Source organism: Leucopleurus acutus (genome assembly GCF_964270905.1).
Source record: "Leucopleurus acutus genome assembly, chromosome: 20".
NCBI lineage: Eukaryota > Metazoa > Chordata > Mammalia > Artiodactyla > Delphinidae > Leucopleurus > Leucopleurus acutus.
Genome location: NC_139162.1, coordinates 43,804,173 through 43,942,440, shown reverse-complemented (window position 1 = coordinate 43,942,440; position 138,268 = coordinate 43,804,173). Strand labels below are relative to the sequence as shown.

Below are 138,268 nucleotides of genomic sequence, written 5' to 3'. Positions count from 1 at the left end.
TGCTGCCTTCTTTCTTTTTTACCACTGTTGCCAGATTTCTTTTACCCTCTCTGCCTGATTTCTTTTACCTCTGCTGTCTGGTTGCCTTTGTAACCTTGCAGCCTCATTTCCAGTGCTGCAACCTGGGGTGTCAGTAGGTGTTCCTCCAGCCCTCCCTCCACCTCGCTCCCCCACCCAACCTGCCCGCCCCCTGGACCCTGCACCTGTAGACGAGGATGTCGTCGGCTGAGCTGTTGTACTGGATTTGGTACATGCGGATGCCTGGGATAGGCCGCTGATCTGGCCACTGGACTAGAGCAGCTGTGGCCCCATGCTCAGTCACCTGGACGCCACGGTCGGTAGGGGGCCCGGCGTCAGCCGCCTTGGAGGAGGCAGAGACCGAGGCAGCAGAGGGCGGGGTGAGGGCATCAGGATCCCCGTCCCGCGGGGGGTCGCAGCTTGTGCTGTTGGCTAGCTGGGGGGGCGACGGGGGGCCCACGGTCAGCTCCACAGCAGCTGTGGCCTCGCCAGCTGCATTGGCCGCGATGCAGGTAAAGATGCCGCCATCGCCCGGCTCGGTGACCAGCAGCTCCAGCGTCCCGTTAGGGAAGGCACGAGCTCGACTCGAGTTGCCCAGCAGCCGGCCCTGGGGTGACACCCAGCGCACACGGGGCTCGGGGTCGCCCACTGCCCGGCAGCGCAGGGCGGCTGGCCGACCGGCAGGCACGGCCAGGGGCGGCGAACGGTGTGTCACCACGGGGGGCTCGCACACAAACTCCTCCTCACCCACAGCCCAGAAGTAGCGGCCACCCAGGGCCGGCGGGGAGGCGCAGGCCTCGAGGTCGTCCTCCCGCGCCAGCCGCCGGAGCCACACCAGCTCGCAGTTGCAGTGCAGGGGGTTCCCGCCGAAGGCCAGCACCAGGGCGGACGCAGGGGAGCCGCGGGGCCTGGCCAGCAGCGGCAGGCGGGAGAAGAGTGGGTCGGGTGGGATGGTGGTTAGGCGGTTGGAGGTCATGTCCAGCCGCGCCAGCTTGTGCAGGCGGGAAAAGGCGCCGGCGGGCACGGAAGCCAGTAGGTTGTGGTCGAGGCCCAGCGTGTTGACGTTGCCCAGGCGGCCCAACGCCTCCCAGGGCAGCTGTTCGAGGTTGTTGTAGGAGAGGTCGAGGTCCTCGAGTGTCTCAGCGCAGTCGTCCAGGGCCCCAGCCGCCAGCGCTGCCAGCTGGTTGTTGCTCAGGATGAGGTGGCGTAAGTTGACCAGGCCGCGCAGCTGCCCCTCACCCAGCGAAGTCAGCCGGTTGCCGTCCAGGTGCAGAGCGCGCAGGGCGCGAAGGTCAGCGAAGGCGCCGGCGGCCACGTGGCGGATGGTGTTGCGTGACAAGCTCAGGTGCAGCAGGCCCGTCATGTTGGCCAGGTCACGGCGCCGCACGGTCGCGATGAAGTTGTCCGCCAGGCGCAGCTCGGCCGCCCGGCGGTCCAGCGAAGGTGGAACGAACAGAAGGCCTGCCCCCGGGCACAGCACGCTTAGGGGCAGGGACTGTGTCTGGCAGCGGCAGCGGCGGGGACACGGGCTGGGTGTGGCTGGCTGGGGTGGAGACGAGGCGGGGGCCAGCGGCAGCAGGCAGAGGAGCAGAGGGAGGACGGCCATCGCGGGCAGGGGCGGCCTGCAGGGAAGAAGGGGGGAGTTAGGGCGGGCTGAGGCCAGAAGTGGGCGGGGGGCTAAAGGGGGTTGGGGTGGTCTGAGACCAGAAGAGAAGGTCACAGAGCAGAAGACTTGGTCAAAGATGGTCAGAGAGAGGACTGGTCAGACCGATCAAAAGCCAGAGGTGACGGTCAAAGACTCAGAGAGATGTTTCCCGGGGGAACCCAGGGAGCAGAAATGTGCAAAGATGGTCAGAGGGAAGGGAGGTGATTAGAAACAGTTAGCGACAGTCAGAGAACAGGATCAGTAGTCAGGGTGGGTAGAAGGTAAGCCAGAGAGCTTTAGACGTGGTCAGAGAGATACTCAGAGATGGCCAAAGAGACAAGAGTTGGTCAGGGTAGTGGGAATGATTAGAAGTAGCCAGACGTGACCAGAGAAGAGAGGTGGTTAGAGATGGTCAAGAAGATCAGAAGTGGACAGAGAGGGGAAGTGGCCAGGGGTGGTCAGATCCAGGAGAGATGATGGTCAAAGATGGTCCAAAATGGTCAAAAGGCAGAGAGGCAGTCAGAGAGAGGAGGAGAGGACAGACATGTCAGAGACAGCTGGACATGGGACAGCTGGTTAGGATGATGGGTGTGGGGAGAAGTCATCAGAGAGAGGAAAGGCAACCAGAGATGTTAGAAATGATCAGAGAACACCAATGAGCAAGAGAGACAGAGAGAAGAGAGGTGGTCAATAAAGGCCAGGATGGTCACAGACTGGCAGCTGGAGTCAGGAGTGGGTGGAAGGCAAGAGAGATGGTGAAAGATGGTCCGAGAGAGGAAAGGCGGATAAAGGAAGTCAGAGAGGAGAGATGGATGGAAGCAGCTGGAGAGAAGAGTGGTAGAAAAAGAGGTCAAAGATGGTCAGAGACAGTCACAGGTCAAGGCTTAGGGTCAGGGGTAGACACGGTCACGAGAGCTGCTGAAAGATGATTAGAGAGCGGTACCTTGGACAGCGATATCAAAGGCGGTCATTGAGTGAAACAGTAGACAGAGGTGGCTGGAGAGAGAAGCTGTGGACAGGGGGGTTACAGATGATGATCAAAGACAGAAGTGGCAGACAGAGATGGTCACTGAGAGGAGTGGTGGCCAGAGGTAGCCAGAGAGAAGAACAGTGGACAGAAGTGTCAAAGATGATCAGAGAGAGGAGAGGTGAATAGAGACGGTCAGTGAGAGGAGAGGCAGAGAAAGGAGACTGGAGAGCGGAATGGTGGACAGGAGAGGCATCTGGAGATGATCAAATAAGACAGATGGTAGGAAGACGCTGGAGAGCCGGCGGGGGGGGGGGAGGGGGTGGTGGTGAGTGGGTCACAAACCTGGAGATGCCATCAACTGGGGAAGAGGAGGTTAGAGAGGGGCAGGGCTGGCCAAATGTCCAGAGAGTGTTTGAAGCAGAGCAGGAGCTGGAGGCAGACCCTTGTGAGGGGATATCTGTTTCCTGGGGAAACTCCAAAGGTGCCCAGGGGAACCTGGTAATCCTTACCTCCACCCCCAGTCACAAAGTTCCTCCCAAGTCCCTCCCCACCATGGGGTCTCCCAGTAGTCTTACCTGAGCTGGAAGCAACCCCAGGGAGCAGAGTCCTCAAGCTCCAAGGGGGTCAGGGGTCTGGAGGGGGTGCCTGGTCATTCCTTCCCCATCCCCAAGGCCTCTGTAGAGGGACCGTCTGTTGTGTCTCAGCTCAGATTTGTGGCCACGGAGTCTTGATACTTTGATATCCTTGATACTTTGGGTCCTAGATCTCCAAATACTGGGCCCCTAAGGGTCCAGTTTTAGAGACCCAGGCCCCAGTTGGGGTTGCTTGGAGTCATGGTCTCCCAGCTCCAGTCCTGGGATGCTCAACAGTCAAATGGAGAGTTTAAGATCTGAGTCCCAAGCCCAGTCTTGGGATCCGATACTGGGGTGCTGGGTTCAGATACTGGGGCTCTGAGTCAAGATTTGCCCCAAATTTCACTATTCGGGTTTGCAGCAAGGACTTCAGGCCCAAACTCAGGTTTAGGCCCTTTGGAATGCCAGGGTTCAGATCTTGGGATCTGAGGCCTAAAGTCTCAGGGTTGGGGTCCCAAATAGTGGGTTCCACTGTATAGAAATGAGAATCCAGTCCCAGATTTCAAGGTCCCAGGCACAGAACTCAGAGTTCAGCTCCAGATCTGGGGTTTTAGATGCCAAATCTTGAGGTTCAGGCTCCAAATCTTGGGGTCCATATTCCCATTCTTGGGGTTCAGGCTCCAAATCTTGGGGTCCCAGGGACTGATGTTGAGATTTCAGCCCCAGATATTGATGTTCAGGCTCCAGGTCTTGGGGTCCCAGCCCCAAATCAGGCTCCCAGGCTTGGGCTTCCAGATCTCTGGAGCCAATCTCGGGGTGCAGGCCCCAGATTTCGGGGTGCGGGTCCTGGATCTGGGGTGGCGGCGTCCCGACTTGCTTCCCGGGCTGCGGCGGGGGCTGGCCCAGAGGGAGGGGGGCGGCTGCGGTGCGGGCGGGGGGGGGGGGCGGCCAGGCAGCCCCGGGGGCCGGGGTGGGGCGAGGCCTGGACAGACACGGACACGCGGGGTGGGGGCACCGCAGCACAGGCCGGGGCGCAGGGGGGGAGGGGCCGCGCTCAGAGACCCCTCCCCCGCCGGGGCCGGGGCGGGGGCCGGGCAGGTGCGGGGCAGGCGGGCCGGGTCCGGGCGCTCCCGCGGCCTTCTTGCCGGGAACCCTGGGCCGTGCGCGCGCCCGTGCTTAAAGGCGCAGGCCCCGCGCGCGCCCGCACTTAAAGGTGTAGGCAGGTCCCCTCCCTCAAAGGCGCGCCCCTGGCCTCACCTCTCACGGAGTCGTTCTCGCTTTGCTTCGAAGGGAGAATCCTTGGATAAAGAGAGAGTCAGAGAGATAGAGAGAGACACAGAGACTGAGACAGGGAGACACACAGAGATAGAGAAAGACAGATAAAAAGGCAGGCTTAGATTGAGGGACAGAGAGGAGTAGAATGAGAGAGAGGCAGATAGAGAGACAGAGAGATAGGAAGAGACACACATATTCAAGGAGAGATGGAAATACAGAGACAGTGACAGACCCAGAAAGAAAAAGAGAGACAAGAGACAGCACAAGTTAGAGATCGAGATAAAGTCAGAGAGACAGAGAAATGGGAGAGAGACAGAGACAGAGACAGACTGACCTGGGGCAACTCAGCTATGAGGATGGGTACGTGTATATATGTGTGTGTCCAGTTCTCATTCACAGCCTTGAATGTGGTTCTCCATCCCAGAGCCCCCGGCCCCCACAGAAGCCTGTATCCTTCTGTCCCTGTGCCTCAGCTCCACCTCTCTGGGATGTCCTTCCCTCAGGTGGAGTTTCCTTTCTTGAACCCTGCCCAGCAACAAGCCTGATCTTTCAGGCCAGAGGGGAGACTCTGCTCCTTCCCAAGACTCCTTGCCCTGGCTGCAAGGGGAAAACTTGGCTCCTGTGCCCTGTGCCCTCTGGATTTAGAGCTAGACCTCAAGATACACTGGCCAGATATCCCATGGAGGAAGGAGAAATTAGGAATTGGGAGAGAGGCAGGGGGTTGGCTGGGTTGACCCAGAAAAGTATGTCCACTGCCTTCCCCTCTCCCCAACTCAGGTCCACTGCCCCACAGAATATCCTACTAGAATTGTACTAACACATGACTCACCAGGAATGGTGTCTTCCTGTGCTGATGCTTGTGGAGGATAGTGGAGGAGAGGATAGGGGGGTGGGTTCCACATGTTTCCTGGCAGATGGTGTTGCAGGAAGAGGAATGTGGGCCGTGGTCTACAAGCCTCGCCTGGGAACGTTGCTATTGGTTATAGCAGCGTGGGGGACTTAATCTTTTGCAAACCCTCGTCCGAAGGGGGCACAGCCTTGGCTTGTGGTCATGGCCCTACCCTGGGGGGACCTGATCAAAAACCACCCCCGGGAACCCCCAACTGAGCAGAGGAGTAAAGTAACCTTGTTGGGGGCGGGGGCATGAATGCACATCCACCCTGGTATCCCTAGCTCTGCTGAAGGTTTCAGAACAGACTTTTGGCTCCTTCCACTTGTGTGTATTGAAAAATTGCAGCTAAAATTAACTCAGCTCTAGGGTCCACCTTTCCCAATCATTAGCAAAGTTCATCAGTGCTCCTGGCCCAGCACAGCAGATACGATTTCTCAGAAGCTCAGAAAGATGGTGAGAAATTTCAGAGATGCTGCAGAAGTGGTGGAGGTGGGGGAGATAGAGGAAAATACTTGGAGACAATCCCAAACAGACTGGGATTAGAATTCAGAGGATCTGGCTGATGTGGTGTATGGCCCCAGGAAATAGGCAAGGGAGGGAGGGGGAAGAGTGAGGCAGAGGAGGAACAAAGTTAATAGAAGGTGCAGACGAGGAATGGGTTACCTCTTCGGGCAACTGGGGCTCAGTTCTGCTGAGGAACATTAAGGAACCCTGTAGAACACATCAGAATTGTCGTTCCTTCCCTTCCTTCCCTGCTGCAAAGTTCAGAGAGGCTGGGGCATTTGTCCACAGAACCTTGCCCCCTTTGGTGATGACTCTCCCTTGGTGAGAGGGGGTGGTACTGAGAGCCATCTGAGATCTGAGGTGGAAAAGCAGAGGGACGACTTGCATGAACTAGACCCAAGGTCCTCACATTTTAGCTGCATCAGGATCACCTGGAGGACTTGTTAACCATAGATCTCCAGGCCCCAGTCCCAGAGTTTCTGATTTGCATGTCTACCTTCCCAGGTGATGGTAAATGCTGCTGGTCCAGGGACCACACTTTGAGAACCACTGGGCTAAACCAGGAACATCTGCAATGTGTGTGGTACTGTCCACCACACCCATGCCAAAACCTTGTGAATTGAGGGCATGCAGCACCCCAAATGTGTGCCAATGAAACTAACATGTTTAGAGACATAAAGAGAGATTTGGCAACAAAGAAAGGCAGAGGCCAAGATGCTAGTTCAACATTTACTTTGGATTTCTGGGCATGGTTGTGTGCTAGATGACACTGCAGTAAAAGTGTGACCAAGACAGCGTCAGGTCCTGCTTCACTGAGCTCACATTCTAAAAGGGAGTAAGACACATCTCTAGACAGCCTGGCGTGGTCAGGGTGGGGATGGGAGAAGCTTGGGCTAGAAAGATTGGGACTGTCATGACAGAAGTCCAGGCCATAGTGGTCAAAGTGTGCTAGGGGAAGCACAGGGCAAAATAATAAGGGCTCTGATGACAAAGCACAGGCCCAGTGGTCAGGGCTCTCATGGGGGAAACAGAGGGTGTGGGCCCCAGAGGCAGAGTCCAACCCTTCTCCCCCCAACTCCCCCACCCCCGGAGTCAGGAGGGCTTCCCGGAGGAGGGGGTCTTTATACTGAGATCTTAAGGATAAGTACGAATGAAGCAGGTGGGCAAAGGGACCCCCCTATGCCGTTTGTGTGCCCTCATGCCACAGCATGTGCAGTCTGGGGGGGTGGTCCCTGTGGTGCTTGAATAGCACCGTGTATGTGTCTGCATGTGCTGTAATCTCTCATTGGCTCCTGGAAGGGGATCCTGGTGGGATGCTCGTTCGGGGGACTCCGCTTAATTGCTGCATTTACATAATTGCAACATCTGGAGAAGGGGACAGAGCAGTGGAAACAGCCACAGCAGGAAGAATGAAGTTAAATTGCCTGAGAGTTGAGGGAGACTTGGGGGGAAGGGAACTGCTCATATCCACACACAGAATCTGCCCCAAAATACACATCCATACTCACACATGCACATCACATACTCAGAGGCTCACCAGAACACACATGCATACAGCAGGCACATGGACCTTATATCACCTGGACTCATGTTCAAATACAGGGGCATACAAAAGTGAATACTTAGACACACTTCCAAAGCACACACACAGACTCACACTCAGACATGTGAGAGGTCACATGTGCAGAAACACACTCTGCACACAGATTCTCTCTTGTACACATGTGTGAGCCACACTCCCACACATATGCACAGAAACATATTCAGGGAGTCACATCAGACACCTCCATGGGCTGGGCATACACATGCACATGTGTGCACACACACATTCAAACCAGCGGATTCAGTCTGTCTGCCAAAAAGGGGTCGCTTTATAAATAAACTTAGGCCCCTTCCAAGTCAGGGGGTTGTTAGCGCAAGAAGGGATGGAGGTGGTATCTCCTTATCCTCAACTAGTACCTACCAACTCCTTGTACAACCCAAGTCCAGTCAATGGGGTTCATTGAAATTAGCTCGGCTTTGTAATTAGCACATGAATCAGAGCTGAGAACTAGGGACTCACTTTAAAGACCATGTCTGAAGGTGCACCCCCATGTGGAGGGGTCAAAAGAGTGGGGCAAGGAGATGAGTACATCCTCTCCATCCACACCCCGTACACGCATTCTAACCACCCTAAATCAGATTGATGGGTCCCAAACAAGCACTGACTTCTACACAGCAACCAGGAGACCCTCTACATGAGGGTCTGAACTACGTGGAAGACGGAATGCAACTTTCAAGGTCTGCTTTAATGACTTCCAGCTATCAACATGGAAGAACACTTCCGTAAGAACATGGGGAAAGGTTTACATTTGTGCAAAGAATGGAGGGAAATATGCCGAAAACTTTTAACTAGCAAACATAGAGACTTTGGGCCACTGTATAGACCTGATCTGTGAAAGCCTGAATGCCACAGTTGGGGATTAGAGGCTCATTTTACAGAATGACAAGGAGGGCTCAAACTTTACTGATATCTGGGGCCAGAAAGGAAGGATCAGTGTGTTAGTGAATGTAATGCCAGCTGCTGTAACAAATAACCCCCTGATTCTCAGTGACTTAATACAATAGTTTATTTCTCGCCACAAGTGTCCTGCGTGGTTGGCAGCTATCCTCCATCTGCCGATTCACATGCCAGATTTGTTAATCTTGCACCTCCATTATTTCCTAGGGCTCAGAATTATCTGCTTCTACCTGGCAAATGGGAGGAGACAGAGTGGAGAAGTTTCACCAGCTTCTTAAAAAAACTTGGCCCAGAAGTGACATTCTACAGATTTCCCTTCTGCTCATATCTGATTGGAGAGATGCAAGGGGGGCTGAGAACATATTTCTAGGCTGGGCATCTCCCTCTCAGTCACAATTATGCAAGGAGAGTATGGATTATAATGGAGCCAACATCAACCACCACCAGATCCACAACCTCACGGGAAGCAGCAGAAAGAGGCTATGGGATCTCCTTCCATCCACTACATGGAGTCCTGCTCCAGGGAGAAGTTCCCAGCCCCACCCTGACCACCCACCCACCCATCTACCCTGGTTCCCTGCCTTTGGGGTGGGTGACCAGAAATTTGACTCCTTTGAGGGCAAAGAGAATCTGACTTGATTTGATAAACCTTTAGGTCACTGCAGAAGGATAATGGTGAGAGTCCGACACTCTTTCTCTAAGCATTTATTGAGCCCTTACTGTGTGTCAGGCCCGATGCTGGGAACATGCCCGTGAATGAGACACAGTCCAGGCATTGGAATTGTGTCTCCTCACAGGGCAGAAAGAGAACAGATGATTTCTGAACCTGTGCTTGTCGCTGTGATATTTCATTATGAACAAGATGGGAGAGAGGGGAGGGGCAAGGAAACCACCCAGTCTGTCTGTCTCTTGGTGACGGTTGGGGTGGGGTTCAGGGAAGAGATGGGGGCAACATTTGAGGGGGTCACCTGGACCAAAAGGGGATAGAGCTTTCTAGGTGTGAACATAATCCCTGTGTGCAGACCCGTGTGCTAATCAGAAACCTATGATTCCAGTTCCTAACACAAACCACTGCTGATTCAAGTGCTAATCAGAAATCTGATCCCTGTGAAATCTGATCCCTAATCAGAATTCTGATCCCATGTTCTGATTCATGTGCTAATTATAAATCTATGTTGATTGCAAACTCTGTCCTGGAGAAGGGCTAAATCACAAACTTGGGCAGGAACACATGCTGATAACCATCAACTCAAAGAGATCCACGTTGCTAATGGCCATCTAGAGTTGATTCCTGTGCTAATTACAATCTTGGGATCATTTAATAGAATGATCAGAGGGTGTTAAATTCATAGTGAAGAAGACTCTGAAGACTCTCAGACTCTGAAGCCTGACAGCCTGGGTTTAAATTCCATTCCTGTAAAGAGGGGGCTGATAGTAAATCAAATGTCTTTTGGGAGAATTAAATGAGTTAATACAAGTAAAACGCTGGGAGCAGGGCCTGGCATCTAAGTGCTTACTCGCTAAGTACTAGCTGTAATAATAATGATAATATGCAGCCAACACTTATCGTTCTGATTTCATGTAATTCTCATAGCAGGCCCTACCTGCAATCTCTTCACCACCTTCCTTGGCCCAGGTCTGAGGGCCTCATCCTCTGGAAAGGTTTCCCAGAGCTTCCCAGGGACCAGGGAGTCCCCAGTCCCGCCTTCGCCCCTATCCCTTTCAGCACCCTTCCCAGGCCAGGGCGTAACCGCTCAATCGCCACTTGGGGGCAGCAACACACCGTTCAGCAGCTGCGCGCGCGGCGCATTGTGGGGCGCGTAGGCTTGAGGGCAGGTTAAGCGGTGGCTTGGGTCAGCATGCGAACTGCGTTTCCCGGAAGGCCACGCGACACCCTCTGCCTCACCTTGCTCAAATCTTGGAAGCGGAGGTCTCGCCCCCACAGAGGGCGCGCCTCCAGAGCGGCGCGGGGGATTATGGGGTGTAGGGACTGAGGCCCGCGCGGGAAGGAGGGATTGCTGCGCAGGCGTGGGTGGCCGGTAGCGCCCGCTGGACCTTAGCTGGTGGGTGGCCCTGGAGCCACAGACGCGGAGCTGAAGTTGAAGCAGCGGTGGAGGGTATGCAGTCCATTACCCGAGGAAGAGCAGGATCCCCGCCCCCCCGCTCCACCCCCCCGCCCCACACTGTGTGTGTCCTGGAACCAGCTCACCAGCCGTGAGGCTCTCTCCTGCATCTCCACTGTCCCTAGTATTTCCTTGGCGCTACAGTCTTTTTTTTTTTTAATTTATGTATTTATTTATTTTTGGCTGCGTTGGGTCTTTGCGGGCTTTCTCTAGTTGTGGCGAGCGGGGGCTACTCTTCGTTGCGGTGCGTTGGCTTCTCATTGCAGTGGCTTCTCTTGTTGGGGAGCACGGGCTCTAGGCACACGGGCTTCAGTAGTTGTGGCTCGTGGGCTTAGTTGCTCCGCGGCGTGTGGGGTCTTCCCAGACCCAGGGCTCAAACCCGTGTCCCCTGCATTGGCAGGCGGATTCCTAACCACTGCGCCACCAGGGAAGTCCCAGTGCTCCAGTAATGAGAGGAAAAAAAAAAAATCCTTCTTTTCTCTCATTTCGTTTTATAGCCACACCCCCTTTTTAAAAAACCCACCTTACTATAGTAACGTTCAACCGTGCACAAAAATAGAATAGTACGATGATCCTCCAGCTACCCATCCAACAATTATCAACATATGACCAGTCTTGTTTTATTTTTTCTGCTTCCCTCCCTGGCTGAATTTGTTTAAAGCAAATGCCAGACATCATATGATTTCATCCATAAATACTTCTGTATGTATCTCTAAAATATAAGGTTCTTAAAAAAAAACACCTTTATCACCTAAAAAACGAATAATTCCATAATATTATCCAATATCCAACCCATCACCAAATTTCCCTGATCATCTTATAAATGTCTCCTAACTGTTAGCTTGTTCAAATCAGAATCCAAACAGGATAGTGCATTGCATTTTGTTGGTACCTCTTTAAGTCTTTTTCGATGACAGTTCCCCCTCACTCCCATCTATCTCACAGTCTGGTTGCACTTCTTGGTGTCCTTTAATATGTTCTTCGGTCCCCTGTATGCCCTGCAAACTGGTAAATCTAGAAGCTGGGTCGGATTCAGATTCAATTTAGGGATAAGTATGCTTCGTGGGTGATGACAAGTCCTTCCATCAGGAGGCACATAATACTGCCTGGATGTTTCTTTTTTTGTGTGATGTTAATATTCAGTGTTGGGTTTGAGTGTTGTCGGCCTGATCCATCCATTATGAAACCACAGCCAAACCTCAGGAAGGAAGTGTCTCCATGATCTCCCCTCCATCTCTCTCCCTGTATTTCACAAATGTTGGCGCCTATTGCTAAACCTCTTCCTTGTTGCTAAGCTCAAGAGGCAATTCTCCATCCTCAACTCACTGGTCCTGTAATAATGGACCTGTCCTATGCTGTCCAGTAGGGTAGCCACTAGCCACACAAGTGGCTTTTGAGAGGTTAACTAGTTCTAATTGAGATGTGTGCTGTAAGTATAAAATACACACTGCGATTTCAAAGACAGTACAAAAAGAAGAATGTAAAATATCTCAAGAAGTTAAAAAATATTGATAACATGTTGAAACGATAGTTTTGGGATATATTAATAATAAAATACACGAGAGAGCTATTTTACTAAAAGTACTTTCACCTGTTTACTTTTTAAGTGTGGCTACTAGAAATTTTAAAATCACCTATGTGATTCACATTACATTTCTAGTAGAAAGTGTTGTTCTAGACCAGTGGTTTTCAAGTGTGATCTCTGGACCAGCGGCGTTAGCGTTAGCATCAGCATCACATGACAACTTGTTAGAAATGCAAATTCTCTGTCGCCCTGGACCTACGAACCAGAGTCTCTGGGGATGGGACCCAGCAGTCTGCATTTTACCAAGTCCTCCAGACCATTCCTGTCTGAAAACTCCCCTCCCAGTTTCTGTGACACAGTACCCTCCCAAACCCACCTACTTCTCACCCCTTCACTGTTAGCACCGTGGTCTGAGCATCATTCGGTCCTACCTGGACCACTGCAATTGCTTACAAACTGGTTTCCTGGCATCTAATCTTGTACCCTACTTGTAGTTCTCACACACAGCTCTGGGGCTCCTCCAAAAACATAAATCAGATCACATTACTTCCCTGCTTAAAACCTTCCAGTGACTTCTTATTGCATTTAGAATAAAATCCAAACTCCTTCCTGTGGCCCCTGCAGCCTCCCCACCTTCACATCATCCCCCAGCTCGCCCTTCGCTTTTTCTGCCCCAGCCTTGCCACCTTTCTCGCTGTTGCTCACACTCCCAGCTCTTTCTTGCCTTGGGGACTTTGTGATGGCCATTCCCTCTTCTGAGAACACGGTTCTTTGTAGGACTGGCTCTCTCTTTTCCTTCGGGCCTCAGCTTAGATGTCCTCATCTCCATGCTGCCGTGTGTCATTAAAGCCCGGCTCCCTGCACCCATGTTCACACAATGTCACGTACCACACACTGTTCTTCATTTGTCTTATCGTGCATGCACACGGGGGCAGGAACTCATCTCTCTAGCCCACCACTTTGTCCTCAGCTCCTCCCACAGTGCCTGCACACAGTAGGTGCTTAAAAAAGGTCTTTTCACTGACCCAGCATGTGAACTTCTACAGCTGCTCCTCCTCAGTCTCTCTAGCTTCCTCCACCTACTCTGAAATCAGAGGACCGTTGGCATCCATGGTGTTTGAAATCTCAGAACGTTCCCCATGACAATCCTGATTTCTGGCTTCTGCCACATTGGGATATCTGACAACACAGAGCCCACTTTCCAACTTGGGACCAGTAGGCTGGAGCTGCTGTACCTGTGAGGGCTTGCTGAGGATACAGAAAACAAAGAACAGAGGGACGTTAACACATCGGGGTGGTTATGCAGCAGATGGAGGTGCTGAGGGGCCAAACAAGAGCCAGTGAAGCCATCGGAAATTAACAGCAGTGGGAAGCCACCGCTGCTCCAGGCTGGAAGAACAAAGGGAGGAGGTGGTGTCACCAGAGCCTGTGAGCCACAACTACTGAGCCCACGCGCCTAGAGCCTGTGCTCCGCATTGAGAGAAGTCACAGCAATGACAAACCCGCGCACTGCAACGAAGAGTAGCCCCTGCTCGCCACAACTAGAGAAAGCCGGCACGCAGCAACGAAGACCCAATGCAGCCAAAAATCAATAAAATAAAATAAAATAAAAAAGAAATTCACAGAGACCTCAGTGGGGCTGTTCTCGTGTGGTGTCTGTGCTGTGGCTGGAGTCCGATGTTGACTGGGGTGGGGTCATTTGAGAACTCTAGGGGCTGATGTCCAAGGTGGCTCACTCACACTGCTGGCAATGTTGCTGGCTGTCGGTTGAGAGCTCGGTGGGCTGTTGACCAGAGCAACTACACGTGGCTACTCCAGCATGGTGACCTTACATGGTGGCCGGCTTCTTCCAGAGCATGTGTTCCAAAAGATCCAGGCAGAAACTGTATGTTTGTTTGTTTGTTTTTATGACTTGGCCTCAAAAATCCCACAGCATCACTTCTGCAGTCACAAACCCACCCAGATTCAAGATGAAGCTACATAGATCCCACCTTTTGATGTGAGGAACTTGCTACAAAGAATGTTATTTGAGGCACTGATAGGAGTCCTTTTCTGTCTTGACTCTAGACATTCTCCTGAGATGAACTTCTCTGTTATAGTCTGGTGGCTTTGATGACTAACTACACGGCTACGATTCCAAGCCCTATTTGCAGCCCAGACCCTCTCTTGATGTATAGAATGGTTATCAACTGGACATCCCTCCTCCCAGATATTATGTAGACACTTCAAAATATCTAAACTCAGGTAATTCTTTTTTTCTTATTAGTTATCTATTTTATACATATTAGTGTATATATGTCAATCCCGATCTCCCAATTCATCACACCACCCCCCCCCCGCCACTTTCCTTGGTGTCCATACATTTGTTCTCTACATCTGTGTCTCTATTTCTGCCCTGAAAACCGGTTCATCTGTACCATTTTTCTAGGTTCCACATATATGCGTTAATATACGATATTTGTTTTTCTCTTTCTGACTTACTTCACTCTGTATGACAGTCTCTAGATCCATCCACATCTCTACAGATGACCCAGTTTTGTTCCTTTTCATGTCTGAGTAATATTCCATTGTATATATGTACCACATCTTTATCCATTCATCTGTCGATGGACATTTAGGTTGCTTCCATGACCTGGCTACTGCAATGAACATTGGGGTGCATGTGCCTTTTGAATTATGGTTTTCTCTGGGTATATGCCCAGTAGTGGGATTGCTGGGTCATATGGTAATTCTATTTTTAGTTTTTTAAGACACCTCCATAGGGGCTGTCTCAATTTACATTCCCACCAAGAGTGCAAGAGGGCTCCCTTTTCTCCACACCCTCTCCAGCATTTGTTGTTTGTAGATTTTCTGATGATGCCCATTCTAACTGGTGTGAGGTGGTACCTCATTGTAGTTTTGATTTGCATTTCTCTAATAATTAGTGATGTTGAGCAGCTTTTCATGTGCTTCTTGGCCATCTGTATGTCTTCTTTGGAGAAATGTCTGTTTAGGTCTTCTACCCATTTTTGGATTGGGTTGTTTGTTTTTTTAATATTGAGCTGCATGAGCTCTTTATATATTTTGGAGATTAATCCTTTGTCTGTTGATTTCTTTGCAAATATTTTCTCCCATTCTGAGGGTTGTCTTTTTGTCTTGATTATAGTTTCCTTTGCTTTGCAAAAGCTTTTTAGTTTCATTAGGTCCCATTTGTTTATTTTTGTTTTTATTTCCATTACTCTAGGAGGTGGGTCAGAAAGGATCTTGCTGTGATTTATGTCAGAGTGTTCTTCCTATATTTTCCTCTAAGAGTTTTATGTGTCTGGCCTTACATTTAGGTCTCTAACCAATTTTGAGTTTATTTTTGTGTATGGTGTTAGGGAGTGTTCTAATTTCATTCTTTTACGTGTAGCTGTCCAGTTTTCCCAGCACCACTTATTGAAGAGACTGTCTTTTCTCCATTGTATATCCTTGCCTCCCTTGTCATAGATTAGTTGACCATAGGGGCATGAGTTTCTATGCATGGTATCTCTGGGCTTTCTATCCTGTTCCATTGACCTATATTTCTGTTTTGTGCCAGTACCATATCGTCTTGATTACTGTAGATTGGTAGTATAGTCTGAAGTCAGGGAGTCTGATTCCTCCAGCTCCATTTTTTTCCCTCAAGACTGCTTTGGCTATTCGGGGTCTTTTGTGTCTCCATAAAAATTTTAAGATTTTTTGTTCTAGTTCCGTAAAAAATGCCAATGGTAATTTGATAGGGATTGCATTGAATCTGTAGATTGTTTTGGGTAGTATAGTCATTTTCACAATATTGATTCTTCTGATCCAAGAACATGGTATATTTCTCCACCTGTTTGTGTCAACTTTGATTTCTTTCATCAGTGTCATAGTTTTCTGAGTACAGGTCTTTTACCTCCTTAGGTAGGTTTATTCCTAGGTATTTGATTCTTTTTGTTGCAATAGTGAATGGGATTGTTTCCTTAATTTCTCTTTCTGATCTTTCACTGTTAGTGTATAGGAATGTAAGAGATTTCTGTGCATTAATTGTGTATCCTGCAACTTTACCAGATTCATTGATTAGCTCTAGTAGTTTTCTGGTGGTATCTTTAGGATTCTCTATGTATAGTATCATGTCATCTGCAAACAGTGACAGTTTTACTTCTTCTTTTCCAATTTGTATTCCTTTTATTTCTTTTTCTTCTCTGATTGCCGTGGCTAGGACTTCCAAAACTATGTTGAATAACAGTGGTGAGAGTGGACATCCTTGTCTTGTTCCTGATCTTAAAGGAAATGCTTTCATTTTTTCACCATTGAGAATGATGTTTGCTGTGGGTTTGTCATATATGGCCTTTATTATGTTGAGGTAGGTTCCTTCTGTGCCCACTTTCTGGAGAGTTTTTATCATAAATACATGTTGAATTTTGTCAAAAGCTTTTTCTGCATCTATTGAGATGACCATATGGTTTTTATTTTCAGTTTGTTAATATGGTGTATCACATTGATTGATTTGCATATATTGAAGAATCCTTGCATCCCTGGGATAAATCCCACTTGATCATGGTGTATGATCCTTTTAATGTGTTGTTGGATTCTGTTTGCTAGTATTTTGTTGAGGATTTTTGCATCTGATATTGGTCTGTAATTTTCTTTTTTTTGTAGTATCTTTGTCTGGTTTTGGTATCAGGGTGATGGTGGCCTCATAGAATGAGTTTGGGAGTGTTCCTTCCTCTGCAATTTTTGGGAAGAATTTGAGAAGGATGGGTGTTAGCTCTTCTCTAAATGTTTGATAGAATTCATCTGTGAAGCCATCTGGTCCTGGACTTTTGTTTGTTAGAAGATTTTTAATCACAGTTTCAATTTCATTACTTGTGATTGGTCTGTTCATATTTTCTATTTCTTCCTGCTTCAGTCTTGGAAGGTTATACCTTTCTAAGAATTTGTCCATTTCTTCCAGGTTGTCCATTTTATTGGCATAGAGTTGCTTGTAGTAGTCTCTTAGGATGCTTTGTATTTCTGCAGTGTCATTGTAACTTCTCCTTTTTCATTTCTAATTTTATTAATTTGAGTCCTCTCCCTCTTTTTCTTGATGAGTCTGGTTAATGGTTTATCAATTTTGTTTATCTTTTCAAAGAACCAGCTTTTAGTTTTATTGATCTTTGCTATTGTTTTCTTTGTTTCTATTTCATTTATTTCTGCTCTGATCTTTATGATTTCTTTCCTTCAACTAACTTTGGGTTTTGTTTGTTCTTCTTTCTCTAGTTCCTTTAGGTGTAAGGTTAGATTGTTTATTTGAGATTTTTCTTGTTTCTTGAGGTAGGCTTGTATTGCTATAAACTTCCCTCTTAGAACTGCTTTTCCTGCATCCCATAGGTTTTGGATTGTCGTGTTTTCATTGTAATTTGTCTCTAGGAATTTTTTGATTTCCTGTTTGATTTCTTCAGTGATCTCCTGGTTATTTAGTAACATATTGTTTAGCCTCCATGTGTTTGTGTTTTTTACATTTTTTCCCCTGTAATTGATTTCTAATCTCATAGAAATGAATCTCATGGTTGGAAAAGATGCTTGATATGATTTCCATTTTCTTAAATTTACCGAGGCTTGATTTGTGACACAAGATGTGATCTATCCTGGAGAATGTTCCGTGCGCACTTGAGAAGAAAGTGTAACCTGCTGTTTGGATGGAATGTCCTATAAATGTCAATTAAATCTATCTGGTTTATTTTGTCATTTAAAGCTTGTGTTTCCTTATTAATTTTCCGTCTGGATGATCTGTCCATTGGTGTAAGTGAGGTGTTAAAGTCCTCCACTATTATTGTGCTACTGTCGATTTCCTCTTTTATAGCTGTTAGCAGTTGCCTTATGTATTGAGGTGCTCTTATGTTGGGTGCATATATATTTATAATTGTTATATCTTCTTCTTGGATTGATACCTTGATCATTATGTAGTGTCCTTCCTTGTCTCTTGTAACATTCTTTATTTTAAAGTCTATTTTATCTGATATGAGTATTGCTACTCCAGCTTTCTTTTGATTTCCATTTCCATGGAATATCTTTTTCCATTCTCTCACTTTCAATCTGTGTGTGTCCCTAGGTCTGAAGGGGGTCTCTTGTAGACAGAATATATATGGGTCTTGTTTTTGTATCCATTCAGTGAGCCTGTGTCTTTTGGTTGGAGCATTTAATCCATTCACGTTTAAGGTCATTATCAATACATATGTTCCTATTACCAATTTTTTAATTGTTATGGGTTTGTTTTTGTAGATCCTTTTCTTCTCTTGTGTTTCCCACTTAGAGAAGTTCCTTTAGCATTTGTTGTAGAGCTGGTTTGGTGGTGCTGAATTCTCTTAGCTTTTGCTTGTCTGTAAAGCTTTTGATTTCTCCATCAAATCTGAATGAGGTCCTTACCGGGTAAAGTAATCTTGGTTGTAGGTTCTTCCCTTTCATCACTTTAAATATATCGTGCCACTCCCTTCTGGCTTGTAGAGTTTCTGCTGAGAAATCAGCTGTTAACTTGTGGGAGTTCCCTTGTATGTTATTTGTTGTTTTTCCCCTGTTGCTTTCAATAATTTTTCTTTGTCTTTAATTTTTGTCAATTTGATTACTATGTGTCTTGGGGTGTTTCTCCTTGGGTTTATCCTGCCTGGGACTCTCTGTGCTTCCTGGACTTGGGTGGCTATTTCCTTTACCATGTTAGGGAAGTTTTCAACTATAATCTCTTCAAATATTTTCTCGGGTCCTTTCTCTCTCTCTTCTCCTCCTGTGACCCCTATAATGTGAATGTTGTTGCATTTAATGTTGTCCCAGAGGTCTCTTAGGCTGTCTTCATTTTCTTTCGTTCTTTTTTTTTTATTCTGTTCCATGGCAGTGAATTCTACCATTCTGTCTTCCAGGTCACTTATCTGTTCTTCTGCCTCAGTTATTCTGCTATTGATTCCTTCTAATGTATTTTTCATTTCAGTTATTGTATTGTTCATCTCTGTTTGTTTGCTCTTTAATTCTTCTAGGTGTTTGTTCTTTAATTCTTCTAGGTCTTTGTTAAACATTTCTTGCATCTTCTTGATCTTTGCTTCCATTCTTTTTCTGAGGTCCTTGATCATCTTCACTATCATTATTCTGAATTCTTTTTCTGGAAGGTTGCCTATCTCCACTTTATTTAGTTGTTTTTCTGGGGCTTTATCTTGTTCCTTCATCTGGTAAAAAGTCCTCTGTCTTTTCATTTTGTCTATCTTTCTGTGAATGTGGTTTTCCTTCCACAGGCTGCAGAACTGTAGTTCTTCTTGCTTCTGCTGTCTGCCCTCTTAAACTCAGGTAATTCTGATACCCAGTTGCTGATTGGGAATCACTATTCTTCAAGATGAATGCTAACTTTCTTACAGTGGCATTCAGGGCTCCCATCTTTCCACATTATACAGACCCTGATTTGGCCCCAACCTCATCTCTCTGCCTCTGGACTTTAGGGATTCACCAAGACAATCTCTAAGTGGTTTCTCGCCTGCGAACCTTAGTACATGCTCTTCCATTTAACTGATTGTGCTCTCATTTTTAATACACATGTCTGGGGTTACCTCCATCAGAAGCCACTTCCTTTCTCAGACTGGGAGAGGTACCTGCCTCAGGGCCCAGCAATGGCTTGGGCCCCTACACTCACTGCATTTCAGGAGCCTGTGTCTGTGTGGCCTGCCATTGCACCTGCTTTCTGCCTGACCCTTGTGAATGGCTAATAAGCAGCCGTTTAATGGATTGTGGAAGTCAGTTATGCTGAAATTCCCAAAGAGATATACCTCCTTATTCACACTCATATACTCCTCTCCCCTTGAATCTGCCTTGGACATGTGACTTGCTTTAACCAATGGAATATGACAGAAGTCACCCCCAGCCAGTTCCTGGCTAAGCCTTAGGATTGTCAGTTTTTGCTTCTGTGTACTCAGGAGCTCTGAGCTCCTTGTTGGGGAGACCACATGGAAAGGCCATGTGGAGACCTAAGGAAGCCAGGTAACAGCGAGAATCGATGCCCCTCATACATGACCCCAGTTCAGCTGTTCTAGTTATCCCTTAGCCATTCGAACTTTTTCCAAAACACCAGACACGCAAATGAAGAAGCTCTCTTGGATGTTCTTTTTTCTCTTGGATGTTCTAACCAGAGCTGACATCATGTGGAACAGAGACAAGCCATCTCTGCATCTATTCAAAATCTTGAAACACAGGACAGTGAACAAATAATAACATGGTTGCTGTTTTAAGCCATTAGTGGTAGGGAATTTTGTTATGCAGCAATGGCTACCTGATACACACTGAGTAAACTATTTCCTATTCCTCTGTACACTCACTGCCCAGATCAGGGCTGGCATATTGTATGCATTCATTTATTTGCTCACTCATTCACTAATTCATTCACTAATTTATTCTTTCACCAGATATTTATTGAGATCCTGCCATGTGCCAAGCTCTGTTCTAGGTGCTGTGGATACACTGGTGAAAAGACAGGCAAAATCATGGAATTCATATAATATAAAGTGTGATTTCAGTGTAAGAGCAATCATCCTGGGTAATGTACCAGAATGATTGGCCAAAGACAGAGTAAAGAAAGCAAGAATGTATTATAGAACAGAAACATAATGTCATACCAGCTGGGTTTATGTCTCAGCCATTTGGGGGAAAATATCAATTTGGAGCCTCATCTTGCATGATAAATGAAAATAAATTCCAGATGGACTAGAGGAAAATGTGGGAAGAAAATTACACAATAAAAATCTTGAAAAAAAAATCTTGAAGATGAAATAAATATTTAATAACCTATGGGTTGGAAAAGACTTTCTGAACTTTAAGAGAATAAATCACAGGGACTTCCCTGGCGGTCCGGTGGTTAAGACTCCGTGTTTCCACTGCAGCGGTCATGGGTTCGATCCCTGGTGATCTCTGGTTGGGGAGCTAAGATCCCGTATGCCGTGCTGCACAGCCAAAAATAAACAAATAAAAATTTAAAAATCCTGTTAAAAAAAGAACAAATTACAAAGGAAAGGATTGATGGGTTTGACTGTATAAAAAGTTAAATATCCCATATGTTCAAAAAGGGCATGACGGGGCTTCCCTGGTGGCGCAGTGATTGAGAATCCGCCTGCCGATGCAGGGGACACGGGTTCGTGCCCGGGTCCGGCAAGATCCCACATGCCGCGGAGCGGCTGGGCCCGTGAGCCATGGCCGCTGAGCCTGCGCGTCCGGAGCCTGTGCTCCGCAACGGGAGAGGCCACAACAGTGAGAGGCCCGCATACCGCAAAAAAAAAAAAAAAAAAAAAAAAAAAAAAAAAAGGGCATGACTAAAATTGAAGTTAAATAAATAGTAGAGAAAAATATTTGCAACAGGTATGATAGAAAAGTGGTTAATGTAATAAAGATATTAATAAATTAATGTGGAATTAACAGGAAAAGCCAATACCCAAAAGAAAGATGAGTAATTAATATGAAAAGACAATTCAAAGAAGAAATACAAATAGCCAAAAAAGATGAAAGGCAAGTTTATCCCCAGTAATATTCAAATAACTTGCCACTTGAAATACTGAGATGCATCCCTTTGTCTGTCAAATCAGCAAGGATGTTTGAAATGTGGTTCCCTTTGGTGAGGAGAGTTCAGGGAAATGGAAGACCCTGTTCACATTCACTATGATTGGGATGTGAATGGGAGTGACCCTTCCAGAGAAGGATTGGGCAGCCTGAGTCCAAAGCCTGAGAATTAATGGTTAATTCACCATTTACCCTGCTAGGAACTTAGCCACTGGAAAGAATCCGGCAAGTGGAAAAGATTTCACTACAAGGATTTTTATAACACCATTTTTAAAATAATAGCGAAACGAACAAAAACTAATGGGAAATAATTTGACTGTGTCCTACTAGCATTTGACAAAAATCCATGGGATGTTAATTGGTATTTGAGAATAAAGACTCCTTGATAAAATAAATGTGGGAAATGCTGGCTTGAAAGAAGTTAGGTGAGCTGCAGGAATTTTCCTCAACATGCTAGAGTCCATGATAACTGTATGAGGGTACCTCCTAGGCATTTTTTTCCTGAATGTATTTACTTATTTCTGACTTCATTTTCAGTTCTTTAGCAGTTGTTGGCAACTATCATGCCATTTCTTCTCTCTCATTCTGTTGGCCACCTCACGGCCCAAGACCTACTCAGATTCAAGGGGTGGGGTAATAGACTCCACCCTCTGATGGAAGACGCTGTGAAGTCAGACGGCAAAGGATAAGGAGCCAGAGAGGGGTGAAAAATTGGAGCCATTTTTGCAGTTGACCAGAGCCCTTTCTTTTCTTTTCTTTTCTTTTTTTTTTTTTGCGGTACACGGGCCTCTCACTGTTGTGGCCTCTCCCGTTGCAGAGCACAGGCTCCGGACGCGCAGGCTCAGCAGCCATGGCTCAGACGGGCCCAGCCGCTCTGCGGCATGTGGGATCTTCCCGGACCGGGGCACGAACCCGTGTCCCCTGCATTGGCAGGCGGACTCTCAACCACTGCGCCACCAGGGAAGCCCTAGAGCCCTTTCTTCATGTGTATAAGGCAAGGTAAATTACTAGCAATTGTAACCAAAGAACCCCCAAATCTCAGTGGCTTGATGCAACTTATCTTCTTTCACAGAGTTGTGTGATACAGCAAGTGGGGTAGCTCTGCTCCTCCGAGCCACTTAGGGACCCAGGCTCCTCCCACCTGGCACCTCTGGGCTCCTTTAGCTTCCCTGCACCTGCACTTAGTCCTCTCCATTGGTGAATGTTAAAAGAGGTGAGGATCCTAAGTGGGAGGTTTGGGGGATCACACCTGGAAGTCAGACACGCACCTGCCCACTTGCTCATTGGCTCACATACCTGATTATAAGGGAGGATGGGAAATGTGGTCCAGCTGTGTGCAAAGGGGCAAAGGGGGGCAGTTTTAGTGAGCAATTAGTCTCTGCTACACATTTGGGAACATGCTGTATCTGAACATAGAGAAGGGTTATCTTGTTTATTTATTTGTTTTCTTGTGTATCACCTGCCTTCTTCCACTAGGATGTAAGCTGCAGGAAGGCAGTTTTATTCACCATTGCATACCCATCACCCATCCAGGGGCCCAGTAAGCATCAACAAATATGTGATGGAATAAATGGATGAATGCATGAGTGAATGAAAAATTCAGTAACTTCACAGGACACAATATTATGAACCAATTAAGAATGATACTTCGGGCTTCCCTGGTGGCGCAGTGGTTGCGAGTCCACCTGCTGATGCAGGGGACATGGGTTCGTGCCCCGGTCTGGGAAGATCCCATATGCCGTGGAGCGGCTAGGCCTGTGAGCCGTGGCCGCTGAACCTGCCCGTCTGGAGCCTGTGCTCCGCAACGCGAGAGGCCACAACAGTGAGAGGCCCGCATACCGCAAAAAAAAAAAAAAAAAAAAAAAAAGAATGATACTTCTTTTTTTTTAAGAGACTTTAAAATTTTTTAATTAATTAATTTATTTTTGGCTGCGTTGGGCCTTCATTTCTGCCCGCGGGATTTCTCTAGCTGCGGTGAGCAGGGGCTACTCTTCGTTGTGGTGCGCAGGCTTCTCATTGCAGTGGCTTCTCTTGTTGCAGATCATGGGCTCTAGGAGTGCGGGATTCATTAGTTGTGGCACACGGGCTCAGTAGTTGTGGCTCGTGGACCCTAAAGTACAGGTCCAGTTGTGTGGTGCACAGGCTTAGTTGCTCTGTGGCATGTGGGATCTTCCCAGACCAGGGCTCGAACCCGTGTCCCCTGCATTGGCAGGTGGATTCTTAACCACTGCGCCACCAGGGAAGTCCCAAGACTGATACTTCTAAGGAGATTTTGGGAACATGAGAAAATGCTCACATATAATGAGCATTTAGGTAGGGTCTATGTTAGGTAGGACATGAATCCGTAACAGAACTCAATATAACAATAGCTTAAACAAAGGAGAACTTTAATTCTCTCTCACCAGTAGACCAAGCATAAGCAGTCCAGGGCTTCATGGTGTCAGTATGGAGGCTTTATGGCATCAGAGATGCAAGCTGCTTTGACCTACGGCTCTCCCATCCCTAGGGGAGCGTCCCGGCCTGAGTGGTCCAAGGTGGCTCCCACCACATCCATGCTCCAGGCAGTGGGAAGGGGAAAAGGGAAATGGAGACTCAGCCCACCACTCTTTCTAAGCATAGGTGGACAGAGAAATAAAATCTTAGCTTTGGTGTCTGATTTATTCTGAGGGTCATCTCTTTGGTTTATTCCCAGGGCAAATAGCGAGGGTAACAGTGAGGTCACGTCATGAATGAGCAGTCAAAGGGAATATAGCTGCTTGTTTCAGGTTAATACAAGTTGGTTGCAAAAATGGGCAGAATTCAAATTTGCATATATGATATGGTCAGAAATATATAAAAATATACCCAGTAAAATGACAGGATGGAAATATAACAAAATATTGTAATGAGGTTGTCTCTCAGATGTAGGTGAAGTTTCTTTTTCTTTGTGTATTTTGCTGTGTTCTTCAAAATTTTCACAACGAGCAAGCGTTATTAGATCTTTTAAATTTTATTTATTGTGACATATAGAACACCTATCAAAAGAGCCCACAAAACCCCCAAACAAAAAGCAAATGCACGGCATAATGAATCATTGAGTGAACACTCGACCATCTACCGCCACAGAAAAAAAAGAGGTCATCAGTGCAGTCTAGAAAATGTTTTGTCCTTTTTTATTCGTAAAGCTTCCTCTTCTCTGACAGGTTACCACCATTTTGATTTGATAGAATCCCTTCCTTGCTTTTCTTACTAGTTTTTCCCCCTAGCTGTGCTTCCTAAACACTGTAGTCTCATCTGGACTATTTTTAAACTTTATGCAAATGAGGACCATATTGCATGCACTCTTTTGTATATGGCTTTTTTTTCTTTCACTTAACATTCTGTTTGTGAGATAAATCCATGTTGTAGCAAGTATTAGTATCTACTGTGTTTATTCTGTGGATCCAGGATAATTATTATCATTATTGTGTGAATGGGCTACAATATACGTACCCATTCTCCTGTGATGGGCGTATGTGTTGGTTCCCCTGAAGGGCTTTGCAAATAGCGCAGCTGTGAAGAGGTTTACACAGGCTTCCTGGTGTCCATCCACTAGTCTCCCCAGGATACAGGTAGAGGGGCAGAAGTTCTAAGTCACTGGGAAAAACAATGCCATACTGTTTCCAAAGTGGTTAAACCACTTCCACTCACTCCTTCAGCAGCTTTACAATAAGTCTTGATATCAGGTAGTGTGAGAGACCTCTCATCTTGTTCTTGTCTAAGAGTATCTTTGTTATAATCGGCTCTTTGTATTTCAGTGTAAAATTTAGGATCCATCTGCAAGTTCCACAGAAAAAAGCTTTTAGAGTCTAGATTATGAATGGATTGAATATATAGGTAAATTCAGGGGAAACTGCTATCCAAATCCAATAACATGGTATATCAAACCATTTATCTAGATTTTTTTAAAAGTCTTTTACAGAGTTTCCCTGTACAGGCTTTTCATATAGTTTGTTAGATTTATTACTAGCTACTTGGCCATTTATGCTAATGTAAAGTGTTACTTTTTTCCACCTTTGTTTGGTTTATGGCTGGTATATAGCAATAAAATTGGTTTTTGTAGGTTGATTTTATATCCAGTTACCTCACTAAATTCTGTTATGAATTCTAATAAATCAGTCTATAGAGTCTTCTGAATTTTCTTTAGCCAGAATCATATAATCTATTAATAATGGTGGCAATAACCTTTTATTTATTTTCCTGCTTTACTTCAGAGTTAAGGTCTCCAGGACAAAATTGAACAGAAGTGATGACAATAGGCATCTTTCTTTGTCTTATTCCAAACTTAGAAGGAAAACATTTTTTTTTAGATTTTTTTTTTGATGTGGACCATTTTTAAAGTCTTTATTGAATTTGTTACAACATTGCTTCTGTTTTATGTTTTGGTTTTTTGGCCACGAGGCATGTGAGATCTTAGCTCCCTGATCAGGGATCGAACGCGCACCCACTGCGTTGGAAGGCGAAGTCTTAACCACTGGATCACGAGGGATGTCCCAGTTCCTTTCCTTTCAACCCTGTTTTGTGATTACCCTCCCCCATCTCCTATCCTGATCCAGGTCACCAGTGTTACCAGCGTTAGCGGCCCAGGTGTATCCTTACATAGTTTACTCCACCATCACTCAAATATGCAAACATGTATACGTATATTTATAAGGGATTCTTTTTGGTCATTGTTTGGAATCGTACTAGATTCACTTCTCTGCATCTTGCTTTTCTCAGTTAAAATCCCTTCAAATCAGCTTGTAGAGTTCTAATTCATTTGTAATGACTGCGTTTATGATATGGGTAAAACACAGTTGATAAATCTATCAAGTATTGCTTTAATTATATTTAAAAGGCCTTCATTTGATGAATAAAACTTGGCCGTTGTGGTCTAAGATGGGTGCCCACTGCCAGTGTCAGGGCCACACTCCAGCCAAGAGGAAGGGCAGAGACGGGCAGGGCACACTTTTGCCTTCAGAAACACAACCGGGCCACTTCCCTGGCGGTCCAGTGGTTAAGATTTCGTGCTCCCAATGCAAGGGGCACGGGTTCAATTACTGGTTGGGGAACTAAGATCTCGAATGCCACACAACGTGGCCAAAAAACAAACCGAAAACAAAACAAACAAACAAAAAGACAGAAGTTGCCCATTTTGTTTCTTCCCACATTCCATTGGCCAGAAGACTGTTACAAGGCCTCACCTGGCTCCAAAGAGACTGAGAAACATAGTCTTGACCAGGGGACCAGATGCCCAATTCCAAATGCTATTTCAATAGAAGAAGGGGAGAAAACAACGTTTGCTGATCACTAGAAGTCAGGCTCACTCACCTTCTAGCCAAACAGTGCTTGCTAGCACTTTCCCTTACGCCAGAGTGGGAAACATCTGGGTAGTCATCCACTGATAGGAAATAAAGAGATTGTGAAACCTCTTTACCAGTTTCTTTGGTGCTTACAGCTGCCATTTCATTAAAAACAAAAACAATTTTTTTTTATTCAGGTAGAATTTACATAGAGTAAAAATCACCCTTTTTAGTGTATTTTTCTATGGGTTTGAAGAATGCATACAGCCATGTAATTGTCACCACGATGAAAATATAGAATTCTATCACTCCCGGATTTCCCTTTGTGGTCAACCTCTCCCTCTACTTCCAGCCCTTGGCAGGCACTGATCTGATGTCTGTCCCTATAGTTTACCTTTTCCAGAATGTCATATGAATGGAATTGTGTATGTAGACTTTTGAGTCCGGCTTCTTTCACTTAACATGATGCATTTCAGATGTGTCTGTGCTGTTGTGTGTATTAGTAGCTTATTCCCTTTAATTGCCGAATAGTATTCCATTGTATGGAAGTATCACAGTTTGTTTATCCATTCATCTGTTGACGAACACTTGGGTTGTTTCTAGTTTTGGGCAATTATGACGAAAGCCACTATTGATATGGCATACTGGTTTTTATGTGCACTTAAGTTTTCACTTCTCTGGGGTAAAAACCTAGGAATGAGGGCTTCCCTGGTGGTGCAGTGGTTAAGAATCTGCCTGCCAACGCAGGGGACACGGGTTCGAGCCCTGGTCCGGGAAGATCCCACATGCCAGGGAGCAACTAAGCCCATGCGCTGAGCTGAGCCTGCACTCTAGAGCCCGTGAGCCACAACTACTGAGCCTACTTGCTACAGCTACTGAAGCCCGTGCACCTAGAGCCCATGCTCTGTAACAAGAGAAACCACCGCAATGAGAAGCCAGCGCACTGCAACAAAGAGTAGCCCCCATTCACCACAACTAGAGAAAGCCCGCACACAGCAAGAAGACCCAGTGCAGCCACAAACATAACAAAACTAACAAAAAACCACCTAGGAATGAGATTGTTGGGTCATATGGTAAGAATATGTTTAACCTTATAAGAAACAACCGAACTGTTTTCTAAAGGGTCTGTACTATTTTGCAGTCCCATCGGCAATGTATAAGAGTTCTAGCTGTTCACATCTTTGGCAGCTCTAGATATTGTCAGTGTTGTTGTTGTTGTTTGCCATTCTAATAGATGTGTAGTGGTATCTCATTGTGGTTTTCCATTTTATTTTGACCAAAGAATCAAACTATTATCTTATCTAGGAAGGGTAAGGCAGGCCAGATGGATTGGTTCCCCTGGTATTTTGGACAATTCTCATGCTTTCTATCCAGAGGTCCAGGGCTTTCTGAACATCAGCTCTACATTTTGGGAATTTCCTACCTTATGAATTTGGTCTCCCCAGTCTAGAAATCAGAGACCACTTTCCCACCCTTTCTTGCAGCTGTGGTGTGGGCGTGTTTTCCGTACTCTGCCAACCAAATGCACCCATGTTTGAAAATTGTTTTTTTAATTTGGAAAATTTTGAAAAGACAGAAAAGTAGACAGAAAAGTATGAGGAGTCCTCAATAATCTATCTACTCCCAACAACCGGCCAACCATGGCCCATCCTTTACCACTCATTCCCCTCTTCTGTCTCGTTATGTAGCAAATCCCAAACATCATATTTCATCTGCAAGTATTTTGGTACTCATATCATGATTCGATTTGAAAGAGAGTGAGAAGGAGGCAACCTGTAAAATCGATTCTGATGTGAACATCAGAAGTCTTAGCAGAAAATTCTGTGTGGGCATTAGGATTTGTGTAGCCCCGGGAGTGCTTCTCTGGCCCTCCTAGAGATTCAGCAGTTTCCTTAACATCATTGAACACACCTCCTTTTCTGTTGCCTTGGTTTCTATGGTATGTAACGAAGAACCCTGACTGCTATGTTTGGGTCAAGTGTAACGTTGGTTTAATAACTGGTGCCAGGGGGTGGGCATGGATAATTCCTACTTTCAAATTGTGGAAGCAGCAAGTCTTTTGAGAAAGGGGTAGGGATAAGAGATGTCGTGGGCATCCATTGTACTGATGACCCGGTGCCCCTCCTTCCTTCTGGAAGTTAAACTCCCTTTGTCTTAGTGTAGGTTCCCTCAGAAGCAGCCGCTGAAAGAGGATTCAAGTGCAAGCCATTTACCTGAAGTTCAGAGAACACCAACAGGGAGTGGGGAAGGGAGACAGGGAAGGATGAGCCAATGAAGGGTGTGTTATCTAGAGCAATTGGAGCTTAATCTTGCTGGGGGATCCTGGAAGACTGTAGAACAGTCTAGAGTTGTTCATCCAAGTCTTGAGGGAGCTGGGGTATTTATCTACCAACTCCCGTCAGTTATTGGAAGAGAGCTGCTCCCAGGAGCATTAACTCCCTGGCCCTTTCCAGCTTGGGCGGAGTGGGTTGCAACAGCCAGAAAGAGCCCTCAAGAAGACAGCCACAGTGCAGGCACTCAGAAGCCAGGTTGTGTGCTTGGAAATGGTAAATGCTGAGGGAATGTGGGTGAGACACCAACAGCATCCCCTCCACGCTGCTTCTAGGGACTGTTCCTCCCTCCTGCTCCATTTCAGTGTCCTCATGCATCCTGCCATTTTCTTACAGATTTCACCCCTCACCCCAGTTTTGAGGTGGGCAGATTATTTGTGTTGAGTCAATCTTTGCCCTTTCCCAGGATATATATCTGTATCTGTATTATATATCCCTATCTATCTATCTAACCAACCAGGGTCCTTGGACTCCTTAATCAATAGTAATTGATAAGAGGCCAGATGAGAAATTCAGGCAAGGCTCTACTGGGACTCGTGCTGCAGCACGAAGGAGCAAAAACAAGTAACAGTTCCCCTTGCTTGCTTCCTGAAAGGGAGTGAGCTGGTAACTTAAATTGGGTGAGGGTAGGGGTGGGTTCGTGGGTCCGGGCCGGAGGGTTGGCTTAGGCGGTTGGCCAACCCACTTGGTGGTGCTGTGTGCAGGGACCACGTGCAGTATCCTGCTTTTGCTCCTGACACCTCAGAAGTGGTAGTTGGGTTTTTGATCTTTTTTGGTTTTTTTAATATTTATTTATTTATGTTGGCTGTGCTGGGTCTTAGTTGCAGCACGTGGACTTCTTAGTTGCAGCATGCATGTGGGATCTAGTTCGCTGACCAGGGATCGAACCCGGGACCCTGCACTGGGAGCATGGCACGGGGTCCTACCCACTGGGCTACCAGGGAAGTCCCAGTCTTTTTTTTTTTGCGGTACGTGGGCCTCTCACTGTTGTGGCCTCTCCCGTTGCGGAGCACAGGCTCCGGACACACAGGCCCAGTGGCCATGGCTCACGGGCCCAGCCACTCCGCGGCATGTGGGATCCTCCCGGACTGGGGCACGAACCCGTGTCCCCTGCATTGGCAGGCGGACTCTCAACCACTGTGCCACCAGGGAAGCCCGAGGAGCCATGTTTAATGCAACCTGTTACCACTGGTGGTCATTAGGGCCAAGAGCCAAAGAATATTTATTGAGCATCTGCTATGTGTGCTGGCGACACAACGGTGAACAAGACAGAAAGATTCCTCTTCTTATGGAGTTTCCATTCTAGAGGAAGTGGCGGACCGTAGAAATAGGAATACGTAAGTCAGAGAATTTCAGGCATGACAAATACAGGAAGAAAATGAAATTGGTAGGAGGTGACTTGAGCAGTGGTGACCAGGAGAGGCCTCTGTGAGGGTGTAGCATTTGGGTTGACACCTGGAGGATGAGAAAGGGTCAATTATTCAAAGACTTCAGGAAAAGCATCACAGACAGGGGGAACAGCAGGTACAAAGGCCCTGAGGTGAGAATGAGCTTGACTTATTCAAGAAACAGCAAGAAGACCAGTGTAACTTGAGTAGGGGAAGTGAGGTGAAAAGAGGCCCGAGGGGAGGACACAGAGATGGGCAGGTCTTTATATGAACATATGTTTTTATTTCTCTCGGGTAAATGCCTTCTTTCGCAGAATTGCTGGATCTATGCGTAGGTGACTATTTAAATTTATAAGAAACTATCAAACTCTTTTCCAAGGTTCTATTTTACATTTCCAATTGCTCCACGTCTCTGCTGACACTTGGTAGGGTCCGTGTTTTTAATTATTGTCATTCTAGGGACTTCCCTGGTGGTCCAGTGTTTGGGACTCCACACTCCCAAGGCAGGTGGCCCAGGTTTGATCCCTGATCAGGGACCTAGATCCTGCATGCCACAGCTGAGACCGGGTGAAGTCAAATAAATACTTAAAAAAATTTTTTTTGGTCATTTTAGTAGGTGTGTATTTCATTGTGGTTTTAGTTTGTATCTCCCTAATGACATGATGTTGAGTGTTTTTTCACATGTTATTCGGCCAGTCACATCTCTTGTTTTGTGACGTGTCTGTTCCAATCTTTCGGCCATTTAAAAAAGTGGGTTATTTGTCTCACTTTTCAGAAAGCTTCCTCTGGCTGGTGTGGGGAAGATGGACTGTAGGGGGCAAAAGTGGAAGCAGGGAGAGTGGGGAGGGACTGTAGCTCCCACAGAGGCAAGCTTGTCACAGACTCAGCACACAGCCTGCCTTCTGGGAAAGTTAGCTTTGACCTTCCCCAACTTTTGCGCTGCTGCCAGGAGAGACTGAGACACTTACAGATCTGGCGGCCAGGGGGGCAACTCTGCTTCCTGGAGTCTGGCTCTGGGAGGAGGATGCTGCCCTCCATCTCAGCTCGTTCCTTTTCCCGGTGGAATGGAGACCAGGGAGTGGAGACCAGCCCAGGCCGGCGTATTGGGGTCTGCACCAGTAAAGTTGTACCTGTCGCTAAAATATTGAAATACTTCACTTTGGGTTGGTAAAGAGCCTCTATCCCACGTCCCACAAATATCTACCACCACCCCAGTTGGCTCCCTTGGGACACCTCCGACTTCCCCACATCTCATCAACCAAAGGGGAGCCCCAGGACTCTGATCCAGCCCTGTGGCCACATCCGTTCTGACTAGGCGCTGCCTGGGTGTGGGGCTGTTAGACTGGGGACAGCCTGGGCCTGGTTGCAGTTGGAAGAATCAGATCAGGAGGCCGAGGCTGAGAGGTAGAGGGAGGATTTTTCTCAAGGCGAGCCCAGAACTGAAGACTTGAAGTACTAATAACAGTAACAGCAATGATGTTGATAAAGATTAACATTCATCGAGCATATACAGGGTGCCAGGAAGCCTGATTCTAACAGACCTCACAAAATCCTCACAAGAAACTGGATCATTGCAGCAGCCTGGCCCCCAGCTCCTGCCCCTGCCCCCCACAGTCTGCTCCCCACCCCCAGCCAGAGGGAGCCCTGGGAACACCCGAGTCAGATCAAAGCCCTCCTGGCTCAGAGCTTCCTCTGGTCTCTGACTGCCCCCCCCACCCCGCCCCGGCTTGCTGGGCTTCAGCCACCTTGAGATGCCTGGTGTGCCAGTAGGGCCTGCAGGACCTACTCCCTCCAGACCTGGTGGTGGTGGTGGTGATGGTGGGGTGTTGATTCTTCTGCGGCGGAACTCGGCCAGGCCTGGGCAGTGGCGGCGTTAACAGCCAGTGCTGCCTGGGACTCGGCCCTGGCCCTCTTCCAGACTCGAATACTACGCCCCCGCAACAGGCCACTCAGCGTCTGTCCCATGACCAGCATCCAGTTTCCCCTTTTTTCTCCTGAGCCCGGCCCCCTGGGGAGCTGCGGGTGTTCCGCCTGGACAGGGGAGGGGGGCTTCCTGCTGCTGGCCCTAACCTCAGGTTCCTCCTTCCCCAGCCCCAGCTCATCTCCTGCTGGGGCTAGAAGTCCTTGTCATCTCCTGGGTGGCCTCCCTCAGTGCTCGCTTCCAGCCACTTCCTCATTTGGTGGGAGCAGCCTAACCTGGCCCAGTGTTACCACATTTCCCCCACCTGCCTCACCCCAAAGCCCCAGTCCTGCATCTGTGCTGTGTGCATCTGTGTCACTGCCTATTCCTCTCCCTCTTTCTCTGCCTTCCCGCTTTCTCCTTCCCTATCCTCCATCTTGGTTCTTTTCTCTTTCTAAGGGTCAAATATTTGTCTTTGGGTCCTGGGTTCCATTTCTGCCTTTATGTTCTGTGTCACCTTGGGCAAGTGTCTTTATTTTTCTGTAAAATGGGGATCAGAGCATCTCCCTCAGAAGAGTGTTCTTGGGGGTTAAATGCATGAACACTTGGGACGGGGTGCCTGCACGTCGTTAGTACCCGTATCCTGATGGCTCTCTTTTAATATCCTATGAACATCACACGGTTCTGATTGTCAAGTAATTATAACTGGTTCTTATAAAAAGCTGACAAGGGTCAGACCCTGTTCTAGAAATATTAATTCATTTGATTCCCCACAACAATAGTATAAAGTAGGTACTATTTTACTCCTCGTTTTACAGATGAGGAAACTGAGGCCCAGAGAGGTTGAGTGACTTGTTCAAGGTTGTCCAGCCAGGAAGAGGCAGAGATAGCTTCAATCACAGTCAGCCACAGACCCTCCTGTTATAATGATGTCTGACCCCTGCCTAGGGATGGAGGTCGAGTTGACACATGTATCTTTTGCCCTTCGTTCCAGCCACTGGGGGCTGCAGCATGGCCCTCTGGGGTGTCTGGGCCTGACTCTTTGGTGGTATCCGTCTCCGTTCCTCCTCCCCCATCGTCCCCTCCTCCCTCCTGCCACCACCCACCTCAGACTTCCTCCTTTCCTTGGTTGGACACTACGTCACATCCCACCCGCCTTGGACTGTGGTGTCCAGCAGCGTCGCCTGCATCATGGGGGGCCTTGGACCTTCCAACAGGCTCCTGTCTCTCCTGACTGTGGGTGGTGAGTTGGGGGCTTCGGCAGCTCCTGGGCTCAGTTCTGGGCAGGAAAGGGAACAGGGCGGAAAGAGAGACCCAAAGGTTGGGGGTTGATACCGGAGCAGATCCCTGGGGCCCAAAACCCTATGGGTCTCTCCCAGACCCTGTGCCCCACAAGATCTGGCCTCTGGGAGAAGCAGAGGGAGGGGATTCTGAGGGTGTTGCAACAGGACACGTCGATGTAGAAGTAACACAGTCCGGTGGCCGTGATGCCGGCCCGCAGGTCCCACCAGACGTGGCTCTCCACCCGCGCCTGCTGCCTGTTAGGACCCACCCTACGCAGCTTCTCTGCCCAACCCCCAGTCATAGTCACGTGTCTCAGTTTACCTTCTTTTTCTCTCCTCAGGTCTCAGCCTCGTTCAGGCCCACGCAGGTAGGCCTAGACCTTGCGATCCCCCTCCTTACCTCCCAAAGACCACCCCACCTCTGTCCCTTCCCCAGTCTCTCCACACCACCCCCTGATGACTGACACCACCTCCCAATTCCCAGCTCCCACTGGTCTCTGACTCCTGTGCCACTTACGTTCCCAGACTGCAGCTGCTCCTCCGTGAGCCCCGGCATGCTGGCGGGGATCGTGCTGGGGGACCTGGTCCTGACCCTCCTCATCGCCCTGGCCGTGTACTCCCTGGGTCGGCTGGTCCCTCGGGGGCGAGGGCCCACGGAGGGTGAGTGGAGCTGGCCGGGGATGGCCTGGGACCCTCTGAGGACTTCCCTGGCGGGGAGGGGTGAGCTCCCAAGTCACATCCACCCAAAAGGAGGTGATGGAGGGGCGCCTTTTGCAACCAAATGGTCCCGATTCTCACCCCGTCTGTCTCTGAACTCTGCTGTTCCCCACCCCCAAGCAGTGACCCGGAAACAGCACATCACTGAGACAGAGTCGCCTTATCAGGTGAGGAAACCAGCTTTTCTTTCTCACACCTCACTCCTGCCCTGAGGGTGTCTTGTCCCAAATACCCCTCCCCCAGCCCCTGCAGAACCTAGGCCCTAAAGCCCACTTTCTCAGCAGCTCCTCAAACGCTTGAAGGCAAAACATCCAAAACTGCTTTCAATGATCCATCACCACCTTCTGCTCAGCTTAAAATGCGTGCAGGGGAAATACAGGGGTAGTTTGTCTCAGCCAGAGGGCAGGCTCTGAATTGTTTTCCTAAAGCCCAGCCCGGGACAGGCTGATTTCTCAGAGAAGTCCTCATAAGGGCAGAGGATATAATTCAACCCTAGTTTGGTAACTCTAAAGAGAGGAGCTCTGAATTTGTGGGGGAGGGACCCTGCAGCCTTTGAGAAACTGACGAAAGCCAGAGACCCTTCAGAAAAATCCACACAAAAGATGCAAAATTGTGCATATAATCTAGAGGCGGTGCAGGTATCCTTGAAACCCTTAAGAACCATAATGCAAACGCCATCTTTCCATCTCCCACCTCCTGTCCATGCCAGTCTTAACCCTTTAGGGGGTCATGACCTCCTCTGAGAATCTAACGGAAGCCAAACAGACCCTCTCCAGAAAGATGAACTCCAGACTGGGCATGTGTATATGATTTCAGGGATTCTATCTGAGGCCTGCACCTCGGGGGCACAGAACCCCACCCCATCCCCATCGTGAACCCTGCTCTGTGAAATCTGTTTTACTTGTCTGCAGCCAACTTTGCTTTGCCTCACTTGTGGATAAAAAGTCTCTTTGTAAAGTAGAAGAATCTCAAGTTCGGCTCTGTGAGGTCCAGAGGACTGAAGGGGCTTTCCAGTTACTGGGGGAGGTGGGGGACAGTGAAACTTTAGGGCAAAGCCCCAGTTTATTCATTCCTTTGGTGGAATTTGTTGAGGGCCTATATATGCTAGATGCTGGAGACACAGCAGCAGAGCTTACATCCTAGTTGGGGAGACAGACTTTTTTTTAATTAATTAATTAATTTTTATCTTTGGCTGCGTTGGGTCTTTGTTGCTGCGCGCAGGCTTTCTCTAGCTGCGGCGAGCGGGGGCTACTCTTTTTTGCGGTGCGCGGACTTCTCATTGCGGTGGCTTCCCTTGTTGCAGAGCACGGGCTCTAGGCGTGCAGGCTTCACTAGTTGTGGCACGTGGGCTCAGTAGTTGTGGCTCGCGGGCTCTAGAGCACAGACTCAGTAGTTGTGGCTCATGGGCTTAGTTGCTCTGTGGCATGTGGGATCTTCCTGGACCAGGGCTCGAACCCATGTCCCCTGCATCGGCAGGTGGATTCCTAACCACTGCGCCACAGGGAAGTCCTGGGGAGTCAGGGAAGTCCAGGGAAGTCCTGGGGAGACAGACTTGAAGCAGATTAACAAATAAGATCATTGGGGGAGGCAACATGAAGGAAATAAAGTAGACTGATGTGACAGTGACTCGAGTGTGTGAGGAAGAAACTATAGATGGGGAAATCAAGAAATGCTTCTATGAGAAAGTGACATGAGCTGAGACTTGAAGGGTGAGAAGGAACTACCCATGGGAATATCTAGGGGACCAATGTTTCAGGCAGAGTGAACAGCACACACAAAGGCCCCTCGGCTGGGGCATAACAATGAGGCAGAGGAGAAGGGGGAACATTGAAGGCACTTGAATAAAGTCCAGATCTCTTTCATGGATACAAGGTTGAAGAAGCTGCCAGGGGCCTTGCAGCCCACTGGGAGAAGGCTAGATTTTATTTTCAGTTTATTTGGTGGACCCCCTTCACTGATGGTCCACACCCTGTCCATCCCTTTAGGAGCTCCAAGGCCAGAGGACAGATGTCTACAGCAGCCTCAACACACAGAGGCCATATTAAAAATGAGCCCAGACCAGGGCAGTCAGCAACCTGATGCCTGGATCCAGTCATTCCTGATGCCTGCCCAGCACTCTATTCCTACTCCCACCAAGATACGGATCCACAGAGTGTCCACAATGAGACATCAGACCTCTCCCCACTACTGCCCCCAAATAAACATGGAGCACACAAACAATGTTGAGTTATTCCAGATCCCTGGGCTGACGGGATGGGGATATGCGGGGTTCTAGGTGGATCAAGGACCCAGAAACAGCTAAATGAGAGGGAGCCTTTGGGGAACCTGGGTTGTCTGAGAAAGGATTAGAACAAGAAGTATTTCAATTGCTTTATTCCAGCCCAGAAGAGGGCTGGGTTTCCTGTGCCACCACACACAATCCAGGATGACAGGGTCAGAAGTCCTATGTCGCAGTTACTGGGGAGTCAGCCCCTGCCAGGCATGTCGATGTAGATTTTGCCATCTTCTGGGGGTGGGGGAGAGAAAGCACGAGGCCTGACCACCCACCTTCCACCCACACCTCCACTTCCTTGGGGACCCCCTGCCTCAGGGGTTTCCTCAGGAGTTCCCCTAAGCACCGCCCCCAGGGTTTCCCCAGAACCTCAAGGGCTTGCCCGGGGGCACCCGCCCTGGGGACCCCCTCCCTAGGGACACCATGCCTCTTCAGGCCCAGCTCTGTCCCTGCCCTCACCTTGGGTGGGCCTGCTGTGTGGGCGCACACACACAAACACCACCACCACGATTAGCAGTGACACGACCGCATCTGCAGCCACGAGGCCCGCCAGGAGTGGCAGGGAGAGGGGCCCACATCCAGAACAGGAACCTGAAGGGGTGGGAGCCAAGATAGAAGGCAGTTGAGGGGGGTTCCAGACACTTGGGCCTGGGCTTTGGGCATATGGGTCAGAGGAAGTCCCTTTGGAGGTGGGTGTCCCAGATTCCCTGGGGAATGAAAGGGGAGAGGGAGATCCAGAGAGAGGCTGGGGGGTGTCCCAGGGCTCCCAGGACTGTGCTCTGGGCATAGTAAGTCCTCCTGAAGACAGGCTGGTGGACGGCCGAGTCCCTGGGCCTTCAGTTTGGTGATGTGGACAGTGAGATGGGGACCTAGAGAGGGCTGCAGAGCCTCTGGGGGCTCTGATTCGGGGATGTGAGGTGAGATCCAGGACCCACAGGCCACACTTTAGGGATGGAAGCAGGACCTGAAGCGGTGCTGCAAAGGGGACAGGGTGTTGATTTCTCACCTGGGGTCGTCTGAGCTGCAGCCACTGAGGAAGGAGAGGGAAGGTAGATCAGTGGGGAGAGGTGGTTCTCAAAACAGGGTGCAGGGAAAGGCGATGTCCTGAGAAGTAGCCTCCACTCGGGAGAGGTCAAATAAGAAAGAGGGGCCAAATGGGAGGGAAGCACCCAGAGACACAGAGGGAGACAGGAAGTCAGAAATCTCACCTCACAGGAAATCTCACCCAGCGGTGAGAAGGGGACGAACAGCAGCCATCCAAACTCAGCTTCCCTCCCCAAAGAACCAGGCCCAGACGTCTCTCTCTGGAAGGGCAAGGGCACTGGGAGAAGGACCCATCCTCAGCACCCCTCCCTTCAGATGCCACCCCAAGCCACTCCTTTCACAAAGCTCTGCCTAACACCCCCCATAACCACTGGCTTCACCTGGGAGCAAAAGCAGGAACGGGATGTTGCCTGCAGGAACCATGGTGGGCTGGGGGCTGGAAGAGGTCTGTCAAAGGGCTTTGGTCCAGAGAAGTCCTGAGGAACAATGGGGAGTAGAGAGGCAGCAATAGCGGATGTCACTCTGCTGGTGGCAAGGCCACCTGCTTCCTGTGTGTGTGTGGGAGGGGGAGAGGTGATGGATCTCTCTGACAGCCTTTAGGGACAAACTAGGGGGAGGGTCAGAGAGATCAGGGAGGCTGCTGTGATCGTCCAGGTGGGACGTGACAGGTGGACCAGGGTGTGGGCACTGGGGAGATCCTGGAAAGATTTTGAAGGTAGAGCCAACAAAACTTGCTGATGGAGTGGATATGAGTGTGCATGAGAGAGAGGGGTCCAGGATGACCAAAGCTTCTGGCCTAAGCAACTGAGAAGACAGAGCATCCTTTGACAGGATGGAGAAAGAGGGGAAGCAGGCGTAGGGGGGAGAGTGCCAAGGTTTGGGCAAACTGGGTTGGAAATGCCTGATAGATCACCCTGTGGAGAAGCTGAATGACCACAGCTGCCTCTTTGAGTTCAGGCGGTAAGTCTGGTCTGGAGATGTAAATTTGGGGATTGCTGGCTTATGGATGGTATTTAAAGCCATGAGACTGGATGAGATCATCAAGGAAGTGAGTACAGACAGAGGAGCAACACCACCTCCTCCCAACACCAAGAATGGGTGAAGAGGAGGAAACAGCCAGTAAAACGGAAGGAGCAGCAAGTGAGGGAGGAGAACCAGGAGAGCATAGTCTTGAGGGCAGGGGAGAAATATGATTTACATGGTCACCAAGATGGGAACTGAGAATGAGCCTCCCACTGGAATGTCAGTTGGCTTGAGGGTTGGGAATTCCTGCCTGCTTAGTTCACAGCTATACCACAGCACCCAGCAAAGTACCTCCCTTGCAGTAATTATTTTTAATGATGAATGAATAATGAGAACTGGCCTCTGAGAAAGGTGATGTGTGGAAGGGGGTAAATTTGAGTTCACCTATATCACTCTTACCTATAGACCTTTCTTCCCTCGAGACCAGGGAGTTCAGAACCCCAGCCCCCTTCTCTCTCAGGACCCAATAATACTGGCAGCGTCCCCCCGCCCCTCGGCCAGCCCAGGGCCTGGGAGTCAAGGCCTCCAACACCCCACTGGACAAAAGTCCAGGTCCCCAGTTCCCTCCTCTTTCAGGAGTCCGCTACCTCAGGCCCCTTCTCCCTCAGACCAAACACGGGGTTCCCAATCACTGTTTCCGGGGAGACTTAGGAATCGGGCTCTTAAAGTCAGCCCCGCCCATTTAGACACCAAGTTTGCTCGAGCGCAACGCGGGGACTCCCGGGCTTGTGGGCGGGGCCCGCCCCACGACTGGGCGGTGCCAGAACCTCAGTTTAAAAAGTCGCAGGGGGACCCGACCCAAGATCGGGGACCCGGCGGCGGCTCCGCGGGGAAACAGCGAGGCTGGCGCAGCGCCGAGGCCGGGGCCCTGGGGCCCCACAATCCGCACAACGGAATCCCCGAGGTAATGGAGGGGCGGGGAGGTGAGGCACGCTCGGCCCCTAAGAGAGGGGCTGGGGGACGGACTCTTGAAGCTCTGAGGGACAGAGCTGGAGCATCAAGAGTGAGGGGTGTGGGCTTCCCTGGTGGCGCAGTGATTGAGAGTCCGCCTGCCGATGCAGGGGACACGGATTCTTCCCGGTACGGGAAGATCCCACATGCCGCGGAGCGGCTGGGCCCGTGAGCCATGGCCGCTGAGCCTGCGCGTCCGGAGCCTGTGCTCCGCAACGGGAGAGGCCACAACAGTGAGAGGCCCGCGTACCGCAAAAAAAAAAAAAAAAAAGAGTGAGGGGTGAAGCCTCAAGCTGAGAGTGAGGGTACCCGGTGTTTGGAGGGGGCGGAGGGTCCGGACTCCTGGGTCGTGATCCCGGAGCGGCTGGGATTCTGGACTCTTGAGTCCCGGGGTGGTGGGGGCGTGGGGTGGGGTAAAGGACTGTTGATCCTGAATCCTAGGTCCCGGGGGTGAAAGCGCTGGGAGCCCCGACTCCTGCATGGGTCCTGGGAGGAGGGGGCTGGGGACCCGGACTCCATGCTGTAGGAAAAGAGGCTGGATCGAGTCCTTGGGGGCGTTGTTTGAAATCAGCCAAGGTCTGGGTGGGCAAGGTCCGGAGCTTGGCCGCAGGAATGCACTCTGGCCGTGACCCTGCCCCACCCTGGGATTTCCCGAGTCGCCACCCGGCCCGGGTCCCCGGGCTGAGCAGGAATTTCCCTTGTGCGGGGATTCCACGAGCGCCACGCTTGGCCACGCATCGCGTCTCGGAGCGGGACACCTGGGTCGCCGGGCGGAGAGGAAGAAGGAGATGGAAGATTCCCTTGCGTGAGCGACGTGACGTCAGTGCGTCGCGTCTGGGCGGTTTCCGAGTCCGCCCTCCGGCGCTTAACCCTTCCTATGCTCGAGCGGGGCTCGGAAGGGTGAGGGCTGTGGGCCCGGCCTTCTTGCGTCGTGCGAACAAGGAGTCTGGAAACTGGGATTACCAGGTCCTAGAGGGGAGTAAGCTGAGGGCCCGGACTCCTGGGTCCTGAGGAAGGGTATGCGAGTCTCCCAGACTCCCGTGAGGTGGGGCTTGGACTTCGGATCTGAAGAGGGGGGCGAGGTCTGAACCTTTGGATTCCTAATGAGCTAGGGGGCTAGTGACTTCGTGGCTCCTCAGGGAGAGGGGCTGGGGACTCGGATGCCTGGTATCCCGAGGAAAAAGTATCAGGGCAGCTTCTAGGGCAGAGAGATATTGGGAACCTGGATGTGCGTCTCTGGGGAGTGATGCCCGGCGACGCCCCGAATCCCTCAGAACTGGGAGATCTGGGGGTGGGGTGGGGTGGGATTTTTCACGGAAGTGTTAGGCAGAGGGAGGGGGGCTGCAGAGGGCGCCCTCCACCTCCTTCCTCAGTTTCCACGACGCTGGTGGAAAGTTGGGTCAGAGGGGAAAGTGCGGAGCAAAAGGAAGGAAACCGCGGAGGCGGCGCCGCACCCGAAATCTTAGATTGGCTTTGGAGTTCTCAGGCGGCATCAGTGTGCCAGTTTTTCCGCGCGGGAGGGCGAAGAGGGCGCTCAGATCCACTCCCCGGCGCACTTGGGTGACGTAAGGACCCCTGATAACTTCCCTCCCTCCTCACCCCGCAGTGAGCCGGAATGAGCGCAGCCACTGCCCATCACAGACGGTGAAGAAGCTCCTAGAAGAACAAAGGCGCCGCCAGCAGCAGCCTGACGCTGGTGGGCTACAGGTGAGGCCCATGAAGCGCTGTAAACTACAACTCCCGTGAGGCCATGTCCTGTTGGGCAAGGACTTGCTGCCTTGCTGGGCCCTCGGGGCTGATGAGAGACGTAGTCCTGACTTAGATGCCCTGTAGGTGGGGAATGGGTGCTGAGGAATCTGCCAGGTAAATTCACCCTTGTTTCTCTTTGCTTATGCCTCTACAGGGACAGTTCCTGGCTCCCCTGGCCCAGCCCCTGACCCCACCTGTGAATGAGGGTGAAGCTGGTAAGTCTGGAAACTCACCTGGTTCCCTCAGCTCCTAGCCCCAGCTTCCCTCAGGGACTCAAACATCCCAACTCTTAGAACTTTCAGGAACTTAGGAGTTAGACCCTCATTCTTGCTGAGACCCGCAGAGTAGAGCCAGATTCTCTGGAGCCCAGTAGTCTATGCACATAGTCCTTCAGGGGCCCAGGCTCCCAGCCTGGAATCTAGGCCCTCAACCCCTCAGTGTCCCAGGCATTTAGGTCCCATAAGTCCAAGCTTCCAACCCCTTGGTGCCCCAGAAGTACTAGCTTTCAGTACCGTGGGGACTCCAGGCCCTCACACAGGTCCTGTCTGGGCTGTGACTTCCCTAACTCTGGTAACCGGGCCTGCCTCTGTTCCTCCTCTCACATGCAGGCCATACTCACTTCCCAGCACACCAGGAGACTGTGGGTTCTGGACTTGGCAGCCTGGCGCCCCCCATGGGCTTTCCAGACTGGGACCCCAACACGCATGCTGCCTACACGGACAGGCCCTACTCTTACCCTGCTTCTGCTGCTGAAGGTTTCCTGACTCCTGACTTCTACTCACACTCGGACCCAGGGCGGCCGTGTTCATTTCCCCTGGGGATGGAGGTGAGATACAGAATGGGAAGTGGGTGCTGAAGGGCTCCTAAGATTCCCAGTTGCCCTTATGCAGCATTCTGAGATGTCTGGGGTTGGATTAGGATCCCATTCCTCAGATGGGCAAAACTGAGGCCCAAAGGTCCAAGGTCACTTGGCGCAGATGGGACGCCCAGCCACTCTGCCTGGCACTCTGTATGTGTATGTGTGTGTGGTAGAAAGAGGGAATTCTCATCTGACTGGCTCTCCCCATCACCTGTACCCTTCAGGACCCCCTGGATACTCGGCCCTATGCAGAACCTCCCCTGCCACAGGCAGGATCCTGGAGAGGTTCTGGACTCCCTTCAGGACCCCCACAGTTGCCTCCTGTGGTCAACGGACCATCCCTGGACGCTGCCCGTGCTCACATGCTGGCTTTGGGGCCACAAAAGCTGCTGGCCCAGGATGAGGAGGGAGACACGTGAGTATAGGGGAATGGAGTCTGCAGGCTCTCCTGCTCAGCTGGGGTGCTGTGCTCATTGCTTCCTTCCACCTATCCTCAGGCTCCTGCACCTGTTTGCGGCTCGAGGGTTGCGCTGGGCCGCATACGCCGCAGCTGAGATGCTCCAAGCGTACAGACATCTGGACATTCGTGAGCATAAGGGCAAGGTGAGGGCTGAGGGCCTGGACTCCTGGATCTGAGGGCAGAGGGTCTGGAGGCCTGGATTCCTGGTTTTCAGAGGGGAGGGGGCTGGGGGCCCAGACTGACCTTTCCTGACTCCTGCAGACCCCTCTTCTGGTGGCTGCTGCTGCCAACCAGCCCCTGATTGTGGAGGATCTACTGAACCTGGGAGCGGAACCCAACGCCACTGACCATCAGGGGCGTTCTGTCTTACACGTGGCCGCTACATATGGGCTCCCAAGAGTTCTCTCGGTATGTTCGCCTGGCAGGTGGGATGAATGGGATGGACTGATTGCCTAAATCCTGGCTTTCAGGGCTAGGAGGCCTGGGGAGACCCTAATCCAGCTCTCTACCTCCTCCTCCTCCCAGGCTGTGATTAACTCAGGGGTTCGAGTTGACATCGAAGCCAGAGACTTCGAGGGTAAGTTGGGTGGTGGGCAGGGTGGGTGGGGCTGGTGGGGCTGGGTGGGGTCGGTGCTCCAGATGTAGAGTCTTCACTGTCTCTACTCTGCAGGCCTCACCCCTCTCCACACAGCCATCCTGGCCCTCAACGTTGCTATGCACCCACCCGACCTATATCCCCCAGTACTGAGTACCCAGGCCCAGGACAGGCTGGCTTGCGTCAAGATGTTGCTGCACATGGGTGCTGATCATACCAGCCAGGTGAGCTGGGCAGGGGGCAGCTGGCCTCCAGGAGGGCACGTGGGATGGGGGCGCCTGGATATCCAGGGGCTCGAAACAAATTCTGACTTGCCTCTTCCCAGCTGTGTGACCTTGAACACGTGACTTCGCTTCTCTGTGCGCCAGTTGTCAACTGGGAATAATATTACTGATCTTAACTTGTATTTACCAAGCACTTACTATTCATCAAACACTGTTTCATGGATTAGCTAATTGAATCCTCACAAACGCACTTTGATGTGTATACTATTATTACTTTCTCTCTTTCACTGATAAGGAAACTGAGGCTCAAGGACTTTGCCGTGTGTCAGAGAGGGGATTTGAGCCTAGGTGGCCTGACCCCAGAATCCAGCTGTGAATACGTATAGTCTCCTCCTTCCTGACAGTGGCTCCTTCAAAGGCTGGCTGAGAGAATTAAACATCTACTCATTGTTTTGGATTTTTACATTTTAGTTCAAGAACTTTGAACATAGATAAAGTACAGAAAATAGTATAATGAACTCCATGTAGCCAACATAAATAACCAGAAACTCATAGCCAGTCCTTTCCCATCCACTTCTCCTGTATTATTTTTAAGCAAATCCAAGCTTATAGTTTTACCCATAAATATTTGTCTTTAGAAGACAAGAACTCTTGTTAACCTCAGTACCTTTATTCCACCTTTAAAAAAATTAACAGTCTCATAATATCAAATATCCTGTGTTCAAATTTTTATTTGGCTCTAAAGTGACATACATTTATTTTTTTCATTTAAAAAAAAACGAAAACAAAACTAGGATTCAAATAAAGCCCACACATTGCAGTGATACGTCCTTTTAAGCTCTTAATTTAGAGCTTCCCCTCCTTTAGAGTTTTCTCTTCATAATTTTTTTGATAGAGCCAGCTAGGTTGTTTTGCCCTATATAAACCCACAATTCTTTTTATAATTGAAGAATAGTTGATTTACAGTGTTGTGTTAGTTTCTGGTGTACAGCAGAGTGATTCAGTTGTACACATATACACATATTCTTTTTCATATTCTTTTCCATTATGGATTATTACAGGATATTGAATCTAGTTCCCTGTGCTATACAGTAAGACCTTGTTGTTTATCTGTTTTACATGTAGTAGTTTGTATCTGCTAATCCCAAACTCCTAATTTATCCTCCCCCATCCCCTTTCCCCTTTGGTAACCATAAGTTTATTTTCTATGTCTAAACACACAATTTTTAATGTTTATTATCATTACAAATTCTTTAAAGGCACATAGTAAAGTTTCATTGTGGAAAATGTCTTTACTTGCTTCAAAATATGAAGAGAGGGGCTTCCCTGGTGGCGCAGTGGTTGAGGGTCCGCCTGCCGATGCAGGGAACACGGGTTCGTGCCCCGGTCCGGGAGGATCCCATGTGCCGCGGAGCGGCTGGGCCTGTGAGCCATGGCCGCTGAGCCTGCGTGTCCGGAGCCTGTGCCCCGCAAGGGGAGAGGCCACAACAGTGAGAGGCCCGCATACCGCAAAAAAAAAAAAAAGAGAGAGAGAACAGTTCAGTATGGAAGTAGGTACAGGCTTAGATAGGCCACTGATTAATGCTGCTCAGTTCCCATCTTTATAGATAAAATACAGTCCATGTGGGATGTGGGCGCATCTTACTGTGTTTAATAGAATGTGGGCTGGCCAGGGCAGCTGCTAGTCCAGAGAGCTCCTTTGGAGGAATAGAAAAGAAATCTTTTTCTCAAAGATACTTGGGCTGGAATATTATCTTAATAAATGTACCATTCGGTGATGTGTGTGATCTGAACGGCACCCCCTTAAATCTGGTATTCCTGTAGAGTGCACAGCACGTACAACTGTATAAGGCACTCCTGGGTGCTTGAAAAAGAGAGACAGAGTGTCTAAAGGCTCTTGGGTTCCATGGGTGGAGGCTTGGGTGTGAGGACTGTCCTGACCTCTGTCGTTCCCCTCCTCACAGGAGATCAAGAGCAACAAGACAGTTCTGCACTTGGCTGTGCAGGCTGCCAACCCGACCCTGGTTCAGCTGCTGCTGGCGCTGCCGCGGGGAGACCTGCGGGCCTTTGTCAACATGAAGGTAGGGGCCTGGCCTGGAATGTGCAGATTGGGTGAGACGTGGCAGAGAGTGAGCAGTGGGATGTTGGGAGTCCCACGGGCTGTGTCTGGGGAGGGGCTGCTGTGTGGGACGTGGACGGGGCACGTGTAGGGCCTAGAGGGGTGTGTGGAATGTGGCCCTGGAGGGGGCTTCTGGGGGATGTGAGGAGGGACATGTGGGACCTGGGTGTGACGGAATATGAAGTGCGCCGTCGAGGGCCCAGGCCAGCTGAGCCTGCGTCTTCAGCAGGCCCCCCCTCACCGTCCCCAGGCCCATGGGAACACAGCCCTCCACATGGCGGCCGCCCTGCCCCCTGGGCCGGCCCAGGAGGCCATTGTGCGGCGCCTGCTGGCAGCTGGGGCGGATCCAACGTTGCGCAACCTGGAGAACGAGCAGCCCGTCCACCTGCTACGGCCCGGGCTGGGCCCTGAGGGGGTGAGCACTGAGCCCACCCTGACTGCAGGGTGCACCCCCGACCCCAACATTCCTGACTGTAGAGGGTGACTGATAATGGTGACTCCTCCTGACCTCTACTTTCAACCCTGTATCCTGACCTCAAGGTGTGACCTCTGATCCCCAAGCATGACCTCCAGCCCCCTGACTTTTAGTCCTGACCTCAGAGTGGGACTTCTGACCCCCAAATGTGACTCTGGCCCCTTGCTTCTCCCCTTTGACTCCCAGTCCTCAATGCTAATCCCAAGGTGGGAACGCCCAGCCAGCAACACCTTTGCTCAGGAGCCTTGATTCATTGTGTGAACGAGCCTTCACCCCCAGCCCCGCATCTTGACTCAGAACCTCTGACCTTCAAACCCAACTGACCCTACTCACTTTTCTCTGACCCCCAACTTCACACCCCAAGAGGGTGTGCCTGTTCTCCTTGCAACCTCTCAAGCTTCTCCCCCGTCTTGTCTTGTCCACAGCTCCGGCAGCTACTGAAGAGGAGCCGTGTGGCACCCCCAGGCCTGTCCTCTTAGGACTCAAACCCAGAACCTGGACTGATTTTCCAGTCCCCACCGTCCTGTGGGACAGCCAGCGTATGCTAATGTTGCAAATCTGTGATAATGTATGTGCATAATGTCCTGCCATCGGGGTCTTACATTAAAACCCCAAAATGGCTGTTGGTGGGTAAACAGTCCCCAATATTTGGGGTGGTGTGATACCCTTCCTCCACCCACAAGGAGCCCCCTTGATGATTTCTGTGAAATCGAGGCCCCTTGATTGTTTCTGTGAAACACACTGGACCCCCAACCCTTTCCCCACCAGGATCTTTTGGGGTCCAGATGTAACTCCCCTATATGGTACTTGGGGTACGCCAAAAGAGCTTCCAGTACCATCCTAGTAGAGCTCCTAAGATGACCCCTGACCTCCCCAGGACCCACCCCCTTCAGGTCCTTAACCCTGAGACATAGGAAGGACTCTCGATCATAGTCCCCTAGGTCCTACTGCTTTAAGTCAGAACACAACCAGGCCCCTGACCCAGACCTCAGTATTTCTAGTGAATCCCTCCCCTATCTGAAACTCTTGATTAAACTCAGTTTGGACTAGAACCGTTACTGTCTAATCTCTAATCATTGTGCGGGGAAGCGGCTGAGGAGCCGTGTTTGGGTGGATGTGTCTGGGTGGGGGGCTGTAGCAGACACGGCGGGTGCGAAGTCCATATCCTGTCCCCCTCACCCTGTCCACACCTGGTGGTCTAACTGCCAGGGCCGGCACGTGACTCTGCCTGTGGGCATTCTCAGACCACTGGTGCCCGCTTTGCCCTGGGTATGAGTGTGGCAAGACTTCCATGCCAGGAGGATCATGCCTCTTCCCGCTCCAGCAGCTCTCAACCAGTGACTGACTGAAGGGAGACGGTATGTAAATACTGCAGGTCCCCTGCCTCTGTGGGGATGACTGGGAAGTGTGTGTTCCGCACGGGCTCTCCAAGCTCCCAGTGGAACGAAGCTCCGGTTCCCCACCATGGTTCTGGCTTGAGAACATACCCTTTCTTGGCAGTTTTCCCTTCTCTGGGTCCCTTCCTGCTCCCCTATCAAGGTTCTCCACTCCTTGCAGGTAATCTTGTCCTCAAATCCTTGCCTAAGCCTCTGCTTCCGGAGAAACCCAAACGAAAGACGGAAGACCTCCACAATGCCCCCTTGTACCTCTGTCCCACAGCCTCTGCTCTGTCCTCCGTCCCAGTCTCGTCACTCCAGAAAGCCCTCTGACGCCCAGTAGCCCCCACTGCTTGGAGCCTCTCACGGATAACAAACCAAGCACACTTCAGGGCATAAGCCAGTGTCTCTACCCCAAAACTTAAGGCTTAAAACAACCACCACGTCTGTTTTTTGCTAAATTTATTTTGTTTATTTTTGGCTGCATAGGGTCTTCGTTGCTGAGCGCAGTCCTTCTCTAGTTGTGGCGAGTGGGGGCTACTCTTCATTGTGGTGCGCGGGCTTCTTTGCGGTGGCTTCTCTTTGTTGCGGAGCACAGGCTCTAGGCATGCAAGCTTTCGTAGTTGTGGCACCCGGGCTTCAGTAGTTGTGGCTCGTGGGCTCTAGAGCGCAGGCTCAGTAGTTGTGGCGCATGGGCTTAGTTGCTCCGCGGCCTGTGGGATCTTCCTGGACCAGGGCTCAAACCCGTGTCCCCTGCATTGGCAGGCGGATTCTTAACCACTGCACCACCAGGGAAGTCCAGCACCACTTATTTTGTTCATGATTCTGCGATCTGGGCTGGGCTGAGCTGGGCAGTTCTGCTATCTTGCTTTGGTCTCACACGTGGCTGCAGTCAGCTGGAGGCCCGATTGGCCTAGACAGCAGCACTCACGTGTCTGATAGCTCAGCTGGGATGGCTGGAACTTCTGAGAGTGAGCCGAGCATCCCTCTCCCTGTGGTCCCTCCAGGAGGGTAGGAGGATCTCCTCATGCAGTAGCTCCAAGAGGGAATATTCCAAGAGAAAAAGCCCCTGCTTGCATCATGCCTGCTGATACCCCATTGGTCCAAGTCAGCCATGTGGCCAAGCCCAGAATCAGTGGGGAGGAAGGTACTGCACTAGAACAAGAATATTGGGAGGTGGAGTTACTGGTGGTGCCAGCACAAGTCTCCCACGTCAGCTGCCTCGGACCAGCATGAGTGTGCTCTTCTGTGTGTACTCACATAGGGGCAGCTGACCCATGGAAAATTCATAATAGTATGTTGTATTTCATTAATTCTAGGAAGAACTTAATTGCAATTCATCTTACAATCAGGTGGCATAGTTTAATGTCTGCGTAGTTTTCCTTGTGGTACATAAAATAATGGTATTTCTTATTATTTTTTTTGCGGTACGCGGGCCTCTCACTGTCGTGGCCTCTCCCGTTGCGGAGCACAGGTTCTGGATGCGCAGGCTCACCGGCCATGGCTCACGAGCCCAGCCGCTCCGCGGCATGTGGGATCTTCCCGGACCGGGGCACGAACCTGTGTTCCCTGCATCGGCAGGCGGACTCTCAACCACTGTGCCACCAGGGAAGCCCCGTATTTCTTATTTTTGAAGGCATCTTAGATTCTGTTGACATATAAGATGTGTTTCCCGACATGTATCAGCGCACACACACACACACACACACACACACACACACACACACACGCCACTAACGTGATAACAAGTCTCTAGGAAACTTTGCTTTACTAAAAGAAGAATTAAATCATATTCAGTGGGAAAAGAAGAGTGGTTTAGGGGCACAAGAGCATCAAATGAGCAATAGTGAAGTTATTTTTCCTGCTGGAATTTCAATAAAAACAGTGTTTTTGAACTAATTACTCTAAGTATTGCCATTAAAATGCACATATTATTAGGGAATCATGCACTGAGCGTATTGAGCAAAATGGCCTTTCATTTCCTATCCCACCTGCTTGGAGCTCCTTACCTATTGTTAGGCTGTTAACCACTCTTGGCTGTGAAAATACAAAGGCAGTTTTTCCCCTGCTTGTGGTGCTAGTTATAGATTTCTACTAGAATGGTCTGAGTATACCTGATGGTAAAGCCGGTATCAGAATGATGTTGCAAACTGGGTTCTTAATAAAGCTGTGGCATTGTATCCAACTTGCATCATGTAGGCATCTTCCTCCCAATACCTACCACGTCTATATTTAATATACATGACCTATAATTCATGTATATGTTATGTAGAGCTCATCACTGTGAGCTCATCGGTCCGTTGGAAGAATTAAAAATACGTGCTCCCTCCCTTAGCCATCTGTCAGAAAATTGTGCTCTCCTGATATTAGAACATGGCACACTGCTGCTATCTGCTGGGAAGTTGTGGTAAAAATGCAAATCTACAATGTCTAGATGAATGGTATCACTTAAAATTTTGCAGTGAGCAACCCAAACACCATATGGGACAGCCATGAATTATTAGGCAGGAGGGTAGCAAAATGGCCTAGAGTATGGGCACTGGAGCCAGGTTTCCTGGGTTGGATTCCTAGCTTCATCCCTTCCTAGATGGTGACCTTGGGAATGTGACATAACTTCTCTTTGCCTCCATTTCCTAATCTATAAATGAGAATAGTCATAGTACCTACTTCATGGGGTAGAAATAATGATTAAGCGTGCCAGTGCGTGAAAGCCTTGGAGCAGTTCCTGGCACAGGGTGCCGTATGAATCTTTGCTGCCATGTCATTTTAGAATTTATTCAACAAGTACTTGCGAAATGCCAGGCACAATTCTAATGTCCCAACAAATAGCACTCCTTTTAATCCTCATAACAACCCTCTTGAGACAGGAACAGTATATGTAGAGGGACAACTCTGACATGTCACAAAATGCGATGCACTTGCAGACATCACATAACCCTCTCTGGGACACAAGGTTGGATTTCCACACTCCAAGGGGATTCTTATCACCTCCCCCAGAAGGGCTTAAGACTCAAGAATGGGAAGAGCAGTTCAAGATTCCCTGTCCCTCATCGAGTTCACAGGTTGGGGGTGGATGTTGTATGTGACTGTGTATGAGGGTGAGTGGGAGGCAGGGGAAACTTGCTAGAGCCCAGCCTCCTTGGAGTCCACCCTGGAACCCAGCTGATACAGGCTTAGAAGTGGCTGCCCATTCAGTACCACGGAAAGCTCCTGGGTGGGAGCCTAGCCTAGATCTCTGGACCCCGCCCCTTCCCAAGGCCCCGCCCAGATTTAAAGATCTCTCCAACAGTTTAAAGAGGTGAAGGAGGTCTGGGCGGGCTTGCACACCAATGTCCAGAGCTGATTACACCCTGATTCCCCCACAGAGACGGAGGATGGCCTGGTGGGGAAGAGGACTTTATTGGGATATTAGTGGGGGACACGTGGGAGGGTGAATTCCAGGGAACAACAGACAGTGGGACCAACTGGTGGCCACCTTAAGGAACAATACATAAATGTACAAAATAAATTAAAGTGAGGAGGTCCCAAGCGGGGAGGCAGCTGGGAATACCTGGGGATTTCTTAGGGATTAAATTTGGAATTGGACAGGGGAAATAAGAATTTCCAACCCCCTCACAAAGGGTGTGAAATGAACTTTTTCAAGACCCCTCTCCCAGGCTGGGAGCTGGGGTTCTGGGGCTCCAGGAAGAGGGAAGGTCTGGGCTCAGCCAAAGGGGTGAAGGGGGCTGGTTCAGGGTCGTTCCTCCAGGAAGCGGTAGGTGGGGTTCTCATAGCCGTGACGCTGCAGTTCACGCAGCTGCTGCTCCTCCAGGGTCAGCATGGGGTCCACCTGCAATAGGGGCAGGGGAGGCAGAGTGGGCCGCAGGAGCCTGACCGCAGACCTCACAGCCACTCTACTCCCAGGCTCTGGAAGTCCTCCCCATTCCAGGTCTCTTTGCCTCTCACCTCCACCACTCCATGGCTGATAGCCCCGTAGGGTTTCTTCCTGCGCAAGAGCAGCATGGAGAGGATGATCAGGGAGCCACCACCCGCTCCCATGATCAGCAGACCAGACACAGCCTCTCGGGACATGCCTGTTCCAGCTGGTGCCTGCAGGGAGAGGAGATGGGGCCGGGGTCATCTTGGAGGCTCACCAGGGCCCTGTGTGGCTTTGGGAGTCACAGCCTAGCCACTGACCTCTGACCTCTTCCCCTAAGTACGCACAATATTCCTCCTCTTACCAGCTCATCTCTCTGAATCTCCGATGAGTGGAAAGGAAAACCCCTTGGAACAGACACATTCACCTGGGGGAGCAGGAGGTGTCAGGGACCCAGAAGTCTGGGCCCCTGCCTCCCCCTCCCCTGGGCCCCAAGAGGGCATCATCCCCCAGCCCTCTTCTTCCCTAGGACCCTGAAGTCCATGTCCTCAGTCCCTTCTTTCCTCTGAGGCCAAGGAACCCAAACCCCTAGCACCCTCCTCCTTCAGACCTAGGAGTCCAGGCCCCCTGGCCCATCCTCCCTCCGATGCCCGTGGGTCCGACCAACTTACCTTTCGTTCATACTGCTCCAGGGGGGACATCTTCTCTTTCTCAGAGGATGCAGCATCTTGTTCTGTGGACCCTACCCCCCAAATCCTATCTCATTCCTGAGAGTCCAGAATGGTGCTACCCCCGCCTGAAGAGGGGGTCAGAAGGGGCACCAGACTCCACCCCAGGAGGCCTGGGGTTCCCCGTGTACGGGCCCTCTTCCATTCTGGGCTCAAGGACTCAGAGGGATTTGGTGGCTGGGGGCTACTCTGTGAGATACTCACCTTTTGGAAGGGCCATGGGGGTGTCTGCTGGCAGTCAGAGGAGGCAAGACAGGTGCAACAGTGAAGAGAGGAGAGCATCACCAAAGATAGTGTGGGCAAGCCCCCTCCCAGGGGCCGAGGATCCTACAGAGGCCTCTACAACCTCAGACATTCCTTCCCACCCTCTTCCACTCACTGTGGTGGCTAAGACACCCCCAGATTTTAGGGGATTAGAATTGAGGTTGGGGACCTGTACCCCAAAGTCTGGGATTATGTAGATTTGTGTTAACTCACCATCCTTGGAATCCAGGGGCTGCAGCCCACCCTTGTCCTCATTGCTGCCCCCCGGGGCAGGGACTTCCAATTCACTGGGGCCCAGGTGTTCAGAGTGGAGGAGCTCCTCTGAGGGGAACATGCAGAAAGGTGGTGAGGTTGTGAGCACAGGGATCCACAAAACAAAAACGGGTGAATGGATGGCATCCTAACAATAGAGTGATCGGAGCGGGGAGCCATACGTGTGACCTGGGGAAGTGGAGCTGAGTGTTGGAGGATGGAGGTTGAAGTTCAAGAGAACAGCCTCCTTAAAGAGCAGGAGAATTAGGGTTTGGCATGGGACATCCAGGAGGAAGTCGCAGTAGATCTGGGGGTTACACTTTCTGGTATTCATGCTCTTGTGAAGGCCCTGCAGCTTGAATCTGGACTGGGTTTGTGACTTGCTTTAACCTACAGAAGGTGGGCCCAAGTCTTAAGAAGACCTGGCAGTTTCCACTTGCACGGTATGGGGAGCCTGAACCACCATGTAGGAAGTCCAGCTCCCTTGTTGGACAGACCACGTGGAGGGGCTCCATGGAGAAGAGAGGCCCTGAGCCTACAAAGAGGGGGAGAGAGGCTCATTTGTGCCAGAGTCCCAGCCCTTAGCTGACCTGCTAGCCAAATGTAGTGACATGCTTGACTACTGACAAGACCGGCAGAAGAAGCACCCAGGAGAGCCCAGAGCAGACGGCAGAATCATGAGCAATGACAATGGTTGATTTAATACAGCTATGATACCTGGTACATGCTGTCCTATGACCAGAAGATGAAGATTTCCTGTCCTCAGTGTGCATTTGAATTACTCAAAGAAGTTGTTAAATGCAAATTTTCCATCCATGTCTCAAAAGATTCTGATTCAATAGGTGTGGAGTGAGGTCCCTAAACTTGCATTTTTAACAAACTTTTCAAGTGATGCTAATGAAGGTCCTTGAAGGACTGTGGACCATTTAAATTTAAAGAAAGACTGGAATAAACCTTGGTTTTCCAAACTCAAAAAAAAAAAAAAAAAGAAAGAAAAGAAAAGAAAGTGGTTGATTTAAGCCACTAAGTTTTGCAGTTTGTTCCACAGGAATAGATAGCTGAAATGGCAGGGGAGTCAAAGGCTGGGGGTCGGGACTGGGCACTCACGGATCTGGGGCCGCAGCTCCTGAGCCAGGCGGGGGTTCTGGTCAAGCAGCCCCAGGCTCTGATTCATCCTTTCCTCGATTACTTGAAGGTGAGTCTGTACCTGTGGGGGAGTGAGTACGAGGGATGAACTGAGCAGGGCAGGCTAGAGATGGGGAAACGGAGGCAGGGTGAAGGAGGAAGGTCAAGAGGGTCCAAGCAAAATTAGCACATACAATGGACAGGAAGTAGGGTACAAGGGCAGGAACTTGGCCATGGGAGGAAGGAAACTGGAGAAGGAGAAGTGGAATACAATGAAAAGGAAAAGATGTACAGAAGACAGGCTGTGAGAGTCTTGGGAAAGAAAGTAAGGAAGAAGGAAAAGGAGTAGCTGCTAGGAAAGGTGGGGCACAGGAGACAAGGTAAGTATAGGGTACAAGGAATATGGTATAGAAGATGGTAAGTGGGTAGGAGGGGCAGAGAGTAGGGTCTGAGGAATAGGAAGTGAGGCTTGAGGAGGTTCTGAAGAAGGAAGAATTGGAGGGTCATATAGAAATGATGTGGTTCAAGGGCAAGACTTGGAGTTCAAGAGCATAGAATGGAGTATTCTGGGACAGGAAGAGGACATCCAAGAAACAGGAATTAGGATCTGAGGGCACAGAGCAAGGGTTCCAGGGAGAACAAGTTGGGTTAGGGAAAAAGGAGAGTTGAGGGGCAGGAACAGGGTTCAAGACACAGGAGGGGGATTCTAGGAAAGGAAGAATCCAAGGGACAAGAAGTGGGGTCGAGGGACAGAGAGTGGGAATTCAAGAAAGGGGTCAAAGGCACAGGGGTCGGGGAGGCAGCATTCCAGGGTCAAGAAGTAAGGATCTGAGGGACTGGAGTGGGTCCCAAGCACAGAAGGGGGAGGTTCCAGGGATAGGAAGGAGGTCCAAGGGATAGAAAGAGGGTATGAGGGGCAAGAGAAGAGTTAGAGGGATGGGGTCCCAGAGGCCGGGGTCTGAGGGCTAGCTGAGAAGTTGGGAGCTGGAAGAACCTGAGCACCTGGAGGCGCGTCTGCTGGGCCTTCTCGGGGTCCACGGCAGCCACGTGCTGGTAGTGCCTCAGCGTGTGCCTTTGCTCCTTCCGTTCTGCTCGCAGGTAGCGCCGCAGGGCCAGCAGGACGCGCTCTGGCTGTGGAAGCGATGAAGGCTGCCCAGGCCTGCCCCAGCCCTTTCCACCCCCTGCCCTCTGCCCCCACGGCTCCCGCACCTGAGGCGGATCCTCCTGCAGTGCCGCCAGGAAACCTTCCAAGGCAGCCCGGCGCTGGTCGTTGATAAGGGCAGTGACTCGGGTGGCATGGGTCTCCACCAGGCGCTGTCGCTCACCAGACACCTGCTCCTCCAGGGTCTGCAGAATGGACTGGAAGTGCTGGCGAGGGGGTGGGCACAGGGCCAGGAGAGGTGTAGTGGGGTGAAACCCAGGTCAAAGGCAGTCTGGAAGGGTAGGGCTATAGGGTCAAGTGGCGGGGGAGAGGGAGGCGTGCAGTGGATCTAGGCCTGGGCAGAGTCAACCTGGGGTGGGACTAGACAGGAGACTGACTGGTGGAGCTGGGGCTTCAGGGCCAGGTGGAGTGGGGGCAGGGCTAGGCCTGCTGGAGCCCCGCTGAAGGTGTTCACTACATGGGTGGGAACAATCTAGGCACAGAGCTGGCCTGTGTTGAGATGAAAGGAGCCAAGTATTGTAGGAAAGGTAGGGCTCAGGCCTGGGCAGGACCCACTGGAGACAGGCTGTAACTAAATAAGACTGAGCTGGGTAGGAACAAGAGTCAAGTAATGGGGCGCAGCCAAAGTGGGGTCTACACAGGGTAGGGCTGTACTAAAGTGAGGCTGAGAGAGGTGGGGCAGAGAGTCATGAGGCTGGGACTACTGAGGAGGGATTGAGTAAAAGGGAGATTACAGGGGCAGGATCAGAGTCAGGGAGCAGGGCCGAGCATCAAAGAGAGGCTGAGAAGGACCGGGCTGTGTCTGCAGGGGCCCAGCTTGGGAGAGGCCTCCAGAGCCAGCCCTCAGAGGCTAGGATCAAGTTAAGACAGGGCAAAACACGGCCAGTGGGAAGAGGAGGGAAGCAAAGTCGGGTTGGATGTAGGCCAAGAGGGGCCCGAGCCGAGTGTAAGGGTGGGGCCTGGAGAGGCCCGCGCAAGTAGGAAGGGGTGAAACTGGATGAGGCCAGACAAAGCCAGTGTGCCCCAGGGAGTGGACAGGCCTGAGCAGGACACCCTGGAGGCTGTCCTACCTCATTCAGGGCCTGTCTGTCGGCTTTAGGCAGGTTCTTGGACTGGTTGTCCGCCATGGCCCATTCACGCATCACCTGGGGACAAGGGCAGCTTCAGGATCCTAGAATCCACCCTGCTCTACCCACTGCATCTCCCCCGCCCCCATCCTTCCTCAGAGTCTCCAGATCCCTTAAGTCCCTCTGCCTCTTGGATTCCCGAGAGGCTTCAGAAAGAATTTAAAGCAGAAGAGTACCATGCATCAGAGTTTCCATAGAATCTGGTGGCATCTCAGTGGGATTCTAGGTGGGTCAGAGATCCCTGGTCATCTTAGGGGGGGTGTTGAGGACTGGGGGTTAATGGGGACTTAGGGACTCCTTAGAGATAGTCTCAATGTGTCCCTGAGGAATTTCCTGGTATTTAGGGAGCTCTGCATTATGGGGGGTCCTGGGGCCCCCGGCACCATCACCTCGTTAATCTGACGCATCCTGCGCTCTTCCAGATCCATCTTGGCCCGCAGGAACCCCTCGTGCTCGCTGATTTCTCCAGGCATGCCAAAGTACACGTCCACACCATCCGTGGGCCTCGGGGTGGGAGTCACTGCAAGGCCAGGAACCAGGGAGTCAGCCAGAAGCCCAGCTCCAGGTCTCCTTCCCTTCCCAGAGAACTGCATTTCCTAGAGCGCACTGGAGACCCTCATGTGTTCACTTCAGCCATAGCTGCTGCCTGGCCTCGTGCGAAATGTGGTTCTGAACTGGGCCTGTTCTTGTAAAGCTTAGGAATCCATTACACTATCCTCTAAGCTTTCCCCCCACTAATCCTTCAGACCTGCCAAATGACTCCTCCACTTCTGGGCACCCCCAAACCACCCTCCCCCTTTGCATTCCTCACAGGCTGCCCCTTCCACCTCTACTGTATTCAAAGCCATTCCCATCCCTCCCATTTCCCCCAACAGGGCTTCTCCCCCACAGGTCCCTCCCAAAGAGGCCCCTATACCAAGGCTCCCTTAAATCATCCTCCCCCAAGGGTGGAGGGGACTGGGGGTTCAGAGCCTGCCTCACCTTTGCTGACCCCTGCAGGGGGATGGGAGCTTGAGGGTGGGACTCTTTCCTCCTCTTCTTCCTCCTCAGCCCGTGGGGGCTCCACAAAGTAATCATCTACTGGCTGTAGGAAGGATTCCTCCTCTTCCTCATCCTCACCCCCCTCAACTCTGCCCCCGGGGGGCCACGACCGAGTGGAAGGATCCCTGAGGGAGCAGAAGACCCAAGGCAATGAGCACCTGGGCCCAGGCCCCCAGGCTTCCATCTCCTGCCTCAGGAGCCTTGGGTTGGGCATGGAGGCTTCCCTCCCACTCACCCAACTGCTGTCCCAGACGGGTTGGGGGTCACTGGAGGGGGGCAGCACACATACTCCACACCTCGGAACCGATCCGCGCCACAGGGCAAAAGCATGCCCGAGCCATGCAGGATGAGGCCCTGGGAGCTGCAGGCCTGTGGGAAGAGTGGGCCCAGATGCCAGGACTGTGGGGTAACAGAAGGTAGGGGGTAGCCTGGATGCCTGGGTCTTGGGGGCTGATGCGGCTGGGAGCCTGGATTCCTGGTTCTGTCCCATTGGGAAGAGAAGGCTGAGGCCCAGACTCTTGGGTTCTGGAGGAGGAGGGTGTTAGAGGACTGGATCCCTGGGTTCTGGGGGGCGGTGAGAATGAGTGGGCTGGGTCCTGACCTCCTGTGCCTCCTGACGCCTCCGGGTTGAACTCTCGCACTGGTCCATGCGCTCCTGGTGCAGGAACCGGCAGCCTTCAGGCACCAGCAGGGCCTCGCTCACAAATTCACCCTCTGGCAAATGGGGGTCATCGATGTGAGACACTGCCGCAGCCACTAGCCCTACCCTCCTCAGAATCCAGATCTCTTATCCTCATAGGCTTTTCTGTCCCACTCTGGACCCAGGCATCCATCTCCCTAATGTGAGCCTGAAACCAGGGCCAGAATCTCACCCCTCGGAGACGCCCCCCCACCCCACCCCCCGCCTCCTTCCGTTCCCCTCCCCCAGCCTGTGACTCACCCAGGCAGCGGAAAGGCACAACCTGGTGGTGGGGGTGGGCACAGCGGCCACCTCGGGCATCCCCACACCATTGCTCCATGGGGATGGCCTGTGTCGCCTGTTCCACACGTGCAATCTGCAGCTCCGGGTACATCTGGGGGCACCGGGTGGGGGTGATCAACCCACGGCCCCGCCTGCGCTTCTGCACTGGCCATGTCCCTTTTCAAGTCTCTAGTATTCATAAGGACCTCTCCTCCCTAGGCCCCGCTTCTCTGTAGAACAGGTCTTAGATATCTAAGCCCCTCAAGCCCGTTGGCCACGCCCCCTAGTACCTCTCCCTTAAGCCACGCCATCCTTAGGCTCCGCCCCTTTGCCTGTCCAGTTTCTTTACGAAGGTCCCTCCATTGCCCAAAAACTCAATCCCTCTAAGCCCACCTCTCTTGTAGTCGCCTCTGCCCCTTCCCCCTATCAGGTTTATCTCCCCATAGATTCCTCCCTTCGTTAAGCCTCGGCTCTCTCTCTGGCCTCTCAGTAAGTATCCTTTCTTTGTGTTAGACCTGCTTTCATAGCCACGCCTCCTAGCTTTCCACTCTCCCATTGGGTTCCACCCCGTTCCCAGTCACGCCGGTCCAAAGGTCTTTTTGTCTTAGCTCCGCGTCTCCTTTGGTCACGTCCACCTACACCTGCTCTTTAAGGAGTCCACCACATTATTGCTAAACTCTGTCTCTTCACTGGACACTTTCCTCAGCGGGCCGTCTTTGCACGGTTCTTCCCCTTTCCTGACCTAGTTTCTCAGAAACAGGTCCTGTCCTATCCTAACTTCGCCTCTTTGTTGGCCACGTCCCCTAGTTTCCCATGCCTTCTTGGATCCCTCATCTCCCTGGACCTTGCCTTTGCACGACTAGCTTCTCACGCGCGACCCGGCCCCAAGCTGGATCCCCTTTCTTGCTGGCCACGCCCCTCCCAGTCGGTCCCGCCTACCTGTCTGCAGTACTCCAGCACGCGTTGCGGGTCCCGGAGACAGCGTCGTGAGAGCTGTGGGTCTGGTTCCCAGCGGCCGGTACGCAGGTCCCGGTGAAGCGTTGGGCGCCCGCATAGTCCAGCCACCTGAGCAGACCCTGGGGCCTGGGGGTGGGGACGGAGGGGTCAGCGAGGGCACGGGGGACGCGGGCATGTGACTCCCCTGGTCCTTTGCTCCCTAGGACCCAGATATTCACACCCCCAGCAGCAGCCCCCTCCACCAAGCACCGCGCACCGCCTCCACAGACGTTCGGTTCCCCGGGAAACGGCTCCCACAGGGCGGGGGCGCCCCAGCTCTGCCGTTGCTATGGCGACCCGGGTCCCCCGGGATTCTCGCGGCCTTGTTGCCGCGGAGACAGGCTCCGCCCTCACCCCTGCTCAGCCGCACTAGAGCTGAAAGGGTTAAACGTGAATGGCGGGGGAGGAGGTCAGAACCCAGGCGTTCTGGCCCCTCCTCCCTCCATCCCTAGCTCATGCTTGCATTCTCGGGTGCAAAGACCACAAGGCCTGGTTTCAGGGCCCTGCAGGCTTGGACACCAAGTCCTTGAGGGATGGAGAGCTACATCCTGGGTTGGGGGGCGGTGGCTGGAGGCCTAGACTTCTGGGTCCTAGGAGCCTTGCAGGAGGCCTCATATGGGTCCAGAGGAGGCAGGGGGCCCAGATTCCTGGCTGTAGGTGCCTTGCTGCCTGGTGGGTCCTGTTCAGGTGGGAAAGGTCTGGGGCTGAGTCACCTAGGTCGAGAGGGTCTGGGGGGTCTGGACTTCTGGGACCAGGGGCTCTGGAAAAGCCAGTTCCTACGCTGGGGGCTGGAGGGGACTGGGACGACAGATGATGAAGGAGATGGGGCCTAGACTTACGGTTTTCTGAATGCCTAGTGCAGTTAGCAGCGCCGGGAGGCCCGGCCACCTAGCTGGAAAGACTGCGCTTTCTGCTCTGGACCTGTCCGCATCGGGGTCCAGAGGCCCGGTCCCGCCCCTTCCCCCATCCCCTTGGACCCGGCCGGGCCTCACCTCGGCAGCGCTGGGACTCCCACCGGCCAGGCTCCCGACGGCGAGCTGCGCGCGCAGAAGCAGCAGCAATAATGGCAGCAACAGCGGCAGCGGGCCCAGACCGCGAGCGGCGGGGATGGCGGGTCCCATGTCCCGGCCCTCGCGCCCTCACGTCCCCAGCACTTCCGCCCGGCCCGGCCCGGCCCCAGCGGTGACAGGAGCTCCCAGCGCCACGGCCGCCGCCGCCTCCTCTTCCCGCCGCCCCCGGGCTGCGCCGGCGCCGCCAGCCCCGCCCCGCGCTGGCCCCGCCTTCCTGGCCAGGACAATAGCGTGGCAGCTCTGCGCACAGCGGAGAAGCTTGGAAACCTCGGGTGGGAACCTGCGCCAGGCCCCCGCCGCCTTGAGATTCTAGGCGTCCCACCCCATGCAAGCGCCTAGCCGGGAGTCTGGGTCACGGGTTTCCTGGTTGGGGATTTTGAGTTCTCCCTCAAGACTCTCACCACCAGTGTTCCCCTCCCTCGGATCCAGATAGTCACAAATCATCTCGCTTCTCCTCTAGGGATGCAAGCATTGGAGAGCGGCCCCCACCCCCAAATCGTCTCTTGAGGTTCCAGGAATACAGGCCTCCAAAGTTTCCCCAATCAAGAACATAGCACTTGGCCTTGCCTGGTGGCGCAGTGGTTGAGAGTCCGCCTGCCGATGCAGGGGACACGGGTTCGTGCCCCTGTCCGGGAAGATCCCACATGCTGCGAAGCGGCTGGGCCCGTGAGCCGTGGCCGCTGAGCCTGCGTGTCCGGAGCCTGTGCTCCGCAACGGGAGAGGCCACAACAGTGAGAGGCCCGCGTACCGCAAAAAAAAAGAACATAGCACTTGAGACCCAGTCCCCTTCTCCCTCAGATCCAGGAGTCTGGGTCCCAGGTACCTTCTCTCTCAGGACTAGAGACCAAGCCCTCAGCCCTTTCTCCCTAAGACGCACAAGTCCAGGCCTTCTGCTCTGCTTCCCAGGAACCCCAGTCATCTAGACCTTTAACTCCTAGATCAAGGATTCATGAACCAAAAGCCCCCAGACCCTTTCTTTAAGGATGAGCTGAGTCAGGTAGCCAGCACCTCAAGATAAGAGTTGACCCCCATCCTTGCTGTAAGGATCAGGGCATTTCTATTTTCCCACCCCTAGCCTCTCCTTCGCCCCCTCCCCTTCAGGGCTCACTTCTTTGTCTCCTCAAAATGCAGTGCAGAATTGTCTTCCCCAAGCTGACTGGGGCAGTCCTGTCATGTGTGTGCATCTGTGCATGTATGTTTGTGTAGATGTATCTTAAAAGAGCCTAGAGTGCTCAATGGGTAGCAAAGGGCTGGGGGGTGGCTCACGGTTTTTTCTATAGCCACTTCAGGGTCTAGGGTAAGAAGAAGGGCCTTGGGGCAGCTTCGATGGGCCCCTTCTTTGATAGACAGTAATAATGCCAGGAGAATCTCTAAGACATTCACTTCACAACTTTATTTATTAAACATAAATATGCTCATTCTCAGATTCCAACACCACCCCCTCACCCCCCCCCCCCGCAACCCCACAACAGCTCTCACCCTATCCTTACTCCTTGGGTCCAGTTCTTCCAGGGCCTTTAAGGAAGGTAGAAAAAAATCAAGATAGTGACCATCTTGGATTCCCAGGGGGTGAATGGCCATTCTGGCTGCAATTCCATGGGTGAAGCAAAGTGCCCCTTGGGGAGAGCCAGGACAGGTCCTCCATCTTAATCTGCCTTATGTTGCCTTTCTTCTCAATGCAGGTGGTCATCTTGAAATATCTTCTTTCAGTGTTGGGAAACAACTTCCTTCTCTGCCCCTAACTCCCATCACCCCCTGCCCCCCCATCCCTCTGCAGAGGGTCCATGTGCCATCTTGCATCTCTTTTACACAGGTGAAGAGGTAGGCACAGTGGCCTTCTTGCTCCCACTTGGGGCATCCCCTTTGGCTGAGCTGACTGTATACCAATGACCCAGACAATTGTAACGATCTTTCCCTCCCCTCAGTGTTCAATTTTGGAAGAGTAAGGTCGCCAACTTGTTCTGGTTCCTCAGAAATCAGGACAATCCATTATGGCAAGTTGAAGATCCCAGGACTCTTCAGTTGGAGAGATGTCACACATGAGTCTGGAGACGTGGGTGGCTGGGGGCGGGGAAGGCAGCGTATGGGAAGGGGGGAGTGCTGGGGGCCAGATCTGGGGGTCCAAAGGATGTGGGTTTGATGTAGCTGGTGAAAGCTCGAGGATGGGGTGTGGTGAGATAACCTGCCTTGGCTCTATATAACCTGCAGGGGGGGACAATGCCCACATGTGTTTTGAAATCATAGAAGGTAGGGGTCCCTGGAGGTCCAAGAGGGGAGGAGGGTGGCAGGAAGAGACCTCCTCCAGGGGCTTCTCCAAGGCTCAGGCTCACACTGACTCCTCGGACCTTGTAGTAACCATTGGTTGGGTCCTGAGGGGACAAAATGGGACTTGGTAAGGTATGTAAGGGTACAGCGGAGTGAGGGTCACTGATGGAGAGACACACTGAGATAGAGCCAGACCTAGGGGGAGACGAAAAGATAGAAACAAGAGCAGTCAGAGACCCAGAGACATATGGACTGGTAGAAGAACAAAGTGACACAGAAAAACAGTGACAAGAGATGAAGGGACAGAGGAGATGGGCAGAGGAAGGCAGAGACAGAAGGATATCGGCCTGCTGAGGGGTGGCGGTGTGGAAGGAGATGCAGAGGGAACAAGAGAGAGAAACGGAGATCAAGACATTCATTCATTCATTTGCCCAACAGCCTTGAGGCTTTGATTCTGAGTCATGCTCTGTGCTGCATGCCTAGACATCTCTCACTAGGATAGACCTAGCCCTGTCCTCATGGAGATCCAGGCCAAAGGAGAAATGAGGAATCACTAGATAGAGCCAGCAAGGTCAGGGTTGTGATGGAGGAAGTTCAGGGAGTGACTGGGACAGCTATGGGGGGATCTTCAGACTGAGATGGGGAAGCCTAGCTCACAGTGGTCATGGCTATGACGGGTGAAACACAGACAGAATGATCAGGGCTACGAGGAGGGAAGCAAGAGCTTTCTGGAACCAGAAATGTTTGAGTTGAGACCAGAGGAATGATGGAGAGAATTAGGTAGGTATGTGAAGAAAGGTAGGAGTGTTTCGGGCCAAGAGAATAGCATGTACTAGGTACAGAGAAGAGAGAGAAGGGCTCTGGATTGGGGACTGGGGTCAGTGGGGCCTAAAAGAGATGGGACCCTAAAGGATGTACAAGTTTGGGGAAATGTGAGGCCAGTGTGGAACCTGGTAGGTAGAAGGGGCCTGGGTGAAGCAACCAGGGAGAGGCATCTAGGAGGCCTGAAACATGACTGTGTTGGGGAAAGCACAAGCAGACTGAACCTTGATCTGGGGCTCAAGATGGAGGCCAAGGCTGGGGCTGATACGTGGGCATAGTCAGCAGATAAATAAACTGAGACTGGAGTTGGGTGAGACAGCCCAGGAGGCAGCAAGAAGTGGGTGGAGGGGGTTAGGTGCCAGCTCTGGGGGCAACAGAATGAAAAAGGAGGGAACAGAATTGGAGAGAGGGACTTCTCTGGTGGTGCAGTGGTTAAGAATCCACCTGCCAATGCAGCAGACATGGGTTCGAGCCCTGTTCTGGGAAGATCCCACATACCACGGAGCAACTAAGCCCGTGTGCCACAACTACTGATCCTGTGCTCTAGAGCCACAACTACTGAGCCCGCATGCCACAACTACTGAAGCCAGCACGCCTAGAGCCCATGCTCTGCAACAAGAGAAGTCACTGCAATGAGAAGCCCACGCGCCGCGAGGAAGAGTAGCCCCTACTCGCCACAACTAGAGGAAGCCTGTGCGCAACAACGAAGACCCAACACAGCCAAAATTAAAAAAATAAAAAAGAAAAAGAAAGAAGTGGAGAGAGAGTTGGAGATACAGTGAAGGGAGCCCCTCTTTTCCCAACACTCACCTTGGTCTCCAGAGCTCCCTCCTCATCCAGAGCCAGGTCGCCGTGGTCTGTGTGCACGATGGGGCCCTGGGGTAGGGTGCTTAGTGAAAGGGAGTGTAGAGGATCCTCTGGCCCCACTGCCAGACCCCAGAGACCCTCAGCTGAACATCTGAGGCCAGGCAGGAGGGACCAAGGGCACCTGAGAGCTGGGGTCTGGGCTCAGGACAACAAGGAGCCTTAGGGACGTATTGAGTCTAGGGAATAATTGGGTCAGGGGTGTATTTGGACTTGGGGGATATTTGGATCTGGGGATCCCTGTTGGGACTACAGCTCTTTTTGAGTTTGGGGCGCCCAGTTGCGACTGGGATCACAACTGGGACTGGGTTACTATTTGGGTCTTGAGGTACCGTCAGGTCTGGGGACCCTGGCATCCTACCTGGTCCTTGCTGCTGCCTGTCTCCTCCTCGGGACCCCTCGAACTGGAGCCGTTGCTGCTCCCTGGGATTCGCACCAGATTCTTTTGCTTGGAGAAAGAGGCTGAGGCCAGGGACATTGGGGGTGGGGCAGAGGTAAACGATGGGGCTGGATCACGGTCTGTGGAGACCAGTGCGCAGGAAGAGAGAGGACTGGGGCAAATCAGGTCGGGAGACTGGGAGAGAACTCTGGCCTAGGAGAGTAAGGGGTGTGTGACCCTGAGGAGACGGAGTTAGAGCTTGAGCAGGGAATCAGGTCCTGAATGTAAGCCAAGGCCAGTGAGGGTCTAGAGAGGCAGGACTGGGACCAGGTCCCAAGGCCAGGCCAGTCAGTGGGCAGGGCCTGTATATGGGCCTGCGGTGGGGCTCAGGTACTGACCCTTGCCGTGGCACCAGCAGCAGAGGGCCACCCCAGTGCCAGCCACAAGGAGAGTCATGGCCACAGCGGCCACTCCAGCCACAATCCGCACAGCGGGCAGCAAGTCTGTGGGAAGAAGAGGGGGTTCCTGAGGATGCTGAGCAGGAACTGGGGAACAGGGCTTGGGGCTTTTGTAGGGAATCTCTGGGTTCAAAGGTCACCAAGTTTGGGGATTCCAAGTTTTGCAGTCCCCTAGCTTGGGGTCCCTTGGGTTTAAGGACTCATGAACTTGAGGTTTCACAAGTTTAAACTCCCTGGCTTTAGAGAGTCTTAGACTTTGAGGGTATTTTTACTTTGCCTATATTTGGAGGTTGCCTTCTTTGGAGCCCCTAAGTGTGAGGGGTCTCTTAGTTTAGGATTCCGTATTTGAGGGAAATTATTGTTTGGGGATCTCAGGATTCAATGGACTCATAGTTTTGAGGCTCCCAAGGTTTGGGGGTCTCTGCACTTGAGGGTCCTCTGTTTGGGGGTTGTGGCATTTTGGGGGCTTGAAATATTCAGATTTGGGGTCTTCGGGCCCAGGGTCTCACCTCTACGTCCCAGGCTGACCTGGGTGCCTCCTTCGCCCAACCGGTTCCGGGCAGTGCAGTTGAAGCCCCGGCTAAAGTCGGACTCCTGGGTCCCCGAAATGTGCAGCACAGAGATCAGGCCTGGACCCTGTCCCCCGCGGCCCTCTGGGGCTGGGAATGTCTCCACCAGGAACCGACCCCTCGACCCCGCCGTCAGGAAGCCCTCATCCCAAGACCAGACCTGAGGGCACAGAAGAGGAGGGTCACTGAGGAGACGAAGGAGGGCGGGAAGAGGAGGTCAAGGTGTCGGGAAAGTCACAGATCATCCCAGCAGTTTTGGGAGTCCGGCTAGGAGGTCTGGGATCACCGCTGGAAGGGTCACGAGAGTGGGAACTTTCCTTACCACGGCTTCTGGGGCGGGGGAGGCGAAGACTAGACACTGGAGGCGGGCGGGGCCCCTCAGGAAGGCGGGCGCAGAGTGCAGGGCGGTCACCACTGGGGGAGCTGGTTTGGAGATTGTGGACCAATCAGAGGAGAGGCCCCGCCCACCCAAGGCCCGTTCTCAAGCAGGCGAGGCCAGGCCTGGGCACTCCCGACTAACCCCGACCAACTAGGCCAAGCCTCTTAACAAACTTCGAACCCCTCTGAGGCTTGCCTTCCCTAGGTCCCGCTTCAATCCAAGGGCCCCAGCCGTCAGTTAAGCTCCCCTTCTCGAGGCCACGCCCACTCCCATTAGCCCTCGCCCCCTCTGCCCACTTCTTATCCCAGGACATGCCAGGTCCACTAGGAAGCAACGCTTTCTCACCGTTCACAGTCAACCTAGCTTCCGCAGCGCCACCCCGCAGGCCCGAGAGCCCCGGCCCGGCTCTGCACACGTAGTCGCCTGCATCCTCCGGCCCCACCGCGAGAAGACGCAGCGTGGGCCCGGAGGCCAGCACCTGGGATAGGGAAGGGGCGTCAGGGACACGACCATGGGAGAAAGCCCCATCTACTGCTAGCCATGGCCACAAGCCCCAGGTCTGGCCTCACCTGCGCGTCCCCGCGGCGGGTCCAGGTTACCCGTGGAAGAGGATTCCCGCGCCAGACACAGCTGAAGGAGGCGTCTTCCCCTACGTCCACGGATAAGGGTTTCGGCTTTGCCTGCAGAATCGGCCCGACTGGAGGAGACAGAGGAGGGGTCACATGACCAGGGAGGGATGCAGCTTCTGACTTGGGATTAGCCACTCCGAAACGACACTCCCAAGGGCCATTGGGTTTAAGCCCCCGGTTCACAAATCAGCTCGTACGTCCGGCTCACGAGCCCCAGCCCCGCTCGCGCCCCGCCCCTACTCCACTTTGGTACTGATCCAGCACAGCCAAATCCCGCCTAAATCCTACTTCGGGCCCCACCACCTCCCGCAGTCCGTCAGAGCCGCGCCTCACCGTAGCCCCAGTCCCATTTCTCTCACCCCACTTTGGCCACACCCATGGCCCCGACCCTGCTCACATCGCACATCCAGCGCTGTGCTGCGGTTGGCGCTACCCACTGCGTTGCTGACCTCGCAGGACACCGGTGCAGTCAGGAACGAAGCGTCCGCCACTACCTCCAACATTGGCCCGCGGGCCCCAAGCACAGGGGAGCCCCCCTTTGCCCACCTGCGAAGGTGGTGGGCTGTGTTGTCCTTGCTCCCGAAGCACACCTACTCACGTCCTAGCCCCAGCCCTCCCCAAGACTGTTCTCCCGGCTGGGAAGAAATGATCTGTGTCCTCACCTATAGCCAGTGACAGGAGGCTGGGCTGTGGCCTGGCATAGGAAAGTGACCTTCTCTCCCTCCTGCACTGTCTGTGGTTCTGCAGACAGAGTCACCACTGGGGGGTCTGTAGAGGTGAGTCAATGGTCAGTGGTGGGCAAGGACATGCAACACCTCCATTGATGACCTAGTGGTCCAATTCTCAGGTCCTCCACCCCAGGAGTCTGAGTCCCCAGTCCCCTCTTCCCTTTCAGCTAGGAGTCTAGGCTTCCAGTACCCAATTCCCCCAGGGACCCGAGGTCCACAGCCCTCTCCTTTCTCATACCCTGAAGTCCAGGCCCCAGCTGCCTCTTTCCCCAAGGACCTCAGGCTCAAGGCCCAGTGTCCAACTGCACTCACACTGCAGGCTCAGTGTGATAGCTGTGTCCTTCCCCGCAGGCAGGGCCTGGCTCCGAGCCCGGCAAACCAAGATGGCTCCATCATCGTGGCTGGAAGGGGTCAAAGATAAGATGCTCTCCACTGACCCAGTGGTTCCTTCCTTCAACAGGGTCTGTAGGTTATGAATAATAATGATGATTTCATCTACCCTTAGGTAGTACTTACTTTATGTCAGGCGCTCTTCTAGGCATTTATAAATATTACTTTATTTAATCCTCACAGCTATCCTAGAGGTACATACTACTATTAACTCCATTTTACAGATAAGTAAACTGAGGGATGGAAAGGTGAAGATCAACTAACGAGTGGCTGAGCCAGGATCTGAACCTAGGTAGTCTAGCCCTAGAGCCCTTATACTTAAGTACGTACCAAGGATCCCGAGCCTTGAATCCCTGCCCTCCCATGCCTCCTCTGGAAGAGCATGTGGTCTGAGTGGACCCCCAAATTTCCCTGAATGAGCAAGGGCTGGCACAGAGACTTGGACCTGACCTGGCGGAAGGTGGCCCCATCTAGCCGGACCCCATCTCGGAACCACAGCAGCTCAGGGGTGGGGCGGGCATCCCCGCGGCTCCGACAGGTCACATTCGCAGGAACCCCAGCAACCAGAGACACAAAGGGGCCACCCAGCACCTGGGGGGGTTCCGGAGGCACTGTAGGGTGGATCTGAGGTCAGAGCTGGATCCTGGGCCCAGAGACCCTGATCTTCCCAGCTCCGACCGACCACTCCTCCGTTCTCCCCAGACTCTCATATTCCCAGCTAGCACTGGCCGTCCGCCTGGGCTCCCCAGGGACAAGTGGGCTGGGTCCTCACCCAGCACATGCAGTTGGGCTCGTCGAGAGCGGAGGCCTGCTTGTGTAGCTTGACATTCGTAGGATGCTTGATCCTCTATCTCTACGGGCCTAATGTGGAGGTCGTGCTGGCCACTGGCTGCATTCCCTGATATCCAGTACCGGGACCACCCTGGAGTCAGGGAAAAGGCAGTCACACCATGGTTCTGAGTTCTTGGCCCCAGGCCTCCATCCCCAGACATCCCACACCAGAAAGACACTACCAAAAGTGGGTGCTGGGCCAGAGAGACACTAATCCTCTCCCAATCCAGAGTCGCTGCAAACTTGCGGGGGGTGGGGGTGGGGTGTGTGTGTGTGTGACAAATTCGGGAAAAAAAAAAGCAAGAAAACAATTGTCATAAGAGTCAGATGAGATACTACCTCCTGGGTGGGGAGGGAGTGGGCTATGACAGGGGAAGGGAACAAGGAGGGCTTCTGGGGAGCTGGCAATGGACCTGGGTAGTCGTTACCTGGCTGTCTATTTTAGAATTATTTGGCAAATCTTCCATTTATGCTTTATGAACCTTTCTGCACTTATGCAATATTTTACAATAAAAATTAAAATTCCCAAACCCTATGGGTCACCTCCAAAGAAGGAGCTGAAAATTCTGAACTCCCAAATGTTTCCTTGAGCCCATTCATTTCCCAAACTTGAAAACGTCAAAATAGAAACTTCAGTTATAGCCCAAGCCCAACACCCTCACCCTGGAGTCAGCTCCTCCCTGAATAGATAGAACAGCCTCACCTGGCAGGTCTCTTTCGCCCCCTAGAGCCAGCCCATCCTTAGTCCACTGAACCAGCCCCCAGTATGCGCCCAGGGCACAGGGCAGATGGGCCTCGTCCCCCAGCAGTACTACCAGGTCTTCTGGCTGTTGCAGGAAGTGGGGTGACAGGCCTAGGAGAACGGGGCGGAGGAGCAGAGCTTAGCACGTTCAAGAGTTCCCTCACTGAGGAGGGAGTTCAGTCCCCAGTCCCCTCTGCCCTCAGATCCAGAAGCCCAGGGTCCCTCAGATCTAGGAGTCTGAACCCTCAGCTGCACTTACCACAGTAAAGCGACAACTGGCAAACAACCCTCTGTTGTATTTATCTGCCTCTGCCCCTTCCCCTCGCGGTACCTGCACGCCCTCTGAGGCAGAAGAGAAGGACAAGGAGTGCGGGGACCAGCATCCTGAGTGTGTGTCCCCCAAGATCCAGCAGACTTGCTGTTGCACTGGCTTCCCTGCCAGCTCCTTCCTCGGCAGCACACCTCCCACCACTCTAGCCTGGAGTCCCCTTCGCTCCCAACTCTTCTCTCCAGGCTAGCAGCACCTCCTGTCTCTGGCCCGGACTTCTCCTAGCCTGCTCCGCCGCAGGCTCCGCGGCTCTGAAACGCAGGCCAGTTCCGCGCGCTCGGTCTCGGAGAGACCCTGGAGGGCCTGATCCCCCTCGCCCCGCCCCGGCCCGCCTTCTGGGAGACCCGCCCTCTTCCCGCTGAGAAACTCCCGCGGCCCAGAAGCGGATGAATGGGGGCATGCAGGGCCGGGTTCCCCCAGCGGGAGGACACCCCAGCGCCCTTTCAGTCTGGGAGCTGGAACACCTGGGTTGAAGGAGGGGGTACCGGCTGGGTTGGACACCTGCACCCTGCCGGGGTTGGGGGATGGCTGGGGGTGAGGAGGAGGGAGGGGAGGGAGTGGAAGAAACTTGCTCAGCCCGGGTCCTGGAGGGACCGCGCTGAGTGGAAACGGAGCTATAAATGGGAACCCCTGGGAACTCGCTAGTTTCCGCGCCCCGGAGAAGCGGGGCCCGGGGCTCCTCTGGCCTCGTGGGTCAGGAAGAGGGCACCGCGTTTGCCTGGGGGGCAGCTGGGACCCTCCGAGAAGGGGGGGTTCAGCTCTCCCCACCTCAAAACCCCTTCTCAAAATATCCCTCTGCCTGCCTTGCTACCGCTGCAAACCATAGCACGTCCTAAGATCCAGGAATCCAGGCCCCCAGCCCCTCCTTTCCCAGGACCCTGCGGTCCGGGACCACCCCCTCGCCCCACTCGGCCGTGGTTGCCGGGCGACGGCTGGGAGGCGGCGGTGTCCGGGCTGACTCAGGCGGGGAGGCTGGGAACCACGCAGCTTGTCCTGACGGCTACATGCCGCCCAGCTGGGGCGTTCCCACGCTGCCGGCCCGCGGTGCGCTGCGCAGCTGGCCGAGCAGGTGGGAGGGACCCTGAGCCGACAGAGCGGGGACTGGGGGTCTGACATTCTTGAGCCTGTAGGGACTGGGGCTCCACACTCCGTTGTTCCTGAGCTCAGATCCTTGTGTCCCTAAATAGCAGGGGCATGGATCCCCAGGATTCTAAGACTAGGGGTTCAGACCTCTGAGGACTGAGAAGCTAATGGCCTGAACGCCAAGTTTCTGAGGAGTTGGGGACTCAACTAGGTCTCCTGCCTGCAGCAGAGTGTAGTTGGGAAAGGATGACCTGGGGTCAGAAAATCTGGCCTTAAATCTTAGAGTCAGTGGATTTAACCACCAATCTCTCTCCCACCCCCACTCAGGACCAGAAGGATTTGAAAATCAACAGACAGTGAACATCTGCCCTAAGTCCTGTGTGTGCATGGGGGGTGGGGGGGTGGGAAGGACTGGAGGCCTGAACTCCCAGGTCCTTGGGAAGAAGGGGCCTCGACTCCTGAGTCTGAGAGGGTAGATCCTGGGGGCCCAGACTTCTAGAACTCTTGGCTTTTGTTTTGGGGATCCAGCCCCTGGATTTTGAAACAGGATGAGCTTGGGTCCAGGACTCCTGAGTCTTGGGGTGGAAGTCAGGTAGTAAGGCTGTTTTTCCAGACACCTGACATCACTTCCCCTTCCTGGCTCTCTGGGGCCACAAGCGTGGAAAGATGGAGAGCCTGAGGTCCCAGGAATATCCAGAGAAGGAAAACATCCAAGGTGGAGGGTGGAAGGTTTGTGCTAATTAAAGGTCCCAGCAATGGACAGCTCTATGCCCTGGCCCCGAGGGACACCATCTGGTGACGGCGCTGCATGCAGCCCATTCCCCAGGAGGCGTGGGGGCGTCGGGAGAGGGAATGTGGGAGGAGGGCAAGGAGTCAGGAATGGGAGGCAAGAAGAGAGATTAGAGGGAGCATCAAGGATGGAGGTGTGGGGACTTAGGCCAGATGCCTCATCTTGTTTCTGGATGAGGACCAGATGGGGGTCATAGTGGGGGAGAGAGAGAGAAAACGAGCAGTTCCAATTCCTGCAGGAGATAAGTGGGCAGAAGAAGCTTATCCCATGTGGGCGTGTATGCACACACTGGAGTAGGGAGGGCAGGCCAAGCAGCATATGGTTATAAAATCCAAAGATGTGAACAATCAGGAGGACTCAGAGATGAAGAAACAAATGAAAGAAAGACACACAGTCAAAGGCTGACTGAGAACAAGTATTTATTGAGCTCCTGGTGTGCGTGAGAGACAGAGTATGGGGTGGGGGAGAGATAGAGATGAGAACAGAGACAGAAAGCGAAAAACAGAGAAACATACAGGCACAGACATTGACAGAGTTAAAGGCTGGCTGACGTGTAACCACCTAATGGAGAGAGAGAGGGGGAGAAAGACACTGAGTCAGAGAGGGAGAGTCTCAAAGCGATGGAGAAAGATAGGAAAATAAATCGACATGGCTTGAGGGAGGGAGAGAGACAGACACCCAGAAGGCAAGAAGAGACAGAAAGAGATAGAGGGAAGCTACGTGAACTAGAACTCACAAGGCCCTTGCCAACGTGTTCCCACACTGGGCTCAGTGCTTGTGGCCTCGGACCCTACCTGTCACTCCTACCCACTCAGATTGCCAGGCACACTTAACACCTTAGACATTTACACACTCACACACTGCACAAACTTCCACAGATCACAGCTCACTCTCACTTTCCCCAGGCTCACACGCATGCTTACACACTCACAAGCACTTCACACATATGTGTGTACACAGATATCGGCACTCTCCCAGTCCCTCTCACACACTGTTGCACACTCCTCAGCAGAGACCCCTGACGTCACTGAGAGGGGGATGTCTACTCAAAGAAGGAAGGGATTTGAAGGTCAGGTACCAGGGTAGGAAGAGCTGAAGAGTCTTACCCCCACGCTGGGTCCAGCTCTCAGCTCCCCATACTGAGCTGGGACCTCCTGGGTCTGAACTGCTCCTCCTTTACCCCTGGCTCAAGCCAGGCCCTTGGGGTCATGGGGGCTGGGGAGGCACCGAGGAATGTGCCTGGCATGTGCTGACAGGGGATTTCTTGCTCCAGCTGTGCCGGAAGGAGCCTCTTGGGCAAAGGCCTGAAGCTGGAGACGCAGGAGGGTGCCTGGGGGAGGTAACAGTGTGAGGACGAGATTCGACTGAGAACTGGACCCAGCTCTGCCATTGACCGCATCCTCGCTCTCCTGGGCTCCCAGGGCCTGCGCGACTCAGCAGTGGGTCCTCCCTGAGGGGCTATGAGTGGTGAGAGGAGACCAGGGGTGGGAGTGGCACAGGAGAAGAAAGAGAAATAGACACTGACTTCAGGGAAGGAGATAGAGACTGAGAGAGAGAGAGAGAGAGAAAGAGAGGGAACTTTAGGCCAGGAGAGCACGATAGAGAGAATACAGGAAGGAGATCAGAGGGGACTTAGGGCAGGAAGAGAGAGAGAGAAAGACAGTGTGGGGGAGGGGAGACTGACTCCTGGGAGGAGAGAAAAACAGAGAAGGAGAAGAAGAAAAAGAGAAACAAAGAGAAAAGTAAGAGACGGAGACATGGAAAACCCAGAGAAAGACAGAGGCAGACGCGGGAGGCGGGCAGTGGTCCCTGTGGGAGCCACAGGCAGAGGACCTGGGCTGGCTCTGAGGCTCCCCATCTGGACGCCGCTGCTCCTCTTGGGGCTGCTGATGACAGGTGAGTGGGATCCTGGCCGGTGACCGGAGGCAGGTGGCCCTCATTTTCCACCCACATTCTCCAGGCAGGCCCTCTGCCCTCTCCTACTGATACCTCTGTGTCCCCAGGCCTGGCCCAGGTGCCAGTCCCTGCCTCAGCCCCGCGAGGCTTCTGGGCTCTGCCTGAAAACTTGACGGTGGTGGAAGGGGCTGCCGCTGAGCTGTGGTGTGGAGTCAGCGCCCCTGGCAGCACAGTCCAATGGGCCAAAGATGGGCTGCTCCTAGGCCCCGATCCTAGGATCCCCAGTTTCCCGCGGTATCGCCTGCAAGGGGACCCTACGAAAGGTAAGAGACAAAAGCCTGAGATTCTGAGCCCCCAGCAGAGGCTAACCGCGGCCCTGATCTGGGGTCCTCCCTGCAGGTGAATTCCACCTGCATATTGAAGCATGTGACCTCAGCGACGACGCAGGGTATGAGTGCCAGGTCAGCCGCTCAGAAACAGGTCCTGAGCTCGTGTCGCCCAGAGTGATCCTCTCCATCCTGGGTACGGGTGAGAGACCTCCAGGCCCCATGAGTCTGGACTTCCACCCTCGCCAGCTCCAGGGTCCAGGAGTCCAAGCCCCCAGTTCCCCACCACCCCCTTCCCTAGACCCAGGGTGCAGAACTCATTTCCTGAGCGATGAGACACGAAGCCCAAATCCTCACATCCTTCTGCCTTATCCCAGACCCTTTCTCACCAGTGCCCCCCAAGGTGCTTCAGCTGACCCCCGAGGCAGGGAGCACGGTCACGTGGGTAGCTGGGCAGGAGTACTTGGTCAGCTGTGTGTCTGGGGATGCAAAGCCAGCACCTGACATCACCTTCCTCCTGAGTGAGTGTGGGTGAACTGATGGGGGCAGCGGGAAGCCCCTGGAGTGGGGAGGGGATGTGTCCCTGCCCAGGGTTCTCCTGAGATGGGATGCAGGAACAGGCCTGGGGAGATGCTGAGGCCACTGTGGGACCCAGTGGATGGGAGGGGACATCCAGGAAAGGTACCAAGGAGTTCACAGGACTGCTAGGCCGGGACTCAGGGGAGAGGCTGAGGTTCCAGATAGAGATACGGGTGTCCTTCTGGTGCAGTAACGAGAAGCTGAGGTGATGGGGGTGGGTAATACAACCCAGCAAGGAGGGGAGGGGAGAGGGACTTCCCTGGCGGTCCAGTGGTTAGGACTCCGCACTTCCACTGCAGGGGGCACTGCTTTGATCTCTGGTTAGGGAACTAAGGTCCCTGCAAGCCAGGTGGTGTAGCCAAAAAAAAAAAAAGGAGAGGAGGGGAGAGGCCCAGGCCAGGACTCAGCCCTGAGTGAGGACTCCAGGATTCAGGGAGGCTAGAATGTGTGGAGGGAATGGATATAGTGTTTTTCCTCCGGAACCAGGAGGGAGGGGTTGTATGTCCACCCTGAGGAATTCCAGGCCATGCTCCCCAGGATCTACCTTGGGGGAAACCTGGTACCCCTTCAGCCTTCTTGTTACCCTAAGGTGGACAAACAATTTCTGACATCTCTGCTAATGTGAATGAGGGATCCCAGGAGAAACTCTTCACCACAGAGGCCACAGCCAGGTATGGAAATTGGGGTGCCCTCCCCGCAGACGGATCCCCAAATTTCTCCATGAAAACCCCATATCCTAGGGATTCAAGCATGGAAACTTGGGTCAGGTAGGAACATCCGGGACCCAATTCTTCACCCTGACACTCTAAAACTTCTTCGTGGAATCCCAGTTCCAGAGGATCAAGTACAAAGGTTTTGGTCAGGTGTGGGCCTCTGCGACCCCAGTTCTCGCTGTTGACCCTGAAATCTCTTCCATGGAACTCTATCTAAATCCTAAAGGAAATCATCATAGAGACTTAGGCCAGGTGTGGGGAGCTGGCATGCCCACCTCTTCACCTTGACTGCCCAAATTTCAGATGATGACTCTGACTTTAGAACCCCAACTTCCCACCCCAGGGTGATACCCCAGAGCTCGGATAACGGGCAGTTACTGGTCTGTGAGGGGTCCAGCCCAGCTTTGGACACCCCTATCAAGGCTTCAATCACCATGAATGTTCTGTGTAAGTGGGGAACTGAGTCAACTGTTGGCACTAAGAATGGGGAGCTGGAATTGGGGGGCCCGGGGAGCACAGGGATTATGGAAGGCTCAGACTCTCAAGGGGGAAACATAGGGGTTCAGAGGCAGGTTGTGGGGCCTGGAAGGAATGCATGGGGTCCCCAGGCCCGTGACTGCTGTTCCCCAGTCCCCCCAGGACCCCCTGTCATTGAGTGGCCAGGCCTGGACGAGGGGCACGCGAGGGCAGGGCAGAACTTGGAGCTGCTGTGCATGGCCCGAGGGGGGAATCCGCTAGCCACACTGCAGTGGCTGAAGGTGAGGGCAGAGGCAGGTCTGGAGATGGGGGAAGGGGCGAGGGCCAGGAGCTGGCCCTGAGCTGGCCAGGCCTGTCCCTGTCTCCAGAACGGCCAGCCAGTGTCCACAGCCTGGGGCACAGAGCACACTCAGGCAGTGGCCCGCAGTATGTTAGTGATGATCGTGCGGCCGGAAGACCATGGGGCAAGGCTCAGCTGCGAGGCCTACAACAGCGTATCTACAGGGATCCAGGAACGCGGGGTCACGCTGCAGGTCACCTGTGAGTCCTGGTGCCAGCTGCCCATCTGTCAGTCTGTGCCCCAGAGAACCATCTGTCTGTGCCCCCAGATCATGCCTGTCTGATGCCAAAAACCTCATCGTCTGTCCCCAGTCTCCTCTCTGTCTGGGCTCATCTGTGAGCCGTGCAGCCCAGCTCAGTGTCTCTCCTCTGTCTGTCATCCCTGCAGTTCCCCCCAGTGCCATTACCATCCTGGGATCTGCATCCCAGTCTGAGAACAAGAACGTGACACTCTCCTGCATCACCAAGTCCAGTCGCCCAAGGGTCCTACTGCGATGGTGGCTGGGCTGGCGGCAGCTGCTGTCCACAGAGGAGACGGTCATGGATGTGAGGCGGGGGCCGGGCTCCTGGGTCTGAGGGAGGAGGGAGCTGAGGGCACAACTCCTGGATCTGGGAGAGGAGGGGTCTGGCGGCTTGGATGCCTTGGTGCTTGGGGAACAAGCATGGACTGGGGCCCAGGGCCTCCTGGGTCTAACAGAGGAGAGGGTGGAGATGATTCATGTGTCCCTGCTGGGGTCTGGGGTGGACCCAAGTCACTGGTACCATGGATGGGGGTGCCCTACTCCCCCAGTCTGTAGCTTGCTCCCTTCCAGGGCCTGCATGGTGGCCACATCTCCATGTCTAACCTGACATTCCTGGCGCGACGGGAGGACAATGGTCTGACCCTCACATGTGAGGCCTTTAGTGAGGCCTTCACCAAGGAGACCTTCAAGAAGTCACTCGCCCTGAATGTGAAATGTGAGGCTCCACCGTCACCCGGGGGTGCCCCATGCCTTAGAGGCCCCCACCCTCAGGCCCCAGCCGGGAGAGAAAATCCACTCCTCCTGGCTCTCCCCACAGATCCTGCCCAGAAGCTATGGATTGAGGGCCCCCCAGAGGGGCAGCGTCTCCGGGCTGGGACCCGGGTGAGGCTGGTATGTTTGGCCATTGGAGGCAATCCAGACCCTTCCCTCACCTGGTACAAGGTTGGTGCCAAGCAAGGGTTGTGGGGTGGCCGGGAATGTGGGGGAAAGATGAAGCCCCTTCTCTCCTCCTCTTGGGAAATCTTGGGAAACCTGAATTTCTTGAAAAATACTGGAGATTTTGAGTTTCGGCAGGGAATTGGAAAAGACAAACGCCATGAGAATTAAATGCGACCTTAGAAAAAGTGAGGAAATTCTGGGAAAACAGTGAGAATTCTAGAATAAAAGAAAGAATTCTGGATCCAGATTGGGAATTCTAGAGAAAAGGCAATTAATTTCATTAAAATTAAAGGAAATTCTGGTGAAATCTTGGAATTCAGGTGAAATGGCAGGAATTTTAAGGAACGACTAAGAATTCCAGAAACAAAGACAATGGTGGGCAAAGCCTAGACATTTGGGGGGAAAGACTAGTAATTCTTCAGCACATTTGAAAAATCCATTAATATTAAATTGAATTCTTGGGACTTGGGGGTAATAAAATGAAATTCCATTAAAATTTTAAAATTCTGGCAGAATTCTGGGAGACTCTTGGGAAATTAGGAATCTAGTGGAAATTCTGGGGGAAAGACTAGGCACTAGGAACGAAATTGAATTCCATTTAATTGGATGGAGTTTTGGAGAAATACCACGAATTGGGACAATACAAAGGATTCTAGTAAAAGATTAGGATAATAAGAGAATATTGGGGAAGGATTCAGAAATTTGCGACCAGCCAATGGAATTAAGGGAAAGATCAAAGGAAATCTTTGAGGAAGGTGGGGAGTTTAAGAAAAAGAACTAAAGATAGGCAAAAGTGAAGGAATTCTGGGAAAGGTTTGGGAATTCCAAGGGAGTTTCCTGGCGTAGGGTGTCTGGTAAACATAGCTGGAATGAATTTTGAGGAGTGGGGCTGAGGGTCGGCCGAGGGCATCCAGAGAGCAGAGGAGGGGGGGCGGGGGTGGTGAGGCGTGGGACTGGAGGCGGAATCAGACAGCAAAATCTCGGGGCTCCGGGGGCCCAGTCGGCGGGAGAGATTCCGGTAGGATGTGCTCAGTTCCAGTCCCCATTCCTCTACCCTAGCTGGTGCCCACGGAAGGAGGCGCCTTTTCCTCATCACACAAAAGCTTTATCTGGGCTGGCAGCCAACCCAGTGGGGCGTCTCGCGGGGAATGGCAGGGCTACCCGCGGTCCCCCAGTCATTCTCGGCCCTCAGGACTCGCGCACAGTGACCGAGCCGCGGCCACCCCAGGAGCCACGGCGGGTGCAGCTGGGAAGTCTGGAGAAGTCCGGGAGCACCTTCTCCCGAGAACTGGTACTGATCACCGGTCCGTCGGACAACCAGGCCAAGTTCACGTGCAAAGCCGGCCAGCTCAGCGCATCCACGCAGCTTGTGGTGCAGTGTGAGGGGGCGCACGGCCGGGCTGGGGGCGAGGTCTGGGCCGCGGCGGGGAACTGAGCCGGAGCCGTGGCTGGTGGCTTGGGGATGGGGGGCGGCTGGGGGAGGGGTGGATGCCGCAGAGCCCCGGCGCGCTCGGGGCTGGGCGGGGCCTGGGTCACTGCCGGGCGGAAGCAGGCCGGGCCCCGTCCTCACCTCTGAGCCTCGCTCCTCCCACCGGTTCTCGAAGTCCCCCCAACTAATGTGACGATCCTGGCCAACGCGTCGGCGCTGCGCCCCGGGGATGCCTTAAACTTGACGTGCGTCAGCGTTAGCAGCAACCCTCCGGTCAACTTGTCGTGGGACAAGGAGGGGGAGAGGTGAGAGTGCGAGTGGCCCCATCGCTCCCTGGTTCTGGCCACGCTCCTTGACAGTCAGAATCCCGCCCCCGCCCTACTTGCCGTTCTGTCCAGTACCCTGCGCAGTACCCAGACTCTGGCTCTGGTCCTACTCCCTGCCCGGCCCACAGGCTGGAGGGTGTGGCCGCCACGCCCCGGAGTGCTCCATTCAAAGGCTCCGCTGCCGCTAGGAGCGTCCTTCTGAGAATGTCATCCCGCGACCACGGCCACCGCGTGACCTGCCGTGCCCACAGCACCGAGCTACGGGAAACCGTGAGCGCGTTCTACCGCCTCAACGTGCTGTGTATGTACGCAGGCGTGGCATCCCTCTTGATTCCCTCCTGACCCTATACTACGTGGGTCTTCATCTTGATACTGGCTTTGACTTCCACCCTAAACTTTGAAACTTTCCTGACCTTTATCCTCACACCCGACCCTGCACCAGCTCCTATCCTGCCCAACCCCCATCCTGCCTTTTGTCCTCTATCCTTACCCCTGACCATCACCCCCATCCCGAACGCTCTTTCCATCCTTAAAGCTGACTCTGGCTTCTCCTGAACCTAACCCCCATCTCAGCTCTGAACTTAATTGCTACCTTGTCCACAACCTTAAAATCTAGTCATGATCTCGACTTTAACATTTCATGCCTGCACCTGATCTCAAATCCTCCCCGGATCCGAACCTTAACAATCTTGACTCCCAGCGGCGCCTCCTCCGCAGACCCTCCAGAGTTCCTGGGTGAGCAGGTGCTTATGGTGACCGCGGTGGAGCAGGGCGAGGCACTGCTACCCGTGTCCGTGTCTGCCAACCCCGCCCCGGAGGCCTTCAACTGGACCTTCCGCGGCTACCGCCTCAGCCCAGGTACAGGGAAGGGGAATGAAGAGGAGCGCAGGTCTCCGGGACTCCGGGACGGGAGGGTCTGGCAAGCCCCTCAACCTTTACTTCCCCCAGCTGGCGGCCCCCGGCATCGTATCCTGTCTGGTGGAGCTCTGCAGCTATGGAACGTGACCCGCGCTGACGATGGCCTCTACCAGCTGCACTGCCAGAACTCAGAGGGCACCGCTGAAGCTCTCGTGAGGCTGGACGTACACTGTGAGCCCCCTCGTCACCCTAGGCAACTAGGGAGCTTTGGGAGCCCCGCCCACCATGGAAACCACACCCACCCAGGGAATCTTGCCCACTGTGGAGTCTCCTCATTGTGGAAGCCCCACCCACCCAGGGATTTTCACCCATCCTGGAAGCCTCCCACTCTGGGAGCCCCCACTGTGATGGAGCCACATCCACTTCGGGAAATCTGCCCACTAGAGAGACCCTATGTAGAATCTCTGCCCACCTACTCCCATCAGGAAGCCAAGCCCACTGTGGAAGCCCCACTGCCACACAATTCTGGAAGTCCACCGCACCTACTCTTGTCACTAAGGTCGTATAGTAGAGGGTGGGGACAACCTCGTTAACCTTGAGAACTTTACTCTAAAGGCAGACTTTATCCCACCCATGACTTTCTCGGGCACCTCTAAGACGCCTCACCCACCTGGGGCCCTCTTCCACCATGGCCTGTCTGGGCCCAAGTGCCTTCCCCAAGCTCCTCCCTTCCCTAGATGCTCCCATCATCCGAGCTCTCCAAGACCCCACTGAAGTGAATATTGGGGGCTCTGTGGACATAGTCTGCACTGTTGATGCCAATCCCATCCTTCCTGAGATGTTCAACTGGGAGAGGCTGGTGAGGATCAAACCTTTGGTAAATGGAGGGGCCTGGGGGGATGTGATTTCTTGACTGTGAGTTCCTTGGGAGGAGGGGTCACGTCTACATGACCTTCTATAACTATGTACTTGTCTGGGCATGCTCCAAGAAATAACTGTTGAATGGCAGATGGATGGGTGGATGAGTAAATAGATAACCAGGTGAGTGGGTGGGCAGGTGGGTGGATATATGGATGGATAGGTAGATGGGTGGATGGATAGGTAGATGGGTGGATGAATAGGTGGATGGATGAATGACTGGATGGAAGAACAGATGGACAAATGAACAAGTGAATGACTGGATAAATGGATCAATAAATGGGCAGTTAGATGATTGAATGAGAGAAATGAGTAGATTAGACTAGAGAGTAGATGGATGGATAGATACACCATCAGTGGAAAAGATGTCTGTGGAAGGATAATGGGTAAATGGATGGATGGATGGATGGGTGAGTGCACAAGTCAATGGAGAGATGGAGAGATAGATAAATAGGTAGCTAGATGCATTGATGAACAGATGCATGTATTTATTGGTGTGTGTGTCTATGAGGAAATAGATGGGGTGGATGGGTTGAGAGATGGAAGGGTGAATGGACAGGTAGAAGGAAGACAGATGGTTGGATGAATGAATGGGTGAATGGATGAATGGATGGAATGGGAGGTTGATGGATAGGATGGTTAAATACATGGATGGATGGATGGGTGGGTAGATGGTTCCAAGCATGAATGGCTGAATAAATGGTTGGGTGAGTGGTTGGATGGATTGATGGATGAATGGATGGATCCATGCATGAATGGTTGGATAAATGGATGGATGGGTGCATGGGTGGATGACAGCAGAAATTTTTTCTTTGCTGGAAAGGGTGATTGTGGCTGGGAGAATGAGGCTACAGAGGGGACCCAGTTTGGAGGATAATGGAGCTGGGGCCAGACTTGGGGACCATCTCCTGAGTCTTGTGCCTCCAGGGAGAAGAGGAGGAGGACCAGAGCCTGGATGACATGGAGAAGATATCAAAGGGGTCCACAGGGCGTCTTCGGATTCACCATGCCAAGTTGACCCAGGCTGGTGCTTACCAGTGCATTGTGGACAATGGGGTGGCACCTCCAGCCAGAGGGCTGGTCCGTCTTGTTGTTAGATGTGAGTAACAACCAAAGCCCTAACTTCAACGCCTGCCACTAAATCCACATATCGTGTCCTTCCATACACCTCATGTTGAACTCCAACCCCTCTAGTTGCCCCCCACGTGGAGCATCCCTCTCCTCTAACTAAAGTGGCTGCAGCTGGAGACAGCACTAGTTCCGCCACCCTCCACTGTCGTGCCCGAGGTGTCCCCAATATCGTCTTCACTTGGACCAAAAATGGGGTCCCTCTGGATCTCCAGGATCCCAGGTGAGCCCAGGCCCAGCCAGGTAACAGTCCAGCCCTAACTTTGATCCCCCAGCCCCAATCACCCTCCCTGAGTCCCTGCCACACCTCCTCTCCAGGTACACAGAGCACACATACCACCAGAGTGGTGTCCACAGCAGCCTCCTGACCATTGCCAACGTGTCCGCAGCCCAGGACTATGCCCTCTTCACGTGCACAGCCACCAACCCCCTCGGCTCGGACCACACCGATATTCAACTCGTCAGCATCAGTATGGTGGGAGGGGGCTCTGAGGGTGTTGGGAGGGTGCTCCCCTAGGTCAATCCCCAAGTCTCTGGTTGCTCTCAGAATGGCAGTGTTCCTGAAACCTGAGAAGTGTTTAAGAACGAGGATGGAGTTTTTGCCTGCCCCGAAATCCCAATGGAGACTGGATTTTTAGGGAAACCCACAACAAAGGAAAAAATGGAGGGGGGGTTCTTATTGGCCCAAGTAACTGAAAAGTAGATTTTCGGGAGTTGCTGGATCTAGGTTCAGCCGTCATCAAGAACTCCCCACCTCTCAGGACCGCTTATCTCTGTGTTGGCCTTATTGTGAGATGTCTGTTAGACATCTAACAACCACTATGAGAAGCTTTACAGTAAAGTAAGTCTTCCTAACAGTGGTGTGAAAGTACTAGAATTAAGATCCATTGGTTCCACTTGGCTCCCAGCCCATGCCTGATCCAATCGGGTGGTGAGGGGAAGACAACCTGATCTGATTGTTGCTCCTGTTGGCTAGGCCTAGTCACATGTCCATCCTACGAGGAGTGGAGTCACTTCCATCAGAAGCACGTGGCCTAAGAACGTGGGCGAGTGTTTCTCCAATGGATATTCAGGGTTCTGTAACCAGAAGAAATGAGGGGAATGGATATGAGATAGGCACAAAAATCCACTACAAGAAACATATATTATACAGTCAATCCTCCTTATTTGTGGAGCCTGTATTTGCACGTTTGCCTGCTAAAATTTATTCATAACCCTCAAATCAATACTCATGCTGCTCTCTCAGACATTCAGGGGACTGTACAGAGCGGGTGAAAACTTTGAGTCACCCAATGAGTACATTCTCAGCTGCGGTGGAGCAAGACAACACCCTGCTTTCTTACAGCTCTCATAGTTTGCACCTTCGTCCTTTTTGTTAGTGATTTTGCTAAATAAAATGGCCCCCAAGCACAGCACTAAAGTGCTGTCTGGTGTTCCTAAGCTCAAGAAGTCTGTGGTGTGCCATTTGGAGAAAATACTTGTGTTGGATAAGCTTCGTTCAGGTGTGAGTTATAGCACCACTGGCTGTGAGTTCAATGGTAATGAATCAACAAGATATATTAAATAAGATGTCTTTAAGCAGAAACATGCATAATACAAGATCATGTATTAATTGGTTGATGAAAATGTGACTAGAGGCTCGTGGGAATCTAAGCCTGCATTTCCCCTAGAAGCAATGGTTTGGTATTTGCTCGCTGAGGGTTCACAGTGATTTTAGAGAACATGACCACCATGAATAATGAGATTCGACTGTATATTTAAAATCATGCTTAAGGAATCTGGAAGGAATCTTTCAGAATCCTTCTGTATCCTCTGACTATGTCCCCCATCCCTTACCTCAAAGGCCGCCCTGATCCGCCATTGGGATTGAAGGTCGTGAGCATGACCCCATACTCGGTGGGGCTGGAGTGGAAGCCTGGCTTTGATGGGGGTTTGCCACAAAGTTTCCAAGTCAGGTGGGTCCCTGTCATGGCAGGAAGGGGTGGTAGCCAATAGGACTGGGACACCTCCCTGAATGACCGCCCTCCCTTTCATGCAGGTATGAGGCTCTGGGGACTCCAGGGTTTCTCTACGTGAATGTCCTACCACCCCAGGCCACCGCCTTCACACTGACTGGGCTGCAGCCTTCTACACGATACAGGGTCTGGTTGCTGGCCAGCAATGCCCTGGGCGACAGTGGAATAGCTGACAAAGGGTCCCAGATCTCAGTCACCACTCCAGGTGGGAAGGGACATTCTTGGGCAGGTTGCAAAATTCCTCAGAGAACTTATAGGGTGGTATAGTGAAGTCAGTACTATTATTCCCTTTTTGCAGATGGAGAAACTGAGACCCAGAGAGGTTAAACAAACTGTCAAAGTTCACACAGGTGAAAGGAACTACAGAGAAGTAGTTCAACTCAGATTTAAACTCAGGCAGATGAACTCCAAAGACTAGTTTTTGCCACTAGACTCTACTGTTGGAATGTGATTGATGACACAAGGGAAATTATAAGAGAATTTGAATTGAATTAAAATGAAAACATGAAAATTGTGGGGTGCAGCTAAAGCAGTGCTTAGCAAGAAATTTATAGCATTGAGTGCTCATATTAGATTTTTTAAAAAAAGACTTCAAATTGTCTCTCTAAGTTTCCATCTTAAGAAACTAGAAAAACAAAGACAAATTAAATCCAAATCCAAAGTAGACAGAAGGAAGGAAATAATAAAGAGCAGAAATTGATAAACTAGAAAATCAAAAGACAATAAAGAAAAATCAATGAAACCAAAAGCTGATTTGTTGAAAAGATCAGTAATGTTTATAAAGCTAATCAAGGCAAAAAAGAGAGAAGACACCACTTACCCAGTATCAGGAATGAAAAGGGGGACATTACCACTGATCCTACAGACATGAAAGGAAATTAGGAAGTATTACAAACAATTTTATGTCAATAAATTCAGCAACTTGATGACACGGATAAATTCTTATATGACTGAGAACATTTTGACTCTGGTAGACACTACAGTGTAGTGGCTAATCACACAGAGCCTGGTTCAGACAAACCTGGGTTCAAGCCCCAGCTCTGCAACTTCCTAGATGTGAGACCTTAGGCAAGTCACTTAAGACTCACTATAATCTTTGAGCCTCAGGCTCTAAAGATAAGGTGTATCTCCAGCCTCTGTATCTCAGCTTCTGAAAATAAGGTCTATCTTAGACAGTTGTGAGGATTAAATAAACTATATCTAAAACTCTTAGAACAGGCCCCTGTACAAAGTAAGTGCTATGTAGATGCTAATTTCACGAAATGCCCCCTGCTCACCTTCTGTTTACTTTGCCCCATGAAAGCTCCCTTTTTCTGTCTTTCCCTTCCTGACAGAGCAGCCTTTTTCCTCCTGGAAGTAAGGACTCTTTCCCATCCCTACAATCTTCCCTCCCCTTCCCCCCACCTCCATTCCAGTTTTCCCTTTAAGCACTAAAGCATAAAGTAGTACTATACTTACCTCCCTTGCTCTAGAACTTATACCTCTATTAAGGCATCCTGAGAACCCAGCATCTTTTTTGATTAACCCCCAAAATTGACAATTCAGGTTAAAAGAACCTTCCACACCATAAAGCACTCATCAATAATTTATTATTATTATTTTTATTATTAGCATTAGCATGGCTATTAATAGTATTGTCATTATCATCAGCAGTTTCCAGTTCTCTTTGAAATATTCCTAAGAAGTCATAAATTAGTTCCCATGAGTCTCAAAATGGGTTGCAAAGCTTAATAGGAGGCTGAGAAATATTTAAGGCTTGTCTCAGATTAATGGTGTTAATTTGCACTCTCTATATTCACCTCCCAGGTCTAGACCAACCTTCTGGAGAACCTGACTACCAGCTGCCCACAGAGCAGCCCGCAGGCAAGTCCTCAATCCCCAAACACCCTCTCTCTCCCGGAAAAAACGTTCTGGTCTCTAACCCCACCTCCCCTTCCTTGTGGCCACAGCCCTTTAAGACTTAGCTCTGCCCTGTAGGCCCTCACTCATATCCTTAGCTCTTCCTCTTACCTGGATGTGATAAATTTTCTCTCTTCCTAATTCAGTTTAATTCTGAAAAACAAAGCAAAATGAAAACTAGCTGATTCCATGCCCTGTGCAGAGCCTGTGTCAGTTGGCTTTTGCCGCATAACAAACCACTCCAAATATGCACACTTACAGCAACAAACATTATTTCTTGTGATTCTATGAGTGGCTGAACAGTTCTGGTCTGGGCTGTAGTCATGCAGCAGCTCTGCTGGGACTGGTTGGTCTAGAGGGGCCCCTCCTCGCACGTCTGACGATCTGGCTCTTGGTTGGGACAATGGAGGTAAGTGGGCCGCATGCGTCTCCTTGCCTTGTTCACGTGGAGGTGGTCACTGGAATCCCAAGAGCAGCAGGAGAGGGCAAGTTCCAACTTACAGGCGCTCTTCAAGCTTCTGATTCTGTCTCATTGGCTGAAGCAAGTGACATGGCTCAATTCAGAGTCAGTGTGGAAGGGAAAATCTCAGGGGTACGCATATAGGGAGACAATTATGATCATTTTGCAAATAATCCCCTTTAGAGTCTGAGAAGGTTGCAAGTGACAGAAATTCAGCTGTCGTTGACAATAAAAAGAATGGCTTGGCTCATGAAATTGAAACCTCTTAGTGTGCCTGGATTCAGGTGCTCAAAATTTTCACCAAGGATCAATTTCTCACTCTCTCAACTTTGCCTTCAACTCGGATGACTTCCTTCTCGGATTCTTCTCTTAAGAAGGCAAAGAAATCCTCCCACACCGTCAGCTTTTATTTCACTTCTTAGCAGCTAGCGGAAGAGTGTCCTAGACGTTCTTGCAAAAATCCACCTTAGGTTAAATGCCAGTCTCTGAACTGATCACTGTGGGAAGAGGGATGGGTGCTCTTATTGGCCAGGTCAGGCCACGTGTCCTCCACGGAGTCCTGGGGAGACATCCAGACTGAGGAGAGCAGGGAGTAACCACCGTCAAAGGAAAATGAGTCCTGTTAGCAGAAGGTGGGGAAATGAGTGCTAAGCAGATGTCTGCTGAGAGGGACTTAGTCCTGTCCTCAGGGATATAGCAGAGGATTCTGATACTGTCTGGGATGGAAGTTTGTGCAAAGAGGAAGTCATTCGAGATGGAGTTTGAAGGGAGAAGCGAAGTTTGCTTGAGATGAAAGGACATTTAAAGACAGACACTTGACTATTCGAAAGCTTAGAAGTGTGGGTTTGTCTCAGTGATTCTGGAAACAGCCAGCTGTTAGTTTTGTGTGGCTGGAGGGTCAGTAGTTGGTGAACAAGAGTGGGGACGTGGAAAGAGGTCAGATCATAGAAGGTCTTGAATGCCCAGCTAAAGAGCTGAAGTTCCTGCTTGAGTCCATACAAGTGGCTTGGGCAAAGGTAGGACCCACTGCTAATGGCCTGATTTGAGAAAGGAGCTGCCTTCCCTGGGGTGGCAAAAGGAGTGGACGTGGAAACCCCTGCCCATCTGCTTTCCTGACCTAGGAGGAGGACTTTGCTTGGTCAGGGACAGGCTTTTCCAGAGAACCCCAATTGAAGTCTAAAACCAATTGTCCCCACAGGACCCTCAAAGCTGCCCCTGCTGCCTGTGCTGTTTGCTGTTGGGGGTCTTCTGCTGCTTTCTAACGCCTCCTGTGTCGGGGGATTCCTCTGGCAGCGGAGACTGAAGCGTCTTGCTGAGGGTGAGGAGGGACCTTACCCCTGCCGGGACGGAGGCCCAAGGGTGGTGGGAGCCCTGGGTTGGCTGCATATTGAAGGTATCCCAGGGCCAAGTGGGCTCAAGGAGCATGTTTCTGACCCTTGTTTTCCCTACTTCCCTCAGGCATCTCAGAGAAGACAGAGGCAGGGTAAGTGGGTATATTTTTCTGTAAGGAAACCTCTGGGGAGGAGGTTTGAGGGAGACAGCTGTCAGAGGGTCAACACCCAGCTGCCCCCATGCCTCCATCCTGGAAGGTCGGAGGAAGACCGAGTCAGGAATGAATACGAGGAGAGCCAGTGGACTGGAGACCGTGACACTCGAAGCTCCATGGTGAGTGGGGGTGGTCCTGACACTCCCCTGACAGGGAATTGACAGTGACTAAAATTCCACTGTTAACTTCACGTTAATCATTGCCCTTTCCAGGAATGATGGAGTCAAAGGATGGAAAAGACTTTATCTGTTTTTTTTTTGGGGGGGGCATTGACAGGTTAGCACAACAGATGTAGAGCCATATTACCACTCCATGAGGGACTTCAGCCCCCAGCTTCCCCCCACGCTGGAGGAGGTGTCTTATCCCCGAGGTGAGTGGTGAACACAGTGGAACCCCCCGCCAATAAGTAACCCTGACATCTGGACCTGGTGTCCTGATCATCTCTCCCTTCCAGATGTCACAGGTCTTAAGGAGGAGAATATGGCTTTTCCTGGGCACGTGTATGATGAGCTGGAAAGACTGTACGCCCCGTCTGGGGCCTGGGGACCCCTCTATGATGAAGTACCAATGGTGAGGAGATTTGTATCAGCAGAAGTATTTCTTGGCCAGTGCTAGAAACCCACCTCCTACTGCTTGTATTAATTAGGGTAAGCCAGCTGCTGTAGCAAAGAGGCCTTGGCCATAATCCAGTGGCCTAAACGAGACAGTCTATTTCTTTCTCACATAGCAGTCAGAGGTGAGTGGCCCTGCTGCATGTAATTATTCTGGAACCCAAGTTCTTTCTGTTGTGTTCCTCTGCTATCCTCTAGTAAGTTGACCGAGTTTACATGGATGGGACAGTTCCCTGGGGGTTTCAACTGGTGGGAAAGGGAAAAAGAGAGCATGGGAGAGGCACAACCCTGACTCATGGTACAGGCCCAGAAACAGGCCCATAAAAGCATTATACAGGCCCATAAAAGGCCCATTATACAGGCCCATAAAAGCATTCTGCTTTTATTCCACTGGTGAGAATATGGACATGGTCACACCTAACTGCAAAGGAGTCCGAGAAATGCAGCCTATCTGGCAGCTATATCCCCTACTACAATTCTGTTACTGTGGAAGGAGGAAGGTATGTATGTGGTTGGATAATTAGCCATCTCCACTATACTGGTTAAGCAGAGAGATATAGAGAAATAATTTTTTGGCCTACTCAATGGAAAAGTCAAGGGATAGAAATGTCTTCAGGCCCACCCAGAATTTCCTCTCTAAAGATGTCCCTAACAAATTCAGGTTTGTATCCTATTAGATTAGAAACCTTCAAATAAAGGGAATGCCTCTTCTTCAGTAGCTCCAAAGCCCCAACACAGATGCTTATTGGTTTAGTTTTGCTCATACTCATTGCTGAACCACTGAAGTGGGGAGTAGAATATGCTAATTGGACAAGTCTGAATCAGTGCCCACCCATGGCATCAGGGAGTAGGGCCCAGCCCCATTCAATCCACTGGGCTGAGCGTGGAAGAGGGATGGAGAGCACAGAGGGAAATGAAGATTGTGGCTGGACAGGCAAAAGCAGCCGACAGGGACCTTGGCCACAAACTAAGCCCCACCTACTGCCTCACAGTAAGGGAGGTGGGGCAGAACCCCTACTTTCTTTTTTTTTTTTAACATCTTTATTGGGGTATAATTGCTTTACAATGGTGTGTTAGTTTCTGCCCCATAACAAAGTGAATCAGTCATACATAAACATATGTTCCCATATGTCTTCCCTCTTGCGTCTCCCTCCCTCCCACCCTCCCTATCCCACCCCTCCAGGCTGTCACAAAGCACCGAGCCAATATCCCTGTGCCATGCGGCTGCTTCCCACTAGCTGTCTACCTTACTACGTTTGTTAGTGTGTATATGCCCATGACTCTCTCTCGCCCTGTCACAGCTCACCCTTCCCCCTCCCCATAACCTCAAGTCCGTTCTCTAGGAGGTCTGCGTCTTTATTCCTGCTTTACCCCTAGGATCTTCATGACATTTTTTTTTCTTAAATTCCATATATATGTGTTAGCATACGGTATTTGTCTTTTTCTTTCTGACTTACTTCACTCTGTATGACAGATTCTAAGTCTATCCACCTCATTACAAATAGCTCAATTTCGTTTCTTTTTATGGCTGAGTAATATTCCATTGTATATATGTGCCACATCTTCTTTATCCATTCATCCGATGATGGGCACTTAGGTTGTTTCCATCTCCGGGCTATTGTAATCATTAGAGAAATGCAAATCAAAACTACAATGAGATATCATCTCACACCAGTCAGAATGGCCATCATCAAAAAATCTAGAAACAATAAATGCTGGAGAGGGTGTGGAGAAAAGGGAACACTCTTGCACTGCTGGTGGGAATGTGAATTGGTTCAGCCACTATGGAGAACAGTATGGAGGTTCCTTAAAAAACTACAAATAGAACTACCATATGACCCAGCAATCCCACTACTGGGCATATACCCTGAGAAAACCAAAATTCAAAAAGAGTCATGTACCAGAACCCCTACTTTCTGTGTGGCCTTGACGAATGCTCTGGCTACAGTGGGCCAAAGATTTCCCTCTGCAACTTTGTCCAGACAGGGAACTGTTCTCCCCACAAAGGTGGAAATAAAGTGCGCGATGCTGTCCATGGTGCTGAACCACACGAGACCTCTGAAGCACAGATGCAGTCTGCACACTTTCTGAAAAGGGCCAGATAGTAAATATTTGGGGCTTTGCAGGATATAGTATCTTTCTAGAAACGACTCACTCTGCCATAAAAACAGCAATAGACAATAGATAAACAAACAATTGTGGCTAAGTTCCAATAAAACTTCATTTTGGGGCACTGAAATTAATGTAATTTTCACATGTCACAAGTATCATTCTTTTTTTGATATTTTCCCAGCAATTAAAAAATGTAAAACTATTCTTAGGCAATAAAAAAATACAGCGGGCCATATTTGGCCCGTGGGCAAGTCTGCTCTGAAGTTTGCTGATCAAAAAGAACCATTTTCTCCCAAATCTAGGGACAGCACAACTCCAGTAGCGACCACCCTACATGGTCTTTTATCTCTTCTATTTTGATGAGGGAATGTTTTGGACCTTCATAAGACTGACAGAATCAAGACTCACATTCCACAATTCCCATATCTGATATCGTGGGCTAACGAAAAGTTTCACATGTCTGACATTTAAATTACTTTTTTGACAGTAAATCACAAGATATCTTGGACTTGCTTAAAAATAATCCAGTTGGGGGTGGGGTGGGGGATGAGAAGATAGAGATATAGATAAATAAAGATTGACCAAAGGTTGATATTGTTGAAACTAAGTGATGGGCTCACGGGGGTACATAATAATCACTGTCCTCTTTGTTTATGTTGGAATTGCCCCCATAATTAGACGCTAAAACATTTTTTTCTATGAAGTAGAGCAGGAGGTTGTATCCCCCAGAGCTGCAATGATGACACACAGAGCATCTCTCTATGGTTCTAACTTCACCTTTGCTTGTCAGGGCTCCTGTGACCTCTACTGGCCTGAAGACAGGTATGAAGATGCAAGAGGAATCTATGATCAGGTGGCAGGAGATTTGGACCCTATGGAACCTGATGCTCTACCCTTTGAGCTGAGGGGACAGCTGGTGTGAGAGGCTTCTCAACACCCTTTTCCTACACCTGCAAGACATAATATCCCAACTGTCCTTTTTATTCCAGCCTAGGCTGAGCTTGTTAAGTGATCTCCATTGGACACAAAGGGACTGGACTTTTTCAGAAAGGGAAGTGGAGGGGTGTGTGTAAGTGACAGAAGATGGTTCAAGCTGGTGTCAAAGTATAAACAAGCCTCCTCCTGGGGTTGGATTTAGAGTTCTCCATAGGGACACAGTGAATTGTAAAAGACATCTCAATAATGAAAAGGTAGTCTGAGGGTCTTTATGCTTTTTAAAGTAAACATTTCAGGAGTGGGAAAAGACATGTAAAAACTCAGTTCATTTTGAGTTCAACTACATCTGAAATAGCTTGGTTTATGCTTTTCCATAGTTATCTACAACACAATGTATAAACTATGACACACATGTAAACATAAATAGACTCTATAGAAAATAAACAGCCTTTATTGAAACAAGCTGGACACAAAATTATACATGCTATGTGATTTCGCTTATAGAAATTCTAGAACAGGCAAAGCTAATCTACAGTGACAGAGCCAGATTAGTGGTTGCCTGGGGCCATGGGAAGGAACTGAGGAAAAAAGAGTATGAGGAAATTTTTGAGGGGGTGATAGAAATGTTCTTTATGATGATTGTGGTGGTAGTTATATGAATGTATAGATTTGTCAAAACTCACTGAACTCTACACTTAAGATGGTTGCATTTTATGGTACATAAATTACACCTCAACAAAAGTGACTTTAAAAACAGGCACCATACGGGCTTCCCTGGTGGCGCAGTGGTTGAGAATCCGCCCCCCAATGCAGGAGACATGGGTTCAAGTCCTGGTCCAGGAAGATCCCACATGCTGCGGAGCAACTAATCCCGTGCGCCACAACTACTGAGCCTGCGCTCTAGAGCCCGCGAGCCACAACTACTGAAGCCCACACACCTAGAGCCCGTGCTCCACAACAAGAGAAGCCACTGCAATGAGAAGCCCGCACGCAGCAACAAAGACCCAACACAACCAAAAATAATAAATAAATAATAAAATAAATAAATTTATTTTAAAATGACACTATAATAAAGCAGCCCAGCAAGAGAATTCTTATATTTTTAAATTTTATTTATTTTTTTATACAGCAGGTTCTTATTAGCCTCTTGTTTTTTTTGTATTGAAAAGCCGGAAAAGATAACTGAGAAGCTGTCTATTCCATGGAGAACAGAGTATAGTTAGGAATAATCTTTCTTTAGGCCCCCAGTTCTATTTTATTAATCATATTGTCAAAACTGTTTAGTTCAAATGTTTGTCCAGGGACTTCCCTGGTGGTCCAGTGGCTAAGACTCTGTGCTCCTAATGCAGGGGGCCTGGGTTCGATCCCTGGTCAGGGAACTAGATCCCACAGGCCACAACTAAGAGTTCGCAGGCCGCAACGAAGATCCCGCGTGCCACAACTAAGACCTGGCACAGCCAAATAAATAAATAAATATTTTTAAAAACCCTACAAATGCTTGTCCACATATTATTTTTTATCAGCAGAGGCTAGAATAAGTTTTTATACCACAGCACTTGAACACACAAATACATGGGAGTCCAACTGATTTCCCTTTAATTAAAAAAATACTCCATTCCTAAGAATAGAATTTTTCTAATTGTATATTTTTCCTGTTCAAAGAAGAAAACTACAGGGTATTCCCTGGCTGCCCAGTGGTTAGGACTCTGCACTTTCACTGCTGAGGGCGCAGGTGCAATCCCTAGTCAGAGAACTAAGATCCCACAAGCCAAGCAGGGTGGCCCACACCCACCCACCCACCCCCAAAAAAAAGAGAGAGGAGAAGAAGAAGGAGGAGGAGGAGGAGGAGGAGGAGAAGAAGAAGGAGAAGGAGAAGGAGGAGGAGGAGAAGGAGGAGGAGGAGGAGAGGAAGAAGGAGAAGGAGAAGGAGGAGGAGGAGGAGGTGGAGAAGGAGGAGGAGGAGAAGAAGGAGAAGGAGGAGGAGGAGAAGAAGGAGAAGGAGGAGGAGGAGAAGGAGAAGGAGGAGGAGGAGAAGAAGGAGGAAGAGGAGGAGGAGAAGGAGGAGAAACATACAACATTCTGTTTCCACTTTGGCTAAGGAGAAAAGGTGAATTTATTGAAACAAAACAATGAGGGGTCTATCTCTCTGTATCTCTTGGCTTTGCTGTTCTCTGTGTTGACTTCATTCTCAGGTAGAGCCTTCATTTGGGGACAAAGATGAGCACTTGCCGTTCTAGGCTGGCATTCCAGAAGCTCAGGAGCCAGAGTACATCTTTTGCCAATAGTTCTGGAAGGTCTTGGGGCTGTCTTTTGTCAGCCCAGCGTGGGTCTTACGTCCATCCCTGAACCAATCATTATGGCCAGGGAACAAAATATGTGGATAATCCAGGTCCTGGGTTGCTCAGAACCACATAAACCACTTGGGTAAGGCTCACCAAAGGAACCCCCAGGCTGTGGTTGGTCTCTTCACGCACTTTTTACTTCCTCTTTGCTACTGTCTGAATCAATGTAACAGACATCTATTGCTTCTGTCTGCCCAGAATCGAGTCCCTCTTAATTTATATAGATATTATTGAATAAGACAAGTTCCTAATTATGCTAAGCCCCTGGATCCAGCTATACCCAAAGTCAGAGCCACTCCTGGACTATACATTCCCCTTTTCCCTTAGGTAAATCTGAATGGCGTCTTCAGTTAGTTAGTTGCAACCATAAATTACCCTCTCCCTTAAGCCAGTTTGAATGGGGTCTTTAGTAAACTGATACAGAAATGAATAATTTACAAGGGGAAGAAACTCACTCAAATTAGTAGAGCTAAAAGGCATTTACTTTATTACTTACTAAGGGGAAAATAGTAATTACCAAATGATCAAAGTTAACATTACCAGGCATGTAAGAAATTGACATCATGGGCCTGCTGATATGAAATATTGAGGATACAACAGTATGTCAATGATATTCCTGACTAAAGTGCGTAAGCTGAATCTAATCATGAGGGAGACATATTGAAATTGAAGGATATTCTACAAAATAGCTGTCCTGTAATCTTCATATATGTCAGCGTCATACAACACAAAAGAAGACTGAATTGTTCCAGCTTAAAGGAGACTAAAGAGACATGGCAACTGAGGGCAACACATATTTTCCATAAAGGGTATTATGGGGACAATTGACAAAACTGAGTAAGAATTGTAGATTAGATAACGATATTGTGTCAATGTTAATTCTATTACACTATGGTTGGATAAGAGAATGCCTTGTTCTTAGGAAATGTGCACTTAATCGTTTAGGGTAAAAGGTTATCGTGTCTTCAATTTACTCTCAAACAACTGAGAAAAATAATGTGTGTTTATACAGAGAGATAGAAAAGGATAAAACAAAGGTAAAATGTTGACATTTGGGGAATGAGGGTGAACTGTATTGAAATGCTTTGTATCCTTCTTAGAACTTTTCTGGAGGCCTGATATCACATCAAAATAAAAGTTGATTTTAAAAAGTGCATTGTAAAGGTGCATGACAATGTCATAGAAGAAAAGAATCGGAAGTACAACTGGGTCTCATGGGTTGTGCAAATCTATCCAGTTCTTTTTTTTGTGTGTGTGGCATGCGGGCCTCTCACCGCTGCGGCCTCTCCCGCTGCAGAGCACAGGCTCTGGACACGCAGGCTCCAGACACGCAGGCCCAGCGGCCATGGCTCACGGGCCCAGCCGCTCCACGGCATGTGGGATCCTCCCGGACCGGGGCACGAACCCGTGTCCCCTGCATTGGCAGGCGGACTCCCAACCACTGCGCCACCAGGGAAGCCCTATCCAGTTCTTTTTATCTTTCATTGGTCCCATCATCTTTTGTCTACATCCCTCAGCAGATTTCCTCCATTCTCTCCTTGTAGATACCTAGCTTCCCTCTTTGTCCATAATTATTGCTTGTCCAGGAATTGACTGCCCCAGTTCTAGAGCACCACACCCTTGCCTGACTCTGAAATGTAGTGCCTTTATTCCAAATTTCAGACAGATCAAATCGGATTGGCTCAAGCTGGGTTAAGAAAAGGAGATCATAAGGGAAATGAAGACTATCTAGAGCAACAACATGGATGAATCTCACACAGTGTTGAATTAAAAGTCAGACCCAAAAGAGAACATACTGTATGATTTCATCTCTTTAAAGTTAAAAACAGTCAAAACTGATTTGTGGCAAGAGTGGTTACCTTTGGGGGAGAGGGAGACAGTGATTGGAAAGGGACACAAGGAGGGTTTTTACAAGACTGATAATGTTACTCCTTGACCTGGGTGCTAGTTACACAGGTGTTGTCACTTTTTGAAAATTTTTCACGCAATCCTTGTGATATGGGCACATTTCCTTATGTGTGTTATATATCATTAAATTTTTTACATTATATCTCATAGCTGGCATTATGGTTGGAATTATAATTTTCTGATATGGTTAATAACGCTTGGTACCGTTCTGAACAAATAAATTATAATTGTCACTCTATTTACTGTATAGTTTCATTTCAGAAAAAAAGTTCGTATATTTTAAACCATACCAAAATTTTTCATGCATGCGTATTTATATTAAGATAATTATAAACTTATCTTTTTACCAATATGAATGCCTTTAACGATGTTTTCAAGTTGTTCAGGACGCGGACGCAATATCCAGCAGCATGCCTTGACGCTGGCCTCTTAAATGTCTGGAGGGTGGGAGGGTGGGAGGGAGGGAGACGCAAGAGGGAAGAGATATGGAAACATATGTATATGTATAACTGATTCACTTTGTTGTAAAGCAGAAACTAACACACCATTGTAAAGCAATTATACTCCAATAAAGATGTTAAAAAAAAAAATGTCTGTAGCGCCCTCCGTCAACGCGGCAACCAAAAACGTTTGCGCAAATTTCCAAAACTCCCACCAGGGGGCGGTACCGCCCCTTTTGGGAAGAACCAATCTACCAGATTTGTTGTGTATTGAGAGCTCAGGGGACGGGTCTGTGCTGGAGATAATAACTTGGTGGTGGTGGTGGGAGTGTCTTCTGCATGTTAAGTTGTCACTGAGCCCCAATATTAAAGGCTAAGTAGCTGTGCAGGGCATCAAGACATAGGAGACCGCAGGAGCACAGCGTGCGGAGGGATTTTCTTAAAATTGTCGCTGGAGAATAACTGTCAAGGCAGGGAGAGGTAGGAATTGAGGCTGGCGAGATGGGCAAAGATATATCACGAAGGTCATCTTATGGCGTTTGTACTTTATCCTATGGGTGATACGAAGCCACTGAATAGCTGAAATGCAACAACGGACAGACAGCATTTATTAGCTGTTTCCACACGCCAACCCCTTTTCTAAGTTCTTGTTATGTATTCTCTTCCGGAACCATCAGAATTACTCATTAGCTCAGTTGTTCTGTCATCCAGAGTTCATTCACCCTTTTCCTGGTGACCTGCAGTCTCCTCTTGGGAAGCATCGTTGCCTGGTCTCCTACTTCAGATATGCTTTGTGCTTCGTATGTAGCCCACTCTGCCTGGGGCTCCACGAATAGGGATAGCCCTGGGAACTGACCAACCAGAGTGTCTTATTTTCTAAAGCCCAGTGATTGGCTTACGGGTCATCAGGTGACCCAGTCAGAACCAACGAGAGGACTCTGACCCCCGCAGTTGTTCTCCCCCTTAGAACACTGCCCTGCCTCTGAGCTAATATTAAAGCCCCTTTTACGCTCAGCAGGAAGTGGGTGGTCACCCACAGAAGGACCATCTGGGAACTTCATTTAAGAACCTTCCCTAGCTACAGTTGAGCAGCTTGCTGTGTTCTGCCTGTTCTGCCAGGAGCTCAAGGTTCCCCACCTAGCCTCTGCCCCCCACCGCACTGTCATTTTCAACTTCACTTTCTACCAATCCTAGTTCTGTGTTTCAGGTAGTTAAGAAGAAATGCTTTACCTCCTTGTCTTTAAATCGTCTGTGATCTCGACCTGGTATGCCCACCCATTCTATTCAATAAGAATGGTTGTCTTCAATGTTGTGCAATTTCGCTTTGATGTATTTAGGCATGAATTTATTTTTATTTATCTTGTTTAGGATATACTTGCTTCTTGGAACTGTGGATTCATGTTTTTCATCAGTTCTGGAAAATTCTCAGCCATCATTTCTTCAAAGATTGCTGTTCCTCCATTCTATTTTCTGCTTTTTGGTCTTTTATTAGATATTTGATGTATCTTAATCTCTCTTTCATATATCCATCTCTTTGTCTCTTTGTGCTATGTAATTTCCTCTGATAAATCTTTCAGTTCAAAAGTTCTGTCTTCAGCTATGTCTAATCCACTGTTTTAATTTTTATTGTGGGAATTATATTTGTTATATTTTTAATCTCTAAAAGTTTCATCTTTTATTTTTCAAATCCACTTTTTTCATTCCTGATACTCTCTTGTTGCTTGCTTACATTTGTGATTGTATATTTTATTTCTTTAAAAATTTTACAAAGGGCTAGTCTGTAGTCTGATTTTGACAATTCCAATATCTGAAATTCTTGCAGGTCTGAATCTTTTGTTTGTTGTTGTGTTATATTGTATTTTTCCAAAGATGGCCAAATCAAGATTTGCTCTTTACAATATGACTTGACACAGGGCAAGTTTATGACTATGGCAGAAGTGACATTGTGATTTCCAAAGCTAGGTCATAAAAGGCAGTACAACTCCTCCCTGATTCCTTTAGGATGCTCACTCTAAGAACTCCACCACCATGCTGCAAAGAAATCCAAGCATCCTGTGGAGAGGCACTGAGGCCCCCAGCCCACAGACCTGACCGAATCTCCAGCCAACAGCCAGCACCAAGTTGTCAGACACGTAAGTACAGTATCTTGAAAGTGCATCCTCCAGCCCCAAGTTGAGCCAACCCTGCTCATACTACATGGAACAGAAACAAACAACGGAACTGAGCCCTGCCCAAATTGAGAAATTGTAAGCAAAATAAATTATCTCTATTTTTAAAAGCTACCAATATTAGGAGTAGTTTATTTTGCAACAGTTGTTAACTGGAGCAGTTGCTTCTGCTAACCCTCACTCATGGTGACTTACTTTCTTGTGTGCTTGGTGATTTTTTTTTATATATATTACCAGGCTGGAACATCATTATTTTAGAGTGATTTATCTTCTCTTTTAGGGCAGACCTCAAAGTTAACTACTGATGAGATTATTCCTGGGGTTTAGGGGACAAGGACATTAAATCCACACTTGGCCACTGGCTGTGTGACTTCAGACATCTTTACCTCTCTGAGGCTCCACTTTTACTATCTGTGAATGGGAGGTTGTGCATTAAAGGATTAATTTTGTCCAACTCCTGGGAGGTAACCTCTAATCCCTTAGAATATCCTGCTTGTTAGGAGTATCTTTGTTTACCTGGGGTCCTTGGGCTGTGCAGTATAAACTTGACCCCTGGAGGGGCTGGAGACTAAGATCAGTCATGTGGGAGGTAGGCCATGCCCATGTAACTGACCCCCAATAAAAAGTCTGGACACCACGGCTCATGTGAATGTCCCTGGCTGTGGCACTCCATGTGTGTTTTCATGGTTTGTTGCTGGGAGAATTGAGCACCATTCACTGGACTCCGCTGGGAAAGGACAATGAGAAGCTTGCTTTGGTGTCTCCAGGACCTATGTCTTGTCTTGGTGTCTCCAGGTCGTATGTCTCCTATGTCCCATAGCTTCTCCCCTTTGGTATTTTTAATCTGTATCCTTTCACTGTAATAAATCGTAACCATGAGTAAACCAGTTTTTCTGAGTTGAGTCCCTCCAGCGAATCGGTGAGCCTGAGGCGGTTTTGGGGATCCCTAAACACAGGGGTGATTAATGTCATATACCTCTTCAGGGGCATAGACACCCATGGGGTTGTACGTACACAATACTTAATGATCACAGCCAGTATGTATTGAGCACATACTGTATACCAGGCTGTGTGTGTCCACGAGCTCACTGGATCCTCGTAACAACTCCGTGAGGCTGATACTATGATTCATTTCTTGTTTTTATTTTATGGTGAAATGTACTGTACATTCAGGAGTGTAAAATATAAATGTATAGCTTTAAAAAATACGTATAATGTGAACAACTGTGAATCCTCATCAGGTTAAGATAAAAAGGACATAGAAGCCCCCATGAGCCCCTACCCAGTTACAACTCCTCTAATCCCTTGAGGTAACCACCTTTCTGACTTTTGTGATAATAATTTCCTTGCTTGCCTTTCTTTATAGTTTGACCACCCATGTATCCCCCATACTATATTGCCATTTCATTATCCCTGCTTTTGAGTTTTTTGAATAGAATAAGACAGCATGTCCTGTCTGGCTGTTTGGTGTCTGGTGTCTTTCACACACCGCGTGTGTGAGATTTATCCATGTGGTTGTGTGTATCAGTAGTTTATGCTCTTTTCACTGCTCTGTAGTATTCTGTTGTATGACTATACCACAATGTATTTATCCATTCTCCCGTTGATGGAAATTCCCATTTGGGACTATTACAAACAATGCTGCTGGGAACATTTCTTCCTGTACATGTTTCCTGATGCCCATGTTCAAGTTCTCTAAGATACATACTTAATATGGAACAGATAGGTAAAAGGTTATGTGCATTTTCAAATTTATTCAGTAGCACTATCCTCTCTCCCATTTAAAGATGAAGCAATTGCAACAAGAGAGGTTAATAACTTTCCCAAGGCCACAAAGCCACACTGCCTTGCTCCCAGAGCCCACATTCTCACTTAACACCCACTGGCATATGATGGGCACCTAATAATTGTGAGCTGTTATTCTGAGGGTCGTTGGGGGCTGTTTTGGGGGGTTTCCTTTCCTGTCCCCATTATTCTGAACTATGTCCCCATAAGTTAATAATTAACTGCCCCTCAAGGAGCCTGTGATCCTAAAGATTTACCTTTCCCTGGTTACTGTCTGGTTAATCAGTCACTGCCCCTGGCCGGGCAAGGGGCACTAGGTGGACCAGCTGCCTCCAAAGCCCCCGGACCTGGTGTGGAAGTGGCAAAGGATTCCTGATGCTCTGGACCTGTCGTGCGCTCCGCTCCCAAGCGGGGCCCTCCGCTGGGGGCTGGAAGCCCCTGAGCTTTGATGGTGGGGCCTTCCACCTCAAGGGCACAGGAGAACTGACCCGGGCTTTGCTGGTGCTACGGCTGTGTGCCTGGCCCCCTCTGGTCACCCACGGCCTGGCGGTGAGCAGTGACCGTGGGGACTGGCCCAGGGGGTCCCCAGGGCCAGGCTCTGAGCCCTTGCTCCCTGTCACCCCAGCTCCAAGCCTGGTCTCAGCGACTCCTGGGGTCCCAGCTCTCGGGCGCGCTTCTCCGAGCATCCATCTACGGGCAGTTTGTGGCTGGTGAGACCACAGAGGAGGTGAGGGCCTGTGTCCAACAGCTGCAGAGCCTAGGCCTCCGGCCCCTGCTGGCGGTGCCCACTGAGGAGGAGCCAGACTCAGCTGTCAAGACTGGGTGAGTAGGGGGCCAGGGACCAGGGTGGCCGGGAGGCTTGCAAGAAGGGGGTTAGTGGGCTCCAAACCCTGACGCCTGCTGGCTGGGCAGCGAGGCCTGGTATGAGGGGAACCTCAGCGCTATGCTTCGATGTGTGGACCTGTCACGAGGCCTCCTGGAGAGCCCCAGCCCGACTGGAAACATCCTCATGCAGCTGAAGATTACGGCGCTGATGAGCACCCGGCTCTGTGTAAGGGACCGGCAGGGTGGGAGGGGAGGGGATGGGTGCCCCCCTTGTCCCCCTCGCTACCCCATCTACCACCCCATTCCAGAAGGAGCTAACCTCACGCGTCCGAAGGCCAGGGGGGTCCTTGGAGCTGAGCCCTGAAAGACTGGCTGAAGCCATGGACTCTGGGCGGGTAAGGAGCTCAGGCTGGGGGAGATTGAATGGTTGGTGGGGAATGTGGGGGAAGCAGAGCCCCTTGGACTTGGAGGTAGCAGGCACCCGCCAGAGGCGTGTTCAAAATGTTTAACTACCTCTACTTTCCAGGCTTAGAATGATCAGAATTAAGTGTGGCTACAGACCTGGGACGTGGCTGGAATAAATGGAATAGGGGTCACCTGGGGACTCTAGGGGAGGGGCCTGGGGGCTGGGAGCTCTCAGAGGAGACACTGAGACAGCAGCTCTTTACCAACTAGAAAAAGTAATCAATATTTTATCAATCGACTCAGCTATGCTAGTGTGTGCTAACTAGCTGGAAGCTATGATTAGACCAATGGGTTTTGGTTCATTCATTCACTCATTTGTTCTTTCACTTATTCTTTTTTTTTAATTAACTGTAACTTTTGAAAAATATTTATTTTATTCATTTACTTATTTGGTTGCGCCGGGTTTTAGTCGTGTCAGGTGGGCTCCTTAGTTGTGGCACGTGTGCTCTTAATTGTAGCCGGCAGGCCCCTTAGTTGCGGCATGCATGTGGGATCTAGTTCTCTGAGCAGGGATCGAACCTGGGCCCCCTGCATTGGGAGCACAGAGTCTTAACCACTGCGCCACCAGGGAAGTCCCTCTTTCATTTATTCTTTATTTCCATATCTTATTTCTACCTTCCCTGCCATCAGCAGCATGTATCTCTTTGTTACTGTGAGTTTGTTTTGCCAAGTATATGCTCTTTGGGGGCATATTTTTCAAACATTTTATTATGAAAATTTTCAGACATACAGAAAAGTTGAAAGAATTTTACAGTGAACACCCATATACCTGCTGCCGTTAACATTTAACTATATTTGCTTTATTTATTTATTTATTTTTAAACATCTTTATTGGAGTATAATTGCTTTACAATGGTGTGTTAGTTTCTGCTTTATAACAAAGTGAATCAGGTATACATATACATATATCCCCATATCTCCTCCCTCTTGCATCTCCCTCCCTCCCACACTCCCTATTCCACCCCTCTAGGTGGGCACAAAGCACCGAGCTGATCTCCCTGTGCTATGCAGCTGCTTCCCACTAGCTATCGGTTTTACACTTGGTAGTGTATGTATGTCCATGCCACTGGGCTTATACTTGCTTTAAATCGTATCTATCCTTCTATCCATTCCTCTATCCATCCATCAATCCACATTTTTTTGATGCATTTCAAATTAAGTTGCAGACATCAACACACTTCTCCCCCAAATGCTTCAGAACGCACATCACTAATTAGAGTTCTGTATTTATTTCTTTTCAGGTAAAATTTACATACAATGAAATGCACACATTGTAAATGTACCCTTTGATGATGAGCTTTGACAAATACACACGTGAGCAATTCAAATCCCTATCAAGGTATAGAACCTTTCCATCACTGCAGGAAGTTCCCTTGTGCCCTTCTCCATCAATGGGGCTGGGTGGGGGGTGGAGGGTATAGTTTTAAACGCACACAAGTAACGTTATGTTATCTATGGCATTCTGTTTCTTACGTTTTTCACTGAGCACTCTGATTTTAAGATCCCTCCAAGCATCTCTGTGTGCATCTAATCCATTTTGTAAAATACTTATTTGTTTGGCTGCTCTGGGTCCTAGTTGTGGCACGCGGGATCTTCGTTGCCGCGTGCGAGATCTTTTAGTTGTAGCATGTGGACTCTTAGTTACAGCATGTGGGATCTAGTTCCCTGACCAAGGATCGAACCTGGGCCCCCTGCACTGGGAGTGTGGAGTCCCAACCACTGGACCACCAGGGAAGTCCCTAATCCATTGTTTTTAATGGTTGCTTCTGGCCACATGGTTTACCTCTCCTGGGATGGACACCCGGGTGGGTTCTGAGTCTCCATCATCCCAAATCATGCTGTCTGGGACCTGCTGAGGTTTCTTTTTTTAATTCGTAATTTTTAATATGTGTCACAGAACACATAGAAGCAGGACTTAGTGCTTCAAAGGATCAGCTCTGGAGTGTACCGAATTTCACCTCTTCATGAACTTAGTTTACTCATGTGAGGGCAGTGATAGTAATTTCTTCCCAGGGTGTTTTTTAAAGACTAAAGCCCCTGCCAGGCTGGCATCTGCACGATGACAGAGGGGCCCTCATCCCTCTGTGTCACTAGCTTCCCTTGGCTTCCCCAACACCATCAGACCTGGTGTTCCCTTTCCACCTCTGCCAGCTCATTCTCAATCTTCGTTAGGTTTCACTCTGCCTGACTCTTAAATATGGAGGTTCCCCAGGGCGAGGTCCCGGCTCACTCCCCTCTCAGTCCTTATTCCCCTCCAAGGGGCCTTCGCACCCACCCCTACAGCCTGTTTCCCTGCTCTGCGCTCATGATGCCTGCCTTCTGTCTCCAGCCCCAGCCTTTCCTCTGAGTCCCTCTGGAACCTCCGCCTGGACATCCCCCAGACCCCCTCACACCAACTGGGTCCCACACTGGCCTGTGTCTCCCCAAACCTGCCCCTTCCTCCTGTCCCCATCTCAGAGCAGTCCTACCACCCCCATCCCGATCCCAGGCCCCACCCATCCTTGGTCTTCGCAGCCACTGGCTCCACAGCACGATTCATAACTGTCCTGTTCACGGCCATATCCCAGGCCATGGCACCTAGACAAGATGTGATAAACATATGTTAAATAAATGAGTAAATGAATGGAGCAAGTGAGTCTGAAACAGAAAATTAATGGTGGAGAACTTACCACTCACCATGCGCACTGTCCTAAGTGGTTTATATGTGTTCAAGGGAAGCATTTACTCTCTGCCTGAAGATGCTGAGGTTTAAATCCCAGGTCAAGCTCTGTGATTTTATAAGTTTATTTATTTATTTATATTTTTGGCTGCGTTGGGTCTTCGTTGCTGCGTGCGGGCTTTCTCTAGTTGCGGCGAGCGGGGGCTACTCTTCGTTGAGGTGCGTGGGCTTCTTATTGCTGTGGCTTCTCTTGTTACGGAGCACAGGCTCTAGGCATGCAGGCTTCAGTAGTTGTGGCACACGGGCTCGGTAGTTGTGGCTCACAGGCTCTAGAGTGCAGAATCAGTAGTTGTGGAGCATGGGCTCAGTTGCTCCGTGGCATGTGGGATCTTCCTGGACCAGGGCTTGGACCCGTGTCCCCTGCATTGGCAGGCGGATTCTTAACCATTCTCCACCAGGCACAGCTTGGAAGTCCCAAGCTGTGTGATTTTAGACGAATGACTTCAACTCTCTATGCCTTCACCTGTTTCCCCCTCTGTAAAATGGGGATGACAATAGTCCCCACTTCAGAGGGTGGTGAAGGGTAAATGAGGACCTGAAATTGCATGTGGCGCCCTGCCGGCCCTCTGTGAGGGCGGCGGCTCCACCAGCTGCTCACACCACAGAACTCTCCTGGGATGATGCCCCATAGGGAGACAATTCTCTGACTGGGGAGAAGAACTCCGCAGGTGCCCCTCACCCTTCCCTAAATTCCACCTGTTCCTCTTCCTTTAACTTCCCAATTTCTTTGAACCCAGCTGGACTCCCTGAGTCACCAGCAGCTCACATTCACCCTCGAATCCCCATAAGAGGACCCTGAACTAGGGATAGTTATTATTTCCACATTACAAATGTAACAATTCCCTAAACGTTTGTTGAACATCTACCACATTCCAGGTGCTGTGCCAGGGGTGGGGATGATGACCAAGATAAACAAAATCTCTGCCCTCGAGGTAATTACTTGCTAGTCTGGGAGGCGCAAGAGACTCTCAATTGTTAAAACCAAAGCCCAGGGGCTTCCCTGGTGGCGCAGTGGTTGAGCGTCTGCCTGCCAATGCAGGGGACACGGGTTCGTGCCCCGGTCCGGGAAGATCCCACATGCTGTGGAGCGGCTGGGCCCGGTGAGCCACAACTACTGAGCCTGCACGTCTGGAGCTTGTGCTCCGCAACAAGAGAGGCCGCGGCAGTGAGAGGCCCGCGCACCGCGATGAAGAGTGGCCCCCGCTCGCCGCAACTAGAGAAAGCCCACGCACAGAAAAGAAGACCCAGCACAGCCAAAAATAAATAAATAAATGAAATTAAAAAAAAAAAAAAACCAAAGCCCAGTTGGGGCTTGCAGGGCCTCGTGCTGAGGCGGGGGGAGTGGGGGTGGGGGTGGGGGTGGGGGGGTGGGGGGGAGTGGGAAGCGCACCGAGCCAGGAAAATCATTCTTTTTCAAGTTTAGGTTCTAGTACCCCTCGGGGTCTCAGTTTCCTAATCTGGAAATTGGGAATAATATTTACTTAATTGTTTTAGGGGATCAAATTTATTAATGCAGATAAAGTAGGTGCTTTTGAAATTGGGCTCCTAGGGCTTCCCTGGTGGCACAGGGGTTGAGAGTCTGCCTGCCGATGCAGGGGACACGGGTTCGTGCCCCGGTCCGGGAAGATCCCACATGCCGTGGAGCGGCTGGGCCCGTGAGCCATGGCCGCTGAGCCTGCGTGTCTGGAGCCTGTGCTCCGCAACGGGAGAGGCCACAACAGTAAGAAGCCCGCGTACCGCAAAAAAAAAAAAAAAAAAAAAGAAATTGGGCTCTGAGAGCTTCCCCATATTAGTAAACCGCCTTTTCACTTGAGCTCTTTTGAAAGGTTTCTGTTTATTGTTCCCTTACAATCAAATGATCTTTGATTGAGATGGGGAGTGTGACGCAGAGACAGACACAGAGAAACATTGCCCTCTCTTCACTCTATCCATAAGTGTGTGAAAAAATGTAATAAATGTTTAATTATACTAAAACAAAAAACAAAGCCGATATGTTACAAGTATAGACAACCGTTGTAGGGAAAAATAAGGCTGAGGAAGGGGAAGGGAAAGCCCCAGGAAGGGAGTTGCAAGTTCAAACCAGAGAAAACCTCATAGAGAAGGTGGCATTGAAATAAAGACCCTGCGGAGAGGTTGGAGTGAAGTAAGTGGACATCTGGGCGAAAAGTGTTCCAGGCGGAAGGAACAGCCAGAGCAAAGGCTCTGAGGTGGGAAGGTACCTGGCATGTTCAAAGACTAGCAGGGAGGCCCGTGAGGCTGGAGGGCAGTAAGCCAGGTGGAGGGTGGGAGGAGGTGAGAGCAGAGGGGTCAGACCAGGGGAGCCTAGTGAGTTGCAATGAGGCCTTCAAAGTTCGATGAGGAAACTGAGGTCGCAAGAGACGAATGCGAGGTAACACTTATGGCTCTTATTCTGAGCTAGCTGCTGTTCCAAGCACTTTCTAGATGCTAATTCCAAGTCACGTCACTCTCCCACTGGAAAACGGAGCTTGGGATAACATCTGCCTGCTAGGATCGTTGTAAAGATTAAATACATAAGATGGCATCTGAAGCCACCTATTATCATAACAGGTATTGAGTGCTCATATTCTGGCGCTGTCCTGTCCTGTGTATGTCCAGACACATCTCATATATTAACCCATTTTTATCCACACAGCGACTCCATGAGGTAGTTATTATTATCACCCCCATTTTACAGAGGAGAACATTGAGGCCCAGAGAGGTTATATGATTTGTTCAAGGCCACACAGTAAGTGGCGGAGCCAGGATTCAAACTCAGATTCTGAGCTCTCAACCATTGTATTATACCTCAATAAATAATATCAATGTGATCCAGCTACTTTTCAGATTTCGAACAATTTCTAAACTGGTTTTCCCTTCCTGCTGGTGGGGGAGAGAAGACTTAGGCTCTGGAAGGGTCCAGTAGCCCTGAACTGCTCTTGCCACCCCCCACCCCCCACAGGACCTCCAGGTCTCCTGCCTCAATGTCGAGCAAACCCGGCATCTCCAGGCCTCCTTGAGCCGTTTGCACCGGGTGGTACAGGTAACACCTGCGGCCGCGGTCTGGCTCCACTGCACCTGCTTGCTGGTCACTCCTGGGGGCCCGACCACAGTCTCTCTCGCCCTCAGCACGCCCGGGCCCAGCATGTGAGGCTCCTGGTGGACGCTGAGTACACTTCCCTGAACCCTGCACTCTCTCTGCTGGTGGCCGCTCTGGCCACTCGCTGGAACGGCCCCAGGGAAGGCGGGCCCTGGGTGTGGAACACTTACCAGGCCTATCTGAAGGTGTGTGGTGCACTTGGGGCGGGTGGGGGGGGGGTCCGGGGGAGGGGACCGCAGGCCGGGGTCCCAGCACCTTGACCCGAAGCTGCCCCTGTGCTCTGCCAGGACACCTACGAGCAGCTGAGGCGGGATGCTGAGGCCGCAGACAGGGCTGGCCTGGCCTTCGGGGTGAAGCTGGTACGAGGGGCATATCTGGACAAGGAGAGAGAGGTGGCCCGGCTCCAGGGTACCGAAGATCCCACTCAGCCTGACTACAAGGCTACCAGTCAGAGGTGGGACTGGGGCAGGCTGGCCTCTGAGACAAATAATATTAGCATCTAACCTTTCATCAGAGCTCACTCCCCAGGGTGCTGAGTGTCCTGTGTGGGTCCACACAACACTCCCTCTCCCCAGTCCAGGACACCGTCACTTCCCACCTGAAGAGCAGCCTCCTCCTTGGGCTTCCTGCTCCCTTCTCTAACCCCCTCCCCATTCGGTCCCCACGTGCAGCCAGAGGGAACCTGCCTCAAATCTTGTCCCTCCTCAGTTCAAAATCCCCCCATGGCGCCCAGTGCACCCTTGATAACCCCCAGATCCTTGCAGCGGCCTGCAATCCTGTCCCCTCGCTCACTTCACTCCAGCCACACTGGCCTCCTTGATGACCCCCAGGGCCTTTGCACTTCCTGTTCCCGCTGCCCAGAACCTTCTCCCTCCAGACAGTGGTGTGGCTCAATCCCTCACCTCCTTAGATCTTTATTTGTTGGTACCTTCTCAGGGGACCTTCCTATCAAAAACTAGAACTTTCCACACCCACTCACTTCTTCGATTTATTTTTCTTCCGGCACTTACCAGCAGTTGAGGTTTCACATTCGGCTGCTCATTATTCGTCTCACCCACGGGAGCGTGGGCCCAGGAGGGCAGGGCATTCTGATTTGTTCACTGCTGAACCCCCAGTGCTTAAAATTGCGCCTGCTGTGTGGTGGGTGCTTGGTACAGATCTGTTGAAAGAATGAATAAACAACCCAAGCGGTAGATACTGTTATTATCATCCCCATTTCACAGAGGATGAAATCGAGGCACAGAGAAATGGAATCACTTACCCGCGGTTGCACAGCTAGTGAGTGGCAGGGCCAAGATTTTTGGCAGACTGGCTCTAGAACCCACATTTTTACTCACCTCAAATCATTGTGATTTCCTTGGGTCACCTTCCCATGGCCCTGGGAAGAAAGAATTTATTCTTTCAGGGAATTCCCTGGCAGTCCAGTGGTTAGGATTCTGGGCTTTCACTGTTAGGGGCCCAGGTTCAATCCCTGGTTGGGGAACTAAGATCATGTGAGCCGAGAGGCCGCAGCCAAAAAAAAAAAAAACAAACAGAATTTATCTTTCAATACATACTTGCTGACCACTTTATTTTTCTTTTAAATTTATTTATTTATTTATTTATTTATTTATTTTCGGCTGTGTTGGGTCTTTGTTGCTGCGCTCAGGCTTTCTCTAGTTGCAGCAAGTGGGGGCTACTCTTCGTTGCTGTGTGTGGGCTTCTCATTGCGGTGGCTTCTCTTGTTGTGGAGCACGGGCTCTAGGCGCACGGGCTTCAGTAGTTATGGCACGCAGGCTCAGTAGTTGTGGCTCATGGGCCCTAGAACTCAGGCTCAGTAGTTGTGGTGCATGGGCTTAGTTGCTCCACGGCATGTGGGATCTTCCCGGACCAGGGCTCGAACCCCTGTCCCCCGCACCGGCAGGCAGATTCTTAACCACTGTGCCAACAGGGAAGTCCCTGACCACCTGATTTAGATCAGGAACTGTGTTGCACCCTGGTTGCAGTGGCAACCAAGGTGGCCACCAGGCCCTGTCTTCATGGAGTTTTCAAAGCCCAATTCCATTTCACAGTGGACCAAGGAGAGGTCTGTAGAATTGCAAGTACTCACCAAGGTTCCAGAGCAAGTTGCCAAGCCACGAAGGCTAAGCTTGCATCCAAGCCCATGAAGCTTCCTAGGCACATTTGTGTCCCATAGGCTTAATCATTTGGCACCATTTTTGGTTTTTTTTACTGAGATATAATTCACATATCGTAAAATTTGCTATTTTAAAGTGCACAATTCAGTGGCCTTTAGTATGTTCATAAGATTGTGCAGCCATCACCACTATCTAATTCCAGAACGTTTTCATCACCTCAAAGAGAAACCCCAGGGCTTCCCTGGTGGCGCAGTGGTTGGGAGTCCGCCTGCCGATGCAGGGGACACGGGTTCGTGCCCCAATCTGGGAAGATCCCACATGCCGCGGAGCGGCTGGGCCTGTGAGCCATGGCCACTGAGCCTGAGCGTCCGGAGCCTGTGCTCCGCAACGGGAGAGGCCACAATAGTGAGAGGCCCGCGTACCGCAAAAAAAAAAAAAAAAAAAAAAAAAAAAGTTGAGTTCTCTAGGACTGGAATCGCTGGGTCATATGGTCACTCCATGTTTAACTTTTTGAGGAACTACGAGATGGTTTTCCAAAGTGGCTGCAGCATTTTAGACTCACACCAGCACGGTGGGAGGGTTCCAATTTCTCCACATCTTCTTCAGCACAGTACCGTTAATGTTTTAATAGAGATTTTGAATAAATAATACATTCACATGATTCAAAAATCAAAATGATATGAAAATGAACACACCGACACAGCTCACATCTGCTCCCATCACCATGTAATCACGGGGTCTCCCTGCCCCCGCAGGGGCACTCCACTCTCCTCTGGGTGTTCATTTAGCCGGTCCCCCACTTACAGACATTTGGGTTGTTACTAACCCTGCTCTGTAGACACTGCTGCAGTGAATGACCTTGGATAAATGTCATCTTGTGTGATGTGGCCCTTTGCTGTGAGAGTGCCATTGTGCCAGAGGCTTTATGTCCACCCTCATCTCACTCCATCCTCACAACAACACTGTTTGGTGAACGTGGGTTGTTAAAGAGAAGAAAAAGCCTCAGAGAGGGGATGTCATTCGCAGGGGAGGCAGGTGGGATGCAGGTACTTCCCGACTTCAGGGTCCTTGCCCTTAGGCACCCCACCTCCCAAGGACAGAAATCCCCAGTCCCTGGGGCCTAACTCTCACTTACCAGGTGTCATATGCCAGGCCTTTATCTCCCTTCAGTTACAGCCGCTGTCTGGAGCTGATGCTGACCCAGGTGTCCCATCGTGGCCCCATGTGCCCCCTCATGGTGGCTTCCCACAATGAGGACTCTGTTCACCAGGCAACCAAGCGGTATGAAGTAGGGGACTGGGAAATAGGTACCCAAAGGGTGGTGGATGTGGAACAAGGGGAGGGACAGTGTGGGCCAGTAGGTTCAAAGGGGATCCGGGGAGGATATTCAGAATATTTAACTCCTGCTACACCTGCAGGTCCCATAGGCCCCAGCTGAACAAGGCATTGCCCCTTATTTGCTGGGGCATGGGGAGGTCCCAGGGCTCCAGGGAAGAAGTGGGGACTCACTGGGGATCCTTCAGGGGGCCCAGGGCAGTGGTTATTTATCAGTGAGTTTGGAAGTACTTCAACATTTGAATAACTAGCACAGCCATATGAGCGCATCATGGCTGACTTTCAGCTCTGGATCCAGCCACTGTCTGGATTGATGATGTGGCCTTTTCTGTAGCATGTGGGAGCTGGGCATTCCTCTGGATGGGCCTGTCTGTTTTGGACAACTCCTGGGGATGTGTGACCATGTCTCCCTGGCACTGGGTACGTGAATGATCTGTCCCTCCCAGCCCCACTCCCACATCCCACCCTGTCAGCCCCAGGCCTCATTCCCTCCCAAACAGATCCCATCTTCCATTCCCAGACAATGCCTGGCCAGGCTCCCATCCAGAGCCTGCAGCCGGTCCGAGCGCCAGACCCTTCCAGATAGATCTGTCCCATAGCTGAAGGCCTTGCGGGCCTGTGTCTCTGTGTCTGCGGTCTGTTGTTTCTGTTGGTTCTTCATCGTGGTATCTTGTCACCTGTGTGCTTTGTTTTCTTTACTGTGTTGTTCACCAGGGCCTGAGACCAGAAGATTTATGTTTTCTTCTGCCAGGTGCTGAGGGGTACAAAGTCAGTGTACCCTAACTTCACAGCTTGAGGTATCCCAGGGATGCAAATTGAGGCTGCAAATATTTTAGGGGACTAACCCATGGCCACAACCTGTCAGAGATGGATTTCTCTAGTTGTTTCCTTGCTCTGCTCATGGTCAAGGCCATTCCCCGGGAGTGAGGGAGGGTGGGAGGTTTGACTTCTTGTTATCTCTTACTTTGAGGGTCTAGATTTTTGGATTCCAACTTAATCTGGGGAAGTTCTCCTTTATAACTCTTACCGTGGTCAGGCTTTGGGCCTCCATTTCTGTACCCCCTGAGCTTTGAAGTCATTAAGTAGCAGCCCAATTTTGCCTTCAGGATAGAAATGCTTCTTGTGTAACCCTTCCTTCTCTGGATTCTCACTTTCTCTTAATTCTTGGATTAAGCATTTTCATAACTTTGAGAAGATTTTTTTTTTTAATGTTTACTCCAGGATTTTTAGTTTTTTCAGTGGGAGATTTTGTCCAACCCACCTAGTCTGCCATGTTCTCAGAAATGGAAATCTCTGTTCCAGATGGGGCCTGGGGGAGCCTCTCCCCCAAACACCAGCCCACACCCTGCAACTACTCTCCCTCCAGGGCAGGCTGGCTATGCTGTGTACAAGTCCATCCCCTATGGCTCCCTGGAGGAAGTGATCCCCTACCTGATCCGGAGGGCCCAGGAGAACCAAAGCGTACTGCGGGGTGCCCGCAGGGAACAGGAACTGCTCAGTCAAGAACTTCGGCGGAGGCTGCTGGGGCGGGGCCTGAGGGTACCCCATTAGCACCCCCAGGGCTCATATGGTCAATAAAGGTCCTGAGCTGCTGCCCAGGCAGCTGCCCTGTACGGAAGCCGCCTCCTTGGGGAAGGGCTCATCTCGGCCTCAGCCAGCCCAAGCTCAGGGGGCTCTGTGGCTCAAGAGAGATCTTTAGATGACCCCAGAGCATAGCAAGGGCATTGATCAGAGACTAATGAGCTCCCCCACCAACCCTGAGGCAGACGATCCTGCGATGGGCCTGGGGTCAGCTCTACTCAGCCAGCTAGTGGCTCACGCGGGAATTTTCTTTACTCCAGTGGACGCCCAGGTGAGGAGCACAGATGAAGAGCAGACACGGAGGCACTGAAATCTAGAGGCTGGGCTAAGGCCACACGTCCACGGAGGGACAGAGAGAAGAAGCAAGCCACTCTCTCATTTAATAAGCATTTACTGAATCTCCTTCTGAGCTAGGCTTCCAGGTGAACAGTGTTAGGGACACAACAGTGACCAAACACAACCCCAGGCCTGGCCTCACAGAGCTCTTAGTCCAGTAGGGGTAGACAGACCCATCTTCAGACAGCGACAGCCCAGCGTGGTCAGGGCTGTGATGAGGGGAGCCCAGGCAGAGTATCAGGGCAACGTTGGGAAAAGCCTGGAGGCTGTAGGAGGCCAGAGGAGACACACCTGGTGATCAAGAGGGTGTCCCAGAGAATTCATAAGAATAACCAAGTAAATACTGAGAAGGGCATTCCAGGACAAGGGCATGTGCATAAACAGACTGCGGAGTCGGGGGACAAGGATGGAGGCTGGGGGGCCAGAAGATGCAGTCTTTGGTGCCACACTGCAGGGTATCGACTCTGTCCCAAGGGCACTGGGGAGTAAGGAGGCTTTGAAGCAGGGGAGGGACAGAGTCAGGTCGGGCTTTAGTGAGAGTCCCTGGGCTGCAGCACGGCGAGTGGACCTCGAGCTTTCCGCCTGAGAGCCCAGGGGAAGCTGGGGTAGGGAATCCTGGCAGGTGGGTAGAGCAGGGCAGGGTGTGGGGAAGGGAGGAGGGGGCTGGTGGAAAGAGCAATCGGGAGGCTGAGCGGAAGGGCCGTGGAGCTGATAGGCTGGATTTGAGGGAGACATTCAGGGCCAGGCCCGGGGCTCTGGCTTAAAGAGGGGACAGTGGGTCCAACTCTGAGATGGGGATCTGGGAGGAGATGCAGTTCGGGGGAGATACTGAGGCCAGCGTGGGACCAGTGGGTGTGAGGGCCCCAGGGGACGTCCAGAGAGAGGCAGAGTATCAGGACATTGTGGGGCAAAGAAGAGAGGCTGGGGCTGAGATGGAGGAAACCGCCCATGGGTGTGGGTGAAAAGCATGGACAGACAGCCAAGGGCAGGGATCATACAGGGCCCGCCAGCCCAAACAAGAAGGCATTAACATTAGGGGGCAGTCAGTAGCCCTGGGGTGGCCATTGCTGTCTCTCCTACCGGGGCACCTCAGGGCCGCAGGGGCAGCTCTCAGGGGAGGGAGGCTACTGCGCAAGCGCACAGGTGGCCAGAGACAGCTGGTGCGCACGAGCCTAGGATTCCCGCTCAGATCGCCAGAACTAGTGCACGGGGTCACGTGGCAGCCACATGGGGATCGCTCTCGGAGCCCAACGGTAGGTACAAAGCTGCAGCGACTGGGCCCTCAGCTGTCCACCAGGCCCCTTCCCCTGCCCACAGACCCCCGCCCTCAGACCTCCCCCTCCCTCACACTCCTCCCGTCCTTCCCACCCCTCCTGCGCCCTCAGACCCACCCCTTTATCAGACCCTGTCTTCATTACGCGCTCCCTTCCCTCAGCGCACGGATGCAGTCCTCAGACCCCTTCCTTCCCTCCGTCCCTTCTCATAATCCATAGACCCCATCCTAGCACACAGACGCTTCCCTAAACCTCAGCCCATGCCCCCCAACCCTCAGACCCTCTCCCAGGTGACAGACCCCAGCCACTACCCTCAGACCCCTCCTCAAGCCTGCAGACCCTGCCCTCAGACTGTCCTCCTCCCTTGGACGCCTCCCTCTCACAGCCCGTAGACCCCAGCCCCTCTCAGGTCCTAACCCTCAGACCCCTCTTCCTCCAGCCCCTAGGTAGTCTTCAGACCCTCTTCCCAAGCCCCCAGACTCCTTTCCCTGGCCCCAATCCTATCCCCGTAGCCCTTACACCCTCTCTCCCAGACGGAGTGCCCAGCCCTCAGATTTCCATAGATCCTCTTCACTCCCAGACTCCCTTGGACCCCTGACCTGTTCTGTAGCTGTCCCAGAGCCCACCCCTTTTCTCATTCTAATGCCTCTCTCCAAAGCAGACCCCTCCTGAATTGCCTTTTTTTCTCAGTCTGCCCCCCTGGACTCCCAGCCAGCTCTGTCTTTATTGCCCCCCAGAGGTCTAGTCCTTCACTTCCTCATGCCCTCATGAGACCCGCTAGCTGATCCCTGGCCAGGAGCTGAGTCCAGAGCCCACAGATGCCCTCACTGCGTTCTCGCTTCCCCGTGGAGCTGGGCTCTGTCCGGGATCCAGGAGGCCAGGTGGGCCATCTGCATCGCCTGGCTATGGCCAGGGGCCCAGACTGGGGCCTCACCTGGCTCCTGCTGGAACTGCGTTGGGGGGACAAGATCCAGGGGCAGAATGGAGGGTGCAACTTCAGTTGGCCAGTCAACAATTGTGCAGCAGGCACCTATCGTGTGCCAAGGCTCTGTTGTCTGAGATGGGGCTTTATGGGTAAACGTGACCTCCTGGGTCATTGTGAATGAAATCTAATATGAGAATTTAAGAGAGTGATGAGAATGACGTAGAAAGGAGAGGTAAAGGGGATGGCCTTTCGGATAGGGTGATACTTGGGTCCCACAGTGCGAGTCAGTCATGCAGACAGCTGGGGGAAGAGCACTTCAGAAAGATGGAATAGCCAGTGAAAAGGCCCTGAAGTCAAAACACACTGGGTATGTGTAAGTAGCAGCAAGGAGCAAGGGGACTCAGGGAGAGAACTGAAGCTGAGGGGGCAGCAGGTACAGACAGGAAAGGGCCTTAAGAGGGGTGTGAGTTTTGTTGGATTTTGTTCTGTGCGTGATTGGAAACCATCGGAGCTGCAGGCAGGAAATTAACACTATCAAATTTAGTTTCTGTTTTTCATTGATTTTTGTAAGTTGATTGTGTATCCAGCCACTTTCTGAACTTGCTTAATAGTTGTAATTGTGTGTTGATTCTTTTCCTCTTTTGTTATCTGCAGACGGTGACAGTTTGGTCTCAGCTATTCCATCTTTAAACTCCAATCTCTTTTTCCTGTCATAAGGTACTGGCCAGAACCCCCAAACCTTGCTGTCAATGGACATCTCTTTCCTTGTTCTTGATATTAAAGAGAAGAGCCTATGTTTCTGCACTAGGTACCATGCTTGCTCTTTGGGTTTTGGTTTGTAATTTTTATCAAGTAAGGAAGTTCCCATCTATTCTTAGTTTTCTGCGGTGGGTTTTTTTTCTCCCTAATCATAAGTAGGTATTGAATTTTATCAAGTGCTTTTTTCTACTGGTGCAGTTATACGTGATTTTTGTCTTTTAGTTCATGAATGTGTTTTGTTACATTGATAGATTTTCTTTTGTTGAATCATCCTTGCTTTCTGGGAATAAATCGATTGGGTTACCCTTTTTACTTTATTTAGGGGCTTTGCGTATATGATCATAAGCTGAATTGATATATAGCTTCATTTCTGATTCTGGAAACTCTCATCTGGTTTTGGAGTTAAGGTCGTACTAGCCTCATAAAAATGAGCCTTGCCCTCTTTTTCTATTTTTCTGTTTTGGAGCAACTTGTATAAGGTTATACGTGAAATGAAGTGATTATCGTAATGATTATATTGTGAAATGATTTGTGTTTTAAGATGATCCCTCTGCAGGGCAAAACAAATGCAGAAAACCAGTTAGGATGCCATTGCAAAAGATGGTAGGCTACTGAGTAAAATAGGATGCAGTAAATGTGACATTCAGAGGTTCCTGAAGGACCACATTTGGAGGGATTTTGCGGCAGAGACCAAGCTAGGTTGGACCAAGTACATGATTAATTAGCTGTGTCTGCCAGTTACATAGGAATGCAAGGACAGAGACACCATGGGTATATGGGATAGAGTCTGGAGGAAGAGGCACTCAGGGATGATGGATGCAGAGAAACAGGGCTTGGGACATGATGGGTGTGGAGATGAAGGGTTGGGAGGGGGGCTCTGAGCAGGATGACGGTGAGTAGGGGATTGGCAAGGGCATGGAGGCTGAATCCAGAGGAGGTTACCACCTGGATTCAGCTCTTAAATGCAGTGTTCAAAAATAAACTTGAGAGATTTCCTGATAAAATCCAGAGAGTTTGCTTTTCTTGAATTTGGTGCTGACCACATGGGACCCGTATTCATAGAGTGAAGTAGAGCTGGGTGAAGCCTGCCTGCCCTAGACAGTGCACGAGGCTCCTATAAGCCCAAGTGCCCATGAAGTCCACTTCCTCCTGGCCCCTGGGTACCTTGGTGTGATTTTGACACCTCTGGGATGGGGGATGGATATTGGCATAGCAGGTAGATGTCACCTTGTTCCAGTTCTGTGGACTTATGGTGAGGACTGTGTTGAGATGGATTCTGAGGCAGAGTCCCCAGCAGCTGGAAGGTGGGCGTTCCAGGACACAGAGACGGAACCTGGAGTCAAGGATCACCCAGTCAAGGAGGGACTGTGGGGGCAGGGAACTGGGAGACGACCTCTGCCCCCGGAGTAAAGGGCAGGGGTAATCCTCAACCTTGCTGCCCCTCCGTTGTCCAGGTAGATGGTGAGAACTCTGCTGGGCAGACAGCGCTCTTCCTCGCGGTGCTGCCGGGCCACAGCTCTGCCGTGCAGCTCCCGCTGGCCTTTGGTGCCAGCCCCAACCAGTGAGTGGACAGGTGGTGATGCCCCGCACTCCCAGCGCCCTGAGTCTGAGTCCCAGGGAGCCTGAGAGCCAGGGCTGTCTTCCCCAGAGGCCTCTCTCCCTCAGACCCCCTTCCATCCCCTGATGCCCCTCCCATCCCCAGTGACCAGCCCCCACCTTGTTCTCTCAGTTCGCCCCTTCTTATCCTCCAGTGACTATTCCCATTCTCCCACTGCCTCCCATGCTCACCGCTATCCTCTCACCCTCTCAGACTCCACTGTGTTCCCAAGTGAGCCCCCCATCTTGATAGCCACCTCCCATGATCGTAGTGACCCCTTTATCCCTCAGTCCTCCCACCCTGCCACCTCCTGTCCCTGTTCCGTCCCTTTCCTAATCCATTACTGTTCTCATCGTTCTGCTGCAGCCGCTGCCTGGACGGCAGCACACCTGTGCATGCGGGCGCCTTCTCGGGCCGCAGCCTGGTGATGCTGCACGGGCTGCAGGCGGGGGGTGACCTGTGTCTGCATGACCAGCAGGGTCGCACCCCTCGGGAGTGGGCAGAGGAAGGCGGTGCCAAGCAGAGCTGGGAGGTGAGCCGTGGCCGGGGTGGGGTGAGGGCGTCAGGGCAGGCGCCCCACCCTGCCTCACCTCACGGGCCACCCCCTGTCCGGGTGCTGGAGCCGTTACAGCTCTGCCGTGCCCACACATCAGCACTGGTGCATGGCAGTGAGTTGGCACCCACTGCACCCCTGGGCCAGTTGCAGGCCAGCTCTGGACAGAGCCTGTGTGGTGATGTGCAGCTGATGCAGGCCGACAGGTAACAGCCCACATCCCGAAGCCTGCCCACCCACCGCTCCCAGCTACCCTGGACTTACTCTCAGACGGCCCTTTACCCCAGGGCACGGAGGCCGGAGCAGATCGGGAGAACCCCCCAAATCCCAGCCGTAGGGTTCGGCCAGGTAAGCGGGAGATGTTGGAGGGAGTGGGGACCACTCCGTCCTCCTCCTGCCTCATGGTCCCGCTCCCCACCCCCAGCGGAGCAGCTTGTGGCCACTGGGGCTGGTAACAGGTGGACCCCGAGGAGCGGCTGCCAGCCCGGGGCGAGCCCGACCGCACCTATGAGAGCAGCTCCCACACCCTCATGGCCAAGTGAGAGAGAGACCCCTCCCACACGCCTGCCTGGCTGTGCAGCAGAGCTCGGGGAAGAGTCCAGCTCTCCTCTCCCCTTACAGGGAAAACCCCCTTGTCTCAGACCCACACTCTCTCCCCCTCCCCGTTTCTCCAGCCTCCTGTGGAGGGGCCACCCCGTGACCATGACCGTGACCGTGACCGTGTGGCAGCTGCAGGCATCTGGAGTCCAGCCTGACGTGCTGTTGCCTGACCTTCAGCACTGCGGGTACGTCACCCCAGACTTCCCGCCAGGCCAGCCCAGTCCTGCAGAGCAGTCTCCTGCCTGCCCTCCCGACTCAAGTGTTTCGGAAACAGAAGCGCAGGGAGTGTGGCAGTGGCCGCGGTTACAGTCTTCACCTCTGGGCCAGCGCTTGGCATGAAGCCCTCCTACTGGTGTGACCCCTCCCCACGGGCAAGTGGGTACCCAGTTCTGTGCACTGTCTTGTAGGCCTCTGAGAGGAGGCGGGCGTAGGGAGGGATACCACAGACAGGGTGCTGGTTCTACCACTGCCAGGCTGTGTGACCCGGGGTCTCGGTTTCCCCTCCGTCTGGTGGCTGAGGCAGATCGTCAGCCCCTGGTGCGTGGCGATCTGTGCCCGAGGGCAGCCCCCTGCCCCGTGTGGGTGGGGGCCTCCTCACGAGTGGCCTGCTCTCTGCCTGCCCAGAGCCCTGCACCACCCCAGCCTGTTGCTGCTGACGGCACTGAGCCCCTCGGCCGACCCGTCGGGGCTGTGCCTTCTCTTCGAACCCGTGTGGCTGGGACCAAGAGAGGGGGCCCCTGCCCTGTGCCGGCCTGTTGCCTGGCCACCTGCCTGGCCACCTGCCGCTGCAGGTGCTGGAGGCCCTGCTGTTCCTGCAGGCCCGCTGGCGTGCTCCTGGAGGCCTCAGCTCCCATGCTGTGCAGCTGATGCAGCCAGGCCTGGCCAAGGTGGGCAGCCTGGAGCACGGGCGCCCGCTGCACCAACTCTGGCTGCGGCCCAGGTGAGCGCCTGCCTCACTCGCCTGCCCCTGCGTCCCTGTCCGGCGGCCACTGGCTCACCGGGTTCCTTGGCCTCCACAGGCCACAGCAGGGCTACCCGTGGGGAGGCACAGGCCCAGGCCCAGGCCCAGGGCTGCCCCCACATCCCGAACTGTACCCGTGGTTGCCACTTGAGCTCATCTGTGGTAACACACCTGCCGCCACCTCAGACCTCTACAGCTCCTGCATCCTGGCCCAGGAGGTCTTCACTGGTCAGCGAGTGACCCCGCTCCCTGCCCCAGTGAGGCCCCCACCCGTTTGGGTCCCCCAATCATGCTTCCTCACAAGAGAGCTTCCCTGGGCTGGAAGAGAAGGGCCTGAACTGGAGGCCGGTGAAGGCTGAACTGGAGGCCGGTGAGAGCCCAGCTCTGGACCCCCTGGTGCCAGCCCCCTACCAGGCCCTGGTTCGGGCTGGGCTGGGTCTAGGGCCTGCTGACCACTGGGGCAGCCTGCAGAGTACACAATACCTGCTGAGGAAGGCCATGGCTCAGGTATAGGGCAGGTCGGCCAGGGTGGGTGGTAGCCCTGGAACCTCAGGCAGGGCCCGTGTCCCACACCCAGCCTCCTCTCCACAGGACTCAGCCTCTGACGTGAGCTCCCCAATGGATTGGACCACACTGTGCCCTTCACCCCAGGGGTCTCCACCAGGTTAGAGGGCAAGGAGGGGATGGTAGCAGGTGCTAAGCACAGGTCAGCTGTGACCCCACCCCATTCCAACCAACTGGTCTGTTCCCCCAGAGCCAAGACTGCACTCAGGCCTGTGCCCCCTGTGATGTCCCCAGGCCCCTCCTCATCCCAGGTAGGAGCCAGGACAGGCATGTGGAGGACCAAGGGAGCTGTGGGGCACCTGGGCAACCATGCCAGCTCTCTGCAGGTCATGGGCCACAGCAAAGTCCAGAGGGGTGCAGCCTGGGACTCGGGCAGCAGCTTGACTCTAGGCAGCAGCTCGAGTCCCAGCCCCAGCCTCTGCCCAGGGCACAGCCCCACAGCCAGCGTCAGCCTGGACCACTGCCTGGAGCCCAGATCAACAGTATGGATACCCTGAGCCCTGTGCCACCAACCATTTGCTCACCTGTGACCCCTCCCTCCAGTTGTCACCAACCCCAATTTCCCTGGCTGCCTCTCCTCTGACCAGGGACCCGCTGGGACCCCCAACTGTCCACTCGATGACCTGTGACCCCCAACCAACCCTGCTTCCCCCAGGGCCCTGCCCTGTACTCCAGCCTTCAGGACTCAGCCTCCCTGCTGGGGACTCAGAGCTCTGAGGAGCAGTTTGAGAGGAAGTTCTCAGCCAAGATCCAAGCCCTGCAGGGGCCGTGGTGGCACACACACAGGGCTGCCCTGCTGACCCCCAGCCCTGTGAGCCCACCCCCTGCCTACTGACCCACAGGGAGGCTTCCCACACCCTGGAGACTGCTGGCAGGGAAGGCCACGAGGGCAGGTGAAGCAGAAGACCCTGAGCCCAGCCCCTGCCCCACCCCACCCTCCCAGGGCCATCCTGAGCTCCGTGGCCACCGGGTGGCAGCTCTAGTCTTTTACTCCTGCAGGCGCCCAGCCCTGAGCTGATCAGAGGAAGTCTCTTCCCCAGCCTGCAGAAGTGAGAAATGGGGCACTGGTGGGGGGCCACAGGCCCCTTCCTCATCCCTGAGATAACCCTCACCTGCCCGCCACCAACCCCGCCCCCCACCCCCAGGATGGATCTGCTGGAGATCATAGCAGAGCTACAAGGTGGATGCCAACTTGAAGACAGGCCCAGGCTCAATCCCACTCCTGACACAAACTGTTAGGGCACCCATGGCCCCTCCTCTGCAGATATTGCCCCTCAGAGTCTCCCAGGAGTGACTCGCCACTTAGCACCTGCTGAAATGATAAAATGAGAAAGCAACCCATCTGTTACTGCCTCTTTATTCACTGAGCCTGGTCCCAGCATGACACTAGCAGCCACATTTTCACCATTTTTATTCATTAATCTTGTCAGATGGTTTAGTGGGGTATGTGGGGGGAGATGGCAGGAGCTGTCCCCCCACCCCCTGTGCACAGGACAGGACATGCTGGGAACTCCTGGAGAGAAAGGGAGGACAGGGAGTCAGCCTAACCCTCTCAGATTTGTGCAAGAGCCCCCAGGATGGAGGGTGGTGGGGTGATGGGCATGCCCTTCAGCCCAGGGTAGGTAAGCTATGATAACAGGTTAGGGCCACATCAGAGGCAAGTTACAAAGTTAGAAACCTGGGGTAGGGGTCAGGAGCTCAAGAAAATACAAAACAAGGGATTAGGTTGGACCAAGATCAGTGAGGGAGAAGAGAAAGGAGGAAGGTCTCTCCCAGCTCTGGCTCAACAGTAGCTTCGGGTCTGGCCCTCAGAGTGGAAGGACCAGCTGGGAGTGGGGTAGGGGGGTGGGGGACCAGCCCCCTCCCTTCCTTGCCCCCCATTCCTGTACAAGGACCCTCGGTGGTGCTCGCCCCCCCTTCCATAGGCTGGTGGGGCTGCCCTGTAGGGGAGCGGGTCTGGAGGGCCCCAGGGCCCAGGCACCCTGTGAGGGGTGTGGTGGCCCCAGGGGGCCCGCTGTTTCTGGGGGAGGCGGGGGGCTGGGGGACCAGGATCAGAGCGGCTTCTGGGGTGGGCCGGAGGGGAGGAGGAGCTGGAAGAGGCGGGTGAGGGACCCCTGGGCCCTAGGGCTAGGTTGACATAGAGGGGCTCAGGTCGGGTGGGGCGCCGGGCAGGGTGCTGGGGGGCTGAGTAGCCAAGGTGGTCGTGGGGAAAGCAGGAGGGGGGTGGTGGGTAACTGAGCAGGAAGTCGGGGGACCTATGGAGTGGTGGTGATTGGCCAAGCATGCCATACGAGGCATTGAGCCTATCTGGGGGCATGGAACGCAAGGGACTCCAGGACCGGGTGGGACCAGAGTAAGGGGACCCCTCGCCTGCCTCGATCTCATAGTACAGGTTCTCTCCTCTGTCCAGTGGTGCAGGGGGACCCAGGGGGCTCCTCCAGACTGGGGCTGGGGAGCTGGGCTGGAAGGATGGGGAGCCAAGGGGGTACAAGCCTGGCCTGGGGACCCCGAGGAAGGATGGTAGGCACTCCCGGGGGGCTGAGGAGAAGAAGCCAGGGGTAGGAACCTGTGGGGGGACAGAACACAGGAAGTGGGCTGCCATCTCTGGCACATCCCTGTACCTCCCACCTGTCCTGAGCTGGGCACTGACCTGGGAAGGGCCCCTGGGTCCCCTCCTTGAGGTCCCCGTGGGCCGCTGGCTCCTCACCAGGCTCCCATCGCTTTGTTGTCTTGGTAGGGAGGGTGGGGGTCCCGGAGCCCAGGCACCTGGGTGGGCTAGGGAGCGGGGGGGTGGCCCACTCCCTGAGGTCCCTGGGGGCTCACTGCCCACCTCCAGGGACAGCGAGCCGTGGAAAGGGGAGTGGGGAGCAGACGGGGTGCTGCCCTGCTCCTGCTGACTCTGTCTCTGAGCCACCTGCTGAGCCCGCTCAGCCAGGGCCAGGGCCATGAGGCGCGCTGGGTTTTTGGGAGGCGGGGGCGGGGCCCCCCCAGGACGAAGGAGGGACAGGGGTGGGGGCAGCAGCGGTGAATCCATACCAGCACCTAGGAGAGGAGTGGGAAGAGGAGTCGGCAGGGTCTTGGGCGCAGCCTCAGGGCTGTGAGGGTGCGGGATCGGGGGGCTGGACAGTACTCACCATGCTGGCCTTGGGCTCCCCGGGGACCAGGCAGTGCCAGCTTGCTGCAGATCTCCTGTTGGCAGGTGTCGCTCAGCTGGGCCTCAGCTCCACGCAGCAGCAGGGGGATGAGATGGGGGCGCAGGCCTGGGCTGGGGCTGAGGGCTGGCGCTGGGGTGGCCGAGGCAGGTGTTCCTCCAGCCCCCAGCAGCTCCAGGACAGCGGGTGGCACCGATACAGCCAGGGGCTCTGAGATGTCCAGGGCAATGGGTGAGGCAGGGCCGGTGGGTCCACGGGGCGAGAGGGCCTGGGGGGTCACCCTGGGTGGAAAGGCAGAGGCGGGGGCCGGGGGTGCCGGGCTGGCGGGAGGTGCAGGGTCCCCTGGGGTGGGGCTGCTGCATCGAAAGGTAAGGGGATCAAAGTCAAGCCCCCGGAGCCCCTCCAGGCAGCGGGGTGGGCTGAAGTCCAGCTCGTCCCCATCATCTAGCCAGGCTGAGGCTCGGTGTGAGGGGGAACCGGAGAGCGCCCCCAGCCCAGCTGCGGAGGACTCGGAGGTCTCGGAGGACTCGGAGGTCTCGGAGGACTCGGAGGATGATAGGCTCTCGCAGGAGCCAGCAGGTGCTGGGCCCACAGGAAAAGCATCACTGCTGGAGTGGGGTCGCCGTAGCCTGTGCAGCCTCTGGAGGCCTGGAAGGGCAGTATGGGGGGTGCAGTTAGGGGTTAGGGGTCAGAACTTTACATACCCATATACATCAGTGAGAACAGGACACACCACCCAGTAAGTTGGGGAAATAACATGAAGAGGCACGTCCCTGGACAGGGTCACAATGGCTGGGAATCCAGGGAGAGCTGTTCAGACTCATGGGTGATAAAGGAAATAAATGGCAAGTCCATGAAGAGAATCCTTCCAGACCCAAAGGCAAGAATGAAGTCTGACGACCCCACTGGCTGTGAGCATGAGACCAGCAAGATCTCATACACAGTGGCTGGGAGTACAGCGTGGGGCGACCACGTCTGGGAAATACTTGGGCCTTGTCTTGTACAGTTGGACGTGAGCATACCGTACAGTATGCACCTCCACTCCTGGGCGAGCTCATCAGAGCCCCCAGATCCATCAGGAGGAGGATGGACAAGCAACTCCCAAGGGGACACCCACACATGGAACACTAGAGAGTGACGGAGAGGAAGGAGGCTGAGCTATACTCAGCAGCGCGGACGGCAGCCTATAATGTAGCGGTGAGTGAATCCACATATAGCACGATACCGCTTTTAATGGTACCCTTTAATTAAAGTTTCAAAACAACTAGAACTTCCCAGTATGTTATTGACGCCTGCACCTGTATGTGATAAAACTGTAAATGCAAAGGGATGAAGACTGTCAAATTTAGAGGATGCCTGTGGTGGGGAGGCAGCAGGTGGGAGGGGGAAGAGTTCGCAGGTAACATAGTGGCGCTCTTTTAGTTCTGGCCAGTGGGTTCATGGGTGTTCATTATACTATTTAATTTTTTTTTCAAAAGGGATGAATAAAAGACTTTGAAAGGACGCTGCATGGACCAGTGATCATAGTGCATCAGGAAACAAGGGTGAAGCTTTATCCAACTTATTGTACCTATGGTCCAGATTAAAAACGAAAAAAACCCAAGACCCCGAAATCTGAAAACACCACTTGGAGGCCAGCTCAGGGCCCCAGTCCCTCCCAGCTCCACCTGGGCATAGGCAGCGCTGCCCTGTGCTCACCAGCCCCGCTGGCCTGCGATGACAGAGACTCCTCACTCTTGGTAGATCTCAGCGTGACAGTGTCAGGTCGGCTGCCTGCAGGGAGAGGAAGAAGGGTCACGGGGGGCACTACACAGTGCCTCTCTGACCACCACGCCAGCTGCCCGGCCTCTGACCTGAAGGTGGCGGTCGGGCACGGGTGCCCCCTAGCCAGGGAAGAGGCTTCTTTCGGGGGATGCTGGGGCCCCGGCCCAGGGCAAAGAAGGTCTTCCAGCTGCTACCCCCAGGCTTCCGCTGTTTCTCGCCTCTCTCCCCTTTCCTCCTGGAGTTTGGGTGAGACACAGGAGGCAGGCTGAGAGCTGGGGCCCCCCGGCGAGCCCCTCCCCTTCCAGGCCTCCCACTCACCTTTCCACAGGTGAAGCTGGGGCCTTGGAAGTTGTGGGCTCGGTGGGCGTCCCCAGCCGGCCCTGGGTGCGAGCCTGGGCTTCCTCCAGCGTCAGCAGGCGAGTGGAGGGGCCGCTGCCCGCAAGGGACTTGGGCCTGGGGAGGAGGCAGCGGCCTGGGAAGTCGGGAAAGGGGGCAGCCGTCAGCTCTGGGACCATTCAAGGCCACAGGCAAAGCCAAGCGCTACAGCCCAAGCCCCGGCCCAGCAGCGTGCCCACCCGGGCTGGCAAGGCAGGGGGCCAGGGCGGATCAGGCGGGAACGGGTGGGCAGCAGGCAGGTGAGGAGGAGGCGTGAGGCAGAACGAGCTGATGAGGAGGCAGCTCCCAGCAGCCAGCGAGGACAGCGGCTCTGGCTTCAGTTACCTCGAGCCAGAGGGCCCTCCGACGTGCTGAATCCTGACTGGGCTGGGGTCCGGGGCAGGGCGGGGAGTCTGGGTGGGGCTGGGGCGGGGTCAAGTCTGGGGACCTCCCACCTCCTCCCAGGTGGACCCAAGGCCCCGAGCGCCCCCAGGAGCTACAAGGGGTGAAGGAAGAACGATGTCCGGGCCAAGAAGTGGGGATCCTGAGCGTAGGAGCTGAAATGAGAAGGGGGGGGAGGGGAGGGAGAGGCCGGGGCGGGGTCCTCAAGGAGCCAGAAGGGAGGTCCAGCTTCAGTGGGATAGGGATGGGGCTGGGAGCCCACCTGCCCTCCCGCTGCAGCCCGGACAATGAGGGGGCAGTAGTCAGGACATCGGGGGTGGATGGGCATACCTGCAGGGTCAAGGCCAGCAGAGGTGAAAGTGTCGCTGAACAGGACGTCCACGTGGGTGAGCAGGAATTCCACCACCACCGACTGCACCCGCACCTCCCGGAAGGCTGCTGCCCCCCCCAGCCCCACTGACTCCAGCTCCATGGACCTGGATGGGAGGACGGGGAGGGTGGCCCGGTGCCTCGAGCCCCAGCTGGTGGGTTCTGGCCAGGCGAGGTAGGGAGCCTTGGAAGCAATGCCTATCATTCAATGTCTCTGACCCCGTCAAACTAAAACTGCATTCTCAACCCTTCCCCAAACCTGCTCCCTCCCTGCCTATCCCATTTCAGTCAGTGTACTTCTTCTAGTGGTTCAGGCCAAACACCCTAGAATTGTCCTTGGCCCGTCTTTCCCTCACACCCACATCCAGTCTCAGCAGACCCTGTTGGCTCCACCCACAAAGTCTATCCAGAATCTAAACTCTGCTCCTCCACTACCCCCACCCTGGCCCAGCCTCCATGCTCTCCCTCCTGGACCATCACACAACCTCCTCCCTGGTCTCCCTGCTCCCATCCCGCCCCTACAGCCTGCTCCCCACACACAGCCAGAGGGAGCCTGTGAACCCCTGAGTCAGATCAGGGCCCTCCTGGCTCAGAGCCCTCTTCTGGCTGCATTTCACTCCTGGTAAAAGCCAAAGTCCTCACTATGACCCACAACCCATAAGTCCCTCCCCTACCTGGTCCATCACCTCTCTGACCTTACCATCTCCTCCCCCTCAACCCCTCCCTCACTCACTCAGCTCCAGTCACACTGGCCCCTCTGCTGCTCCTCCAAAACACTAGGCCCTGACCCAGCCCCAGGACCTTTGCACTTGCTATTCCTTCTGCCTAGTTTGCTCTTCCTCAGATATCCACATGGGTCCTTCCCTCACCTTCTGCAGGTATCAACTCAAATGTTACCTTCTCAATGGAGTCTTCCCCACCCACTTCATTTAAAATTGTAAACCTCTATATTCCAGGTCTGTCTTTATTTTTTCTCCTGTAGTTCTTATACCTACCATGTACCATCTATTTTATTTATTTACTTATCTGTTTCCCAAGAAGAACTGAACTCCTCCAGAACAGAGAACTTGCCTTTCTTGGTCACCATCAAATCCTCTGGGGCTTACCCTGCTGCTGGCCATGGAAGACTTCTTCCTGAAGCCTTCACTGCCAGTCTAAACATTTCAAATGCCATGGCCCTGCAGATCTCCCTTCCCCACTTTGTAATCTTTCTCCTTGCCACTCATCACCATCAGACAGCGCTCTGTGTTTTTCTTGTAATGGTTCACTGTCATCTCCCGCATGAGAATGTGAGCCCAGAGCACAGGTTCCTGCTCACTACTGTGTCCCCGGTGCTGAGAACAGGGGCTGGCATACTGGCATCCAACACTTAAGAAATATGTGAAATGAACAAGAGAGCAAAAGCTGGGTGGGTTCCTGGGGTGGGGGAGGGGGAGACTCAAGGCCCAGCCTGTGGGAGGGAGCTAGCGGGGCAGGCTGGTGAGCTGCCAGCTTACCGTAGCAGGTTGGGTGCCCAAACAATGGCCAGGTTGCGGGCATGCATGCTGGTGTTGGCACTGTGTCTCGCCATGCGGGCCAAGTGCCTCAGCAGGTACTCCAGGGTCCTGGGGGTGGAAGCAGAGGGGGACGCCTGAGCCTCAACTCCCTTGGGAGCCCACCACAGCCCTTCCCTGCCCCTCCTGGTTTACCTGTAGTGCGGCGGGGGCAGCTGCTGGATGACGTCGTGGACCCGCACCAGGCGTTCCTCCTCCCCAGGCACTGACATGGCTTCCTGAGATTGTGTGAGCATGAATGAGGGGGGCCGCACGCCTCCCAGCACCCTCCAACCTTGCCAGCGCCCTCACTCACGCTGAACTTCCCGTAGAGCTGGTATGTGAGCAAGGGGTTCGGCAGCTCTCGGAAGTAGAGCTTGCAGAGGGAGGACACGCTGTGGATGTCCTGCAGGAAGGCGGGGCCAGACAGTTCAGGGATCCTCTCACTGTCAAACTCATGCCTGAGGCCACCAGGTCAAGGAGGAGGAAGATTCGGGTCAGAGCTAGCCCACCTGGCCGTGTCCTTCCCCCGCCCCCTAAAGTGTCCACAGGTGGATGCAATCCTCTTCCTGTGCTGGGCTCTTCAGAGGCTCTCAGAACCTTACTGAGCCCCCCTTCCCCCCAACAACCCTATGTGCCAAAGACAAGGGCACCCCACTTACAGAGGAGGACACTGAGGCTCAGGTGGGAGATGCCCTGCTTGTAGCTACCCAAGGCTATCTGCCTCCACAGTGTGACCGGGCTCTGTCCACAAAGTTGTGCCATTTTCCTGGCTCCAAGAGGTCACACTGGAAAATGCAGCTGAAATCCCAGCGGCCCCTGCTCACAACCTGGCGGTGTCCCACCCTCTCAGGTAAAAGCTCTATGCACGTGACCTCGGCCTCATCTCTCACTGCCCCAGGCTCCATGCGCTTGCTTCACGGCCTCCTGTCAGCTTGGAAGCCCATGCCTCACTGCTTCCCACCTCTTCAACTGTTGTTATGCATGCTGCCCCTCCTGGGCTCAGAACCCATCCTGTGGCTCCCCTCTTACTCCCAGTAAAAGCCCAAATCCTAACAGTCATCAAAAAGGCCCCCCATGGGGCTTCCCTGGTGGCGCAGTGGTTGAAAGTCCGCCTGCCGATGCAGGGGACACGGGTTCGTGCCCCGGTCCGGGAAGATCCCACATGCCATGGAGCGGCTGGGCCCGTGAGCCATGGCCGCTGAGCCTGAGCGTCCGGAGCCTGTGCTCCGCAACGGGAGAGGCCACAGCAGTGAGAGGCCCCCGTACCGAAAAAAAAAAAAAAAAAGGCCCTGCATGCTCTGCCCCTAATCATTTCGCAGACATCATCTCCTGCTGCTTTCCCCTCACGCTGGCTGTTCCCTCCAACGTGGATAAGCACATGGCTCGCTCCCTCACCTCCTCCACAGCGAGCTCTCCCCCAGGAGGCCTTCTCCGCCCACCCTACTGAAAACCGCAATAACCGCCCCCCCCCCCCCGCCGTTTTCTTATTATGATCTTGCTTACCCCTGTCTTTTTTCCTCCATACCACTTGTCACCTATTGTAAACGCTCTCATTTCCTTGTTTGGCTCCCCCTCTAGCACGTGGGCCCTGTGAGGGCAGGATTTTCTGGTTGTCTCATTCACCACTGCGCCCCCAGTGCCTAGTGCTTGGCATGTGGCAGGTGCTCAGTGAAGGCCGACCCCTCTGCTTTGAGTGCTTGTTCTGCTCTCACCTTTCAGACCTCAGCTGGGGTGTCACTTCCTCAAGGAAGCCTTCCCTGCCCCCACCCCGGTCCAACCCTGCCCTGTGCCCTCCCAATAACTCTGTGTCCCCAGCACATGGCACAGGGCCTGGAATAGAGATGATGCTCAATAAATGTTTGCAGAGGGAAGGGGTTGGTGGAGGGTCCTCACCGTAGCCTCTGGATGTTGGATGACACACCCGAGAGCCGATAGATTCCATCTACCACCCCATGGGCCTCGATAAACTCAGAGCAGCAGCGAAGCACCTGGGGCACTGGGAGAAACAGCGGGGTCAGGGCTGGGCAGGTTGCAGCCTGGGTGGGAGGATCGGGCAGGGCAGGTGGGCCCAGGCCTCACCATCCTGGCCTGAGTTGCTGAGGTGCTCTCCAAGGTCACAGCCGAAGACCCTCTGCCGCAAGATGCCCCGCTGCCGCAGCCGCTGCCGGGAAGGGCGGGAGTGCATGAAGGTGCGGAGGAGGCCGGCCAGCTTCCCACGCGGCCGGGGCACAGCTGTGGGTGTAAAGGCGGGTCAAACAGGGTCAGTGCAGCCCCCAGTCTGATGGGGTGGGAGGCAGGGGCCTCGCCCCTCGTTTGCATTACCTGAGGTCAGAGAGGAGATACCCTGGGGAGCTGGGACACCACCCGGGGGACCGTCAGCATCTGTGGGGCGAACAAGGGGTGGAAAGGATGGATGGCAGACAAAGGATGCAGGAGGGCCTCCCCACTTTGCCCAGGACACTCACCCCCCTTTAGTCCTGGACCCGGCCGCTCTGTGAACAGCTCCACACACTCGCTGGGGAAGAATCCGACCTGAGGAGGGTTTGGGGTCAGTGACTGGGCCATCTGAGCTGGCGCAGTGCCCCGACCCCACCTGTCCACCCCAAGCCAGGCTCACCTGGAAGCCCCGCTTGCCCCGCCACCAGCTCCGATCCTCCGTGGGCGGCATGTCGATCACTGAGACAATGTCTCCCACCTGGGAGTGGGCAGGTGTGAGGAGGGAGGGTCAGAAGGCGCAGGGGAAGTGGGGACCCAGCTGGAGTCTGCTCCTCCACAGCCTCACCTCAAAGGACAGCTCGTCTGGTGCCTGGGCTGTGTACCGCTTCACCACATGGGCAGCGGCCACCGCAGGGATATTGAGTGAGGCCTCCTCACTGAGGAGCAGTCGCCGGCCGTGGTTGTCCAGCTGAGATGGAAGAGAATGTGGCAGGGAGAGGCCGGAGGAAGGCGATAATAAAGACGGAGAAGGTTCCTCCATGCCCAATGGAGGCCACCACCTGTCTCCCACCCAAGAGCCCCTGTCACTCAGAGCTATTGGTCAAACACCTACATTCTTGCCCCTCCCAAAACAAAGCCCTTTCCATGTCCCAGGACTCCCCTGCCCGAAGTCTTTCTGATACACCCCTGCACCCTCGTCCTCCATAGCAGACACTGCACATCTGCTATCTAAAAACCTGCTGCTTAGGGCTTCCCTGGTGGCACAGTGGTTAAGAGTCCGCCTGCCAATGCAGGGCACATGGGTTTGAGCCCTGGTCCGGGAATATTCCACATGCCACGGAGCAACCAGGCCCGTGCACTACAGCTAGTGAGCCTGCACTCTAGAGCCCGCGAGCCACAACTACTGAGCCCGTGAGCCACACTACTGAAGCCCGTGTGTGACAACTACTGAAGCCCGCGCTCCTAGAGCCCGCCCGTGGTCCGCAACAAGAGAAGCCACCGCAATGAGAAGCCCGTGCATCGCAACGAAGAATAGCCCCCGCTCCCTGCAACTAGAGAACGCCCACGTGCAGCAATGAAGATCCAACGCAGCCAAAAATAAAATAAATTAATTAATTTAAAAAAAACCCAACCCTGCTGCTTTAAGCCACTCTTAGCCCGGCATTCTGTGAGCTACAGCCAAACCTATTTCTAACCAATATACCTTGAAATTCTCACATCCCTACAGCTCAACACCTGTGTGCGCATGCGCGCACACACGTTTTTCCCTCATAGGCAAGCGCCCACACAGACACTGAAATACCAGCGTCTCCTCCACTCCTACTCGTTTCTTTCCTGTGCCCACACACACCCTCCCAGGCTGGTTCTTGCTCCCCAGACATCCCTCACTCACTCCCAGCTCCAAGCCCTCCTGCCCGGGCCCACCTCCATCCAGGTGAGCACGGGCCCACAGTTGAGGTTACTGTCCACCAGCCCTGACAGGGTCTCCAGGTACTGCAGCAGCAGCGGCACCAGCATCTGGGGGCAGGTGGTCAGAGTGGGCTATGTGAGAAGACCCCGCCCAAGACAGCCCACTGCCCTCCTATACTGCCCTAGCTCGCCTCTGGCAGAGCCGAAATTCAACTTGTACGCATGGGTGCTGCTCCGTTCGCTCTTAAGTACTGAAATGCTGTCATATTAATTGGTTAAATAGACTATGCCGAGTCCCCGTGTGCCCCCATTGGTGTGGCCATTCTGACCCTTCCATGAAACCCCCGGGAACTCCCTATGATCCTACAACTAAAGGGAGTCTCCAGAACCCTGCTGCAGTTCTAAGGCCTCTGACTGGCTGGGACTCGGGCCATACCAGTGCTTAAATATTTCTCTATTCCCCTGCCTTGATGGTTTCACACATCTCTGATGAGGACACACCTTGGCTGAGGTAGGGGCTGGGACAACAAGTAGTTTACCTGGGCAGCCCTGGCACCCTCTGGGGGTGGGGGAAGCTCTGGGAGGCAGGAAAACCTCCGGTCAAATATGCAGCGGTGGAGGTGGGCGTCCAGGGAACGGAAGTCATCATAACTGCGGAGAACTGGCCAGGAACGGCCCTGTGGGAGAGGGAAGGACAGGAGGGAGCAATGGTTCCATTACCCTGAGCTGAGGACTGTGGCAACCAGTCCGCCAGGCTCGATGAGAGGTAGGGGTGGGTGGCCTCACCTGACAGGTCACCTGCACCCCAAACACCAGTTCATTCTCTCCAGAGAAGCTGGGACCTTCACGCTCTGGAGACAGCAGGAGCTGTAGAGGGAAGCAAAGGTCCAGGTGCGGGTCTCACTTTTTTCCAGCCCTGACCTCTCCAGATCGGCGTTATCTAAGGATGGGTCTGTGTCCCCCTCCTGAGCCTCCCCAAAAGCAGGGCCTCGTGATGTCTTAGTCAGAGTACAGGGTCCTGGCACAAAGCATACACCTAACAAAAAGTTGTTGCTGAATGAATAAAGGAACAAATGAATGAATGAACAACTCTCCCCTTCTGCCCTGCAGCTCCTGCCACTGAGCAGCCAGTCCCAAGGGCAGGTTTCAGCGGGAAAGTGGCTGATACTGCTTCAGGGCTGGGTGGGATCTTGCCTACCCACCTGGTGCTGCCCCCATACCTGAATGTGGCCGAAGTCAACGTTCTCGTAGTGGAAATGGGCACAGTCAGCCAGCCGGGGAAAGGGACCTCGAGGAGCCGAGAGCCTGGGGGACAGGTGACATGTCACTAGTGGCTCCTGCACTTGGTTCCCCTCCTAAGTTGAGCCTCTCCCTCACCTCTCACCTCTTCCCAGGCTTGCCCTTCACACTGGGCCCCCCAGCTGGGGGCAGGGGCTGCACTGAGCCTTCCCCTGGGCCATCCAGGCTGTCAGTGCTGCGAGCCTGTAGAGCAGAGAGAAGAATCAGAGGCCCCCAGAGATGGGAGCAGAGAGACAACGGGAGCATTGTTATCTGTCAGCCTGGGCCTGCGGGCCCGAATTGCTCCATACACTGCCCTGAGCAGGGAGAAGAGGGGTAGGTCAGGGGGAGGTGAAGGCTGGGCTGAGGGTAGGTCTGCTTCTTCGTGTGTGGTCTGGGGTGGGGGGCTGGCAGAGCAGGGCCCACGGGTGAATTAGGGAAAGAGCATGTTGGTACCATCTCTCCCCATTTAAAACCCTCCTGTAGCCCCAGCACAGTACAGTCATCTCCCGTATGTGCCTCTCCACGCCTTTCACAGACATCTGGACAGTCACTGCTCCCATCTTATCAGTCTTCCTGCTTCCACCTCTCCCTCCCTGCCAGCTTCTTCACAGCAAGAGCCTGTATAACTTTCACAAAACACAAATCTGCCTCTGTCTCTCCACAGGTCATGAATCTTCAATGGCTCCCTGTTGTCTTTAAGATAAAGTCTAGGGCTTCCCTGGTGGCGCAGTGGTTGAGAGTCCGCCTGCCGATGCAGGGGACGTGGGTTTGTGCCCCGGTCCGGGAAGATCCCACATGCTGCGGAGTGGCTGGGCCCATGAGCCATGGCCGCTGAGCCTGCGTGTCCGGAGCCTGTGCTCCGCATCGGGAGAGGCCTCAACAGTGAGAGGCCCGGGTACCGCAAAAAAAAAAAAAAAAGATAAAGTCTAAATATTCTGGTCTGTTTACCTCTCCAGCCTCATCTCTTCCCACTGCCTCTGCTCTCAGAGCTCTCAAACTTCTAAGAGTCCAACAAAAGTACCATCTTCTCATTTCCTTCTAGGGCTTTGCAAAGGCTGGTCCTGCTGCATGGAACACTCTTCCCCATCCTTTCCGTCTTTTCACTTATCCCTCAGGTCTCAGCTCTCATGTTCCCACCTCTCGAAAGTTCTCCCTGACCCTTCAGGCTCTGTCAGGCTCCTCTTCTGGACTCCCGCAACCCCTGAGCCACCCCCATCCCAGGCTTGATGTTGCCTGAGCTTCCCTCATTACAGCCTTGAGCACTCTGAGGTGTCCCTGTCTGGTGACAGTCCAATGGAGGAGTCCATCTCCCCCATTGGACTGGGACTGAGTCCCTAGTCCCCCAGCATTGCCCAGCACAGAGCTGGGCACAGAACTGATGCTCCTCACAGGTTGGGTTGTGCCTGATTCCTCTCTGGGTCCCAACGCCCAGTGCCAGCTCAGTCACACAGCAGGGGCTGGGTAAACTCTGATGAATAAATTAACCATCTGCCAGATGAGGATTCCTCAGGCTGGGCTCTAGCCTCTCCCTCCTTCGTATCTCTGCAACGCCGACTTCGTCCTTTGGGTCTCACCCTTGGGTGGGTGCCTCTCCAGCCCATGAAGCTCCCCAAGGCAGGAGGGGATCTGACTTTCTCTGTGCCTGGAGCAAAGGGGCTACACAGAGGTCTCAGTGAATGTTAAGTGAGCGAATGAGGGAATGAATGGATGAATGAGCAGGAGCAGCAGGGTGGGAGAGGGAGATGGTGGGGGAGGGTGGATGAGGACAAGAAGATGGAGAGGACCCAAGGATCACATCGGGGTACAATGCAGGCTTGGGATTAGGGTGGAGTAGGGAGGAGGGTAGCAGATGGAGAGGCTGAAGTAAAGGTTCAGGCTGATGGGGGATAAGGGAGGGTTGGTTGAGAGGGACTGGGAAGGGGTGAGAAAGACGAGAAGGAGAAGAAAAGGGTCAGGCTGAGGATGGAGCCGGGTGGGGGTGGGGCTCAAGAATGAGAAACCGGCTGATGGTAGGAGGAGGAGGGGTCTAGGCCAGGGAGGGGTGGAGGCTGGGATGAGGACGCTGAGGATGGCTCTGGGATAGGGGCTGTTGAAGGACCCAGAGAGCCTCAGCAGGCCCCTGCGGGGGCCACTTGGAGGATGCGGGGTCCTTCCCTGGACCAGCCCTTTTTCCTCCCAAGTCTGGGTCTTCCGCCACTGTCACCCCCATCCAGGGCGTGGAAGGGGGATGCGCGCTGAGGGGGCGGGGCTCGGGTAAGAGCTCGGGCCCAAGACCAGGCCGGGGTACGAGAGGGACCGCGGTGAGGGGTGAGGGGCGGCGCAGGCCGCGGGCTCGGGCGGGGCCGGGGGCGGGGCGCGCGGGGCGTGGCCCCGCGCGGACAGACTGACTTCGCCGACAGATTGACGGCCGCGTGGGCGCCTCACCACCATGGTCGCGTAGCCTCCTCAGGCGCCGGCCGCGCTGGACCCCTCGCTCGTCGTCTTCGTCGCCGATGCCGCCGCCATGGCGACACAAAGGGGAGGGCGCGAGCTGCGCGCGGGCGGCTGCAGGCCCCGCCCCTAACGGCCGCCCGTGGCTCCGGCACTAGCCTCACAGGGGCGGGGGCAATGGGGGACGCGGCGCAGCGTCTCATTGGCTCCACCCTTGGCCTTAGGACGACGCCCCGCCCACCTGGCGGATTTTCATTGGCTTGGGTCTCATTTCTGGCTCGGTCTCTCCGGTCCCGCCCCGCGAAGTTTGACAGCGCCACGCCTATGCCTGCTTTTCATTGGCCGTCATTCCCCTCCTGAGACACACCCTCAGGTTCTTTATGCTTTGCTTCTAACATTTCTAACACTAAGCTGTGGACCCTTCCCTTAGTCCACTGTCAGTGACCGCTCCTCTGCCACTTTCAATTGGCTTCTTCCATGGCCTCAAGCTTTTCTCCATCCCCTAAGCAGCTCTTCAAAGTCTCGGTCCTCTGACCCCACTTTGTCAGTCCTTGACCCCTCCCCTGCCCACAGAATACTAACAACATTGGCCTCTGGATGTTTTTCCCTGGCTCAGATGCCCTGCCTGGGACATAACCCTAGGCAATCTGCGACTTAGCCTCCCGCTACTCACTGGACATTTTCCTTGCCTCCTCTTCTACTGCTTCTTACAGGCTGGCCTCCAGCCTTGACTCCTTTTTCCTAGGAATAAATTTAGCCTGCATGCCTGAACATGACCACGCCTCCTATAAAGCCAGTCCCAATTGTTCCCGCTGTTGACTGAGGCTCAGAAAACACTCTGTAGGGACTTCCCTTGTGGCTCAGTGGTTAAAGATCCGCCTACCAATGCAGAGGATACGGGTTCGAGCCCTGGTACGGGAAGATCCCACATGCCGCGGAGCAACTAAGCCCGTGTGCCACAACTACTGAGCTTGCGCTCTAGAGCCCGCAAGCCACAACTACTAAGCCTGCATGCCACAACTGCTGAAGCCTGCACACCTAGAGCCTGTGCTCTACAACAAGAGAAGCCACTGCAATGAGAAGCCTGCGCACCGCAACCAGGAGTAACCCCCGCTTGCCACAACTAGAGAAAGCCTGTGCGCAGCAACAAAGACCCAACACAGCCAAAAATAAATAATAAATTATAAATAAATAAATAAAGACAGCTCTCTGATCCCTGGACCAGGTATGTACATTTTAAAAAAAGAAAGAAAGAAAAAGAAAACACTCTGTAACAACGCCCTTTCCAAGAGAATTTGCCATTGGTCATGCCCTCAACAAGGCCCTCGAAGGTACATCCTTGATCCACCCATTCATTCATTCAAAAACTCTGATCGCTTAATTTGTGGATATATCAGTAACCAAAACAGGGGAAAATATAACCTGCCCACATGGAGCTCAAAAGCTAGTGGGAAAAGACAGTTTACAAAATAAGGATTTTAAAATATAGAATATTAGAAAGCGATAAGTTCTATGGATAAAATTTAAGCCAAGATTGGGGAAAGGGAGTGCTTGACTGAAGGGTAAATTTACAGCTACTTATTTCAGTTTATTGAACTTGCTGACCTCACTTCCATAACAGGGATTTCCTACATGAATTTCCCTCTGCCCGGAGTATTCTCTGCGCGCCACCCCCACCCCCACCATTAAAACACGACTGCAAATTCTTTCACACTCCTCTCATGAAAAGGTAGAGTCTATCTCCATCTGGGCAGGATTGTGACAACTTCAACCAACAGAGAATAGGAATGAATAGAAATTGACACTATGTGATTTCCAAGGCTATGTAGTAAAAGGCAAAGGCATTCTTCGTCCACTGGAATGACTAGCTCTGGAGCCTTGAGGCATCATGTGAGAAGTGCAACTCTGCTGAGGTAGTCGTGCTCTGAGGAAGCATAAACCACATGGAGAGACCTTGTATAGGCACTATAGTCCGTAGTTCCAGCTTAAAGTCATCTGAGCCCTGATGTCAGACTTGGGAGTGAAGAAGCTCCAGAGATTCCACCCCCAGCTGTCAAGCCACCTTTGTCTTCCCAGCTGAACCCCTAGACATCATGGAGCAGAGACAAACTGTCCCCAACTGTGCCCCGTCCAAATTTCTGACTCACAGAATCCATGAGCATAATAAAATGATTGTTTTATGCCACTAAGTTTTGGGGTGGCTTGTAACCCAGAAATAGCAATTAGGATGGCCCTTTGTTAGTTATTAATTCCTGTCTCAGCTCAAATATAACTTCCTCAGGAAAATTTCTAGGTCCCACTCACCCCCCAAGATCAGATTCTACTACTATAAACATCTTTTTTTCTCCTTATATCTAAGCAGCTATTTCCTTCTTTTGATTTTATTTAAATGTATGGTTTGTTCAAAAAGACTGAAAACAAGTATTTACCATGTCTGTGACATACAGAGCTACTTTTTACAGAAATCTATCCTATCTTCTCTTTTTTTGTAAATACAAATATCAAAATAATCCTGATCATATATTCTCCAACATTTTATTATAAAAATTTTCTAACATACAGCAAAGCTGAACAATTTTACACCCGTATACCCACCACTTAGATCCTACCATTAGCATTTTACTATATTTGCTTTATCTCACATCTACCTATTACTCTATTCGTCCATTAATCTAATTTTTGGATGCATTTCAAAATAAATTAGAGACATTGTATACTGTCTCCTAAATACTTCAGCATGCATATCCTTCATTGGAGTTCAATATTTATTTTTCTTTTGAGGTAAACCTTACATACCATGCAATTCATAAATTTCACTGAATTTTGACACCTTTGTAGTCAAAATCCTTATCCAGGATGGCAACTGGACTTTTTATATGGCATCCCAGGGCTCCAAAAGGAGGGGGACGGGGAGAGATGGAGAGAGAAGAGAGACTGGGAGAAAAACAGGTGGAAATTATATCATCTTTTCTAATCCAATTTAGAAAGTTAAAGTAATATCACTTCCTCTGCATTTTATTTGTGGAGGCAGTCACAAAGTTCAACCCAGTTTCAAGAAAGGACATAGACTCTACTTTTTTGATGGGAAATGTGTCAAAGTAGTCACAGATAAAACAATAGGTTTTTCACAATAGTCCGGACAGGTGACGATAGCCTAGACTGGGGTGGGGCAGTGGAATGGGGAGAAAGGCAGGGTTAAATTCTGGAGAGATTTTAAAGGTAGAGATGATAGAACTTGCTGGTCAACTGACTGTGGGTGTGAGGGAATGAGAGGAGTCAATGACAGCTGTGAGGCTTCTGACTGAGCAAGTAGAAGGATGGAGCTGAGAGCCAGGGAGGAGCAGGTTTGGGGGGAAGATTAAGATCTGTGGAGTCTGAGGCATCTCTTAGACCTTTCTGTGTGGATGATGAGCAAGCAGCAGGGTACAAGAACCTGAGGTTCTAGGCTGAAGACACGAATTTGTGGACTATCCGAAAAGAGATGGGGTTTAGAGCCCATGATGCCAGATGAGAGCCCCTGGGATTGACTGTAGATAGAAAAGTCAA

General features: G+C 52.1%; 9 protein-coding genes and 1 long non-coding RNA gene across 14 annotated transcripts in view; 4 read left to right on the top strand and 6 right to left on the bottom strand.

Annotated features, from left to right (window-relative positions):
• The window catches only part of LRFN3 (leucine rich repeat and fibronectin type III domain containing 3), a gene marked incomplete at its 3' end in the record, with an annotated part of 6,044 nt that extends 2,657 nt beyond the window's left edge, over nt 1-3,387 (bottom strand). Inside the window, exons 1-2 of the mRNA XM_082862449.1 lie at nt 3,209-3,387; nt 204-1,640 (exon numbers count right to left, since the gene is read on the bottom strand). Coding sequence (XP_082718575.1) covers nt 204-1,624 — 1,421 coding nt within the window. The 5' untranslated portion in view covers nt 1,625-1,640; nt 3,209-3,387. The remainder of the gene's footprint in view (nt 1-203; nt 1,641-3,208) is intronic.
• A 27,176-nt stretch (nt 3,388-30,563) lies between these two features.
• LOC309976966 lies at nt 30,564-32,450 on the bottom strand. Its single transcript, XR_014327019.1, has 3 exons — nt 32,328-32,450; nt 31,551-31,718; nt 30,564-30,649 (listed from the first exon to the last, which is right to left on the bottom strand). It is a non-coding gene; the product is annotated as an uncharacterized lncRNA (long non-coding RNA).
• Nucleotides 32,451-33,612: 1,162 nt separating this feature from the next.
• On the top strand, nt 33,613-36,686 carry TYROBP (transmembrane immune signaling adaptor TYROBP). Of its 2 annotated transcripts, none has more exons than XM_082862181.1 (5): nt 33,613-33,725; nt 34,107-34,133; nt 34,291-34,425; nt 34,606-34,649; nt 36,468-36,686. In XM_082862181.1, the coding sequence occupies exons 1-5, from the start codon at nt 33,674-33,676 to the stop codon at nt 36,525-36,527; spliced, it is 318 nt and encodes a 105-aa protein (XP_082718307.1). In that variant the 5' UTR covers nt 33,613-33,673; the 3' UTR covers nt 36,528-36,686. The 2 variants fall into 2 exon arrangements, with proteins under 2 accessions (XP_082718307.1, XP_082718306.1); XM_082862180.1 differs by having other exon boundaries at nt 34,603-34,649.
• Nucleotides 36,687-36,947: 261 nt separating this feature from the next.
• HCST (hematopoietic cell signal transducer) lies at nt 36,948-38,221 on the bottom strand (the record flags this gene model as incomplete). Its single annotated transcript, XM_082862701.1, has 4 exons — nt 36,948-36,988; nt 37,214-37,345; nt 37,761-37,784; nt 38,179-38,221. 4 exons carry the CDS (start codon nt 38,219-38,221, stop codon nt 36,948-36,950), a joined length of 240 nt encoding a protein of 79 aa, XP_082718827.1.
• A 3,973-nt stretch (nt 38,222-42,194) lies between these two features.
• NFKBID (NFKB inhibitor delta) lies at nt 42,195-46,809 on the top strand (the record flags this gene model as incomplete). The annotated part of the gene is made up of 9 exons (XM_082862557.1): nt 42,195-42,347; nt 42,605-42,795; nt 42,878-42,983; nt 43,102-43,248; nt 43,366-43,417; nt 43,511-43,659; nt 45,624-45,740; nt 46,029-46,193; nt 46,679-46,809. The coding sequence occupies 9 exons, from the start codon at nt 42,195-42,197 to the stop codon at nt 46,730-46,732; spliced, it is 1,134 nt and encodes a 377-aa protein (XP_082718683.1). The 3' UTR covers nt 46,733-46,809.
• Nucleotides 46,810-51,072: 4,263 nt separating this feature from the next.
• APLP1 (amyloid beta precursor like protein 1) lies at nt 51,073-60,335 on the bottom strand. 3 transcript variants are annotated; one of them, XM_082862318.1, is made up of 17 exons: nt 60,134-60,335; nt 59,085-59,228; nt 58,125-58,257; nt 57,786-57,898; nt 57,420-57,553; nt 57,125-57,309; nt 56,533-56,663; nt 56,087-56,161; nt 55,064-55,222; nt 54,857-54,985; nt 53,837-53,936; nt 52,691-52,798; nt 52,418-52,444; nt 52,157-52,227; nt 51,850-51,912; nt 51,575-51,718; nt 51,073-51,458 (listed from the first exon to the last, which is right to left on the bottom strand). In XM_082862318.1, the coding sequence occupies exons 1-17, from the start codon at nt 60,260-60,262 to the stop codon at nt 51,360-51,362; spliced, it is 1,944 nt and encodes a 647-aa protein (XP_082718444.1). In that variant the 5' UTR covers nt 60,263-60,335; the 3' UTR covers nt 51,073-51,359. The 3 variants fall into 3 exon arrangements, with proteins under 3 accessions (XP_082718444.1, XP_082718445.1, XP_082718446.1); XM_082862319.1 differs by having other exon boundaries at nt 52,418-52,441; XM_082862320.1 differs by lacking the exon at nt 51,850-51,912.
• Nucleotides 60,336-62,244: 1,909 nt separating this feature from the next.
• KIRREL2 (kirre like nephrin family adhesion molecule 2) lies at nt 62,245-69,650 on the bottom strand (the record flags this gene model as incomplete). Its single annotated transcript, XM_082862112.1, has 15 exons — nt 62,245-62,580; nt 64,109-64,174; nt 64,524-64,624; nt 64,940-65,044; nt 65,509-65,728; nt 65,891-65,991; nt 66,293-66,425; nt 66,517-66,644; nt 66,974-67,122; nt 67,239-67,344; nt 67,617-67,767; nt 68,145-68,305; nt 68,467-68,616; nt 69,229-69,378; nt 69,599-69,650. The coding sequence occupies 15 exons, from the start codon at nt 69,648-69,650 to the stop codon at nt 62,245-62,247; spliced, it is 2,109 nt and encodes a 702-aa protein (XP_082718238.1).
• Nucleotides 69,651-73,225: 3,575 nt separating this feature from the next.
• Nucleotides 73,226-91,203, top strand: NPHS1 (NPHS1 adhesion molecule, nephrin; the record flags this gene model as incomplete). The annotated part of the gene is made up of 29 exons (XM_082861887.1): nt 73,226-73,364; nt 73,472-73,687; nt 73,764-73,886; nt 74,083-74,211; nt 74,859-74,940; nt 75,326-75,429; nt 75,613-75,740; nt 75,828-75,999; nt 76,187-76,344; nt 76,611-76,755; nt 76,858-76,982; nt 78,172-78,358; nt 78,584-78,713; nt 78,863-79,035; nt 79,452-79,592; nt 79,683-79,823; nt 80,330-80,451; nt 81,438-81,609; nt 81,705-81,861; nt 81,957-82,108; nt 83,482-83,593; nt 83,677-83,858; nt 85,460-85,516; nt 87,211-87,330; nt 87,471-87,495; nt 87,602-87,677; nt 87,835-87,928; nt 88,013-88,128; nt 91,072-91,203. 29 exons carry the CDS (start codon nt 73,226-73,228, stop codon nt 91,201-91,203), a joined length of 3,810 nt encoding a protein of 1,269 aa, XP_082718013.1.
• An 8,960-nt stretch (nt 91,204-100,163) lies between these two features.
• On the top strand, nt 100,164-112,020 carry PRODH2 (proline dehydrogenase 2). The gene is made up of 10 exons (XM_082863139.1): nt 100,164-100,409; nt 100,486-100,682; nt 100,773-100,911; nt 100,994-101,080; nt 106,829-106,909; nt 106,996-107,151; nt 107,254-107,420; nt 110,254-110,364; nt 110,753-110,838; nt 111,785-112,020. Exons 1-10 carry the CDS (start codon nt 100,236-100,238, stop codon nt 111,967-111,969), a joined length of 1,383 nt encoding a protein of 460 aa, XP_082719265.1. The 5' UTR covers nt 100,164-100,235; the 3' UTR covers nt 111,970-112,020.
• Nucleotides 112,021-121,351: 9,331 nt separating this feature from the next.
• ARHGAP33 (Rho GTPase activating protein 33) lies at nt 121,352-131,119 on the bottom strand (the record flags this gene model as incomplete). 2 transcript variants are annotated; one of them, XM_082862556.1, is made up of 17 exons in its annotated part: nt 121,352-122,134; nt 122,219-122,610; nt 122,703-123,368; nt 124,419-124,493; nt 124,574-124,719; nt 124,803-124,956; nt 125,592-125,737; nt 127,127-127,234; nt 127,319-127,401; nt 127,479-127,623; nt 129,059-129,161; nt 129,245-129,397; nt 129,488-129,547; nt 129,631-129,697; nt 129,783-129,860; nt 129,948-130,070; nt 131,027-131,119. In XM_082862556.1, 17 exons carry the CDS (start codon nt 131,117-131,119, stop codon nt 121,352-121,354), a joined length of 3,375 nt encoding a protein of 1,124 aa, XP_082718682.1. The 2 variants fall into 2 exon arrangements, with proteins under 2 accessions (XP_082718682.1, XP_082718681.1); XM_082862555.1 differs by having other exon boundaries at nt 121,352-122,610.
• Nucleotides 131,120-138,268: the final 7,149 nt, after the last annotated feature.

Bases quoted from the DNA above. Each gene is read 5' to 3' on its own strand.
- TYROBP (XM_082862180.1), top strand. From the start codon at position 33,674: ATGGGGGGCCTTGGACCTTCCAACAGGCTCCTGTCTCTCCTGACTGTG. The intron at 33,726-34,106 runs GTGAGTTGGGGG...TTCTCTCCTCAG, and splicing joins GTCTCTCCTGACTGTGGGTG to GTCTCAGCCTCGTTCAGGCC. The intron at 34,134-34,290 runs GTAGGCCTAGAC...TTACGTTCCCAG, and splicing joins CCTCGTTCAGGCCCACGCAG to ACTGCAGCTGCTCCTCCGTG.
- APLP1 (XM_082862318.1), bottom strand. From the start codon at position 60,262: ATGGGACCCGCCATCCCCGCCGCTCGCGGTCTGGGCCCGCTGCCGCTG. The intron at 57,554-57,785 runs GTCAGGACCCAG...CTCTTCCCACAG, and splicing joins GGCGTCAGGAGGCACAGGAG to GCCTGCAGCTCCCAGGGCCT. The intron at 55,223-56,086 runs GTAGGACAGCCT...CCCCCTCGCCAG, and splicing joins ACAGACAGGCCCTGAATGAG to CACTTCCAGTCCATTCTGCA.
- PRODH2 (XM_082863139.1), top strand. From the start codon at position 100,236: ATGCTCTGGACCTGTCGTGCGCTCCGCTCCCAAGCGGGGCCCTCCGCT. The intron at 100,912-100,993 runs GTAAGGGACCGG...ACCCCATTCCAG, and splicing joins TGATGAGCACCCGGCTCTGT to AAGGAGCTAACCTCACGCGT. The intron at 110,365-110,752 runs GTATGAAGTAGG...CCTTTTCTGTAG, and splicing joins GTTCACCAGGCAACCAAGCG to CATGTGGGAGCTGGGCATTC.